General features: G+C 42.9%; 2 protein-coding genes across 3 annotated transcripts; one reads left to right on the forward strand and one right to left on the reverse strand.

Annotated features, from left to right (window-relative positions):
- Positions 1-30563: 30563 nt before the first annotated feature.
- xkr9 (XK, Kell blood group complex subunit-related family, member 9) lies at positions 30564-54358 on the reverse strand. The gene is made up of 3 exons (XM_048528641.1): positions 53812-54358; positions 37638-37822; positions 30564-33147 (listed from the first exon to the last, which is right to left on the reverse strand). Exons 1-3 carry the CDS (start codon positions 54138-54140, stop codon positions 32396-32398), a joined length of 1266 nt encoding a protein of 421 aa, XP_048384598.1. The 5' UTR covers positions 54141-54358; the 3' UTR covers positions 30564-32395.
- A 14912-nt stretch (positions 54359-69270) lies between these two features.
- On the forward strand, positions 69271-114031 carry lactb2 (lactamase, beta 2). 2 transcript variants are annotated; one of them, XM_048528477.2, is made up of 7 exons: positions 69271-69408; positions 80066-80229; positions 83556-83685; positions 93260-93438; positions 100131-100279; positions 103553-103634; positions 112688-114031. In XM_048528477.2, the coding sequence occupies exons 1-7, from the start codon at positions 69287-69289 to the stop codon at positions 112726-112728; spliced, it is 867 nt and encodes a 288-aa protein (XP_048384434.1). In that variant the 5' UTR covers positions 69271-69286; the 3' UTR covers positions 112729-114031. The 2 variants fall into 2 exon arrangements, with proteins under 2 accessions (XP_048384434.1, XP_048384435.1); XM_048528478.2 differs by having other exon boundaries at positions 83559-83685.
- Positions 114032-140192: the final 26161 nt, after the last annotated feature.

Consider the following 140192-nt stretch of genomic DNA (forward strand, 5'->3'; position numbering starts at 1 on the left):
TCCTTGTCCAAAGGTATTCACCTCCCACCAAAGTAAAGCTGCAGCCTTCAGATACATGGCAGTTTAGCGCTGGTTAATCCCTTGCAACTGAACTGTTCTTACAGAGTGCTTTTGACAATAGACACATTAGTGGCGACAGTCGATGAGCTTTCATGTATGTAGGAAAATTGAATCTGATCTGAACCAAGAAGTGATTACTGCAGCTAATGTTTATTTTCGAGCCAACTACTGTTTCAAAGAGCAGAGACAGTTTCGGTGCAATCGGCATGCTTTTCAGGTGAGCTCACTGGTGCCGCTATAGGCCAGACGAGTTACAAATAACATAACTTAAACAATTCCAAGGAATTCCATTTAGCTTACTCAGTGGTCTCAAGATAGCAAGAAAAAGATTGATCCATTTGATTATTTTAAAATGAACTCATATTTTTCATATTTATTTTAAAAATAAAGCTGTTATTACAGTTAAAATCTTCCACTTGTTCCTAATTTACAAATGCAGTTTATATCAGGATGACATATTGCTTGTGGCATTGTAAAATAGTATCTGATTCATGTCAGAAAAGTTTAGTCGCTAAATAAATTCCTTAAGGAGCATGAAGAGGATTACTTTCCCTTTGTATAATTGCATTTACTAGACTCTTGCCTATGCCATAATTATTTCACTATGTTTTTGATTTAAAAGCTTAAATAGGTTCCAGCAGTAGTTACTTCTAATGTTGCTCTTTCCATTCTGGATGAGGATTGACACGGCTGGAGGCGGTGGCAGTGGTGAGACTGGGTGGGGGTAATGGGTGTTGCTGAGGGAGATTGGAGGCAGATTTAACTGCACCATCATAATTATTACCAACCATCAGTCATCAGAGAGCTATTATTAATGTCAGCAATACGTATTAAAGAATAAAAAGTAGCATTTGGGAACCCTGTGGGAAATTAACACAATGCGTGTGTACCATATCAAGTGTATGTGTAAATCTGGTTTTGCCTTGTAAGCTCTTTTTCATTTATAAATGACACTCTTTATGTCTTTGTCTGGCAGCTCAGATATTACACTATCATGAGAGCCATTGCATCATTTTTGTAAGTAAAACCCAAAAGAACTGCAAATGCTGTAAATCAGAAACAAAAACAGAGATTGCTGAAAAAGCTCAGCAGGTCTGGCAGCATCTGTGGAGAGAAATCAGAGTTAACATTTCAGGTCGAGTGGCCCTTCCTCAGAGCTGCCTCAGAAGAAGTTTTGAGGAAGGATCACTCGACCTGAAACATTAACTCTGATTTCTCTCCACAGATGCTGCCAGACCTGCTGAGCTTTTCCAGCAATTTCTGTTTTTATATCTCATTACTCCTCTTGCTGCTGGACAATATGACCTCTGCTCTACAACATTTTACAGAATCTCTGGGAACTTGAGCTGACTTTCTCATTGTAAAACTTTTGTTTAGAGTGCAGGGAAATGAACAGCATGAGTATAGTTATCATAAAACCATCTGAGGTTGCATCAATGAAATATTTTACATTCCTGTCACTCTACATTTGGACATTATACCTTGTGTGGAACAAAAACATAGGCTTTGGGAATTTGCAAGTGATACTGGGAATGTTATTTCTGAATAAATACCAAAAGAAAGCTCCAATGATCCTGCCTGTACCATATGGAGGAAAATTCCTTTCTCAACCTGTCCATCTGTGTGATTCCTCCCAATTGGCCAAATGTAACTGTGAGCAGCATTATTGAGACTACTGCTGGAATACCGAATAAAATCTTGGTCCTCTTACCGAGGAGGAATGTCGTTGTATTGGAGGCAGTTTGGAGGAGGTTCATTAGATTGATTTCAGGGATCGAGGGCTTGTCTTGTGAAGAGAGATTAAGCAGTTTAGGTCTTTAATCTCCGAAGTTTAGAGAAATGAGAGGTGATCTAATTGAGATATATAAAATGCAAAAATGGATTGATGAAATAGATGCAGAAAGGAGATCTGGAATGTGGGGCAAACTTGAATGAGAAGTTATAGTTTTAAGATAAGTGATGGCAGATTTAAAACAGATGAAGTGGAACCACTTCTCTCAAAGGGTCATGAATCTGTGGAATTCTCTAGCCCAGAGAGCAGTGGATGCTTGGACACTGAGTAAATTGAGTAACCAGTATATTCCTGTTAGTGAGGAGGGCAAGGCTGGTAGGTGTTGAGAACATTGGATGACTGGAGCTATTGATGCTCTGATCAAGAAAAGAAAGGAGGCATATATCAGATATAGACGGTTGGGATCAAGTGAATCACTGGAGGAGTATGGTGGGAATAGGAGTACACTTAAAAAGGAAATCAGGAGGGCCAAAAGGGGACATGAGATGCCTTTGGCAAATAAGGTGAAGGAGAATCCTAAGAGATTCCACAAGCACATTAAGGGCAAAAGAGTAACTAGGGAGAGAATAAAGCCCTTTAAAGATCAACGAGGCTGTCCATGTGTAGAACCATAGGAGATGGCTGAGATATTAAATGAATATATCACCTCAGTATTTACTGTGGAGACAGACTTGGAAGCTAAGGAAATTGCAGAAATAAATCATGATGTCTTGCAAAGAGTCCACATTATTGAAGAGGAGGTGCCCGAGATCCTAAAATGCATAAAGGTAGATAAATCCCCCAGACCTGATCAGGTGAATTCCACAACATTGCGGAAAGCGAGGGAAGAATTTCCAGGGCCCTTACACAGATAGTTGCATCAGCAACAGCCATGGTTGAGGTGCTGGAAGACTGGAGGGTGCCAAATGTGCTGTCTTGTTTAAGAAAGCCTGTAAGGAAAACTCAGGTAACTATAAACCAGGGAGCGTGGCATCCCTAGTGGATAAGTTGTTAGGAAGGGATTCTGAGAGACAGGAATCACACAGATTTGGAAAGGCAAGGTCTGACTAGGGATTGTCAGCACTGCTTTGTCATGTCTCTCAGATTTGTTTGAGTGCTTTGAAGAGATTACTAAGAAGATAGATGAAGGCAAAGTGATAGACATAGTCTACATGAACTTTAGCAAGGCTTTTGACAAGATCCAGCATTGCAGACTAGTTAGTAAGGTTAGATCTCATGGGATCCAGGGAGACATAGCCAAATGGATACAAAATTGTTTTGATGGCTGAAGACAGAGGGTTGTGGTAGAGGGTTGTTATTTAGACTGCAGGCCTGTAACCAGCAGTGTGCTACAAGGATCAACTCTGGGTCCACTATGTTCATCACTTATATCAATGATTTGGATGAGAAGTGAGGACGTATGGTTAGTCAGACCATTGAGTATAGGAGTTGAGACATCATGTTGCTGCTCTACAAGATCTTGGCGAGGCCAGTTTTAGAATACTGCATGTAGTTTTGGTTGTCCTGATATAGGAAGGATACTATTAAACTAGAAAGGGTTCAGAAACGTTTATGAGGATATTACCAGAACTAGACGTTTGAGTTATATGGAGAGGCTGGAAAAGCTGGGTCTTTGCTCCTTGGAGGGTTGGAGGCTGAGAAGTGACTTTATAGAGGTTTGTTTATAAAATCATGATGGCATAGAAAAGGCGAATAGCCAATGTCTTTATCCAAGGTGGGGGGAGTCCAAAACTAGACAACATAGGTTTAAGGTGGGAAGAGAAAGATTTAAAGGACCTGAGGGGTAACGTTTTCATGCAGAGGGTGGTGCAAGTATGGAATGAGTTGCTAGGGGAAGTGGGGGAGGCAGGTACAATTATAACATTTAAAATACATTTGGACAGGCACATGGAGAGAAAACTTCAGAGAGAAATGGGCCAAACACAGGCAAGTGGGACTTGTTCAGTTTAGAAAATGTACATGGGTTGGACCGAAGGGTCTATTTCCATGCTGTATGACTTTATGACTCTAAATTTAAGAAGGAGATAGGCATATTTTTAATTAGCCATGAATGCAAGGCTTATGGAGAGTGGGCACAAAAGTGGACTTGAGAACCAGACGAGATCAGTCACGATCGCATTAATTTTTATTTTATTCATTAACGGGATGAGGTGTCACTGGCCAGGCAGCTTTTATTGCCCATCCCTAATTGCCCAGAGGACAGTTAGAGTCAACCACATTGCTGTGGGTCTGGAGTTAGATTAGAGTCCCTACAGTGTGGAAACAGGCCCTTCAGCCCAACAAGTCCACACTGCCCCTTGAAGCATCCCACTAAGACCCATCCCCCTATAACCCACACATCCCTGAACACCAGGGGCAATTTAGCATGGCTGATCCACCTAGCCTGCACATCTTTGATTGTGGGAGGAAACCCACGCAGACACAAGGAGAATGTGCAAACTCCACACAGACAGTCGCCTGAGGCTGGAATTGAACCCGGGTCCCTGGCGCTGTGAGGCTGCAGTGCTAACCACTGAGCCACCGTGCCGCCCAAATGTTGTTACATGTTGACCAGACCAAGTAAGGATGCAGTTTCCTTCCCTAAAAGATGTTAGTGAACCAAATGGCTTTTTCCAACAATTACCGATGGATTTACAGTCATCATGAGACTCTTAATTCCAGAAATTTTGTTGAATTCAAATTCTGCCATCTGACATTGCAGGATTCAAAACCAGGACCCAGAACATTATCTGGGTCTCTGGATTAACAGTGTAGGTGAATGGCCTCCTCCTGCTCCTAGTTCCAGCTTTATCTCTAAACAGAGCTACTTGTGCAATGTTGTCTGATTTTGTTTGTTACTTCACCCCCAGAAAAATGAGCTGACCTGTTGGTTTTTCCAGTACATGTTGTTTCTTTGTACAGTTTTCCAGCTTCGGCAGTCTTTTGACCTGCCTTTTCTTTAACAAACAGGATTCCCAGATTTTTAGCACCATTTGGGGATCTAATTTTGCAGCTCTTAAAAAATACATAAATCGTCAAGTTTGTTATTGGTTTGTAATTTTCTGCCACTGATTCATAACATCTTGTTTTACATTTCTTGTATGTTTAGCCCAACAGTTTTTGGTAACAAGTTTTATTTCAGAGAGGCTGTAAGAAAAAGAATTAACTCTCATAGGATTGTGTAAATCAGGTTCCACCCTATACAGTGGTTAACAATGAACACCAAGCCATAAAGAGCATTCTAATGCAGAAGGAAAGGACAGAATTGTCCCTCCCTTGCATAGTATGAGCAATGCTGGAGAGGTGGGTAAATATAGTGAAAAAATTCAGAATCTCAAATTTTAGAAAAGGTTTTGCACTTTTCCCCTTAAGCTTTAATTGGTCATTTCAGAATCTCACGAGTGAGTGGCAACTACCTTATTTCCCATGCATTTGCAGCTCTTTCGTAGGTCAACGTACTTTATCTATCAGATTCAACAAGCCTGGGCACAGGAAGCGGCTCTGCTCTCCGTGGCATCCCAGGTTAAATGGAATGTACAGCAGTGTATGTGGAAGCCCAGTGATATTCTGTGCTCTGCAAGATTAAGTGCTAACAGTCTCACATTCTGATACCTCTATCTCACAGGGCTACAATCCACCACCATACATGCTTCATACCAACTCATGAATGGCAACTCTCACTATTTCAGCGTGTCCATTCAATGGCTCTAGCGCGCCTCATCTTTCCAAGCTGCGAACCTTTCCTGAACTCTTTTTCCAACTCAAACTGCTTGTTTTTTAATTCTTTCATGGGACTTGAGCATTGCTGACTTGCCAGCACTTATTGCCAATCCCCTAGTTGCCCATGAGAAAGTGGTGGTGAGCTGCCTTCTTGAACCGCTGCAGTCCATGTGCTGTAGATAGATCCACCCGAGGGAGAGACATCCCCCCATGTATCTGACACTTGGAGGACGATTGGAGACCAGGCACCTGCTCATCAACACGTTGATACTTTGGCCATGAATGACTTTGTCAAAATACACAGACAGATACAGGAATAGCAGGTAGCTTTGTTATAGTCAGTAAATAAGCTGGATCGAAGGAGGGAGGACTCTCGCAATGTTATCACCATCGTGCTGTCTCAGCCATGTGTATATCTGACAATCTCTGTGAATTGGCTAGTGCTTTGGACACCCATGTCACAGTACACCCAGTTCTGAAGAAGGGTCATTGGACTTGAACCATTATCTCTGTTTATCTCTCCACAGATGCTGCCAGACCGTTGAGTTTCTCCAGCAATGTCTGTGCTTGCTTCAGATATCCAGCATTCACATTATCTTGTTTTTATTTTGGTTGCCATTAGGCCATGCTATATACTATTGGCTGTCACATTTCATGATATGTTGAAAAAAATCAAAGGATACTGCAGATGGCACAGTGGCTTAATCAGCACTGCTGCCTCACAGCACCAGGGACACAGGCTCGGTTCCATGCTCAGATGACTGTGTGGAGTTTGTACGTGCTCCCTGCGTCTGTGTGGGTTCCACCAGGTGCTCTGGTTTCCTCCCACGGTCCAAAGATGTGCAGGTCAGGTAGGTTGGCCGTGTAAATGTGGGATTATGGGAATGGGGACAGGATGCTCTTTGGAGAGTTGGTGCAGACACAGTGGGCTGGCTGGCCTCTTTCTGCACTGTAGGAATTTACATGAGCGGTTGGAAAAGGCTATAGGAGCCCTGATACTTTGTAGGGAGTCAGACCAGCATTGTGTGAAGACCCCTTTTCTACTCTCAGGCAGAAGCTTTCCTCATCACTTGTCCTTAACCCCTCAGGTTTCCAACTCATTTTCATAACAGAAACTGGCACCAGTTTCCTTGTCACAGGCTCAAGGGCATAAAAATAACATTTACCACTTATGCCAGTCAGTGTCTCAAGCCAGCTTGCTGTGATGTGTGCTATCTGTCGGAACTTCAGAGACATTCCAATTGGTGCAGAGTTTGAAGTGTTCACTTAAACAACCCACTCAGCTACTTTCAAATGTCCACCAAGTTGGGAGGCACAGAGATCCAATGGACCACAGAGATTTTCAAATCCAAATCTAGCACAGTTCAGTCAAAAGTAATTCAAATGCTGATGCCCTTAGTTGGAAGACTTGCAATGTATGAGAAGTTATCTCTGTCTGTCTGGAGGGGGCTGTGTTTGATGCCAATGTTCCATGCCAATGCCCTGAGTGAAGGGCAGCATTCTAACCACAGTTCCCTATGACATTCCAACTAATGTCACTGCTGCACAAATGAAGAGCCAGGTGTGGTCTCACCGTTACCATCTATCTCAGAAATCTTCAGCTGTCTGAAGCTGGAATCCAAAGGACTGCCAGATTAAAGGATGGAGCAACAGTAGTCACTCCAGCTCTGGCTGAGGGGAGAGTTCCAAACAGGCAAGAAGACTGTCAAGGTGCAAGAGGAGGATCAAAGACAGAACACAGTCCACCATCAGTTGTTTAATAGAAGCCATGAGATGAAGCAACCTACCCTCCCAATGGTGTCAAGTTTTGGTAGCAGTTCATGATCAAGCAGGATCCCAAGCAATGGAAAAGAGGACAGTCCTGACCAGAGAACAACGTGATTGACCCAGGATGATAATGACAGCAACTGATGACATTATGAGAGATATGCTCTGACCAAAGAGATTTCACCGCAGTGTGGGATCCCTGGTCACCTAGAGGTGCTGGCAATGGATTTTACAGCCCTCAACTCCGGTATTAATGGGGCTGAGCACGTTCTCATACTCACTGATGTCCTCACCAAGTTCACACAAGACATTCCCATGTGTGGCCACAAAGCCTCAACTATGACTGAGGTTTGAACGAATGAACAAGTGAAAAGGGACAGTTCAGGATCAGGCCCTTTGGCCCGTCAAGCATGTGGTGTCCTAATTAATCTAAAAACAAACCTGCCTTTTTTCCATCTGCATCCCTCTGTTCCCTCCCTATTCACACACTCATCTAGGTTCCTCTTAAATGTCCTAAATGTGCCCACTTCCACGACCTCCTCTGGCAGGGCGTTCCAGGCTCCTACCACTCTCTGCATGAAAAACTTCCCTCGCACATCTCCCTTAAACTTTCCCCCTCTGATCTTGAAGCTGTGCCCCCTTGTAATTGAAACTTCAATCCTGGGAAAGAAACCTCTGAGTATCGGCCGTATCTATGCCTCTCATAATCTTGTAGAGCTCTATCAGGTCTCCTCGCAGCCACCGTCTTTCCAGTGAGAACAATCCTAGTCTTTTTAACCTTTCCTCATAGTCAATGTCCTCAAGACCAGGCAACATCCTGGTGAACCTTCTCTGCACTCTCTGCAAAGCTTCCACATCCTTCTGGCATTGTGGTGACTGAAACTGCACACAATACTCCAAATGCGGCCTGACAAGTGTTTTATATAACTGCAATATGTTTAGTCAACTCTTGTACTCCATGTCCTGGATGATGAAGGCAAGCATGCTGTATGCCTTCTTAATCACTTTAGGTACCTGTGTTGCCACTTTCAGAGAACTGTGGACCTGCACACCCCAATCCATCTGACTGTCTTATTTGTCTGGTCCAGTGTTCAGTCTCAGATTCACAGTGATCAGAAGTTTTGCAAAGTCTGTGGCTTTGAGCTGTACCAAAACATCCTCACCTACTCCAACATCCATAGGGCCAAGGACAGTATGAATGATTTTACCATATTCTACAAAGCCTTTTGCACACTTTGCTTCCTCCCTGTAGATGAATGTGCCTTTCGGAGCTGGCTTATGTTTATGATAGCAGCCAGCAGTCAACCACTGACTGTCCCCACATTCTGTTTTTTTGGATGAGAGCCAGTCCTTCCTGTGGACCATCTCCTTGGCTCCCCCCATATTATGACAGAGATGGCCAGTTCATTGAGTGGACACCCAATCCAAGTCACCTAACAAAGACGGTGCCTGAGAGAGAAATGCTGAGAAGCAAAACATTGAATGATTGCACGGCTGAACAGGACTGACCTTCCAATAGGGAGCAAGGGCATTCTTCCAAAATCAGGAGATCATGGATAGCAATAAAATGCAGGATGTGGGACCCTGAGCCCATCACGCAAGCCAACCTCCCATGGATGCTGTCTGACCCGTTGTGATTTCCAGCATTTATTGTTTTCTCCCATCCATGGACTCCATCAACACTTCTCGCTGCCTAGAAAATTAGCCAACATAATCAAAGAACCCTCCCACTTCAGTTATAATCACTTCCAGCCTCTTCCATCAGCCAGAAAATACTAAAATGTAAACACATGTAGCAATAGATTCAAGAACAGTTTATTTCCTGCTGTTATTAAACTTCTGAATGGACCTCCCAAATTGTAAATTTAATGTTGATCTCCCTCTGTACTCCTTCTCTGCAGCCATAGCATTGTATCCCTCACTCTGTTCTAGTATCCTAACGCACTTTGTATGGTATGATCCACCTGTATTGCATGTAAAACAAACCTTTTCTCTGTACCTAGGCACATGTGACAGTAATAAATCAAATCAACTCAACAGACCCTGCAAGTGGCTGGGGAGGAAAGGGACCAGATCAGTGTTACTGAAAGAAGAGGCAGAGTGCAGCATCAGGAACAGTTCCCTGACGATGATTTGCTTGAGGCCAGCTTGATGGACAGCATGGAGCCAAGTGGCTCACTGTGCAGTTTGCAGATCAAGAAGTGTCAGTGTGTGATAGCTCAGCTGGAGGTGCGGCATCCAGTAATAACCTGCCTATTGTGGATCCAGAGAATGCATCCCGTCTGGGATCATCAGACATCCAGCGTCACTATTTATACTGTCTTCCCACAGGAAAGTGCGCACTTACAGCTCAGGCAAACCCCAGGGACTCACTCAGTACTCTGCTGATGTGTTAGCCTCCAGTCTCAATGAGGTCTAGGTGGTGCCCCCACTGTATGAGTTTCAGATGCATTTGGTCGCTGCCATTATTTTGGAGGTGCTAGGAGGGTGCATCGCAAATGCTGCTCCTCTGCCACCAATGCTGGGGCAGCCTTAGCCCCTTGATACTGCTGCCTAGATGGTTCCTTAGTCAGAGGGGCCAGAAGGGCTGATGACTTTGTTGCTCCATGATACATTATCCCCTCCTGAATCCTCCAGATGCACATTTGGGCACAAGTGGCACCCACTGCAAAATATCTTTGCGCCACCAGTGTTGCTGAACAGTATCTCACACCCCGCCCCGCCACAACCGCCCAAAGAGGATCTCCCTCGTTCTCACACACCACCTCACCAACCTCCGGATACAACGCATCATCCTCCGACACTTCCGCCATCTACAATCCGACCCCACCACCCAAGACATTTTTCCATCCCCACCCTTGTCTGCTTTCCAGACAGACCACTCTCTCCGTGACTCCCTTGTTTGCTCCACACTGCCCTCCAACCCCACCACACCCGGCACCTTCCCCTGCAACCGCAGGAAGTGCTACACCTGCCCCCACACCTCCTCCCTCACCCCCATCCCAGGCCCCAAGATGACTTTCCATATTAAGCAGAGGTTCACCTGCACATCTGCCAATGTGGTATACTGTATCCATTGTACCCGATGTGGCTTCCTCTACATTGGGGAAACCAAGCGGAGGCATGGGGACCGCTTTGCAGAACACCTCCGCTCGGTTCGCAACAAACAACTACACCTCCCAGTCGCAAACCATTTCCACTCCCCCTCCCATTCTTTAGATGACATGTCCATCATGGGTCTCCTGCAGTGCCACAATGATGCCACCCGAAGGTTGCAGGAACAGCAACTCATATTCCGCTTGGGAACCCTGCAGCCCAATGGTATCAATGTGGACTTCACCAGCTTCAAAATCTCCCCTTCCCCCACTGCATCCCAAAACCAGCCCAGTTCGTCCCCTCTCCCCACTGCACCACACAACCAGCCCAGCTCTTCCCCTCCCCCCACTGCATCCCAAAACCAGCCCAGCCTGTCTCTGCCTCCCTAACCTGTTCTTCCTCTCACCCATCCCTTCCTCCCACCCCAAGCTGCACCCCCATTTCCTACCTACTAACCTCATCCCACCTCCTTGACCTGTCCGTCTTCCCTGGACTGACCTATCCCCTCCCTACCTCCCCACCTATAGTCTCCTCTCCACCTATCTTCTTTTCTCTCTATCTTCGGTCCGCCTCCCCCTCTCTCCCTATTTATTCCAGAACCCTCACCCCATCCCCCTCTCTGAAGAAGGGTCTAGGCCCGAAACGTCAGCTTTTGTGCTGCTGAGATGCTGCTTGGCCTACTGTGTTCATCCAGCTTCACACTTTGTTATCTTAGTTTACACTAGAGTGTGGCCAGCACTCAATGCACTGCACCTACATTCATTCCACACGACACTGCATTTGAGGATACATGCATTAGTCACTCCCGCAACAGATAAACCCAATACGTTTACAAGGTCATCAGACATGAGCAGGATCAATTTGACCACTACTTCGCACTATCTCAGGGAAGTCTGACATGTGGGAGCTCACTATCAGCTGCTGCCTCTGTCGTTTGGAAACCCAGCAGAGTAATAGTGCCTCAACTCTCTCTTAACTCTAGGCAAATAGTTTTAGTCTGGAACATTATATCTGATGGTGTAATAATCTCATTATCCCGAGACTACGACCCCAGTTTATTTACTGTCTATTTCTATCAAGTACTTGTGACAGAAGTTTTCTCCTGTTGGGATCGTTTCAAGAGAGAGGATAGGGGAGAAGTAGTTACAGAGGAGAGCTGTCAATGGCGATGTAATTATGATTGTCGATGCTGAAGAAGCCAGCATTGGAGGATGCCAGAAATCCCAAATGGCTGTGGGACCAATGGAGATATAATACGTGTGGGGAGGCTGTGGAGAGCTGTAAATGGTAAAACCGAAAGAATTGTGGATGCTGTAATTCAGCAACAAAAACAGAAGTTGCTGGAAAAGCTCAGCAGGTCAGGCAGTAGCAGTGAAGGAAAAAACAGTGTTAATGTCTCATGTCCGGTGACCCTCCTTCAGTTCTTTTTCCTTCACAGATGCTGCCCGACCTACTGAGCTTTTCCAGCAACTTTGTTTTTGTTCGTGAAAGGGCAGACAATTGTTGTTTGATTGAGGGGTAGCACAGAGGTGGACTGAATGAACAAAACTACCATGGCATCAGGATTTGTGCAGCAAGAGTTTAGGTGACAACACAGTGTGGGGCTGGAGGAACACAGCAGGTCAGGCAGCATCAGAGAAGCAGGAAAGTTGATGTTTTGGGTCAGGACCCTTCTTCAGATGTTGTGTTTACAGAGGGTGGAATGTGAGAGATTAGGACGGTATTCATGGAGCCAAGTCTAGAGCTAACTTGATTTGATTTTACTTTATTGTACTTACATGTATTTAAGTACAGTGAAAAGTTTTGTTTTGCAAGTAGTACAGGCACTTCATGGTAAGCAAGGACATACAGATCATGTGGTGCTTAGACAGAGCAAGGCATTCAAGGTTACACTGCATCAGAGGTGAGCAAAGCAAGACTAACATTATTTGAAGTTAGAGAGGTCCATTCAGCAGTCTAATAACAGCAGGGAAGAAGCTGTTCCACCTGCTGTTATGTGTAACTAAGGTCACCATTCTGAAAGTATAGGGCAAGCTAAGGATGCAGACCTCCATGAGCTGCTGCAGCTTTACCCTGTACCACTCTCTAATGATCCAGGCAACTGAGCCAGCCAGTGCCCTCCCTTGACTTGAGCACTACTGTAACATGCTGTTCACACTTTTCCCACAAGATGTCACTTGACATCTGCATCATCAATTGATTTGCTTCTCCAGAACTAATTATTCTGCCTGAGCATACTGTTCTCTCTAACATACCAGTTAGTAAATGTGTGGTATGGAAATTTAACTTTCTTCCTGTTTATTCCTTATGAGAAGTTTTATACAGAACACACAGAGCAGACTTGATGGCCAATTGGCCTAATTATGCTCCTATATCTTATGATCTATCAGACTTACAGATCTTACTTATACAGTGTCATGATTAGTGATTTATTTAAAGCCTGAATTGTTATCTTCATTATAATAATTGTTTTATTCTAACTTTGAGTTATAAGGAGAGGCTGGATATGCTGGGACTTTTTTCATTGGAGCGTAGGAGACCAAGGGGAGATGTCACATAGGTTTATAAAATCCTGAGGGGTATAGCTAAGGTGAATAACAAAGGTCTTTTTCCTAAGGTAGGGGTGTTCAAAAGTAGGGGACATTTTAAATTAAGAGGAAAAGTTTTAAAAAAGACATGAGAGCAACTTCTTTACACAGAGAATGGTTCATGTGTGGAATGAACTGCAAGAGGGAGTGGTGGATGCAGGAGCAGTTGTACCATTAGAAAGACATTTGGATTAGTAGATGAATGGGAATGGTTTGGGGAGATATGGGCCAAGCAGAGGCAGATGGGACCAGTTTAATTTGGGATTACTTTCAGTGTAGACTGGTAGTACCAAAGGGTCTGTTTCCATGCTGTATGTCTCTATAACTGACCAGAGGATGGTTAGAAATTAACCACACTGCAGTGGGTCTGCAGTAACATGTCAGCCAGTGGTTTCATTACCTAAAGGACATTGGTGAACTAGACCTTTCCCCAACAATTGGCAATAGCTCCGTTAGACTCTTAATGCCAACATTTTTTTCCTTTAATCAAATTCAAACTTCACCATCTGCCATGGTGGGATTTGAACCACAAACCCCAGAACATTACCTGGGTGTCTAGATTAAACAATCTAATGATAATGCTACTAGACCATTGCCCTTCCCACAGCATTAGTTTAGGGCTTGGGAAGGAGTAGACGGTGAAGAGTAAAGAGAGGAGAGATTGCCTTTCAAATTTAAAGTGTATTAATTGTAAAGTACAAATTTTACCAGAATGCATTTATGTTACAAGAATTCAAAATTTTATGAGCGAACATTCTTTGGAACAAATCAAAGCAGCACCATTCTCTGTGTGAAAAAGTGGCCCTTAGGTCCCTTTTAAATCTTTCCACTCTCACCTTAAATCTGGTTTTGGACTCCCGTACCCTAGGGAAAAGACATTGGCCATTCCCCCTATCCATGCCCCTCATGCTTTTATAAACCTCTATAAGGTCGACCCACAGTTTCTCACAATCCAGGAAAATAACCCCAACTTATTCAGCCTCTCTCTATATCACAAACCCTCCAACCCCATAAACTTCCTTGTAAATCTTTTCTGAGCCTTATCAAGTTTCAAAACATCTTTCCTTTGGCATGGAGACCAGGACTGAATGCAGTATTTCAAAAGTAGCCTACCCAATGTCCTGTACAGCCACAGCATCACCTCCCAACTCCAATGCTCAATGCACTGACCAATTAAAACAAGCACACCAAATGCCTTCTTTACTATCCTACCTACCTGCAACTTTACTTTCAAGAAACTGTGAACCTGCATTCCAAAGATTTTGTTCAGTAACACTCTTCAGCACCTTACCATTAAATGTATAAGTACTGCCCTGATTTGCCTTTCCAAAATGTAACACCTTGCATTTATCTAAATTAAACTCCAACTGCAACTCCCCTATCAAAAGTGTGAACAAATTCCAACAAGTGTTGACCTGTCAATAAGTGTATAAAACTATGAAAGTGAGTAACAATGCTTTTCTCAATTGTGCATAGTTTGCGATAAGAAAGATAAACAATCAAACTATATCTGTCCCCTATGTACCGAGGTACATGTGGAGCTAGTGACAGTGAAGGAACGGTGATATATTTCCAAGTTGGGATGATGTGCAGCTTGAAGATGTTGTGGGTGGTGGTGTTCCCATGTACCTGCTGCCCTTGTCCTTCTAGATGGTAAAGGAGTGGTTGGATTATGTACTTTTTGCATCAAAGAGACAATTTTTCTCAGTAGTGATGCCCTCAATAATTAATGCCCATGCTCGATAATAGGTGAGTTGGCAGGAGGAAATGACAAAGGGATGTGTGTGGGTGCAATGAATTGGCATTGAGTTGGAATAGGGGATGTAAAGGACCATGGGGGATAACTGAGGGGACGTAGTGTCTGAGGAGATTGGAAGATGGGTAGATTGTCAGAGAGGACCATTGAGGTGGATATGGGGGCATGTGTTGCCATGGAATGAGCAAGGAGATTTGATTTATTATTGTCACATGGACCTTAGTAGAGTGATAAGTTTTGTTTTACATGCAGTTGAGGCAGATCATTCCATACCAAGTGCATTAAGGTAATAGAACAGAGCGAGAAAAACAATGTTACAGCTAAAGTAAAGATGCACGAAGAGCGAGGTCAACATTAAATTTACAATTTGACAGTGAGGGAGCTGCAGCTGCAGGAAATTTTTCTGTTTCAATCTTTAAGTTTAAATAGTTGGAAGTCCAAGCGGAATTTTTAGGTACTGACAACGTCTTCGGGTCTCCCTGGGTCATCTGACACAAGTCCCAGCCCAGCCCAGACACCCAGACTGAAAACTAAAGTGCAGCTTTTTAAATGTTGGGTTTGCAGTAGTTTTATTTATTCTGTCTCTGCACCTCCTGACCTGGGAACTAAATTCGAGACAATGGTCCAAAAGATTGAACACAGAAACAGCAACGCCCCAAAACTATACACACAGAGCTGCATCATACCTTCGCAAGTTTGTGCCTGTACTGATAGCCTGTCATGCTGTTTCCCTTAGAGGTTTGTGGGTCACCTCACAAAGGTATCCATGGCAAGATTCACTGGAAGAAATCCTGAGTGAAACAGGAGCAATGCAGTGGGCGGCTTGGGCCCTTTAAAACTCCATCTCAGTTATAAGATTACAGCAACAACTTGGGAGCAGCAGGTTAAGTATTTGGTACATTCAGTTCGTTGTCAATCAGGCAAATATGTCTCTTGGTAAGAATTTCTAACATTGGATACACCACTAGGCCATAGGAAAGGAGAGAAGAGCATGAAATAGAGACAGAGAAGTTAAATCTGCAAACTCTGCTGAACAAAGCAGAACATCAGGGACAACATGCTAATTGTCCATGATAAAAAGATTAAGTCTGCCATGTAGTGAGATGCAGCACAGCCTCTGGGTATCATGTCTCTCACTACCAGGACTGCAGAAGACTGCAGACAACGGAGCACACTGGCTTCTCTCTGTTTTCTACATTGTGTGCCCCCAGCATCTGTACTCCCTTGCCTCTCTAAAAGTAACAGCTACCCAAATACCCTAGATCAGGGCAAATAAGTTAAGTCAATGTATATGATGACCCCATGTCTTCAGTTTCCAAATCGCTACCACCATATCTTCACCATGGACTTTCAATCTCTCTCCACCACTTCCTTCTTGAAATGGAAGCCAGAAAACCAACCGGCCTCTCCACCTGGCTGAACCTCTTCCCTTCATGAGCTATTTGTCTTTTGACTTGCCTCACTTCCTCCAAATAAAATGTGTTCGGAAGCCACAAGGGCTCTAGCTTTGATTGCCTCTCGGGGTGGTACACACACCAGTCCTAGTCCCAATTCTAGTCTCAGTGCATTAAATCAGCCAGGCCTTTCAGGCCTTTGTTATTGACTAGATCACATCCCCAACCAGAAAATGGGAGCAGTTTAAGGGTCCCGACCCGAAACGTCAGCTTTCCTGCTCCTCTGATGCCGTGTGGCCTGCTGTGTTCATCCAGCTTCACACCGTGTTATCTCAGATTCTCCAGCATCGGCAGTTCCTACTATCTCTATGTACAGCAAACATTGTTTTAACTGGCACCTGAGGAACCAGCATTCTCGATTAATTGGCAAGTTATATACCTCAAAAATCACAAAGTTTGCTGTATTATTTCATTCAGTTATAATAGTTTTTTTTAATTCATTTAACTTAATGTCAATATACTTGTTGTTCATTCAAACAGTCACAGGTGATTCAATTTAGAGTCATACAGCACAGAAACAGTTTGGTCCAAACAGTCCATGCCAACTATAATCCCAAACTAAACTAGCCCCACTTGCCTCTCCTGGCCCATATCCACCCAAACATTTCTTATTCATGTATTTATGTAAATGTCTTTCAAATGCAGTAACTGTACCTACATCCACCATTTCCTCTGGAAATACATTCCACACACCAACCCAACTCTGTATAAAAATGTGGTCCCTTGTCTTTTTTAAATCTTTCTGCTCTCACCTTAAAAATATACCCCTTCGCCTTGAAATCCCACAGCTTAGGGCAAAGACACCTACCATTCAAGTCATTGATGCCCTAATTGATAGTTATAAACCTCCGTAAGGTCACCCCTCAACTTCCTGTGCTCCAGTGAAAAAAGTCCCAGCCTCTCCCCATAACTCATGCTCTCCATTCCTGGCAAATCTGTTCAGAACCCTCTCCAGAAGAAATCTAGAAGTAAATCAAAAAATAAGCCTGAATCTCAGGAGTAGCAGCAAGATCCTTGCTGCCCTCAGTCTGCCATTTTAGAGTCAATTTCTCCTCAAATACTGCAAACTCTGCATACCCAATAAGTTGGTTAAGGGTTTGAGTGAGAAAGCACTCTGCTGTTAAGTTTCATATTTAGTGTGTGTTTTTATACTGATTATTTGGACCTGTTGATTATCTGGAATAATTGATAAACCAGTGCACTCCTGGTCTTATAGATGCTGGTTTGCTGTATTACAATCTATCTGCTTAAGTAGCTACTAATGCCTTGAATACTACTTTAACACCTTGTATGTTGATCAGGGATCTTTACTTAGGTCACCAGCATTGACTCTGAAATTGGGTCACCCCCAATTTCGCAGGAGTCAACAACATTGCTGTGGGCCTGGAGTCATATGTAGGTCACGCCCAGACCCTGAAATTGGGTCTTTTAGCTCTCAATTTGCACCAAGCCCGCTTAGCTAGTGAAACTTGTGGGATCTTCTCATCACAATGTGTAAGTCAGTAGAAATACGTACTGTCAGCTGTGGCAACCCTACAAAGGTGGCTCTGGCTAGCTCGCGGCGAAAGGTTGTCACGTGCATGACAGCAGCAGTGACTGAAATCTGCCTGCAGCAGTTCGAGAAGGGAGCTTTCCACCAGCTTCTCACAGGCAACTAGGAACAGGCAATAAATGCTGGCCCAGCCAAAAACTGTCACATTCCATGAATTAATTTTTAAATCACCTTGCAGGCACACTGCCTGTTGATGATGGTGATACAAAATGACACAAAGGTCAACTCACCACGCAAAACATCTCACGGAAGATTAGACACAATTCAATAATGGATATGTGCTTAATTGCAATTAAGTGGAGTCATGCCTAAGTTTAGGACGACTTTTCTTTTTAATATGTTGCTGGCAAAGTTAACATTTATTGCCCATCCCTAATTGCCCAGTGGGCCATTAAGAGTCAACAACATTGCTATGGATCGGGAGTCACACGTAGGTCATGCCAAGTAAAGATAATACATTTCCTTCCTTAAAGGGACAAGCTGGATGTGCTCTTCTCTCAACAAAGATTTCATTGTCATTGTTGGACTACCTTTAATTCCAAATTTTGATTTTTATTGAATTCAGATTCCACTACCTGCCATGGAAGAATTTGAAACCAGGTCCCTGGAACATTACCTAGGTTTCTGAATTAATAGCCTAGTGATAATACCACGTCCCCAACATTCACTGGCCATATCTTAGTCTCTTGCCTGTTCAACCTTGTAAGGTTTCAGAATATTGTCCCTTTTTTTGGGATATGTTCTTCGACAGTATCCCCATTGTTTTATATTTGATGTCCACATTGTGGCTCCTCTCAAAATATTCAACTCCTCCCTGGACTGGCCAAGTCATTGAATGTATTTAAAACAGATAGGTTCACGACTGGCAACAGGATCAAGGGTTATGAGGAGAAGGCAGGGGAATGGAACTGAAAAACATATTCAGCTGTGATCAAATGGCGATGCAGACTCGATGGCCCGAATGGCCTAATTCTGCTCCTATGGTTTATGATCTTATTTCTGTACAAGTGAGCTGAATAACTGTGAAAATATGCTTACGCCACAGATCTGAGTATGATTTAGCGCTTGAATTTTCTGGTACACCTTGTACACCTTCTGAACCATTTGAAGCTGACAGATTTGAAGAGGCAAATCAATTCTATTAATTCTGGTCAATTGACATTTGCTTCTTTGGAGACCTTGCAAGGTGGATAAGACTCTAGATGGTACAGTTGTGATCCCTCCAGTGTTGGTCTGGAGTTTTGAGGAATTGAATATTAATTTTCAGGCACCGCTTTTGCAATCCTGGAGAAAAATCAAGAGGCATTAAGAGACTTTTCTCGTCACTTCCGTTAAACATTGCTTTTTACCAGTAACAAAAGTATTGAAAGTTGGGAAAGGCTTGTTTTTCCGACAGGTAAGCATCACTGAATCAGGTAACAAGTATTTTTGCTTTCCGATGACATAGCTTTTTAATATCAGAAGTAGATATCAAATATGATGAATAATTTCTTCAAGGCTGTTCTCTTGATTGCTTGTAAATGAGATATTAGCCCAGTAATTGGAGTACTAGAGTTATAGAGCTATACAGCATGGAAACAGACCCTTCAGTCCAACTTGTTCATGCTGACCTAGTACCCTACATTAATCCAGCTCCATTTGCCAGCATTTGGCACATATCCTTCTAAAGCCTTCCTAACCATATATCCATCCAGATGCCTTTTAAAAGTTGTAATTGTACCAGCGTCCAGCACTTCCTCTACCCCTTAGGTCCCTTTTAAATCTTTCTCCTCTCATCATAAAGCCACGGCTTCTAGTTTTGGACTCCCCGCACCTTGGGAAAAGACCTTGCCTATTCATCCTATCCATGCCCCTCAGGATTTTTTAAATCTTTACAGCATCCAAGGAAAATAGCCTCAGTCTATTCAGCCTCTCCCCATAACTCAAAACTCCCAAACCTGGCAACATCCTTGTATATCTTTCCTGAACCCTTTCATGTTTCACAACATCCTTCCTATAGCAGGGAGACCAGAACTGAATACAATATTCCAAAAGTGACCTCAGCAATCTCCAGCGCTACCACAATATGACCTCCTAACTCCTGTACTAAACGTACTGTCCAATAAAGGAATGTACACCGAATGCCTTTTTCACTACCCTGTCTTCCTGTGACTCCATTTATAAGGAACTTTGTTCGGCAACACTCCCCAGGACCTAGCCGTTTAAGTATGTAAGTCCTGCCCTGATTTGACTTTCCAAAATACAGCTCCTCACATTTATCTAAATTAAATTCTTTTGTCTTATAAATGTCATTCTTTTTTTTAAAAAAAACTACTCATAGTGTTTGTGACGTGTGTTTATCTTAAAATAAATTCACAATGATTCGACAATCAGCATTATATTAATCCCGGATGTCAGAGTGGACAAACAGGTTTCTTTGTACATCATGCAGTGTCAAATTCTTATGATCAAAAATGAATATTATGTAGACAAGTGTTCTATACAGGGAGATCATCTCTTGCAAATTGATTTAAAAACTCACAATTTCTGAGGTAAATTAATTGACTGAGACGCCGCATGATAAACTGACTAGTAAAGTTAGATCTGTGATAATGGGAACTGCAGATGCTGGAGAATCCAAAATAATAAAATGTGAGGCTGGATGAACACAGTAGGCCAAGCAGCATCTCAGGAGCACAAAAGCTGACGTTTCGGGCCTAGACCCTTCATCAGAGAGGGGGATGGGGTGAGGGTTCTGGAATAAATAGGGAGAGAGGGGGAGGCAGACCGAAGATGGAGAGAAAAGAAGATAGGTGAAGTGGAGAGCATAGGTGGGGAGGTAAGGAGGGGATAGGTCAGTCCAGGGAAGACGGACCGTCTTCCAGGTCCGTCTTCCCTGGACTGACCTATCCCCTCCCTACCTCCCCACCTATACTCTCCTCTTCACCTATCTTCTTTTCTCTCCATCTTCGGTCCGCCTCCCCCTCTCTCCCTATTTATTCCAGAACCCTCACCCCATCCCCCTCTCTGATGAAGGGTCTAGGCCCGAAACATCAGCTTTTGTGCTCCTGAGATGCTGCTGGGCCTGCTGTGTTCATCCAGCCTCACATTTTATTAGTAAAGTTAGATCTCATGGGATTCAGGCTGAGGTTGCCAATTGAATACAAACTTGGCCTGATAGTAGGAGACAGAGGATGGTAGTAGAGGAAGTTTTTCAAATTGGAGGCCTGTGACCAGTGGTGTTCCGCAGGGATCGGTACTCGGTCCACTTGTGTCTGTCATTTACAGAAACGAATTGGATGCGAACATAGGAGACATGGTTAGTAAGTTTGTGGATGACGTCAAAATTGGTGGTATAGTGGACAGTGAAGAAGGTTATCTAAGATTACAATGAGATATTGATCAATTGGGTCAATGGGCTGAGGAGTGACAGATGGAGTTTAATTTGGATAAATGTAAGGTATTGAATTTTGGTAAAACAAACAAGGGTAGGTCTTTTAGAATTAATAGTAGTGCCCTGGGTAATGTTATAGAATAGAGAAACCTAAGAATTCAGGTACATAATCCTTTGAAATTTGTATCACAGGCAGACAGGCTGGATAAGAAGTCATTTAGCATGCTTGCCTTAATTGCTCAGATATTGTGAGTATAGGAATTGGAACATCGTGTCGAGGTTATATGTGCCGCCCGGTTTCCCCGTTATAGGAAGGATATTATTAAACCGGAGAGGGTGCAGAAAAAAAAAATTACCAGGATGTTACTGGGAATGGAGGGTTTGACATATATATATAGACTGGAAAGGCCGGGACTTGTTTCATTGGAGCCGAGGAGGTTGAAGGGTGGCCTTGTCGAGGTTTATAAAACCATGTGGGGCATAGATAAGGTGAATAGCTAGGGTGGGGGAGTTCAAAACCAGGGGGCATTTTTTTTTGAAGTAAGAGGAGAAAGATTTGAAAAGGACAGGAGGGGAAACCTTTTTACACAGAGAGTGGTTTGTGTGTGGAATGAACTGCCAGAGGACGTGGTGGATGCAGGTATGACCACAATGTTTAAAAGACATTTGGATAAGGACATGAATAGGAAAGGTTTGGAGGGATATAGGCCAAGGGCAGCCAGGTGGGACTAGTTTAGATTGGGAACATGGTTGGAGAGGACTGGTTGGACCGAAGGGTCTGTTTCCATGCTGTATGCCTCTATGACTCTGTAGTACATGTTATGCTTTTTGTCCCAAACATGGACAAAAGAGCTGAATTCCAGGGACAAGGTGAGAGTGAGCACCTCTGACATCAAGACCACATTAGAGCAAGAGTGGTCCTGGCGAAGCCAAAGTAAACATAATCGGTGGCAGGGCAGGGGGAATCTCTTTACTGGTTGGAGTCGTACCTGGCACAAAAGAAGATGGTTGTGTTTGTTGGAAGTTAATCACGACAACACCAGGACATCTCTGCAGGAGTTCCTCAGAATTGTATCTTACACCCAGACATCTTCAGCACTTCATTAATGACATCCATTTCATCACAAGGTGAGAAGTAGAGACACATCCTGATGACTTCATGTGCCATCTTACACTATTGATTTGAAAGCTCTCCTTAACTTTTAAAATCTCCTTTCTCATGGATGCTGGCCCACTCTCAACTTTAAAGCCCTTTCTGTAATACTCGTTATGATTCACTGGTCTTAGTGTGGGTGGATGTAGGCTGCCCCAACAATATGGCTCCCTCATCTGGCACTGGCACCAGTACCCTGTGAATAAACAACCTATTTCTCCCACACCAACCTTTGCAATATGCATTTCCTGTAACAGAGAACAAGGAAAGCGGTCACAACAAAACAATTTCGGTCTCCAGGCTCAGCAAAGCAACATGCCTCAGCAGGCTGACAACTGATTTCCTCTTCATTCAGATCTCTGGAATGGTATGTGATGGCATGACAGATTGAGTGTGTATGGACAGTTCTGAAACAGGAATGACATGCCTTCACATAAACACTGTGTCCCATGTTGGATGGGAAATACTCACCATTGGTCACTTTGAGGTAAAACACAATTGTTTATCATTGTGTAGTTTTACCACCACAATCTCGGGATCAAACTAGCAGAGGGTCCTATCTTAAACAAGATGTGGTTTATTTTATGTTAGCAACAATGTACACATTACTCTGATATGATGAACTTAATACCATAAGACATAGGAGCAGAAATTAGGCTATTCGGCCCATTGAATCTGCTCTACCATTCAATCATGGCTGATAAGTTCCTCAACCCCATTCTCTTGCTTGCTCCCTGTAACCCTTAATCCCCTTGATAATCAAGAACCTATCTCTTGTTACAGAAACTGTGGCAACTGATGGTGAGGCAAATGCTTGATTCAACGCCACATTCACAATATGAAGTGCCAGCAGCACATTTATCTACTTTCTACTTCCAGTAAAACTGAAAGCTAAGATGATCCAATTTTCAGAGATAACAGGAACTGCAGATGCTGGACAATCCAGTTTTCAGCTTGGCTTTTGGTTAATGAGACAGTGGGGTTGGAAGGTTTACAATTATATGTTTTTTTTATATAATCAATGAACCAGCTGAAATTATACCAACAGTGGAAATTTATTGCTCTAACACATTCAAATGTCATTTAAAGCTAATATTATCATCCCAAAGGTAGATTTTTGCAATGCAAGCTCAGTTTGGTGGTATTCAGGCTCAGGCAGCTGCCGTCTTGGATGTAGATACTAAGAATAGAATCCCTACAGTGCAGATAGAGGCCATTTGTCCCATCAAGTCAGCGCTAACCTGCCAAAGAGCATCCCATCCTATCCCTGTAACCCAACATTATTCCTATGCTTAACCCACCTAGCCTGCACATCTCTGGACACCATGGGGTAGTTTAGCACAGCCAATCACCTAATCTGCATATCCTTGGACTGTGTGAGGAAACCAGAGCACCCGGCGGAAATAGGAATTGGAACATCGTGTCGAGGTTATATGTGCCGCCCGGTTTCCCCGTTATAGGAAGGATATTATTAAACCGGAGAGGGTGCAGAAAAAAAAAATTACCAGGATGTTACTGGGAATGGAGGGTTTGACATATATATATAGACTGGAAAGGCCGGGACTTGTTTCATTGGAGCCGAGGAGGTTGAAGGGTGGCCTTGTCGAGGTTTATAAAACCATGTGGGGCATAGATAAGGTGAATAGCTAGGGTGGGGGAGTTCAAAACCAGGGGGCATTTTTTTTTGAAGTAAGTCACAGGGAGAGTGAGCAAACTCCACACGGACACTCACCTGAGGGTGGAATCAAACCCAGGTTTCTGGCGCTGTGAGGTAGCAGCGCTAACCACTGAGCTACCATGCTGCCTACTCAATAGACAAAGAGGCTTACAGGCTCTCGCTGCAGCCTTGATCAAATTAGCATTGAGAGGGAGAAACATTAATGGTTTTAGCAGGATTAAAATTGGATAAATCTGCAGGCCCAGATAAGATGTATCCTAGGCTGCCATGGGAGGCAATTGAGGAGATAACACGGCCCTTTTCATTAATTTTCAAATCCTTTCTGGACACTGAAGAAGTGCCAGAGGGTTGGAAAACAGTTAATGTGGTACTGGGGAGGTGATGGCCTAGTGGTTTTGTCATTGGACTGTTAACCAGAGACCCAAATAATGTTCTGGGGACCTGGGCTCGAATCCTACCATGGCAGATGTTGGAATATGAATTCAATAAATATCTGGAATTAGGAGTATAATGATGACCATGAATCCATTGCCAATTGTCAAGGGAAAAACCCATCTGGTTCACTAAGATCCATTAGGGAAAGAAACTGCCATCTTTACCTGGTCTGGCCTACGTGTATCTCCAAACACATAGCAATGCGGTTGACTCTGAACTGCCCTCTGGGCAATAAATGCTGCCTGGCCAGCAGCACCATCATCCTGTGAATGAATGAAGAAAGGAAAAAAGGAAGGTCTCAGGGATTCTAACATTAATATTTGAAAATGCTTAGGAAAATAATTCTGCAGAGACAAGGTTTCACTGAGGACAGACAACACACTGTTGTCATGGGCAGATGATGTCTGACAAATCTTTTGGGCTTGTTGAGGAAATGATGGTGCCATGGTAATGTTGCTTGATTTATACTCCGCAGGATCTGAGGCATGGTCTTAGTTCCCACCGTGGCAGACGGTAAGATTTGAGTTCATTTTTTTTTAAGTGACTGGTTGATGTGATCCATACAGATCCTAGAAAGGCTTCGACAATGTGTTGCATGGGACACTGGTCAAGAAGTTAAGATCTCTTGGGGTCTATGGCAAATTCAAACAGGCCTCTCAAATGTTAACGTTGATCTCTTTCTCTGCATCTTCTCTGCGGCTATAATGCTGTATTATGCACTCTGTTCTGCTACCCATGTACTTTGCATGGTACCCTCTACCTCTAGAGCATGCACAACAACACTTTTCACTGTATCCCGGTACATATGACAACAATAATTCAAATTAAACCAAATCAACATTGGTGAATTGGATCCAAATTAGCTTAACAGTAGGTCACTGGTTGAAGGTTATTTTTGTGACTAGAAGCCTACATTGATGATTTGGACATGAATATAGGAGGTTTTATCAGTAAATTAACAGATAGAACTAGAATTTATAGTTTGTAAACTCTTTTTCTTGTGGTATATAGATTGTAATGGCTGTATTGTGTTTTAATGAGGTCAGGGGAAGAAGAACTTGAAGTATTTTTTGATTTGAGAGTTTAACCCAAAGGAGTAAGTCATGGTGGAAGAGCTCAGAGTTAAGGTTTGCTGCACCTGCTCTACGTGAGAAGCGGAGCACAGTTCCAGTGCACTGGGCCAGCACGTGTACAGGAACCATCTCCAACTGGAATCCCGAGTTTCGAATCTGGAGCGGGGACTGGAGAGAATTTGGAGCAGCCGTGAAGCTGAGAGAATTGTGACTAGTGTACTGACAGGTGGTCACTCTGCAGGTTCAGACTGTGCAGACAGAAAGGGAATGGGTGCCCACCAGGGAGAGTAATGGGACTCGGCAGGCAGGGCAGGAACACTCCTGTGCCTCTTCCCCCACAAAATATATACACCATTTTGGATACTGTTTGGGTAAAGGACTCTTGGGGAAACGAGTAACAGTCAAATTCACTGCAGCACTGTTGGCTCTGCTGCCCGGAAGAGGAGGAGAAAGTGTGGGAATGCAATAGTCACGCAATAGCCATTTAATTATAGGAGGAATAGATAGGTGTTTTTGTAGCTGCAAATTAGACTGCAGGATGGTATGTTACCCGCCTGGCGCTAGAGTCTCAGAGCAGCTTTATGGCACTTTGCAGGGGAATTGGGGAACAGCCAGTGGTCATGGTACAGAGTGGTACTGATGACACAGTTAAAAAAAACAGGAATGAGGTCCTAAAAGTCAAATGTAGGGAGTTAGGAAGTAAGTTGAAAAGTAATGCCTCAAAGATAGTGATCTCAGGATTACTGCCTGTGCCACGTAGTAGTGTAGAAATTATCAGTAGATTACATGGCTGAAAAGATGTTTCAAGGGGGGCGCGGTTTCAGATTCCTGGCACATTGAGACAAATTCTCAGGGAAGTTGGATCAGTATTGGGCTGGTTACACCTGAGCAGAGCTAGGACTGATGTCCTAGGGTAAGTATTTGCTCTGGGGCAGATTGAAACTAGAATGGGAAGAGGGTGGGAGCCTAAACAGGGTGACAAGAGAAAGAGAAACAAGCATGTTAATAAAAGAAAGAACAATAAAATGCAGAAGCAATAAAGAGGGTAATCAAGGGCAAGAGGCAAAGAGGGTCACAGTACAAAGTTAGGAGATTAAAAAGACTTTTACCTTAATGAATGAAGCTTTCAGAATAGAGTAGATGAACTGATTGTGCAAATCCAGGTAAATGGATATGTTTTGTAGCCATTACAGAGTTAGAATTAAAGACGATGTTTGACCTTTTGGAGAAACAGAAGATGGAGAAGGTAGAGGTATAGCACTATTAGTCAGAGATGAAACGAGGACAGTTGTGAGAGGTGACCTAGGCTCGGACCATATAGAGACCTTTTGGATGGAGGTAAATGAGAGCAAGGGAAAGAAGTCATTGGTAGCAGTAGTTTGTTGACGCACCCCTCTGCCCCCAACAGCAGTAGTTTATTGACATTCCCTACCAAACAGTAGTCTCGCTGCAACTTACTCATTAACTTTTAGTATCACTGGGTCAAACTCCTGGAGTATTCTCCAAAACAGCATTATGGGTGTACTTACAGTAAATCGACTGCAGCAGCTCAAGAAGGTAGCTCACCACTACCTTCTAATTAAGGATGGTCAATAAATATTGGCCCAGCTGGCATTAGCTACGATCCATGAATGAATGACAAAAACAGCCCAAGGTGTTTTTTTCAAAAGTAGTTTAGTGGCGCAACAAAGGTCTTACAGTCTGCTGCACACTTCCCCGTGCCACCAGCACCCTTCCAAAGAAACCTCTCACCTTTCAGTCCCTGTTTGCAGCTCAGTTCTGTTTTGGAACTGTTGGATGTCCTGCCATCCACCAACTTCCTCTCCAAATAGTGAGCTACAAATGAGCGCTTACTCTGTACTTTCATCTCGACATTGTGATAATAGTATTAATGTGCCATCCTGCCCTCAAAATAGATTGGTCATCTCATCAGTCCCCTATCCTACCGTGGTAAATCTTATCCCAAATTCATAGAGCCATAGAGTAATCCAACATGGAAACAGGCCTTTTGGCCCAAACTGTTCCTGCTGACCAGGGTGCCCACTTAGGTAGTTCCAATTGTCTGCATTTCGTCCACATCCCTCTAAACCCTTCCCATCCCTGTACCTATCCAAATGTTTTCTTAAATGTTTCCTTTGTACATGCTTCAACCATTTCCTCTGGCAGCCCATTCCATATACACACCACTCTCTGTGTGAAGAAGTTTCCCCTCAGATCCTTCTTAAATCTATGTCCTCTCACTTTAAACCTATGCCCTCTAGTTTTCAATTCTCCATCCCTGGGAGAAAGATTAGCTTAAATCCAATGTATGCCTTCTTTTTCCTGAACAGCACCTCACTATCACTCATCAGCCAGGGATCCCTAAACCTGCCAGCTTTTCCCATCTCCCTAACAGGGACATCCCATTTGCCGGTCATTCCTTTTCCTTCAGACTCACCCAAATGACCTCTGCTAGATCCTGCCTAATGTCCCCAAAACTGACCCTCCTCCAGCACCTTAACCTGTGAATCTGTTCTATCTTTTTCCATAACTATGTTAAAACTAGGAGAGTTACTGTCACTGAACCCAAAATGCTCTCTGCCTGAGACTTCAGTCACTTACCTGACCTCATTTTCTAAGAGGAGATCTAGCGTTGCACCTTCCCGAGTAGGGACCTCTACATATTGATGTAGGAAACTTTCTTGGACACATTTGACAAATTCCACCCCATCTGGGCCTTTTACACTCTGGATGGCCCAGTCAATACAGGGGAAATTGAAATCTCCAAACAATACCACTGCTATTCCTCCAGGTATCTGCAATTTCTACACGTCTGTTCCTCTAATACCCTCTGGCTATTTGGGGTTCTATAATACAGTCCCCACAAAGTGGCTATCCCCTTCTTGTTTCTTCTTGTAACCATATGGCCTCACTTAATGACCCCTTAAGAAAATCCTCTCTAAGCACTGTTGTTATGTCCTCCCTTATGAAAAGGGCAACTCCCCCCCACCCCCCTTTACTCACTTGTACTTCTGTCATGGCTGTAGCTTCTGTATCCTGGAATATTGAGCTGCCAGACCTGCCCTTCTCTCAGCCACGTTTCTGTTATGGCTATAATATCCCAGTCCCCAGAGCCAAGCCATGCTCTGAGCTCACCTACCTTACCAGTCGGGCTTGATGCTTTGAAATAACAAAGTGTGAAGCTGGATGAACACAGCAGGCCAAGCAGCATCTCAGGAGCACAAAAGCTGACGTTTCGGGTCGAGACCCTTCATCAGAAAAGGGGGATGTGGAGAGGGTTCTGAAATAAATAGGGAGAGGGGGGAGGCAGATCGAAGATGGATAGGGGAGGAGATAGGTGGAGAGGAGACAGACCAGGGGCGGGGATGGAGCCTGTAGAGGTGAGTGTAGGTGGGGAGGTAGGGAGGGGATAGATCAGTCCAAGGAGGATGGACAGGTCAAGGGGGCGGGATGAGGTTAGAAGGTAGGAAATTGAGGTGCAGCTTCTGCCAATGTGGTATACTGCATCTGCTGTACACGTTGTGGCATCCCCTACATCGGGAAAACCAAGCGGAGGCTTGGGGACTGCTTTGCAGAACACCTCCACTCGGTTCACAATAAACAACTGGACCTCCCAGTCGTGAACCATTTCAACTCCCCCTCCCGTTCTCTAGATGACATGTCCATCCTGGGCCTCCTGCAGTGCCACAACGATGCCATCCGAAGGTTGCAGAAGCAGCAACTCATATTCCGCTTGGGAACCCTGCAGCCCAATGCTATCAATGTGGACTTCACAAGCTTCAAAATCTCCCCTTCTCCCCACTGCATCCCAAAACTAGCCCAGCTCGTCCCCACCTCCCTAAACTGTTCTTCCTCTCACCTATCCCTTCCTCCCACCTCAAGCTGCACCTCCATTTCCTACCTACTAACCTCATCCTGCCTCCTTGACCTGTCCATCCTCCCTGGACTGAGCTAACCCCTCCCTACCTCCTCACCTACACTCACCTCTACAGGCTCCATCCATGCCCCTTTAACTTATCTGTCTCCTTTCCACCTACCTTCTCCTCTATCCATCTTCAATCCGCCTCTCCCTCTCTCCCTATTTATTTCAGAACCCTCTCCCCATCCCCCTTTTCTGATGAAGGGTCTAGGCCCAAAACGTCAGCTTTTGTGCTGCTAAGATAACGCTTGGCCTGCTGTGTTCATCCAGCTCCACACTTTGTTATCTTGGATTCTCCAGCATCTGCAGTTCCCATTATCTCTGATGTTTTGAAATAAATGCACTTTTCCCTCCTTTACTCTGCTCATTGCTATCCTGAATAGTAAACTTGCTCTCGATGGCTAACATATTTTCCCCTGTCTTCTCCATGGTCCATCTCCTACTCAGACTCCCACCCCCTGCCAAACTAGTTCAAACCCTCCTGGGTAACACTAGCAAATCTCCTCACAAGGATATTGGACCGTCTGGTTCAACCTCAACTCTTGTACAGGTCATTTCTACCCCAGAAGAGATCCCAATGATCCAAGAACTGCAACCCCTGCCCCCTACACCAGCTCGTCAGCCTTTCTGGCCTATCTTTCTATTTCTATCCTCACAGGCACACGGCACTGGAAGTAATCCGGAGATTACTACCCTTAAGGTCTTGCTTTTTAGCTTCTTAACTAACTCCCTGGACTCATTTCACAGGACCCCATGCCTTTGTCTCCCCAAATAAAAACTGAAAGAACTGCAGACGCTGTAAATCAGGAACAAAAACAAGAACTGGGTTCTGAAGAAGGGTCAATGGACCCGAAACGTTAACTCTGTTTTTACCTTCAGAGGTGCTGCCAGACCTGCTGAGCGTTTCCAGCAACTTTGTTTTTGGTCCTTTGTTCCCTATGTCATTTGCACCGATGTGCACAATGCTCTCTGGCTGTTCACCCTGCCCCTTCAGAATGTTCTGTAACCATCTGCAAAATTCATTTCTTAAGATCATTTCCAAGCCATTCCTAACCACACCCTGAGACTTTCTGTGTGAAGCTCTAAACAATAATTTCACCAACCCAAAAGGAATTGTTTGGCACAATGTTTCAATAAAAAAACATGTTTTATTCAAAATGACAGAAGATGGCAAGAATAAATACTGAAAATATAGCAATCAGGAGATGTCAGGAACTCCTGTTTGAAAACCCATAGTACAAGTGAAACAGTGTCACGGGCTTCAGGATGCGAATGTTTCATTGTGGGAGAAGAAGGATTTAATATAAATCGGCATTACCTTGCCTGGGTTTGATTTGACTGGTCACTAGTTGCTTAGATATCAGTTGCAGCTCACTGGAAACAAACTTGCCTTTGATCCCAGATTATGTTTGCGGTTTTACTCCAGAGCGCATCAATTTGGTTGTCATCCCAGGTTAGCACAGGGTGGGGCCAATCCTTGGATGTGATGTTAAACCAGTTTCTGGTGGATGTCAATGACTTCATGACAATGTTTAGATGTCCTGTACATATTTTCCAGACAAACTGTTCAGTGACATTGTTACAGGGCACTGGAGTACATGGGATTTGAAATGGGAATCCTGGCCCCATAGGCAGGGATAAGGACACCACTACAAGATCCCTTGGGAGATATCCTGGGTGTTTTCGACCAATCAACATTTATCTCATTGCTGTTTGCAGCATGTTAAGTAATTATCATTTATAATGATAGTTAAATATGTCTATGAAGCACATTAGGACATCCTAAGGACAGCAAAGGTATTATATATGTGCAACTTCTCTCCTCCATTGTGTTTGTCATATCAATTATCATATTATCACAGTTCTGCAGAAGGGTCACTGGACCTGAAACGTTAACTCTGATTTCTCTCCACAGATGCTGCCAAACCTGCAGACCATATCCAGCAATTTCTGTTTCTGTCTTGGAACATGTTTCATTACAAAGTGAACAAAGCAATAAAAAGTGACTTGTGACCTAGCTTCAAAATCGCTCCTGTTAATATTTAATTGCATGGTTGATGGGAAATTGATAGATTGTTTGGATTTGCTTAACCCAGATATTGCTTTCTGCTGAGCAGATATTATGAATTTTGGTGATCTCTTTCCTTGAATAATATAGCTAAATGTCTCAACTCCTTGCTTGTCATGAGACTTCTTGAAATTTTTTTTGTATACCTGGTATACCTTTTTTAGCATTGGATAAATTATTACTTGCTTAAGGTTTGATTGTAAACTGAAAGCTGCACATGAATATGAAATCATCGAATTCATTTTGTCAGGGTGTTTGTTTTCTGAAGCGACTAATGGGCAATTGACCCAATACCAATATTGCTCAAACATTTGTATATTGCATCATTAGCATTTACTGAACATATGGACCTCGTCTTTCTAGTTAGCTGCAACCTATCTGTTTTAGCTCATAAATACATACCTATATTTTAGATATGACTGTTAGGTATTATTGATTGAGACACCCAAGGACATGCATAAACAATTACATAAATTACGGCAAATAGTATTGTATTCACTTGTGAGAAATGTGAGCTTAGATCCTTGTCACGTCTCCAAGCACTTTGCACTCAAGCACTTAACTTTCTCAAATGTGCTGCTGGTTACTCAGGCTAATGCTCCTATTTTACTTAACAAAAGATCCAGTGAGATTAGATGAGTGGTTATTTTAAGTTGTTGTTGTATTGCTTGAGAGGGGAGGATCATCAGTCAGCGCTACCGAGTAAATTTACTTCTGAGTTTTGGCACAAACCATCTTAATATATTACTTAAATCACAAGCAAAGCTTCATTTTAACAATTCATTGATTAGCTGTAAAAACATAGCTTCCCAACTGTGAACAATAACCACTTTTGGAATCTGCATTTAAAAAAGGATCCTTTCAAGTCCCACATTATAATACGCCCCACCCATGGAAAGTGTTAATTCAGACTATGACCAATCCTCATTTAATTATTCTCTTAAACAATTTGTGATTCTTCTGTTTACTTTTGAGGATTGAGGGACTGATGAGTGAATTACATCCCTATTTTCGCTCACATTGTTAAGTGTAGCTGTTGAATTTTCAGGCTGGAATCCATCAACTTCATCTGGAGTTGCAGGTAATTGTAAAGTGGTGTGAGAATTATTAGATTCTTCATCAGTTGCAGCCGTTGAATAAACTTGAGGGTGAAAACATCTATAGTATATCACAGCACAAACAATCCCAATAGTTAATGATAGCATTATACTCATGCTAATTGATAAATCGTAGCCTTTGTCAACTGAAGAACCCTTCAGTATCCAACATAAACTTATTATGAAAGTAGTTGCAAAGACTTTAAATATATAATACAGAGTCAAAGTCAGTCTTATTTCCTGACCTTTTACATTGAAAAAGGTGAAAATTAGGATGATACCAACGACTATTCTATAAATAATTTCTTGACATTTGGAATTACAAAATGTAGTCTCCTGCCTCACGACATGGACCATCATGATTGACCACAGAATTAGTAGGTAAGCAACAACAGCTAAGATGTGTAGACTAACCAGTAGAGTTATGCTCAAAATTGTGGCACTAATTGTCAACAGCTTATAAAGAAAGTAAAACACAACGGGGAATCCGCAAGTTAAATTTGGATTGGGCAAAGATCTTTTCAGTGCCGCGTAGTAATCCACAGTCGCCCATGAAATGCTCGTAAACGATGCAATCACAGATCCATCTGCAGAAGAAAAAGGAACAAAGCCCTTAAGAGCTGAAATACTTTATTACATAAACTGAAATAACTGCACAGAGATTGGTATCCCGTCACCATGTCAGCACTTATTTATACGTGCATAGTACACTGGCTGTGGCTGGCTAGGTTGGAGACAGTCCCCTGAACTAAGAAGATTCTAAATCCCCTGTTTATATTTATTTTTGCAAAACCATAATTATTTTCACAAAATACAAGGAATTACTGTGCTATTGACAATTGCATCACTAGTTAAATGGATAACACTGTGTGGAGCTAGAGGAACACAGCATTGCCAGGCAGTATGAGAGGAACAGGAAAGCTGATGTTTCAGATCGAGACCCTTCTTTAAAATCTGATGCTGCCTGGCCTGCTGTGTTCCTCCAGCTCCACACTGTGTCATCTCTGACTCCAGCACTGACACTTCTTACTATCTCTGACTAGTTAAATGGAGTTTACTTTTATTTCCTAAATAAGAACTTTAGCCCAGGGCCTACACACAAAGGCCCAATGCAAAAAAAAAAGGCCTGGTTCTACACACAAAGGCTCAGCCTGGGGCCTACACACAAAGGATCAGCCTGGGGCCCACAAACTAAAATAACAGCACAAAAACCAGATCCCATCTACCAGGTTAATAAAGTGTGAAGCTGGATGAACACAGCAGGCCAAGCAGCATCTCAGGAGCACAAAAGCTGACGTTTCGGAAGGGTCTAGGCCCGAAACGTCAGCTTTTGTGCTCCTGAGATGCTGCTTGGCCTGCTGTGTTCATCCAGCTTCACACTTTATTATCTTGGATTCTCCAGCATCTGCAGTTCCCATGATCACCCATCTACCAGGTCACCCTTTATTTTACTTCTGCAGGAGTACACTGGCTGCATCCAGCCAGCTCAGAGTCAGACCCCTAAACTCAGGAGATTCTAAATCCCCAGGTTATATTGGCCAGCCAGGGATTCCTGAATGGCTCAGGTTACTAACCCCAATCAAGGATCTCGTAGTCAATGAGGTCAACCTGATTCCAATCACTACAATTAACAAACAGCAATTCTAAGCACGCCAACATTTCTAAGTCATTGCACATCAGGATCAATATCAGAAAATACAATATACTTCACATTATTTTTATTCACACTACTTCAATTCCAAGCCACTAAAGTAAGATGTTCAATGCTCTTGCTTCAACTGCATGTGGTTCAGTAATATCTTCTTACCTGGAAGATGTACCTTTTCAGTAATTTAAGTTATAGAGTCATACCAAATGGAAACAACTTGTCCGTGCCGGCCAGGTTTCCTCAGCTGAATGCGTCCCATTTGCCTACATTTGACCCTTATCCCTCTAAACTCTTCCTATCCACGTACTTGTCCAAATGCCTTTTAAACACTGTAATTGTACCCACCTGGCAGCTCGTCTATATCTGCACCACCCTCCGTGTGAAAAAACTGTCCCCCAGGTCCCTTTTAAATCATTCCCCAAATATCAGCCAAACAAGCTTAAATAACAAGTACCTACCAACATTGTCATCAATACCAATAGAATGAAAAAAGTAATATTTTAATTTTTACTTTACAATGATGACTGTAGTTCAAGAGTACATCATTGACTGTAAAGCATTTTAAGATTTTAAGTGTTATAAAATGCAAGCCTCTCTTTTTTTAGCACAGCAACCATGGATTGGATCAACAGATCGGGTGGCACAGTGGCTCAGTCATGAGCAGTGCCAGGGACCCGGGTTCAGTTCCACCCTTGGGCGACTGTCTGTGAGGAGTTTGCACATTCTCCCCGTGTCTGCATGAGTTTCCACTGAGTGCTCTGGTTTCCTCCCACAGTCTAAAGATGTGCAGATTAGGTGGATTGGCCATGCCAAAGTGTCCAGGGATCATGTATTATGTAAGTAAGTTCTTCTAGGCATCATGTGTAGAAATTTCACAGTGAGTATAGTAGAGATTTTATCACCAGATCCAATAACTTGCACTCTGGGCTACTGAACAAGCTCAAGGAAGAAACAGCAGAAATTCTGGTCATTTCTTTCCAAATTTCCTTCTCTATGTAAATAAATTGCAGAATGACTAGGATAGGTTTATTCAAATGTCCTCCAGGGAAGGAAACTGCTATCCTTACCTGGTCTGGCCTCCACGTGACTCCAGGCCCACAGCAATGTGGCTGACTTCCAATTTCCCCCTGGACAATTAGGGATGGGCAACAAATGCTGCCTGACCAGCGACACCCTCATCCCAGTAATGAATAAAGGAAGAAGGGGGACAGCAATAAATCAGTCTCGATGGAAGAGTTAAGCCAGACGCTTCACAGTCTACAGACAGCAAGAAGCTAAGTCACGCCATGTATACGCCACGCAAGGCCACAGAAGAAAAAAATACATCATCAGACTCAAACAAACCAGCTCTGGCCTTATGTTAAAGAGAGCTCGGTGTACCAAGGTTCGACCAGTTCCTTGATCGCATAGTAGGAATGAGACCATGATCAGGGAATGGCACAGGTATTTCATGGTCACCCACATTCTCACTCCTATAAAATCCTCTTCCGCAGAGTTCAAACTGTTTCCCCACTGTGCCAACAAAGAGGAGACGCAACTAAAGTCTGAAATTCCAGGCACATACAGATTGAGAAGCATCTCAAACTCAACAGCCAGCTACAAAGAATCAGTTGCCAGGCCTCAGCCACTTCCATCTTACAGACTGTTCCTGAATAGAAGCACATGGATTGGACGAAAGCAAAAATATACCTAGTTATAGAGGAAACATGAGTGGTGGGAAAATAATATTGAGATGAATAAATAGATATGTAAACTGAGAGTGAATAGTGTTTGCTTCTTTCTGAATGTCTTTTTATTTTAGATAATAAATAACAGGTGTTTGAGTACAATGGCGTATAAAATTTGTTTGGGAAGAAAGAAAATTTGTTTAGGACGGGAGGCATGGCGGCTAGCAAGGTTATCTAACAACGCCTGTGATCCAGGTTTGATTCCAGCCTCAGATGACTGTCTGTGTGGAGTTTGCATATTCTCCCTATATTTCAGTAGATTTTCTTTGGGTACTCTAGTTTCATCTCACAGTCCAACAAAATGCCGGTCAGGTGGAATGTCCAGGCTAAATTGTCTGCAGTAGAGAGGGGTGTACAGGTTAGGTGTGCTAGCCATGGGAAATGTAGGATTACTGGAAGAGGGTAGGGTTGTGGAATGCTCTTCAGAGAGTTGGTACAGACTCAGTGAGCTGAATGTCCTCTTTCTACACTACATGATTCCATGATTCTCTTAAATTGAAGTTAATGTAATGTCCTTATTCATCACTTGGAGCAGTAGTGCATGACTGGCTTAACAGTGATGCTCTATTGACTGGCTGTTGTTAAGTGTCCAGATCCTTGAAACCATTCTTGTGGCATCAATTGTGGTTAACCTATCCCTCAACCAGGAAGCCATGGTTTCATGTTCCACCTGATCCACAAGTGTGTAATAGCACCTTTGAACGGGTTGGCTTGGAAATAGGCCCTGAAAAAGTTGTTCATGCATGGGAATTTTGGAACAACCAAAGCTGCCCTAAAGTGTGAAATCAAACCTTCTCTCGAGCGGTTACAAACTTCTGTGACCACCTTCTCAGAAAGTCTCATAGCCCTCAACTTATATGGAGTGGACTAGCATCTGAACAGAGCCTGGAGTAAATGCAGAATGGAAAGGTCAGAGCTACTGTAACAATTACTGGAGCTCATCATCAAGTGAGCAAAGACCTCCAACTCTATCTCCCTGAATCACAGGCTCAAGGTTACAAGTGCAGAAGAAAAATGTTCATTCTGTCTGCACTGTCTCTCCAAAAGGAGATCTCACTTCATGCCATTTTTCTGCCTTCACCCTGTAACTTTGTGCATTGTTCTTTTTCAATAAGTCTATTCCTCCTTAAGAATGCCTCCAATGAGCTTGCCTCTGCTGTGGTCTCAGGTAGTGCATTTCAAACCCTAGCCACTCACTGCATGAAAACTTCCCTCATATCATTTTTGTTACTCACATTAATTCCTCTAAAGTGCAAAACCAGACGTGCCTGACAGTGGGTAATCTATAGTGTCTGTGAGGATTCCCAAGCCCCAACGGAAGACAAGCAAGAAACCACCAAGAATTTTTTTCTTTAAATTAATTCATGGGTTGTGAATGCTGGAGAATCAAAACCTAATTACCATTTAGAAGGTGGTGGTGAATGCCCTCTTGAGCTGTTGTAGTCTGATTGCCCTTGTAGGGAATAGAGCAATGGTAATCCCCAGCACCACCCAATTCCTGTGTTAGAGTGCTCTATCTTAGCAACTGTCCATGACTGGCTTCTTGCCAACCAAAGGCTCAGCTGATAAAATGCTGGGCCTCCGGAATCAAGCCTGAACATCAGACAGTGGAATTAAAACCCCCTGTAGGCCAGGTAAATTAAAAAAAAATCTGTTGCTGGAGTCAGTAATGCCGAAAATAAACACCACATTGAGAACTTACACTGAATAAAATTACTGTCTTTGGACTGCAGAAGAATGAAGGTCTGAAGAACAAGTTGAGGTGCACCTTCCAAAAATGCCTCAAATAATCGTAACATGCTCAAGTCGGCTAGTGCATAGATGGCAGAATCAGTGTCTCCTTGTTTAAATGCTGCTTTGTATCCAAGCCGAAGTGCTTTGCAGAACCTTTAAAATGGAAAGAGAAAAGCATTTTCAGAATTATAAGACAACATAAGTCTGAATTTTTGTTGCCAAGTCATAGACAATGATTCGGGGCATTCCACAAAACCAAATTGTTCAGTAACTGTCAGATTTTCATTCTATTTTCAGGAAGGAGAGGGATCAGAGTTTTGAGGATTCGTGGCAGCCCCCTGTCCCCCAGAACCAGTGGGTGCCAAGTACAGAGGTGGAAAGTCTACTTTGGTGTTTGAGCACGTTGTCTGAGATTTCACAAGAATAAAACGTAAATCAGTCCTCTAGCTCTCACTTCTAGTGACAGATCTTTTTGAGAGATCTGAAGTGTCTATGTACCTTTGTTGCACATTGATGCCTGCATTAGCCATTAACCTTCCCAAAGATGATGTCTTGGAACTATTTCTAATGGGTACACTACCCCTCCAAAATGGTACTGCCTCCATGGGGCACTCTATAAAGTTAAGAGATACTCCTAAAAAGATATTCAGTACATATTGTATTTCCAATATCTAGCTAATGAAAATCAGATATAACTAAAGGAATGCTATCTTATATGGGAGTTGAGACATACATTTTAATATGCATCATTCCCAGAGCAATGTTCCACTGGCCAGAGATCCCGGAATTGACAGAAGAATCACAGAATCCCTATAGTGTGCATGCAGGCCATTCAGCCCGTCAAGTCCACACCGACCTTCCAAAGAACATCTCATCTAGACGTACCCACTTACCCAATCCCTGTAACTTGGCATTTCCCCCACAGCCAATCCACCTAACCTGTACATCTTTGGACTATGTGAGGAAACAGGAACACCCAGAGGAAATTCACAGATCACACATGGAAGGGACACTGGACTCAAGACATTAACTCTGTTTTCTCTCTTTACAAATGTTGCCAGACCTGCTCAGATTCTCTGTTTTTGTTTCAAAATTCTAGTATCTGCTGTGCTTTATTTTATTTTGGGTCATATACAGACACAAACTGTTGATCAGTGAGGGATTAGGTTCTATATTCCCCTGCCATGGAAGCAAACATCATTATTAATGAGAACCATGCAGCCGCCAGGGAAATCTTGGGGCCAACCCACAGCTTCCTGAGGCCCCTAGTTCTGCTGCCTAGACCAGGAAGAGTTTTGGGTTAGTTCTGTGGGTTACTTCAGGCCTGAGGTCCTATAGGGTGTTTCAGGTTAACAATCTCTCAGGTCTGAAACAATGTTCTGTTTACATGAATATGATCTTCGACACTCAAGTCTGTTATGAGCAGAAAGAGGCCATTCTGCCTATCAAGTCTGTACTCAACTTCTGAACATGTAACACTGCACTTTCCATGACTATTCCACCTAGCCTGCACACCCCTGGACGTAAAAGAGCAACTTAACATGGCCAATCCAACTTGCCTGAGATGAGGAGAAATTTCTTCACCCAGAGAGTGGTGAGCCTGTGGAATTCTTGACTACAGAAAGTGGTTGAATCTAATAATTGAATGCTTTCATGAAGGATTTGAATATACTTCTCAATTCCTGGACTCACCAGGAACTAGGTATTGAGTTGCATGATAATCCATGATCATACTGACTGCTCACCAATCTTGAAGGACTGAATGCATTACTGCTCCTATTTTCGATATTTGATCTTGGCTACACTCAGACTGATTCCACTTCGAGATTTCCTGCACCAATATTCCCTCCTGCTATTGCACTGATTTCATCCTTCACTAATATCCCCACCCCATCTTCTTTTCTGTTTTGCCTGTCCTTCCGAAAAGTTGAATTCCTTCAATTCCCAGCCTTGGTCACCTCATAGACAAATCTCGAGAATCATAGCCAACTCATAACTCTGAATAACTATTTCTGCCAATAGTTCATACTTCCTTCTTGCTCCACATACTAAGACACAGTACCTTCATACTTTGGACATTTTCAACTTCTTTGCAGTCTAGCCCTATTTGTGGCTAGCGCTTGTTTCCTTTACCTTCCACTTTTGTTTCCTTCATTCCTGTCTTTCATTTCCATCCTTGTTTCCCTCGACTCTTGTCCGCATGCTGAGCTCGCTGTCCCTTTAGCTTAACCCCTGAGCCATTGTACTGGCGAGTGACCCTGAAAGAATTCATTGCTAGTTCTGCCTGGATGCAACCTTATACAGGCCCCACCTTCCCACGTAATGTTATACTCATCTTAGAAAAGTGCTGTGTGTAGACTGTTTGCATAATGTTTTAAGATAACGGGTATTTAATTGAAGATACAGTGAAATGGATGTTCTGTTGTGGCTGTGTAGCAGCATTAAAGGTCACACATCAGGAAGATAAATGAAGAAGACATTGTCTGCTTTTCACTGCACCTGACCCTCCTACAGGAGACAGCCATCCCATTCTTCACTCGCACATGTGGCAGTCCCACACTGCTCCTTCCTAATGGCTCACATTTCAATTATACCTGTGCTGTTTCTACAGATGAGCATGTGACCTTGGACCCCAGTTGAGAATATCCACTTTAAAGGGCAATGGAGAAAAGAATGAGCATCAAAACAGCAAAAGAATGTGAAATGTGAAAGGGTTCAGAAAAGATTTAAAAGGATGTTGCCGAGGGTCGAAGGTTTGAGCTATAGCAAAAGGCTGACTAGGCTGCGGCTATTTTCCTGGAGGATCGGAGGCTGAGGGATGTCCTTATAGAGGTTTATAAAATCATGAGGGATATGGATAGGGTGATTAGTGAAGGTCTTTTCCCCAGGGTGGGGAGTCCAAAACTAGAGGCCCTAAGGTTTAAGATGAGCATGGAAAGATTTAAAAGGGACCTAAGGGGCAACTTTTTCACACAGAGGATAGTGCATGTATGGAATGAGCTGCCAGATGAAGTGGTGGAGGCTGGTACAATTACAACATTTAAAAGGCATCTGGATGGATGTATGAATAGAAAGGGCTTAAAGGAATATGGTCTAAATACTGGGAAATGGGAGCAGATTAATTTAGGATATCTGGTCGGAATGGACAAGTTGGACCGAAAAGACTGTTTCCATGCTGTACGTCTCAATGACTCTAAGAAAGAAGTGGGCATAGAAATTAAACAATAAGATCTTAAGAAGAGTTTTGAAGGCAAGAAGAAGCAACTGGGTGGAAGTGCTGAGAGAGAACGCTCCAATATGCAAAAGCCTAGGGGAAGCAGGAATAGAAAGAATGGTGAATAAGGAGCCACAAGAACATAAGAAACAGAAGCAAGGATAGGTCACCTAGCCTATTGAGCCTGCTCTGCCATTCAATAAGACGATGGATGATCTGTTTGTGGACTGAGCTCCATTTACCTGCCCACTCGGAGGAATGGTGAATGTGTTACAAAGTGGTGGCTTAATGGAATGTGTTGCATGTGATGAAGCTGGGAGGCACAAGATAAGGATTTAACCAATCACATGGCTGGAGTTCAGTGAGGTTTGATGGTAATGACAGTAAAGTACGTATGAACATCAATGCAGGCAAGTGTGTAGGCTTAAATGTTTTGGATGAATCACTGAAGTGTTACGGTGCAGGCAAAAAGCCATTCAGCCCATTGTTAATGAGCATCATTACCTAGTGCCAATCTCCTACTTTTTCCCCATATTCCTGCACAGTATTTTTATCCAAATAGTTAAGAACGCCCCAGTTGAACCTGCCTTCAACATACCTCAAGGCAGTACAAACTATACCCTAACTACTCTCTGTTATTCAGAATACGTATTTCTTCATTTTTGTAAATTATTACTATGATTTTGTACTTTTGAAGGTCAGTAGTGCTGGACTTTTTATTTCATTACTTTTCTACTTTTTTCCTCAGAATTTACACTTAAGATTCTGTAACTAGGTACCTTTGTACCTAAGATATCACCGTAAGTGACCACTTGTAAACTTTTCCATGTGCACACGAGTATGTGTGACATTAAGGCTAATTCTAATTCAAAGCCGAGTGAAAAATATTTTCCTCACTTCTCACTTGCTTCTTTTGCAGATCACTTCAAATCTCTCATTCTTTTTCCTTTTTCAACTGCAAACAGCTTCTTCCTACCTACTCCATCTAGCTACTCACGATTTTGAAAACTTCTAACAAATCTTCTTAACCCTTTTTCTCCAAAGAGGGCAGTCCCAATTTCTTCAATCTATCCCCAGAACTGAAATTCCTTGTCCCTGAAACCATTCGTGTAAACTGCTTCTCCACTGTCTCCAATGAGTTTACATCCTCCTCATAATGCAGCAACCAGAACTGAACATAATACTCCATTTGAGGTCTAACAAGTAGCTTGTATAATAATGATCAGCTGTAGTTTGTGGTAAAACTATAAGCAGATTGATATTAGGTACAAACAAATGTATATGAGATTGTTATTTACATAGCCTATAATTTATTCCTTCTGGAATCAATAGAGATCTGTTTATATTCCAAAATGCCTACTTTGAAATTTGATCCTTTCAGCAAATTTATTATCAGCATGTTGGAACAAAAGTCAGCGTGTTACTCACTGGTTTAAAATTAGTTTTCACGTTGTGATGAATATTTTCTTAATGTAGATGGGCACACTCATTTGTACTGCGCCCAAGTAGTCATTTCACACTGCAATAAAGCAACATTGGCATTGGGTGAGAGGTGACCGGGACATGATCGTGAGATCTGGAAGTCCTTAACTTCAGACCAGTATGGCATTGAAGAAGGCAGCTGGCAGGGGGAGGGGGCGCGGGGAGAGGCGGGGGGGCTGCAGAATGAGGTTAGTAGGTAGGAAGTGGGGGTGCGGCTTGAGGTGGGAGGAGGGGATAGGTGAGAGAAAGAACAGGTTAGGGAGGCGGGGACGAGCTGGGCTGGTTCTGGGATGCGGGTGGGGGAGAGGGGTGATTTTGGATTTCACAAGCTTCAAAATCTCCCCTCCCCGCAACTGCATCCCACAACCAGCTCTCGGAGCTCCCTGTTAGCTCTACCTTATGACTCTCGATTTGCAACCTGCCAACAACCAGCAGGAAATGGTCATGGGTGGCAATGCTCCAACCTTGATGCCTTAAGTGAAGCCAAAGAAGGCTTCCACTTTTTGTCCAGCTTAGGGAAGGCACTCAAACGAGAGGAAGGCACAGAAAGCATTTCAAAGACTCCCTGATGTCTTCCTTTAAGAAAATCAATATAGATGCCAACGCACAGGAGACCCTCATGCAAAAGAAACCAGAAACCAACTTGGAGGAAACCCATGTACGAAGCGGCACAATTCATTAAGAACCCCTGTCAGCAAGGGGAAGTACAGAAAAGGAAACGGAGAAAGGATTGCCAACAATCTCAAGCCAAGGTCCAATTCCACCTTCTGATGTGTGGTTAGAGATAAGGCTCTGTGATTGTACTCAGTCACACAAGGACCCACAGAACCCATGACAAGTGATACGGAATTTCCGAGGTGGACAAACATACTCCTTAGCGAATGATAGCCAATGACAACTGGAGTGTGTTAGAAATTATTGATGATGGGAGAAGTTGGTGCTGTAGGAATGATTTTACTGAAAAATTAGCTAAGTTTCCCGGAGAACAAAGTTAGTGGAATGATTATTCATTAATAGTTAGACCAAAAAGGGAAAGATGAGGCATGGTTGAACAGCAACTGTCAGACATCTAAAATCAGTTACTATTGTACAAAACTACACTGGGCTTTTCATTTAGCCTTGTTTAGTTAAGACACTTCTGAAGATTGTGCATTTACTGAGGAGTGGAAGTATGATAGAAGCCAGCTGAAGGTCAGGAGTAAATGAATGAATGACTTTATTGTCACATGAATTTTACAGTAAGAATACAAATAAAATACAATTTAAAGCTTAGATAACAAGGTGTCGTGGTGGATGAACACAGCAGGTCAAGCAGCATCAGAGGAGCAGGAAAGCTGACATTTCGGGCCTACAGCTCTACACCTTCTTATCTCAGATTCTCCAGCACCTGCAGTTCCTACTACCTCTGAAACAATGAAAAGCTTACATTTGTTCCCACAATTGAGTAATTTAAAAGTAAGGGGGGGGAAAAGAAAGAGAAAAAATATGGACTGTCTTTAAGCTGTATCTTTCATCAGTCCCGAGCCAGCTTGTCACCATCAGCTATACCTGTGCAACCATCCCTCCTACATTGCTTCATTTCTATCTACACTGGACCCAAAAACATCAGAGTTGCCGATCCTCAGGTGTCATCTTTCATCGCTGGGCTGATACTCCTCTGCCACCATCTTGCGGCTGCCTGCACCGGACAAATCAGCATCCGAGATGCATCTCTCATTGCTGGGTCCAGCTTCTGCTGCCACTTCAATGCAACCAGTGCCGGGCCCAACCTACACAGTTGCCGATCCTCAGGCACCATCTTTTTGTCGCTGGGCCTACACTTGCAGACGATAGCTTTGCCAACATAGCAGCCAACGATTCCAATGACAGGTCCAGTGTTCACTCCATGGAAGTAAATAAAGACTCCCCCGAGGTCCATATAGGGCTCACCCTCTCCTCTGGGCCCGCTCGACGTTTGTGCTGGGTTCTCACCAATGCCAATGCCATCGGAGCTCAGGACAATAGGTGAGTAAAGGTATAGAAAGAAATAAAACAGGAAAAGAGAGAGAAAAAATGAACTGCCGTTGGAGAGGATGAGGTCCAGCTCAGGAACCCGACTCTGATGCCATCTTGTTCTTGAGGTCTGGATCCAAGCGCCATCTGTTCCAGAAGTATGTAATAACATCTCCGAAGAGGTTGAATAGAAAAATATCTAGAATTTAGTTTAGTGAACAGTACTAAGGTTCAACAACCTGATAAGGAATAATAAAAACTGAACTGAATGACCATTCTGATAATTTGTTAGCTGGATTTAGAAACAGCCTGAGATATAAATAAAACGTGTAATGGATACAAATAATGAAACTTTTTGGCAGTTAGTTTAACACAGGAGCCAGCACATTACTAGGAGGATGAAATTCATCAGGGAGAACTGCTTGTGACGTAATTAGCAAACAATGAGGTAAGTGTGATTCAGGTAAACCAGAAGAAGGTATTTACTAAGTGTTTAGGAGATAAGGGGAGGTAGATGAAGTTAATGGCAGGATTTTTAACCTTTGCTCAGACAAAGTGCTAAGTATTTTATAAGCTAATTTGAAACCATGAATGGATAGAAAGGTCCTCCAATAATCCCTGCTGATCCACCTATAATAAAAGGAGATAACAGAAGAAACTTGAAGAGATATCATGTAGCAGGTGCTAAAAATGCATTCTCAGGAATAACTCCAGTCCAATATTCCTGAGGGGTTGAGGATAACCTGGAGCAAAGTGGAAGAAAAACGAAGAAAGAAAGAGCTGTTTGTGCACACTAGCCTTCCAGCTAATTTAGACTGATACTGTGGTTAGCACTGCTGCCTCACAGCACCAGGGACCTGGGTTCAATTCCACCTTTGGGTGACTGTCTGTGTTTGGGGTGCACATTCTCCCCATGTCTGCACAGGTTTCCTCTCACTGTCCAAAGATGTGCGGGTTGGGTGGGTTAGCCATGGGAAATGTGGGGTAGTATGCTCTTTGGATTGTTAGTAGAGACCAAAAGGCCTGCTTCTATAGTGTAGGGATTCTATGAACTCATTAATTTTCATGGTCAAATGCTTTTTGCAACGATTGGAAATATTTAATTCATAGTTCATGTATTCCAGTGTATAATTTTCAGCTTTCAAATTAAAGTTTAACAGTAGGAAGATTAACTAAATTCAACTGAAGCACCTTGATGTTTTTTGTACATAGAAGATTGCAGTCATGTTCCTTTAAGAGGTTAACAGGTAAGAAGGCAAGGAACTTAGTCGGCTGGGCACCTGGAAGAAACAGTATTTCAGAAAGCTACTCATGTTTGTTCAATAAGACTCCACTTCCCTTTCTGTGCTAAATATTTCACTCCTCCACTTCTGTTTAAATGTATTAGCAGTGTTGGGTGTCACACTTCATTTTTGGGGGATTTGTAGGTAATGGAAGTCTCTTTTTTAAACTCAAGAAAACCTTGTGATTTGACAGGTTCATTTTTTTCTTATTAATTATATTTTAACTGAAGTTTGCTGCGTGCTAAAAAGAAGAAAATGTAAAATATTGTTGTGACCAACTCGGAGGAGAGCAATTTCTCCCTCCGACTGATCGTAGCAACAGCCGATACCATTCCCAAATTAGCCATCTAGATTAATTCCTAAAATAATGTAACTTGATTAGTCAAACATAATTTGCCCTTTACAAATCCGCGCCAAGCCCTTTTCTTAGTTTGTCTATGAACGTTACTCATCAAAGAAGGAGAACAACAGAAGGAATACCAGGAACTACACTGCAATTCAAGGAGGACTATTATTACAAACATACAGGTCAAGTTGATCACTCATTTTGGATGCAGTGTCTTGCTGAGATGCTCTGATAGTTTACCAAATCTAATTGCAATTAATTTTTTTTGTATTATTACCTTGGAATCAATTGTCTTGAATAATTTACTATCAGCAGTAGTCTGCTCTGAGTGTTGTTTGTGCTACTATATTCAATCATAATCGCCAAACTAATTCATTCGATGGGAGCACTGTTGCATAAAATAATGAGTTGGTTGGTGATTGTAATATATTTTACACCCCTACAATGATGAAATCCCATAAAGTTTGTGCAGTGGTTGGAACGAGGTCAGCCTGGTGGCCCTCATAAGATTTTGCAGTCTGCATTCAGCAGTGGAATCAGTCACTACTTTCTAATTTCATCTTTGTAGCCCTTCAGATTGTAGATGAGGGTGATGATACCTTTCCTCATGGATTCATGTGTGATATCTGCCAGAAGCATACTGTCATCCATCTCCAGCAGGTCCTACCCTATCAAATCCCACAGAGCTGAATACAACTCGGCCGGTAAGCTGTCGTTCCTGGGAGTTTGATTCTTTTCTAATGAGCCAGCCAGCTCATCCAGAGATAAGGACTAGTCCACTCTCTCCCACATGCTGTTGTCTAAGAGCTCTAAGGTAAAGGACAGGAATAGCTGGGAGGCATGCTGTCAGTGGGCGTTGTGTCATACAGTCTGGCACAAAAGGTTTTCCTGATCCTCGGGATGTCAGCTTGAGATGACATTGTTGAGCCATTTCTCCCTTCAGGCTGCTGAGCACAGAGCTCTCCTCATGCATCTTCTGGAAGAAGAAATGCGAGCACATCTCTTCCTGCTCCACAGTGCAGATCCTGGACCAGAAGCTTATGTTGGAGGCTTCTGAGGCAAATAACAATGTTTAATTGCTCTTCACCTCCTGGAAACCCTCCATGACACTGATCCCTGTTGTCTGCAGCTGAAGTAGTTTCTGCATGATTTTCTGGAGTTTGGACAGATTTCCATCTCTCCCATCTTCTGAACGCCTTTGAAGATAAAAAATAAACTTCTTGATGTTCCCTTTGACTGTTTCCTCACCAGTCTGATGCAGGCTCAAAGCAGGCCTTCACAGTCCGCCAACCTATGTATCCCAGAGATCCCTGATTGAGACTTTTAACCTGGTCCAAATCAGGGAGCCCTGGCGACAGATATAAACAAAAGTATCAGGGAATATCTGTGAGCTAGCTGGGTCAATGTCACATACTACGCAGTGTAAATAAAGGGTGACTTAGTGATGAGATACCAGACTTTGGGAAGTTATTTCAGTGGCGATGAGAGTCACATACAATTACGAGTTGAAACACAATCCAAGAGGCCAAGTGGCTAATGTGGATGCCTTGAGCTGCCTCCCACTGTCAGGTACACCACCGTGGTGCCAACACTGCAACAGTCCGTTCTGGTTTGAAATTTTCTGGACACCCTTCCGGTCACAGCTGACAATAACAGACTGTACACACAGAAAGGTCCCATCCTAGCAGGACAACAATATCTGGTGATGATGGGAACAATAAAAGGGCCGTCACGACCAGAACTGACACCTTTTTGAACCCGGAGAGATCAAATCACAGTAGAAGCCAACATATTATTACGTGGGGCAACAGTGATCGTCCCAAGCAAAGGTCGCTGCCAGATATGGCCAAACTTCACCAGGGTTATCCAGGGGTTTCCAAAATGAAGATGCTGATGAGAAGTTATGTCTGGTGGATGCAGACATAGTTGCATTGGTGGGGCAGTGCCCAGAGTGTTAACAAGGGCAAAAATTACCACCAACAGATACCCCACATTTGTGGGAATGGCTGTGTAAACCCTGGACTTGGTTAGACATTGACTATGTCAGTCCTTTCATGTCTCAATGTTCTTGATCATTGTGGATGGCCACTCAAAGTGGCTGGACGTGCAGAGTTCATTCGTCCAATAAGGGGACAATAATAGAAAAACTACACGCTTCTTTTACAATACACAGAGTCCCAGAAATGTAGGTCACAGATAATAGGCCGTCATTTACCAGCAGGGAATTCAAGTATTTCCTGAAGTCTAATGGCATTCAGCATGCAAGGACAGCTCCATACCATCCATTATCCAATGGTTTGGTAGAAAGAGCAGTCCAAACTTTGAAGGCAATCTTAAAGAAACAGCCAACAGCTTCACTTGATATCAAACTGTCCCAGTTCCAGTTTGATTAGTGGACCATCCCTCCTGCAACTACACAGATAGCTTGAGCAGAGTTGCTAATGGAAAGAAGACACTGTACCAGGTGATCTTCCTGAACCTGTGGGTGAGGATGACACAGCATCAGAAACGCTAATGTCAGACAGAAGACTCCTCTAGGCGAGAGAGACAGTTTACTTTGGGGAACGAAGCTTGGTGTAGGAGCCACAGGAATGGGCCTGCATAGGAAAGAAGCATGGTCAATGCAAGATCAGGCCCAGTGACGTATGAAGTTCAGGTCCTGAACAGCATATGGACAATATGAAAGCTGCAGACTGGCAAATAGTTGGGGAGCAAAATGTGCTCAACTCCTTGACAGCCCTTCTGACTGTTCCAGAACTCACAGGATCTCCCGCTACGTCAAGCTTTGAAAATACCTCAGAATTTGAGATGGACATGGCAGACCCAACCAGTTCCCAAAAAAAATGCTGCTTGATGTTCCCTCTGACTGTCTCCTCAGCTGTCTGATGGAGACTCAAAGCAGGCCTTCACAGTTCTCCAACTGTGGAAAAGATGTGCAGGCTAGGTGGATTGACCGTGTTAAATTTCCCATAGTGGTCAGGGGTGTGTACATTAGGTGAGTTATAGGGGGATGTGTCTGGGTGGGATGCTCTGAGGGTTGGAGTGGACTTGTCAGGCCGAAGGGCATGTTTCCATACTGTAGGGATTCTATGAAAAATTGCCACTGCCTCGACACCTTTGCCACCTGCAGAAGAGGATGAATTTCTTCCGAAATACTCCAGGTGCAAGAGGCGAGCTACTGTGTGTTACATGCTACCCGTATGAGAGTCAGAGTTGTAGGAACATGACCTGGTGCTAAAAGGTCCAAGGATGAGCTACAAAAAATCTCAGCCTGTGTCCTAGGAAACACAGGGATGGGGATATAGTGATTGCATCAAGGTCAGCCAGGTGGACCTCATAGATTATGAGTTCCCTGACTGGCACTGTTAATCTAGCCCAATCAGGGAGCCCTGGCTGACATATATAAACAGGAGTGTCAGATATTCTCTTCACCCCGAGACCTGGCTCTGAGGAAGCGTGAACAGTGTCATGGACTCTCCACATGTAAACAAAGGGTGACTTGGTAACATGATACTGACTTCTGAGGAATTATTTCCTTAAGGAGAATCCCAAAGCATTTTATACATATATTAGGAGCAAGAGGTTAGCTAGGCAAAGAGTAGGCCCACGAAAGAATAAAGAAGGGTGACTATGTGTGGAGCGAGAGGAAATGGGTCAGATCCTTAATAAGTACTTTACATCAGCATTCAACAAAGAGACAGAAATGAGGGATGTTGAGTTAGGGAAAGGTGTATGAATATTGTCGGGTAGGTCAACAAAATGAAGGAGGAAGTGTTGGATATCTTCAAAGGTATAAAGGTAGACAAGTCCCCATGACCAAACAGGATCTATTGCAGGATAATGTTGTAGCCAAGTGAGGAAATACCTGTAGCCTTAGGCCTCATGTCAGATTCTAGTGGACTGGTGAATGGCCAATGTTGTTCCTTTGTTTAAGAAGGGAAACATAGGTAGTCCAGGTACTTTCAGGCTGGTAAACCTGACAGCAGTGGTGGGAAGCTGCTGGAAATGATGATGAGACACAGGGTTTACTCACATTTGGAAACAAATGAACTTAGTGATAAGGCCATATGGGTTTGTGTGGGGAAGGTCATGTCTCACCAGCTTGAGTTTTTTGAGGAGGTGACAAGACAGCTTGATGAGGAAAGGCCAGTAGATGTTGTCTATAGGGACTTTAGTTAGACACTTGATAAGGTATCCCATGTCAGGCTGGTACAGAAGTCAAGAGTCTCTTCGAATGTGGGGTGAGCTGACTAGATAGATATAAATCTGGTTTGGTCATAGTAGTAGCAGAAGAGTGCTTTTTGGAATGGAGTTGAGTAACTGTTAGTGGTGCGCAGGGACTAGTACTGGACCTTTGTTGTTTGCAATATATGTAAATGATCTGGAGGAATATGTAGGTGGTCTGATTAGTAAGTTGGCAGATGACGCCAAAATTAGCAGAGTTGCAGATAGTGAGGAGGATTTTCAAAGGATACAGTGGGATATAGATAGATTTGGGCAGAGAAATGGTAGATGGAGTTTAATCCGGACAAATGCGAGGTGATGCACTTTGAAGGTCAAATCCAGACGCAAATTTTGCAATAAATGACAGAGCTCTTTTGAGCATTGACATACAGAGGGATCTGGGTGTACAGGTTCACAGATCCTTAAAAGTGCCAATACAGGTAGATAAGATGGTCAAGAAGGCATACAGCACACTTGGCTTCATCGGCCGGAGCATCAAATATAAAAGTTGGCAAGTTGTTACAGCTGTACAAAACTTTAGTTAGAACACATTTGGAATATTGCACACAACTCTGTTTTATATTCATTGACTCCTTTCTATTAATTTTATTGCAAAAACTTCCATTATCTCCAACATGATTTGCCAGGCACAGATCCGTGCTGACTTCTCATATTTTGATCATCATTATTGAAGAGCCCCTACTACTGATGTATAGCTGATGGGTCTATAGCTCCTTAAATATACTGGAATGACACTTCCTAGCTTCCAAACTGCAGCTTCCATTTCAGAATACATAGAATTTTGGAAGATGACCACCAATGCATTGACTATCTCAAAAGCCATCTTCTTCTGCACTCTGGGATGTAGAATATCGAATCCTTAGACTCATCAACTTTCAACCCCACTGATTTCTTCAGTATGACCTTACTAACACTAATTTCTCTCAAATCCTCATTCTCCCTAGTCACTTGGATTTAATTCTGGGAGGTCTCTTGCATCTTCCTCGGTGAAACAGACACAAAGTAATCATTTCGCTTCTTTGCCATTTCTCTATTCCCAGTTACAAGTTCTTACGACTCTGCTTTTAATGGACACCCATTTGTCAGTCAAACATTTCTTTTCTACAATATATGTAGAAGCTTTTACATTCTGTTTTTATGTTTTTGCTAGATTGCATTCATACTTTAATTGCCCTTTCCTTATCAGTTTCTTGGTCCTCCTTTGCAGATTTCTGTAAATTGCTTTTCTTAGACCAAAGGAAATAAGATACAGAGCAGAATTAGTCCATTCAGGCCATCAGGACTGCTCTACCAGTTGATCATGGCTGATGCTTTTCTCAACACCATTCTCTTGCCCTCTCCTTGTAACCCTTGATCCCCTTACTAATAATGAACTTATCTATCTCTGTCTTAAGCACACTCAATGACTTGGCCTCCACAGCCCCTCTGTGGCAATGAGTTCCACAGACTTACCATCCTCTAGCTGAGGAAATTGCTCCTTATCTCTGCTCTACAGGGGCAATTCTTCATTCTGATGCTATGCCCTGGGATCCTAGTCTGTCCTACTCATGGAAACTTCTCCACATACACTCCATTCAAGCCTCCTCAGCATTCAATGAGTTCAATCAGATTCCTTCTCATCCCTCTAATCTCCATCAAGTACAGACCCAGAGTTCTCAACTGCTCCTGATGTGGCAAGCCCTCCATCCCGAGGATCATTCAAGTAAACCTCCTCCAATGCCAGCGCATCCTTCCTTAGTCACAGAGCCCAAAACTGCTCACAATATTCTAAGTGAGGCCTGACCAGAGCCTTACACAGACCCAGCAGTACATCTCTGCTCTTGCATTCTAGCCCTCTTGAAACGAAGGCTAACACTGCATTTGCCTTCCTAACTGCAGCTAAGCCTGTATGTTAACAGAATCCTGAACTAGGACTCCCAAGTCCCTTTGTGCTTCTGACTTACAAAGTCTTTCCCAGTTTAGAGAATAGTCTATGCCCCAATTCTTCCTAAACTCACACTTTCCAAAACAGTATACCATCTGCTAATCTTTGACCACTCTCCTGGCCTGTCCAAGTCCTTCAGTAGTCTCCCTGCCCTGCCACCTATCTTTATGCCATCTGTAAACTTTACATCAATGCCCTTAGTTCCTTCGCCCAGATCATTAATGTATAACATTAACAGGTGTCGTCCAAAAAGTGACCGCAGTAGAACTCCATGAGTCCCAAAAAGGACCACATTATCCCTACCTTCTGCCAGTTTATCAATGCCAGTACCTTGCCCCTAACACCTTGGGCTCTTATCATATTTAGTAACCCGCTGCATGGCACCTTGTCAAAGGACTTCTGGAAATCTAAACAGATCATGTCCACTGGCTCTCCTTTGTCTAACTTGATCATTACCTCCAACCTCCTCAAAAAGATTCTAACAGATTTGTCAGGCATGACCTTCTTCAATGAAGTTGTGCTGACTCAGCCATAATTTGCCACGCACCTCCAAGTATCATGCAATCTCATCCTTGATAACAGACTCTAAAATCTTACCAATGACCAAGGTCAGGTTATCGGGCCGTTATCGGGTCTATCATTCTCTGTCTTCCGTCTCCCTCCCTCCTGAAACAGGCGTATTACATTAGCCATTTTACAGTCCTCTGGGACGCTCCTGACTCCACTGAAACCTGAAAGATCACCACCAAAGCCTCTACAATCTCCTCAGCTATCTCCTTCAGAGCTCTGGGATTAGTTCAATTGCTCAGGGCGATTGATCCACCTTCAGATATCCACCTTTTCAGTTTCCCCAGCATCTTTTCCTTCATAATGGCCACTAGACTCACTTCTGTCCCAATTCTCTTGAAGTTCTCGAGTGCTGCTGGTATTTCCCAATGTGAAAACTGATGAAAAGTACCCATTCAGTTCCTCTGCCATTTCTTTGGTCTCCATTACTACTTCTCCAATCTAACTTACCTCTTGCCTCTCTCTTATCCTTCAGATATCTGAAAAAAATCTTGCAATCGTTGCTTACAAAACTAGTTAGCTTCCCCTCATATTTCATCCTGCAGCCACTTATTGCTTTTTTAGTTATCCTCTGCTGATTTTTAAAGGCTTCCCTAATCTCTGGCTTCCTGCTGATCTTCACCACATTATATGCTTTTTCTTTTGCTTTTATGCTGTTCCTGACTTCCCTTGTCAGCCAGGGTTGCTTCATCCTCCCCTTACTGTGTTTCTTCTTCCTTGGGATGAATTTCTGCCCTGCCTCCCGAATTATCCCCAGGAATGCCTGCCGTTGATGTTCCACTCTCTTCCCATCTTGGCTCACCTTCCAATCAGGGAAGCCCACTCTTCCCACATGCCTTTGTAGTTACCTTTACTCAATTGTAACACCGTTACATCTGATTCCAGCTTCTCCCTCTCAAATATAGTCTGCAGCGTCCAGGGATGTGTTGGCTAATTGGATTAGCCATGGTACAAGCAGGGTTACGGAGATAGGACAGAAGGGGTGGGTCTGGACGGAATGCTGTTTGCTCGAGGGGGATAGGCGTGGACTAGAAGGGTCATATGACGTACTTCTGAACTGTAGGGATTCTGTGAGTCAAAAGTACCTACCTTACTGGCAACCCCAGCTGAAAGATATGGAGTACACACAGCCAGGGACAGGTGCTGCTCCGGCTTTGATAGTGGGAGTGTTGTGTTTCGGAACTGTTCTGTTGCTGCTGAATTTTCCTGTCATCTTGATACCAACTCCAGCTGAAGCTCTGAAGCACCAGCGCGGAAAGCGATATCGCCGCCAGAACCAGAGCGAACCAGGTAAATTCATTGTCGTTAAAATACACCGCAGCAACCCAAAGGTCGGTCCCAATGTCTGCAAAGTACAGCAAGAAACCAGCCAGGGTCAATGCAAAGTCGAACTTGGTAAAGGTTATCTTTACCGCCATGTATAACTTCCTCACTGAAAATCCATCCAGTCTTCACCGAATCAGCATATGACTGTCAACTGAGTGGAAATGACCTTCTCTTTCACTTTTACACAGAACAGGGAAACGCCGCTCCAATTAATGCAACATTAAACACCATTTGTGTTGTGCTACAGTCAATCATGTGATTTTTAAGAAATAGTTATGAATGACTGATCGTACGGTGGAGGTTTCTTACGGCGCTGGGGCAAAGTCGCTTCGGGCACAGCCCCGGGGTGGGGCAGATATTCAGGAACTGAAAATGACTTAGTGACCAACTTGCTGTGTCGTCCACTCTGAGCCGGAGTAAAACCACATTCCGCTCAATCCCAAACTTCTTCTTTGCATGTTTGATCGTGTCCTGACTTTCTGAAGGAGGTTCGCGATCCGAAACGTCAAACTTTCCTGCTCCCCTGATGCTGCTTGGCCTGTTTACACTGTGTTATCTCGGATTTAACAAAGTCGCCCTTGGGTTAAAAATGCAACGTTACGGCGCTGGCAATTCGAAAAAGCTAGCCAAGTGCCCCAAAGACTGAAATGTCACATTGCCACCTCCGTGAGCCCAGAACTAAGAAAGAAGTCTATTTGCGTGTCAGTCTCTCGGCGGTAATCCGACAGAAACACGCAATTTACATGGTATCAAATTAGACGGCTGGTGTTATAGGCGGGAGATACATTGTTCCAGGCAAACACCCAAGAGACTGTATCACTGAACACAACTATATATTGCTGCAATCGTGTAGCGGGAAAGCATACAAAAGTATGAAAAAAAACTGGGTCCCGACCCGAAACTTAAGCTCCCCTGCTGCTCCCTGGCCTGCTTTACTCCTCCAGTTCCACTCTGTTATCTCAGACTCCAGCATCGACAGTTCCTACTACTCTGTCTTTGATTTTAAAAAAAGTGTTTTTGGCAGAAAATTAGGATAGGCTTCAAAGAGATCCAAAGGCGGGATGGTCCCGCAACAAAGAATGTAAATATTCCAATGAATTAATCATTATTATTAATATTACAAAGAATGCATTCTGATATAAAGAAATTTATTGCTTCACAGTTAAGTATTTTCTTTCCATGAAGTCCAGTTTTCTAAAGCCACCTCAATAATCAGACTTTACCCCACCTCAAAGTCCATTTAAGAGAGTTACTTTGCTCTCTTGTAGAATCCTTACAGTGTGGCAACAGGCCCTTCAGCCCAACATGTCCACATCAGCTCTCAGAGCATCCCACCCAGACCCATCCCCCTATAATCCACGTAATCTACACCTCCCTGACCTCTACAGGCAATCTAGCATGGTCAATCTGGCTAGCCTGCACATCTTTGGACTGTGGGAGGAAACGGGAGCACTCGGAGGAAACCCACACAGACATGGGGAGGGTGTGCAAACTCCACCCTCCACAGTGAGGGTGGAATCCTGGCGGGTTCCTGGTGCTGTGAGGTAGCAGTACTAACCACTGAGCCACCGTACCACCTTCTAGACACATATTTAAAAGGATCATGTGCACCATATTTTATGGAATTTTTTGTTACCATTCGGTGGAATCCATCACCCTTCAGTTGCCCTCCATGACTTGGCCCCAGCTTTCACACTTTGTTCCCTCAGTGCATCATACATTGGACATTGGACTGATATTTCCCGAATGTGGCGGAGTGACAGTTTTGGGGAGCACCACAGACGATTCCCCTCCATGAGCCTTAGTGAGTTTTCTCACTCGATTTTACACTGCTTGCCTGATTTAGTAGGTACCATGAGACAACAAGGTGTAGAGCTGGATGAAGACAGCAGGCCAAGCAACATCAGAGGAGCAGGAAAGCTGATGTTTCAGGCCTAGACCCTTCTTCAGAAATGGTACGGTGCTGCTTGGCCTGCTGTGTTCATCCAGCTCTACACCTTGTTATCTCAGGTTCTCCAGCATCTGCAGTTTCTACGATCTCTTCCTGTGGCACTGCTGCCATGCCATCTTGCACTCAGCAGTAGTGGAAGTGCCTATTTAAACTCCAACAGATCCCCATTTCAAATGCTACAAGCCAAGAATTGCCCTTCACAGTTTGAGAGTCTCAGGAGTTGCAGGGAAGAGCCAATTTGGCATCGCAGTTTATGGGCAGGAACATAAGGTATATGGGGTGTTGGAGAGGAGAACCATCTTCTTTTTCCTGGACTGAAAGAGGAGACCATACCATCTTGCTCAAATGCCATTCCCACAGGCCAGGAAATGTACAATAGTGCAGCAAGAAGTTCAATGATCTTCAGCAGCCCACAAGAATGAATGCCACCATCTTCTCTTTGCTACCTCACACCCACTGTAACTCCACCATTGAACACATCTCACACCAAGGCTCACAGGAAGCTAGGTAAAGGTGGAAGGATAAATCTGTTAATGGCATTTGTGCAATAGTTAGAGATTATCTTGGTTTAGGAGATAGAGATGCAGAATGGATTTGATGGAGATGAAGAATAGCACGGGGAAAAAAGTCATGAGTGGAGGTCATCCACAAAGGCCACAATATGGGACAAAAGAATACAAGAAGGAGTATTTGGTACAAAGCGATAAAGGGATGTCAATTATTATGGGTGACTTAAACTGGAAAAATCAGTCTTCCTGGGTGACAAAATCATAGAATCCTTTCGCAATAGTTTCTTAGAGCAGCGCATTTTGAAAGTGGCCAGAGAAGACGTTACGTGAAAGTTCATATTATGCAATGTGACAAGAATAATTAATAACCTCAATGGTATGATCTGTGTAGGTAGTAGCAACTATTTGTTGCGTATGGGAGCATCACATGTTGTAAAGTCTTAAAACAGTTGTTAACATTTAACTTTAATGCACAACATGAAAAGCAAAAAGCAAAGAAGTTCGGTAGAGATAATGGGAACTGCAGATGCTGGAGAATCCAAGATAACAAAGTGTGGTGCTGGATGAACACAGCAGGCCAAGCAGGATTGGGCAGCACGGTGGCTCAGTGGTTAGCACTGCAGCCTCACAGTACCAGGGACCCAGGTTCGATTCCTGCCTCGAGCGACTGTCTGTGCGGAGATTGCACATTCTCCCCGTGTCTGCGTGGGTTTCCTCCAGGTGCTCCCGTTTCCTCCCACAGTCCAAAGATGTGCAGAGTAGGTGGATCTGCCATGCTAAATTGCCCGTAGTGTTCAGGGGTATGTGGGTTATAGGGGGATGGGTCTGGGTGGGATGCTTCAAGGGGTGGTGTGGACTTGTTGGGCCAAAGGGCCTGTTTCCACACTGTAGGGAATCTAATCTAATCTAATCTGATATAATCTAATCTAATCTAATCTAATCTTAGGAGCACAAAAGCTGGCGTTTCGGGCCTAGATCCTTCATCAGAAAAGGGGGATGGGGAGAGGATTCTGAAATAAATAGGGAGAGAGGGGGAGGCGGACTGAAGATGGATCGAGGTGAAGATAGGTGGAGAGGAGAGTATAGGTGGGGAGGTAGGGAGGAGATAGGTCAGTCTGGGGAGAACGGACAGGTCAAGGGGGCGGGATGACGTTAGTAGGTAAGAAATGGAGGTGCGGCTTGAGGTGGGAGGAGGGGATAGGTGAGAGGAAGAACAGGTTAGGCAGGCTGGGACGAGCTGGGCTAGTTTTGGGATGCAGTGGGGGGTGGGGAGAATTTGAAGCTTGTGAAATCCATAAAGCTGGTGAAATCCACATTGATGCCATTGGGCTGCAGGGTTCCCAAGCGGAATATGAGTTGCTGTTCCTGCAACCTACAGGTGGCATCGTTATGGCACTGCAGGAGACCCAGGATGGACATGTCGTCTGAGGAATGGGAGGGGGAGTTGAAATGGTTCACGACTTGGAGGTGCAGTTGTTTATTGTGAACTGAGCGTAGGTGTTCTGCAAAGTGGTCCCCAAGACTCTGCTTGGTTTCCCCAATGTAGAGGAAGCCACACCAGGTACAGCAGATGCAGTATACCACATTGGCGGATGTGCAGGTGAACCTGTGTTTGATGTGGAAAGTCATCTTGGGGCCTGGGATGGGGGTGAGGGAGGAGGTGTGGGGGCAGGCGTAGCATTTCCTGCGGTTGCAGGGGAAGGTGCCGGGTGTGGTGGGGTTGGAGGGGAGTGTGGAGCAGACAAGGGAGTCATGGAGAGAGTGGTCTCTCTGGAAGGCAGACAAGGGTGGGGTTGGAAAAATGTCTTTGGTGGTGGGATCAGATTGTAGATGGTGGAAGTGTCGGATGATAATGCGTTGTACACGTTTGCCTTTAAATTTGCAGTCAATTCACCCAACTCATATTTATTGGAAGTGTGTATCAATTAAATCCTTCCTCAATTGTTGCACTTAACACTGCTGCACTTATCATGCTGAAGACAATGTTCTTCCTGCTCAAACACCTCATGTTCCTCCTCAGAAAATGGCTGTCACCCTCCCAGCTCTTCAGCATCCATTATGTTCCCTCTTTGCCTGCTCCAGTTGTGCAGAGAACAGCATGTCAGGATTATGCAACACACTCTTGTCTATGTGAACACAGCAGGCCAAGCAGCATCAAAGGAGCAAGAGAGCTGACGTTTTGGGCCTAGACCCTTCTTCAGAAATGGGGGAAGGGAAGGGAGTTCTGAAATAAATAGGGAGAGAAGGGGGGGCAGATAGAGAATGAATAGAGGAGAAGATAGGTGGAGAGGAGACAGACAGGTCAAAGAGGTGGGGATGGAACCAGTAAAGGAGAGTGTAGCTGAGGAGTTAGGGAGGAGATAGATCAGTCCAGGGAGGAGAGACAGGTCAAGGGGGTGGGATGAGACATGGGGAGAATGTGCAAACTCTACCCTTCACACTGAGAGTGGAATCTTGGCGTGCTCCTGCTGCTGTGAGGTAGCTAACCACTGAGACACAGTGCTACCTTCTTGACACATTTTTAAAAAGATCATGCGAACCATATTTTACAGAATATTTTTGTTACCATTTGGTGGAATCCATCACCCTTTAGTTATCCTCATGACTTGGCCCCAACTTCCACACTTTGTTCCCTCAGTGCATCATACATTGGACATTAGACTGAAATTTCCCAAATGTGGCTGAGTGACAGCTTACCACCCTTATCTGCTTTCCAGAGGGACCACTCTCTCTGTGACTCCCTTGTCCGCTCCACATTCCCCTCCAACCCCACCACCCCCAACACTTTCCCCTGCAACTGCAGGATGTGCGACACCTGCCCCCACACCTCCCCTTCGCCCCCATCCCAGGCCCCAAGAAGACCTTCCTATTCAAGCAGATGTTCCCCTGCACATCTGCCAATGTAGTATTCTGTATCCGCTGTTCCCATTGTGGCTTCCTCTACATCGGGGAAACCAAGATGAGGCTTGGGGACCGCTTTGCAGAACACCTCCGCTTGGTTCACAATAAACAACTGCACCTCCCAGTCGCAAACCATTTCCACTCCCCCTCCCATTCTCTAGATGACATGTCCATCATGGGCCTCCTGCAGTGCCACAATGATGCCACCCAAAGGTTGCAGGAACAGCAACTCCTATTCTGCTTGGGAACCCTGCAGCCCAATGGTATCAATGTGGACTTCACAAGCTTCAAAATCTCCCGTCCCCCCACTGCATCCCAAAACCAGCCCGGCTCATTCCTACCTCCTTACCCTGTCTGTTCTCCCACCTATCCCCTCCTCCCACCTCAAGCCTCACCCCCATCTCTGAGCTACTATCTCTGAAACACTTTTGTCTATAATTTATTGCAAGTGCCCCCACCCCAAACTATCCAAGCATCGATTCTCATCATGAAAAGGCCTGCCATCAGCCCACACTTACCTCAGTGGAAGAATGGGATGGCAATGTATCTGCGCTGAGCATCACAAGGGTTGTGCTACAGAATCATTCAGCATGGTTGGGGTAGGGGAGGCCTTATCACCCAGCAGCCATTCTCATAAGGCACTCAGCCTTTGGAATGAAGCCAGAACCTGAGAGTTATTAAAATACAGGCTTCTAAGATGTAGCAGCGATGATTACAGACTAGACTATTGACAGGATGGAAATCTTTCCAGTTAAAGATGTCTGCTGCTTTATGACACCATGCTCTCAACCCCATTGTACATACATTCCTGCAACAGAAGTGCTCCAGCAGATGACACATTTCTTTAACAGTGTCCTGGGACATCCTCATTTAGTGGCGCCACTGTGCTTCGCTCATCTGGAGGAAATGGCATTGAGGACATTCAACTCCGGGCCTCCTGCACCTCCTCTGCACCCTGACAGGATCTTCTGCTGCAACTGTTTATTCGGAGGTTGTTTAGCAGACACTGGGGGTTCCTGTTAATCTGGGCTTTGCAGAAGTATGTGTTCCTCTATAATTTCTCTGTGGCCTCCTAATGCATCAGCCGCAATGACAATAACATCTGCTGTGACTCAATCTATTGTGATGGTTCCAATGACCCAAGTTGGGAATTTCAGAAACCAACTATCTCCTGAGCAGCCAGTAGTTCCTACATACTACAGCAAACTTTGTATTAACCAGCACCTGAAGTTTTGGAGATGGGTACAATTAAAACATTTAAAAGGCATCTGGATAGGTATATTTATAGGAAAGGTTTAGATGGATATGGGCCAAATGTTGGCAAATGGGACTAGGTCAGATTGAGATGTCTAGTCGTTGTGGATGAGTTGGACCAAAGGGTCTGTTTCTGTGCTGCATTACTCAATGAGACTAGGAGCGTGCTTATCGATCAAATATTGCCATTGATCAAGAGGTCCACATAATCAATGTAAAAACACACACTAAGTAATAGAAATGTAATACAGGGAGTATACAGCATAAATCTCTTAAATAATAATGCAACTTTGCCTTAAATAAAACTTACTGGCTGATAGCCTTCTCACCCGCACTTTCAACTGACTACTTGGACTTCATAGTATTTGTGGAGAAATTGAATCGAAATTGAATCAACTGTTGATATTTTTGTTGATATTAACAGTTGGTATATTTACATTGAGGTAAATACATTTAAAAACTATAACAAAGGACAGAAAAATATAGTAAATGTCGTAGTATTTGAGGCAGATAGTTTTTGCCAGTTTATCAAGAATGCAGGTTCGTGAAGTGTCAATGAAACAAAATTTGCTGTATTTACCACTGTACAGTGGCACATGGAGACTCCAACGAGGGAGACTGGGGAGGCCCCTACATATAACTATTACACAGTAGATCTTTTACAGGTGTATGTTGCACAAGCAGAATATTGTAATTCTGGAAGGATCACTGAGACCTTGTCCTCACCAACACAAGCCAAAAAAGGCAGCAATGCATGTAACAGCATACTTAATGTGAGGAAAGGAACTTCATCCCTTTGCGCAGTCTACAGGACCTTAGAACATGTTTGAGTATCATGGGCCGCTGTTTACAGGTCACCCGTGATTGCTCCTGCTTCACCAAGGATACTGGGATTAATAGGTATCGGTCAACGTCATAGCTAGGATTGCTTGTGCCCAGGATTTGTAATACATGTTAAACAAAACAAAACGGTAGATGTTGGAAATCAGAAATGAAAATAAATTGTCAGGAAAACTCAGCAGGTCTGGCAGCATCTGTGGAGAGAAAGCAGGGTTAATGTCTCAAATCCAGTGCATCTTCTTCAGGACTCATTGTAGCCAGGAAAAGATGTTAGTATTTATGGTGACGATGGGGTGAGTGGATAGGGCACGAGTAAATGATGGGTGGCGTTAGAGGCAGAGGGGGGAGAATAACAGTTGGACGGACAAAGGAATGGGCATAGGTCAGCCTTGGGGTATCAGTTGCTACAAATGGAGATAGTCATGGCTGACAGTGGGTTAGTTGTGGGAACAGTCCATATATAATCACAAGGCCTGGTGTGTGGAGCTTGGGTAAGGGCATGGCAGAAGATGCCTGGGCCTCTGACTCACCGTGAGAAATGACCCAAAGTCTAGACACATACACAAAAATAGCGAGGAATGTAAAAAAATAGGAGGAACCCATTTAAAATGCCAAGCCAGTTTGTTCATCAGAGAAATCCAAATTATTTTAATGTCACTTCCCTTTGTTTCTTTTTATCCATTCCTAAACACTTAAGTTAACATTGCATTGGCCTCCCACTGCAGTTGTGGTGTAACTTTCTGGAAATGTGGAAGTGTTGGAAAATAAACAACCATCGTGTTACAAGTCCAATATCAGAATTTTCATGTTTCATATGGCAAGAATGACCCGTCTAACCCTTACAAAGGCAATGCAATACGTAGCGACTGCACTCTGGATAGGAGGAATGCCATGGCAGGGTGTTCCAAAGGGGACACAGGAGGAACACACAAGATCTTTCTGAGATGGAGGCTTATCAACATGTAACTGGTTTGCTACCAGTCCATTGAAAATGCCTCAGCAGCTGGATGTCCAAGGTACATCCCTAGTGGTAGAATGGTTGGCATTAACCATCAAAATTAAAAACCTCCTGACCTTACAAACTCTGGCAGAACTGGGGCAGAGGTCTGAAATTCATACACTTCAGCACGTGTGCTGGGATATTTCCCCATTTCTTATTGGTATTTGCTCCATGTATTGTATGAAGTTTATATAAATATACAAATTAAAAACTCATTTAGTCAATTGAAAATAATCATAGAATTTTACAGAACAGAAGAAGGCCATTCAGCCCATTGTGTCAATACCAGCTCCTCAAAGCTAGTCCCACTCTCCAGTCCAATCTCCACAGCCCTTCAAATTCATCATTTTCAAATCTATACCCAGTTCTCTTTGGAAACCACCGATGGAATCCACCAGTACCACTCTCCCAGGCAGTATATTCCCAATCCTAATACCTCTCTGAGTAAAGAAGTTTCTCCTTATCTCACTCCTAGCTCTTTTGCTGACAATCTTAAAATTATGACCCCTAGTAACTGACATACCAACAAGTGGAAACAGAATATCCTTCTTTATCCTGTCAAAATTATTCATAATTTTGAACACCTCAACAAGGTCACCTCTTACTCTTCTCTGTTCCAAGGAAAATTAGCCCAATTTCTGTAATCCTTCCCTGTATTTGAAATCCTTCATTCATGGTATCATTCAAGTAAAACTCCTTTGAACACTCTCCAGGGATTTGACATCCTTCCTTAAATAAGGTGCCCAGAGCGGAACACAATACGCCTAATGCCATCTGACCAATAATCCCAGGCCCCAAGATGACATTCCACATCAAGCAGAGGTTCACCTGCACATCTGCCAATGTGGTATACTGCATCCACTGTACCCGGTGCGGCTTCCTCTACATTGGGGAAACCAAGCGGAGGCTTGGGGACCGCTTTGCAGAACACCTCCGCTCAGTTCGCAACAAACAACTGCACCTCCCAGTCGCAAACCATTTCCACTCCCCCTCCCATTCTCTTGATGACATGTCCATCATGGGCCTCCTGCACTGCCACAATGATGCCACCCGAAGGTTGCAGGAACAGCAACTCATATTCCGCCTGGGAACCCTGCAGCCATATGGCATCAATGTGGACTTCACCAGTTTCAAAATCTCCCCTTCCCCTACTGCATCCCTAAACCAGCCCAGTTCATCCCCTCCCCCCACTGCACCACACAACCAGCCCAGCTCTTCCCCCCCACCCACTGCATCCCAAAACCAGTCCAACCTGTCTCTGCCTCCCTAACCGGTTCTTCCTCTCACCCATCCCTTCCTCCCACCCCAAGCCGCACCCCCAGCTACCTACTAACCTCATCCCACCTCCTTGACCTGTCCGTCTTCCCTGGACTGACCTATCCCCTCCCTACCTCCCCACCTACACTCTCTCCACCTATCTTCTTTACTCTCCATCTTCGGTCCGCCTCCCCCTCTCTCCCTATTTATTCCAGTTCCCTCCCCCCATCCCCCTCTCTGATGAAGGGTCTAGGCCCGAAACGTCAGCTTTTGTGCTCCTGAGATGCTGCTTGGCCTGCTGTGTTCATCCAGCCTCACATTTTATTATCCTGACCAATAATTAATACAGGTGTCACATCAGTTTCTTGCTTTTGTGCTTTATGCCTCTGTTTATAAACCCAAGGATCCTATAAGCCTTCTAAGAACTGTTTCAACTTGTCTGGCCACCTTCGGAGAATTATGAACCCTGAGGCCCCGTTCCTCCTCTATGTCCCTCAAAGTTGTAATACTGATACTGTATCATCTATGTTTCTTCTATCAACATGCATTACCTCAGAGATAGTAGGAACTGCAGATGTTGGAGAATCTGAGGTAACAAGGTGCAGAGCTGGATGAACACAGCAAACCAAGCAGCATCAGTGGAGCAGGAAGGTTGATGTTTCGGGCCTAGACCCTTCTTCAGAAATTACCTCACATTTCTTTGCATTGAAATTCATTTGGCACATGTCTGCCCATTTGGCCAACTTTTCAATGTCCCTATAAAGTCATTTAGCATCATCCTCATAGTTCACTATTCTCCCAAGCTTACTGTCACCTGCAAATTTACAGATTTTGTCCTCAACACCCATCTCCAAGTTATTATATAAATCAGAAAAAGCGAAGGTTCCAATACCAATCCCTGGGCAACACCACTTACAACTCACTTCCAGTCTGAAAATGCCTACCTATAGGGTGGCATGATGTTTGTGTGGTTAACACTGCTGCCTCACAGCACCAGGGACCCAGGTTTGATTCCAGCTTTGAATGATTGTGTGGAATTTGCATGTTCTCCCCATTCCTATGTGGGTTTCCACCAGGTGCTTCAGTTTCTTCCCACTGTCCGAAAATGATTAGATTAGGTGGATTGGCCATGCTGAATGTGGGATTACAGGGATAGGGTGAGGTCTGGAATTGTGTGGAATGCTCTTCAGAGGATCAGTGCAGACCCTTGGCCACTTTCCACACCCATTGGGATACTATACTTACTCTCTTTTTGCCAATTTGTAATCCATGCTGCCATGGATCCATCAATCAACTAAAATAGAACTTTTTTTATATAGATGTAGAATTTATGAAAAGGAGAATATGAAGTAAAATGAATTAATATGAACCATTAAAATAATTACATGGAACAAAAGGATAATTTTGATTTCAGAACATTAGAGGGCCCACTGTTCTATAAGGAAGTAGAAATAATGTGGTGTTTCCATAAGTAAATCAGAATATATTTATTGTGAAACAGGGTGAGAATAGTTCAGAGATTGGAGAAGTAAGATATATTTTCACATAGTGAGCAGTTTCAGAGAATTGAGAGCAGTGATGGACAAAAAGGAGATTTCTCAAAGAATTTTTGAAGTGGAGAATTTTGTAACAAAGAAATAGAGAGGTGTCGTGAAGTGTGGGTGAATTGTTAGTAGAAGCATAGGAACCGGAGGAGGCAGATTAAATAACTCAAGCCTCTTCCGCTGTTCCAATACATTGTATCTTAGTTATACTTTAAGTCCATTTGGCACTCATGTTTTATATCCATTGATATTCTCAATTAACAAAGATTTATCAATCTTTGTCTTGAAAATTTCACATGAACCAACATCCACAGGAGTGGTCATTTCAAGGGAAGAGGAGTAAAGGAGTGATTACTGAGAAGATATACTTTGTCCACATGCCCTGATGCCATGCTGTCTCTTGACACCTTCCCTCACCACTTGTAAAGCAACAGTGTAAACATGACTTCCAATAAGTTCTAGTACCTTGCTTACAGCAATGCCTTCTACAGGTCTTTGTTGTAAAACAGTCCTTTTTCACAGATAATGGGAACTGCAGATGCTGGAGATTCCAAGATAATAAAATGTGAGGCTGGATGAACAGCTTGGCCTGCTGTGTTCATCCAGCCTCACATTTTATTATATTGGTCCTTTTTCACAATTAAGTTTGCAATCAGAAATAAGGTAACATATGATCATTCCATGACTACTAGTAACAGCATCACCACCAATGATTTAACAAAGTGCAGAGATGCACCCTAGAATGTAACTTTTTCTATTTTTTCAGATGTTTTTATGCCCTTTCTCCTTCAAAATTCCTTACTCTTGCCTTTCTTGGTTAATGCCCATAATATGGTCACACTCTCACATCTAACATTCTTACTCCTAGATTTAGATCCCTTCACAGCCTCCACAATGTTTTCCAGATCTACAATCTTCTGTGAAATTAGTGTTCCTTTAACTTTAGTCTTTGAGCACCCCCACTTTGTGAGGCACACATTGGTAGATGTACCTTCAGTCAGCTAGTTCCATATTTTGGAATTCACTGCATTATCCTCCATGCTTCTTTACTTCCCTCTTCTTTAAAGGCTTCCAATAAAATTTCCACTTTTAAAATTTTGGTGATTTTTCAAATATTTCTTTTATGGACTTGGGCAATTTTGGTTTTGTTATATCACTTTGAGTTTCTCTGAAAACATTTTTCTATGTTAAAGGTGATTTGAAAATGCACATTATTGTTATTGCATGATACAATTACTGAGATTGTGCGTATTAGTATCTTGAAAGAGATCCTATTTTTATATTAAAGGTTCAGATTCCTGACCCCGGTGATACTGCTGAATCCAAAGAACATTTTGATCAGTCATTGAATGTTGATCTTGGACTGAAAATAGCCTGCAACATTGGGAGGAACTTCCCTTACTGCATTTCAATTTTTGTGAATTTAAGTCTATTATGGTTACCTGCTTAACCTTTGTTTATTTGACCACATTAATGCAGGTTTTACACTGAAAGAATTTAGTCTCGGCGGTATATGATTTTGGTTGTTGACTTGCTTGCCGAGCTGGGAAGTTTGTTTACAGATGTTTCACATGATACTAGGCAACATCATCAGGGCACCTCTTGTGAAGCATTGATGTTCTGTTCTGCTTGCTATTTAAATTTCTCATGTGTATGATTTCCTCATTTTGTTTATTGTGAAGATATGCCCGATGAGATCTGAAGTCTGCCTGTGTTGTGAAATATGTTGGTATTGATTCATGATCAATGGTCTGAAAGAATATAAATCTGAGTGCAATGAGGGAAAAAGATTGTTCTTTTTTAAAAAACCTATATTTGTAATTTAATTATTGTAATAAATTTAATCGGTTGTAGTCATACACTATGTAATAAACAATAATTAGTAGTGTACCAAAGCAGAAATTGATGGAGAAACTCAGCAGGTCTGGCAGCATCTGCAGGGAGAGAGATAACAGAGTTAATCTTTCACGTCCAGTTCTGAAGAAGGGTCACAGATGCTGTCAGACCTGTTTCAGATTTCCAGCATTGGCGATTCTTTGTTTTTTGATTAGTAGTGTACCTTCCTGCAACAATGTGACATTAAATAAAGCAATCCAAAAATCACTGGAATTCTTGAAATAGCAATTCATTTTTATTCCAAGCAAAGACTCAATTTATTGTATTTAAACTCAGCAAAATTGTTTTCATAAAAATATATTTTTGCAGGCATGTTAGGGACATTGATTTGGGGTAATCTTGACCCTTGTGCGAGCGTAAACCAAATCATATTCACTATATTGCATTTTATATTGTCAAATAGACACCTGTTCCTTCACCTTCCCAAGACTGTGTGCAAAGAATGTGGAAATTAGAATAAAGAGTGGTAACACAGCAGAAGGCGGTGATTCAGCCTATAGTTTCCATGCTGGCTGCAAGACTATCCCACTCCCTTGCTCTCAACCCACAGGCCTGCAATTTTCCTGTCTTCAGATTGAATTCCCGTTTGAAATCCACGATTGTATCTGCCTTCACCACACTGTCAGACTGTGCATTCCCAAACTTAACTAAAAAGTGTTTCCCTCATGTTACCTTTGTTTCTTTTGCTGTTCATCTTAAATTGGTATCCTCTGGTTCCTGATCTTCTACCAATGGGAACAGTTACCCACAATTTATTCTGTCCTTTTGAACATCTATATCAAGTCTTTTCTAAAGCTTCTCTAAGGAGAACAGCTCCAGCTTTATAAGTCTATCCAGGCAAGTGAAGTTCCTCATCAGTGGAACAAGTCCTTCTAAACCTTTTCTCCATCCACCATTAATCCTTCACATGAAACTTTAATTATGGACACTATTCCTCACGTAGATTAGATTAGATTCGATAACCTACAGTGTGGAAACAAGTCCTTTGGCCCAACAAGTCCACACCGCCCCTTGTAGCATCCCACCCAGACCCATCCCCCTATAACCCACACACCCCTGAACACTACAGGCAATTTAGCATGGCTGATCCACCTAGACTGCACATCTTTTGGACTATGGGAGGAAACCGGAGCACCCAGAGGAAACCAACGCAGACACGGGGAGAATGTGCAAACTCCACACAGACAGTCGCCCGAGGTTGGAATCGAACCTGGGTCCCTGGTGCTGTGAGGCTGCAGTGCTAACCACTGAGACACTGTGCCACCCCAAAGGTCAAAACTATTTTCTGTTTACAAGATACCCCCTTTCTTTGTTGCATTGTATCAAACTAAAGGTCTTCTATTTAAAAATCATCCACTCTGTCACTTCAAACCTTTTACGCAGGTACCCTGATCTTCTACCGTGGTTCTTGCTTCTGGACCTTGCCCCATTTAGTGTTAGACCCAGTTCATCCGGTCAGTTCCAAACCCACCACCGTCACAACTGTCAGACTGAGAGTACTCCCTCTCAACCACCTAAACCCAAAGCCCTCAACCACTTTTAACTTTTCATACCCACCCCAACCACTATGAGCACACAGCACTCGCCTCCAAGAGCACTGTCATTCCCACAGAGCCCTCTGAACGCTGTCAGTACCAGAAACCACTTTTTGCTGACTGTCCCAGAGTCCCAACGCCCATGCCACCAAACCCACTACCTCCCCTCGAGACTGCTTAGTCCCAGAGAATTCCCGACTGCTGTCAGCTCCCCTTGGCCGCTGTCAAACCCACACGACCCCAACCACTGTTGTCAGACCCAGAGAAATCCCCTGACCATTCTTAAGATACAGAAACACCATTGCCCTCCAACACCGACTGCTGTCAGACCCAGGGATACGCCTATGCTCAGGGTCTCTGCTCGAGCCCAGTTGTTGTAGTCACCTGGTGACATCGCCTGCTCCGTGACGTCACATTCGCCTCCCTGTTGTCATACTGCGGAGCGGAGCCCTGCGCCGGCGCGTGCGCACTGTGACCTGCGGGAATGGGAGGGTGAGGCGAGCCGGGGGCGCGCGTGCGCACTGCGGTTGGCGTGGAGGTTAGGCGGCTGGATGGCGGCGGCGTTGTCGAAAGTGCAGCACCTGTCGACCCGGGTGGTGCGGGTGTTGGGCTGTAACCCGGGCCCGATGACTCTTCAGGGAACCAATACCTACTTGGTGGGCACAGGGTCCCGGTGAGTGAGGAGGAGGAGAAGAATGTGGGGGTGGGAATCAGAGCTGAGAACCGGGGCCTCTCCCTCCCTGACCCTTTGCCCCTGGCATTGTCACCGAGGAGGGAGGATTGATCCAAAACAGCCCCTTGGTTGAAACCCACCGTCACTCAACAGTTAGAGGAGATCATTCGGCCCATCCAGACGTGATCACCACAGTCCGATCATATGTGTTCAGGTGGGTCACACTTCAGCTCCACAGCCAAGGGGCAGTTTCTGTCCCTATCACCCCTTTAGGCGGTGGGCTTTAGACTCCTCACCACTCTTTCGAGATGAACAAACATGCTCCTCAACTCAAAACATAACGAGGAACTGAGATAACAAAGTGTGAAGCTGGATGAACACAGCAGGCCAAGCAGCATTTTAGGAGCACAAAAGCTGACGTTTCGGGCCTAGACCCTTCAGATAGGGGGATGGGGAGAGGGAACTGGAATAAATGGGGAGAGAGAGGGAGGCGGACCGAAGATGGATAGAGGAGAAGATAGGTGGGGAGGTAGGGAGGGAATAGGTCAGTCCAGGGAGGACGGACAGGTCAAGGGGGTGGGATGAAGTTAGTAGGTAGGAAATGGAGGTGCGGTTTGAGGTGAGAGGAGGGGATAAGTGAGAGGAAGAACAGGTTAGGCAGGCTGGGACGAGCTGGGCTGGTTCTAGGATGCAGTGGGGGGAGGGGAGATTTTGAAGCTGGTGAAATCAATGAAATCCACCCCCCTCCCCAGGTGCATTCACATTTTTTTTAAAAGAGTGATTCCATTGTTATTTAGTCTGTTTCAACCCCCCCCCAATATTTTTTGAACTTCAGTTAGATTTCCTGTCAACCATCTCTGCTGAATCTTACTGAATGTCACTTGTCACTATCTGCTTACCTGTCCTACACCTCTGAAAGCTGATCTCTTATTTGCATTCCAGCATCACATGCTGTACATTGCATATCTAGTGCTTGCTGAATCCTTTGGAGGGAGTTGGATACAGTGCTTTATTTCCCTGCCAACTCCATTTTAATTTAGCCCCCATCTGCGCTCTCTCTACCCCCCCCCTTCACTTTTGATGGATTGTGTTGCCCATAATGGGGTTTGCTGTGAATATTTAAGTGGCCACACAGGTAATTACAGTTGGTGGCTAGTAGTTTATACAGTACAGTTGTGTGTGATACATATATTAAAAAATGTTGCAGTATCATAGAACTGAATTCTGTTCATTTGATCTTAATCTTGTTCTCCTAACTGGTTTGACACCCTCCTCAGGGAATGGCTAACTCTGATCACCTTGGCTGTGAGTCAACCCCCAGCCTCTCTTGACCATGCGCATGTCCCCCACCAGCCAAACCATCTTGTTTGTACTTTCCTTTACCGAACCACTGGAAGGCATTTTTGGACTCCTGGCATTTTTTGGATTGCTTATCAGATGAGAATGTCGTGGAATGAAGTTTGCAATTGTGTTAGATGTCACTGGGCAATACCTTGTCTGCACGTTAATGCATTAATTGCCGACTAAGTAATGTCTTGTTGACCAAAAACAAAGTTGCTGGAAAAGTTCAGCTGGTCTTGTAGCATCTGTGAAGGAACAAACAGAGTTAATGTTTGGGATCCAGTGACCCTTCGTAGAACAAGTGTCTTGTTGATGTAGATTTTCATTTGACACAATAAAACTTTGTGTGTTTTTTTGTATAGGGGCACTGGAACATGCATTTGCATTTACATAGTGCTTTTTATTCTCACAGTTCATGCCATAGCATTCCACAGTCAACAAATTACTATTTATGTACTCACTACTGTTACATAGGTAGCACAGTATCCCAATATCCACGTATCTTGGAATTGAATTCCAGAAAAAAAAACTCCTCTTTGAAAGTCTCCGTAGGATCTTTTATATCCACCAACACAGTGCAATGGGACCTTGGTTCAATATCTCAGCTGAAAGACAACACATGACAGCGAACATACTCAAGTACTGCACTATAGTATCAGGATTATATGCTCAAATCCCAGAGGAGTTGGAGTGAAGATGATTACTGAAGTCAGTTTAGGAAATTAGTTAAAAATTGATCAAGTTTTCAAAAATCTGACTCCTCCCTGGCTTACAAAATCAAGTCATAAATGTTTTGTAATTTGTTTTTTGATATTGTTTCGATCCTTGTCGGGTCTGATCACTCCTAAAATGAAATGAATTTCCCAGAGACCTATGCAAAAAATCATACAAGATTTTACTTTAACAAATAAAATTTCCCATCAACAAAACACTACTTGTATTGCCCTGTAATACTTTAACACAGTTGAAAACTCTATTCCACCTGTACACAGCATATCCCTGGAACCATTCTTATAAACTACTTTCACATTCTCCCCAGTGTGTTCAACATCCTTTCTATCATGTGGTGCTCAGAACACTACACAGTCTTCCAGCTGTGATCTAACAAACTTCTTAAATAGGATCAACATCACCTCCTTGCACTTGTATTTTATATCCTAGTTAATAAAGTCATGGATGCTGTGTGCTTTACTTACTGCTCCGTTTACTTGTCCTGGTGTGTAGGACTGAAATCAGAATCGTGGTTAACTTATAAGTCATTCATTTAAAACAGGGTTGAGGAAATACAAGAGTTGAGAGTCTCTGGAATCCCCTTCTTCAAGAGCCAGTGGATGCAGAATCTTTAAATAGTTTGAAGGCAGAAGTAGATCGATTCTTGATTACTAAGGGAATGAAAGATGATCTAGGAATGCACCAATGAGATTAAAATCAGATCAGCCATGCCCTTATTGAGTGGCAGAGCAAGCTTGAAAAGCCAAGTAGCCTCCTGTTGTTCGAACATTCGTATGCTGTTTTTAATTATCTGTGCACAGTATGTACCAGGTCCCTTTGCTGCTGCACCTGCCATAGAATTGCGAGCCCTATTTTACACCATCTTTCAGTGTTTGGGCTTCAGTTTGGTTTCACAGGTCGGCGCAACATCGAGGGCCAAAGGGCCTGTACTGCGCTGTAGTGTTCTGTGTTCTAAAGTGCTTCACCTCACACTTATCTGCATTGTAAATCTTCTGCCACCAACCTGCCAACTCCAACTTGTTGATTCTCTGCTGGAGTTCTACACTAACCTCCTCACAGTTTACAGTTCTTTCAAGTTTTGTCGCATCAACAAACTTTTACAATGTCCCCTGCACACCAAGATTTAGATCGTTAATGTATTATGAGGAAAAGCAAGAGTCCCTCACCATCCCCACCCTGAAAAATATCCATTGACCATTACTCTGTGTTTTCTATCAATCAGTCAATTGTGTATCATGTTGGCACTAACCCTTTTATTCCATCACCCATAACTTTGCTCACACCTTTGTATGACATTGTATCAAAAGCTAATGTCCGACACATCCACAGAGTTACCCACATTGCACAGTATTCACTTAACACCTGTACTCATGAAATGTGGCTGCCAGTGGCAGGGGCAGCATTTATTCTCCAATTGCCTGTGAGAAGGTGGTGGTTACCTTCTGGAACCACTGTGGTCTTTGATGTTAAGTTGACCCACAACATACTTTCACGATTTTGACCCAATGAAACCGATGGAGCAGTGATATATTTCAAGTAAATCTAGTGAGTGGCTCAGAGGGAAATTTGCAGGTCGCGGTGGCCCAATGTGTTTGTGGCTTTTGTCCTTCCAGATAGTATTGTCTTGCGTTTTGGAATGTGCTGTTTGAGGAGCCTTGGTGAATTTCTGTAGTGCATCTTGTAGATGGTACACATTGCTACTACTGAGCAGCAGTGGTAGAGTTAGTGAATGTTTATGGATATGGTGCAGATTAAGTGGACTGCCCTGTCCTGGATGCTGTCAAACTTCTTGAATGTTATTGGAAGTTGCACTCACCCAGGCAAGCGATCATTCTATCACGTCCCTAATTTGTGTGTTTTAGATGCTGGACAGACTCTGGGAAGTCAAGACTTACCCAGCCTCCGAACTGTCCTTGCAGCCACAGTATTTACAGCAAACTTTCTATTAATCTGCACCTATGGAACCAGGAGTGAATTGGTTGATCAAATATACCAGTTGATCAATTGGTCCACATAATTAATTTTAAAAACACACATGTAGTGATAGAAATGTAATGCAGGGATATACACATTACTGTTATATTTATTTACAGCATAAATCACCGTAAAAAGATAGAAAATTTGAATACATATATGTATAGAGCCAAGAGCAACACCTTCCCTGCTATCAGACTTTCAAATGGACCTCTGAAATGTCAATTCTGATTCCTCTCTCTCTCTCTCTCTCTCTCTCTCTCTTTTCTCTCTCTCTCTGCATCTTCGCTGCAATGTATTCTGCACTCTGTTCTGCTATACTTTGTATGGGACAATCTGGCTGTATAGCATGCAAAACAACACTTTTCACTATCACAGTACATGGGACAACAGTGAATCAATCAAATCAATAAATAATAATGAAACTTTGCCTTAAATTTATTGAGTATGATTTTTTTGCTGGCTTACTGGCCAGTTCATAAGGTGCTGGTTAAAACTTAAAAAGTTTGCTGTATGTGGCTAATTTAGTTCGTGTTTAATAGCAGGCACCCAGAATGTTGATCATGGATCATTCAGCAATGGTAATGCCATTAAATATCAAGGGCGATGGTTGGATTCTTTCTTATTAGAGATGATGGTTGCCTGACATTTGTTTGGTACAAATGTTACTTGCCATTTACCAGTCCAAACTTGGGTATTGTGCAGACTTTGTTGCATTTGACATGGATTGCTTCAGGATCGGAGGAGTCACAAATTATGCTGAATGATCATAAGTGACACTCCCACTTCAGACCTTGGGAAGGTCATTGGCGAAGCAGCTGAAGATGATTGGGCTTGTGACACTATCTTGAGGAACTCCTGCAAAAATGTTCTGGAGCTAAGATGATTGGTTTCTAACAACCAAAACCAGCTTCCTTGTGCCAACCAGGCCAAGCAGCATCTCGGGAGCACAAAAGCTGACGTTTCGGGCCTAGACCCTTCATCAGAGAGGGGGATGGGGTGAGGGTTCTGGAATAAATAGGGGGAGGCGGACTGAAGATGGAGAGAAAAGAAGATAGGTGGAGAGAGTGTAGGTGGGGAGGTAGGGAGGGGATAGGTCAGTCCAGGGAAGATGGACAGTTCAAGGAGGTGGGATGAGGTTAGTAGGTAGATGGGGGTGCGGCTTGGGGTGGGAGGAAGGGATGGGTGAGAGGAAGAACAGGTTAGGGAGGTAGAGACAGGTTGGACTGGTTTTGGGATGCAGTGGGTGGAGGGGAAGAGCTGGGCAAGTTGTGTGGTGCAGTAGGGGCAGGGGACGAACTGGGCTGGTTTAGGGATGCGGTGGGGGAAGGGGAGATTTTGAAACTGGTGAAGTTCACATTGATACCATTAGGCTGCAGGGTTCCCAAGCGGAATATGAGTTGCTGTTCCTGCAAGTTGCCTTCCCCCACCGCATCCCTAAACCAGCCCAGTTCGTCCCCTCCCCCCACTGCACCACACAACCAGCCCAGCTCTTCCCCTCCACCCACTGCATCCCAAAACCAGTCCAATCTGTCTTTGCCTCCCTAACCTGTTCTTCCGCTCACCCATCCCTTCCTCCCACCCCAAGCCGCACCCCCATCTACCTACTAACCTCATCCCACCTCCTTGGACTCCCTGGACTGACCTATCCCCTCCCTACCTCCCCACCTATACTCTCCTCTCCACGTATCTTCTTTTCTCTCCATCTTCGGTCCGCCTCCCCCTCTCTCCCTATTTATTCCAGAACCCTCACCCCATCCTCCTCTCTGATGAAGGGTCTAGGCCCGAAACGTCAGCTTTTGTGCTCCTGAGATGCTGCTTGGCCTGCTGTGTTCATCCAGCCTCACATTTTATTATCTTGGATTCTCCAGCATCTGCAGTTCCCATTATCTCTGACCTTATCCTTGTGCCAACCATGAGCCCAATCAGTGGAGAGATTTACTCTGACCCCATCAACTTCAGTTTTGTTGAAGCTCCTTGATGCTGCACCTGGTCTTGTTGCCGAGGGCAGTCACTCTGTCCTCACCTTTGCACTTCAGTGCTTTTTTTCAGTCCTTGAACCAAGACTATAACAAGGTCAGGAACTGAGTGATCCTGGCAGAACTCAACCTGAGTGTCAGTGGACAAGTTAGTGTTGAACAAATGCTGCTGCAAAGCACGGTTGATGACCCCTTCCATCACTTGATTGATCATCAAGAATAGACAGATAGGTTTGAATTTGTCTTGCCTTTCATGTACAGGACAAACCTTGGCAATTTACTACACTGTCAGGTAGATGACAGTATTGTAGCTGTTACAGAAACTGCTCGGCTTAGAGCACCTGCCTTCAGTACTATTGCCGGAATGTTGTCAAAGTTAACATTCTCTCCAATTTCTGCAGCCACTGTGTGAAACTTTGAGATTTGTGTGAGGTGGCATCCGTAGAAGCCTGAAACAAATGCTTCAGCACCAGAACACAACTTAGAGGGAACATTAGTCAGAGGTTGTGACCTTTTCTGTGCCCTGTGCCTTCAACAATTCCTTGCTATTACATGCAGTGAATCAGCTTGGGAGGAGACTGGCATCTGTGATGTTGGGGATCTCTAGAGGTATGGTGTGGTATGTAATGATCAGTTCAGAAGTCACATGACACCAGTTTATAGTCCAACAGGTTCACTTGAAATCAGAAGCATTCAAAGTGCTGCTCCTTTGTCAGGTGGAGTGAATAGAAACACGCAGGCACATAATTTATAGACAGAGAAATCAAAAGCTTGTACAAATGTCATGAGTGGAGTGTTGACAGGCTAAGTAATAAGTCTGCAGGTGATCAAAAGTGTGATTAAGGTGTCAACAGCTGAATAACAAGTGAAGGGATGACTTGTAATCTGATTAATTGAGGCAGAGAGATAACTACAAAAAATTAAAAATAAGGTGGTGCTGGAAACAAACCAAATGACTGAAATAACATGATTGGTATGGGAGCAGCATACCAAGGGTCTAACCAAAGTACCAAGTAATGCAGAACTGTACAAACTAATTAATGTAGCAAGATCGAAAATAGTTATCAAGGTGATGGTGTCAAAACAGGGCAATAAGTAAGATTTTACAGATGAAGAGCAGTATGGTGGGATTACATGCAACGCAACATGAACTCAAGATCATGATTGAGGCTGTCTTCATAGGCACGGAACTTGGCGATCAGTTTCTGCTTGGCAATTCTGTGTTGTTGTGTACCTCCAAGGCTGCCTTGGAGGACCCTTACCCAAAGATCAGAAGCTGAATGTTCTTGACCACTGAAGCTTTCCCCAACTGGGAGGGAACGTTCCTGTCTGGCAATTGTTGCATGGTGTCTGTTCATCCATTACCATAGCATCTGCATGGTCTCACCAATGTACCATGCCTCGGGGCACCCTTGCCTGCAGCATCGCTACAACAGCCTCAGTACTCAACACCAACAGCTGTGAATTTTCAGACACCATCCGCTTCATCCACGACCACAACAACCTCACCTTCCACAAACAGTTCTTCATCCAGATACATGGAACAGCCATGGGGACCAAATGTGCAGACCAATATGCCAACATTTTCATGCACAAGTTTGAGCAAGACGTTGAACCATTTCTATATATCAGATATTATCAATGACACTTTCTTTTTTCGGACATATGGCGAGGAATCACTGAAATGACTGCACAGTGATATCAACAAGTTGTATCCCGCCATCAGACTTACCATGGACTACCCTTCAGAATCAGTCTCATTCTTGGACACACATCTCCATCAAGGACAGACACCTCAGTACCTCACTGTACCCCAAGCCCACGGATAGCCTCACAATGCTGCACTCTCCTAGGTTCCACCCTAAACATATTAAAGAAACCATCCTCAATGGACAAGCTCTGCATTTACACAGGATCTGTTTAGACAAAGGCACATGACAGATGCCTACAGATGCTGAAAGACACCCTCTTAAGAACAGGGATGCAATGCTCAACTCATTGATCGCCAGTTCTGAAGTGCCGCAGTGAAAAACTGTAACGTCCACCTCAGAAGTCAGACACAGGACATGACCAATAGAGTACCCTTCGTCATCCTCCACTACTTCCCTGCAGCAGTGAAACTACGCCATGTTCTTTGCAACCTTCAATATGTCAGCATCTCTATGCCTCCACTTCTCGCCTTCAAACAACCGCCAAACCTTAAACAGACATACCACTTGTGACAAACTACCCAGCCTTCAGGGCCACATCAACCACAACACCACATAACCCTGCCGTGGCAACCTCTGCAAGACATGCCAGATCATTGACATGGATACTACCATCACGCATGGGAGCACCACTTGCCATGTACTCATGTGAGTTGGCCAATGTTGCCTACCTCATACACTACAGGCAAAGATGCCCCCGAGGCACGGTATATTGGCAAGACCATGCAGACGCCATGGTAATGGATAAATGGACACTGCAACAATCACCAAACAGGAATGTACCCTCCCAGTCGGGAGAATCACCGAGCAGAAACTGATAGCCAAGTTCCGTACCTGTGAAGACTGCTTTAACTGTAATCTTGGGTTCATGTTGCACTACATGTAGCCCCACCATACTGTTCTGTATCTGTAAAATCTTCTTACTGTCCTGTTTTGACACCATCACCATGATGACCATTTATGATCTCTCTAATTAGTTTGTACAGTTTTGCATTACTTGTAACTTTGGTTAGACTCTTGGCATGCAACTCTTATACTGATTTTTTTTTTCTTTACTCATTCACAGGATGAGGGCATCACTGACCAGGCAGCATTTACGGCCCATCCCTAATTGCCCAGAGGGCAGTTAAGAGACAACCACATTGCTGTGGGTCTGGAGTCATATGTAGGCCAGACCAGGTAAAGATGGTAATTTCCTTCCCTAAAGGACATCAGTGAACCAGATTCGTTTTTCCAACAATCGACAATGGCTTCATGGTCATCATTAGATTCTTAATTCCAGCTATTTATTGAATTCAAATTCCACCACCTGCCGTGGTGGCGAGAATCAAACCCAGGGGTCCCCAGAACGTGATCTGGGTTGCTGAATTAGCAGCCCAGCGATAATGCCACGCGGTCTTCCCTTTATCACTGATGTTATTCTAGTCATTTGGTTTGTTTCCAGCACCACCTTATTCTCTCTGCCTCAATTAATTGGATTATAGGCCATCCCTTCACTCAATGTTCAGCTGTTGACACTTCATTCACATTGTCTGACACTTTTGATCACCTGCAGAGACTTATTATTCAGCCTGTCGACACTCCAGTCCTGCCATTTGTCTGATCTTTTGATCTCTCTGTCTATAAATTATGTGCTTATGAGTTCCTCTTCACTCCGCCAACAAAGGAGCAATGCACTGAAAGTTTATGATTTCAAATAAACCTGTTGGATTATAACTTGGTGTCATGTGACTTCTGACCATGTCCACCCCAGTCCAACACATTGCACCTCCACATTGTGCAATGATCAGTAGGAGATTTCCTGCCTGTGGTTGACCTGATACCATGATACTTCATGGGATGCAGAGTAAAAGTTGAAGATTTCCAAGGCAACTTCTTTCCAACTGCATATCACTTTGCCACCAGCTTTACTGACAGTGATGGTGTCGTCTGTTGCCTATAACGTATGATTCCAGGAGTATGACTAAATTAGCCTGTGCTTGAGTAATCTCTGGGACAGCTGTCCTCATTTTAGCATTAGCCTCCAGCTAGTAAGAATTACTTTATGGGGTCAATGGGGCTGAATTTACCCTCACCATTTCCAGTGCCTAGGTTGGTGCCAGATTGTCAGTCCAATTTTATTTTTGTTTGAGACTTTTTAGCAGTGTGATACAACAAGGTCGCTTACCAACGATATTACTGTGGGCCTGGGGTCACATGTAGGCCAGATTAGGTAAGGATGGCAGGTTTCCTTCCCTCAAAGACATGATTAAATCAGGTGGAATTTTATGACTTTTGGTGATGGTTACACGGTTCTCATTAGACTAGCTTTTAATTACAGATTTTAATGAATTCAGAAATCACTATCTAACATGGTGGAATTTGAACTCATGGCCCCAGAACATTAGCTGAGTCTCTGAATTACCACTCCTGTGACCATACTCGTATAGCAATGTCTCCCACTACTAGGACAGTTTTCTATGATTTATGAGGAAACTGAGAAGGGCCTTTTTTCACAAGTGCATTGCTCAGATAATGCATTTATACCCAGCTGACTCCTTGAAGTTTATGGGGACTACATGTGGTAGTTGTATCGAAGTTGATGTTGATCAAAACCATTGCAGTTCCATTTCATGCAGAAACCCTCAAACACTGCAGATGGAAAGGCATCCTCAGCACGTAATTCGGTGCCCATGTAGTTTCTTACAATGTGAATCAGAGGTGGTTCATGCTGAATGTAAGATGTATTTTCAAGGAGTAAAAATGTGGCATTATGAAATTAATCTTAACTCTCAAATTTTTTTTAAACTATAGTAGTATGTTTATTTGCATCGTTGTTTTAGGAAGTAGCCCTGCAGTTAGTTTGAGGTGAAAAATTTGAATAAGTAATGCAGTTCTAAAAGAGATTAAATTGATACTGAACATCATAACATTTTTCTCCAGACGATTCCTGATTGACACAGGTGAGCCAGGCGTGCCTGAATACATCAACTGTTTAAAAGAAACTTTGACCCGACTGAATGCCAGTATTCAAGAAATTCTGGTGACACACTGGCATATAGATCACGTTGGAGGCATTCCAGATATACTGAAGAATGTTGTTGACGGTGAGTGTGCTGAGCCAAGTGGTCTTCCAGTCACTAGTACTTGATCATTAAAAATGGTCGTATGCATTTCCAGTACTTTTTTTAATAGTGAACTTTCATGCTGAAATTATTGCCACCTTGTGAATATCAAGAGTATTTCTCTATAGTTTGAATGGGGAAATGAAAGCAATATTATTAAATATTTGCCTCGAGGAATAGAACATAGAACATAGAACATAGAACAGTACAGCACAGAACAGGCCCTTCAGCCCACAATGTTGTGCCGACCATTGATCCTCATGTATGCACCCTCAAATTTCTGTGACCATATGCATGTCCAGCAGTCTCTTAAATGACCCCAATGACCTTGCTTCCACAACTGCTGCTGGCAGAATAGATGTTGATTAATGTCTTCCTGTGGAATTGCTAAAGCAGAGCTCTGGTAAATTAGATAGCAATGCTATCCCTTGTTAACGTCATCCAAGAATGTATGCTGGGATTTTATACCTCCAAAGTGGATGGTAGTAAAGCTGGAAGTTCTGTTAAATTGCTTGCAATGGCACTAGGCTAGCCTCCTGCTGCATCACGGTAGGCCCAGGTGTACCTACACAATATGAACTGCAGAGGGGGCTCCTCAAAACCACCTTAAGGTCAGTTAGGCAAGGGGAAGTAATGCTATCTTTAGCTGTGATGCTCACATGGCCAAATGATGCAAAATTCTGCCCTTTTTTAAAACTAGGATCAGTGTCAGATTTGTTTGATAACATTTGTTGTAAAATTTTGCTCTGTTAATGCAGTTTTATAAATGCAAAGTGGTTTAATATTGTCCAGGAATAGGAGTAACTCAGCAAGTAATTTGTAGGTGGTTTTCCAAAACTCTAAAATAAAATGATTTAAAACAAGTTACTGTAAATCTCCAATTCAGTACAATATATAACCAATATGATTATAATACCTGGAATTTGTCTAACTTGCTTGTTTTCTGTCAATCTAAATCTAGTAGCATTTTAATACATTGGATCTCAACGATATAAACTGCATATTAACAGACCTAAAATTAAACCAAGAACTGCAGATGCTGGAAATCTGAAACAAAAACAGAAATTCGGTAGAACTGATGGAGAAAACGGACTTAATGTTTCAAGTCCAGAGACCCTTCTTCAGAACTGAAGAATCACTGAACTCACAACATTAACTCTGCTTTCCCTCCACAGAGATATGCAGACCTAATACATCAGGAAAAACAATGCTCTATGATTTTAATTGTTAACCACTTACTGAACTTTTTTTAATTTATCATAAAGAAAGCCATGAAGCAAACTTGCAATTAGAACTTTTCTCTATTTTTTCCCCCATCAGCCCTAATTCTGAAATTCATTTGTAACTTTTAATTATGAAGCTTGCAGGTATTCCCAACTCCATAGGAGGCAGTACCCCGTTACAGCAATCTCTGCAGGTATACTGGATCACCCATGAGGTCTTGGACCCAGCCACCCATGAGGTCCAGAGCTGTGCCTGACTGCCCCAAGGCCTGGAGCTGATGTGACAGCAGTTGCAGTGATTCGCTCCCGGCAGTCATTTGCCTTGCAAGCTACAGTCTGTTCCGCATTTAATGCTGATAGTTTCACTCATGAATTGATCAGGAGTAAACTGAGGAGACGTGTTTTGTGATTGGAGCAGCAACTTTTCCTAGAATCTGTCCCTCTCACACATGGGACCCACCTTTCTCTGCTTACCACTCGATGGGGAAATGCTCTTGGAGCCCTTGCCCCTTTATAGTAATGAACCCATGTCATTAGCACCAAATATACTCTTGTTCTGTTGGTCCATGGTTCTAGAGCACAGGTCTTCATTACTCCAACTTGGATGTTGTGGGGACCCATAGAATAAGCTGTATCCAGTATAGTAATTTCTTGATATCATGTGGAATGAATTGAATTGGCTGAAGTCTATTTTCTGTGATGAAGAGCTGAGAAAGATAAGTTACAGTACTTTTCTGATCATAGAAGGTTGCAAACACTTCAACTTTGTGTCTTGCATATTCATATTCGGCTGTGTTATCATTGAGAATGGGAATGTTCGTGGAGCTTTCTCATCTCATTCGTAATTTAATTGTTTGCCACTAGTAGTAGGATATGGAATGATTGCACAGCTTTAATATGATCCATTTGTTATGGTATCACTTAGCTCCCTCTACAGCATTAATGGCTGTATGTCACCTCATTTTTTAGGTACACTTGTTGCTGCTAACAGCATTCTTTTCCATAGTAATCATTGAACCAGTTTTGAACCCCAGGCTTGACGTTTTTAGTTGAGTAAGTGATTGCAGTTTGACAAGAGGTTGCAATTTGTGATCAAAGTCTGCTATTATTGATGGCCCAGAGCCTTAAGATTAGTTTGAAGTTTGATCTGCTAGTCCCATTCTGAATCCACCCCTTTTTGCATAATAGTAGTACAAAACACGACAGTGTAGAGTATCCTCGTCGTAAAGATGGTAGTTCATCTCCATAAGAAATGAGCATTAGACATATAGATCTCTGTCAGGACAAGTTACTGATGAAACCAAATTAATTATGATATTCCGGCACCACAGACTGTTTGGTGAAACCCAATGTGCCTGGCCCTTTCTGCCTTTGGCCCAAAAACTAGTTTGAGGCTCTGTTGGACTACATTTTTATGAAGATTGAGATTTTGTTTTGCAATGCCGATTGCTGCTTTCTCTATGACCACCAAGCCTAATCTCGCCATATCCAACCCTCTTTTAACGGGGAGTATCTTGGGGCAGTCTTTCAGTTAAAGGCACTATCTAAGTACAATAATTTAAAAGCAAAATACTGCAGATAATGGAGATTTGAAATAGAATCCAAAAGTGCTGGAGAAATTCAGCAGGACTGGTACTATTTGTGGAGAGAAAAGCGCAGAGTTAACATTTTGAGTCCACAACTCATCTCAATACAAAATGTGTCAATAGGTCCAAAATAGACGTGAATGACGGGGTATTTTCTATTTCAGTTCTGTAATAAGATCAAGACACAAAGGACAAAAAAAAATGCACAGTAATGGTAATTGAAACTCAAGCAAACTGCAAATCACCAATATCAAATTTGTTTTCTGTTTGAGTTTTCAATACTTAGATGTGTAAGCACAAGGTCTATTTGTTAGGTTTAATCAATGAATCTTAGTGTAGAAATTATTTCATTTGTGCATACTGTGCATCTATTTTCTTTCATTTTATTTTCAGATTTATGAACAGTCTACATTATCTTAATTTAGGTCTACGAGAGTCCCTTAAGATTTGTAAATAGATTAGACTATTTCTGTTTCTTAATCTATCTTTTTGATTTTAGAAGGCAGTCATCTTCAAATTAGAAAACTTTCACACTGTCCGCCTCAAAAAGAGACAATCAAAACCTGTGACGAACAATACACATATCTAAAAGATGGGGATGTATTGGAAACAGAGGGAGCTACACTGAGGTACTTTCTTTTGACAAAATTGTGCTTTCTAATAAGCAAGTTTCTAATCCTTTTTATATGCGTAGAAGCCTGCATATTACATCTGAAAGAAATAAAAGAATCAGAATTAACAGTGTAATAGGTAAAATGCAGTACTTAAAAGATGAAGTTGAAAGATCCTGAGGAATCTTAATAGACTACATACTATACAGTGCCTGGGGAAAATAAGTGTCAATGAGCAGTAACAGTCTTGAAAAGATCTTGGTATTTTTATTGCCTCATTTAACTTGCGCAGTTGACATGCTGTAACTTATACAGTGGCCTACTTGTACTCATATTCCGATCAAAGAAATTTTTAAAATTGAATACTTTATGAAACCAAAAGGTACAGGACTATTCCTCCTAATTGTACACGAATGTGATGTAGAAATAATTACTCCTTGTATCAAAATAGCATTTGACCCAGTGTGGCTTTGAGAATCCCATGTAGAATCATTCTGTATCAGGTGTAAAGATCTTAGTTGACTGGAGTAGTACTAAGGACAAAGGAAGGTGGCTGCTGTGCAATCTCAGCTTGATGACACCTCTGCAGAAGTTTCTCAACATTATGATCTGCACGCAGCCATCTTCACTTGCTTCATCAATGGCCTTTCCTTCATCACAAGGTCAGAAGTGGGGATGTACATAGTGTTCAGTTCCATTTGCACTTCCTTGGGTACTGAAGTAATCCTTGCCTAAATGCAGGAAATCCTGGACAATGTCAAGGTTTGGACTGAAAAGTAGGGAGTAATATTGATGCCACCTAAGGACTGGACAATGACATATTCAACGAAGAATGTCTAACCATCCCCACTTGACATTCTAAAGAATGAGCATCATTGGGTCACACAGGCAGACAACTAGCAACCCGCATCCACGAACACCAGCACGCAACTAAACAATTTGACTAGATGTCCTTGGTTTCATTACACACAGACAAGAAAAACCACACTTTCAGCTGGGACAGCACTACCGTCATTGGACAGGCCAGACAGAGGACAGCCAGGGAATTCTTGGAGGCTTGGCATTCATTTGCAGACTTCATCAACAAACACATTGAGTTAAACCTGATGTACCGACCGTTACAATGCTCAGCCAGAACCAGCACCTTTTGGAAGCAGCAGAAACCAGACAATATAAATTTGAAACGGCACAAGACAAAGAGCTCCTCACAGGAGGCTCCACAGCACTGATGTCACCTAGTAAGGGGACAAAACATCTGCTATCAAACCTCCCAGCTTGGCGAACACACTGACATCTACAACCAGCACCTGAGCTACAAATCTTCACTCAGCCCTGAGAAGGCATTTGATAAAGTGCTACATCAAAGGGTATTGCAGGAAATAAAAGCTCACGTTGTAGGGAGTGGCATACCGGCAAGAGTAGATGATTGGCTGGCTAACAGAAAACCGAGAGTAGATATAAATGGGTCTTTTTCAGGTTGGCAAGTTATGATGAGTCTACAAGATCAGTGCTGAGACCATAATATTTTGCAATTGGTATAAATGCCTTGCATAACGAGATGGAAAATTTGGTTGAAATATTTGCTGATGACACAAAAATAGGAAACTTATTGTGAAAAGGACTGAAGGAGCATACAAAAGAATACAGATAAGTTTGTTGATTGAGCAAAGATATGGCAAATGGAGTATAATGTAGGAAAATATAAGTTGTCTATTTTGGCAGCATCAGGATATGTACAACTCTTACATTCATGTTCTTGATGTCTACTTACTTTATCCTATAAGTGTAATGAGCAATGTTACTTGTTAAGCTTAGAAGGCAGTGAGTATGAATAAAAGTAAAGTACGATTAAGGTACTGCAGCTAATTGCAATATTCACATCTTTTCACAATAGAGGGTGAAAATTTATTGCCGCAGAAGTTATGATAACTATCTGACAGCATTTTAATTGCTGTGAGTAGTGCTACATAATGCAGTTTTCATTTGTAAATCAAATAAGGAAAGGTAGATAAATATTCTGTCTAAATATTATGTCACAAAACTATAATTTTATAAACTATATCGGATGGATGTTATCTCATGATATGAAGTATTTAATGAAGAGTATACATTTACAATCACTGTAGCCTAAGAAAGAAAGAATAAACTTGTGTTGATATAGAACCTTTCATAAGTGCAATTCGTCCCAAGTTGCACAGCCAATGGAGTATTTTTGACATGCAGATGCAACTATACAGGGAAAGATAGTAGTCAGTTTGAAAACAGCAAGCTCCTACGAAGTGTCCCCTTAAGTTCTGTGCCCACATCTCTGGAGAAGGGTTTGAACCATATGACTTGGAGCTTATTTCCATCAAGGTGATTTTCAGACTTTGAATGTAATGTTTATTTTTTCCAGCAAATATAAATGTCTTGTTTACAAATGTTATCACTCTACATGTCTATAACAGTTGACGTGGGTGCTGGTAAAGGCAAAAACTTGTTTCATAATAGATCATTACTGTTAATTCAAGGTGAGCGAATAGCTAATAAACTAGTCAAATAAGAAAGTCACAATGATAATGGTCCTGGAGAAATGTGCCTTAGTTGGAAGAATAAAGATGATGTGGATATTTATTTGATCCATTCTGAGTTGAAAGATGATGCTCAAAGGCCCACTCTAGGTTGGCAACAAATAACACAGCAAGTAATGTGGACACATTCTAAATTAGAAGGAGCTACCTTTTCAGAAGAAGTATTAAAGCAAGCCCGCACCTGCAAAAGATCCCAAGACACTGATATTAGGAATTACAGATGCTGGAGGATCTGAGATAACAAGGTGTAGAGCTGGATGAACACTGCAGACCAAGCAGCATCAGAGGAGTAGGCAGGCTGACGTTTCAGGCCGAGACCCTTCAGAAAATGGGTCTAGGCCTGAAACGTCAGCCTTCCTGCTCCTCTGATGCTGCTTGGCCAGCTATGTTCATCCAGTTCTACACCTTGTTATCCCATGACATTATTCAGGACTGAAAAATGAAGCATCAAAAATCATTTTAAGACCTGGTTCCAGGAATGAGAAATTTCAGTTATGAGAATAGATTGGAGAAGTAGGGACTGTTCTCCTTGGATAAAGGAAAATTGAAAGACGATTTAATGGAGGTTTTCAAAATCATGAGTGGGCTGGATTGAGTCAATAGGGAGAACCTGTTCCTGCTTGAAAAAGGAACAAGAACTAGAAGGCATAGACTTAAAATGTTCTGTAAATGAAGCAAGGGTGATTTAAGAGAAATTGTTTACACTCAGCAAGTAGTTCAAGAATGGAAATATGGTGGAGGCAGGTTGAATTGAGACATTCAAGAGGCTAATTATTTGGATAGAACTAGTGCACAAAATTTTGGGGAAAAAGCAAGAGATTGACACTGGGTGATGATGCTCGTTTGAAGAGTCTATGCAGGCATGATGGACTGAATGGCCTCCTGTGCCACAACAGTTTGGTGTTTCTGTGATTATAAGATCTGAGAAGAAGGATATCCAACCCAGAAATGGGAAACACTTGCAATGTCATATTTGAAGGCATTGAAAGCCAAGTCAGGTCTGAAGCTCGGACCAAAAATACAAAGAAAAGGCAGACTGCTAGAAAAAGGGAAGGAGGCAGACTGCATCCCATCAAAGTAATGTCTAACACAATCTCTAACCTACCTTCTTCCAGAAATCACTTGATCTTACCTTACCAATTCCTGACTGTAGGTGAAGTTGAAGATACTGTTCAAGTCTTAGTAGAAATATGAAATGCAGTTCGAGTAATTGTGGTGTTACACATTGGCCAGTCTATCAGCGGAAGAGATAACATTTGAGTGTGTCAGTTGTCACTGTCCAAATTTATCCAAAATGTTGTTATCATAATGTGCTAACATCATTGTAGATGGAGTAATGTACATTACCAGTGTCCTGAAAACTCTTAATCTAATATAGTTTACTGGATTTTCAGTAGGCATTTGGTGAAAGTCAGCAGTCAGACCTTTGGAGAAAATCAAAGCTTACTGAATGAATAACATTTTTCTGCTTGGATTGCAAATAGCCTTGTCTATGAAAAGCAGATGTGGAAATAAAGGGATTGTTGTCAGGAACAACTGGATCTAGTGAAGTTGCCTGGGTATTTAATAGTGATAATGGGAACTGCAGATGCTGGAGAGTCCAAGATAACACAGTGTGAAGCTGGATGAACACAGCAGGCCAAGCAACATCTCAGGAGCACAAAAGCTGACATTTCAGGCCTCGACCTCTCTGATCTCTCTGATGAAGGGTCTAGGCCCGAAATGTCAGCTATTTTGTGTTCCTGAGATGCTGCTTGCCCTGCTGTGTTCTTCCAGCTTCACACTTTGTTATCTAGGTATTTAATAGTGTTCTTTTTCTACTCAATAAGCAGCGCTAGTTATGTTTCAGTAATATAAAATTAGCTAATGCCACAAACAAGTCAACTAGAAGAATGTAATAAAATGTGAGGCTGGATGAACACAGCAGGCCAAGCAGCATCTCAGGAGCACAAAAGCTGACGTTTCGGGCCTGGACCCTTCATCAGAGAGGGGGATGGGGGGAGGGAACTGGAATAAATAGGGAGAGAGGGGGAGGCGGACCGAAGATGGAGAGTAAAGAAGATAGGTGGAGAGGGTGTAGGTGGGGAGGTAGGGAGGGGATAGGTCAGTCCAGGGAAGACGGACAGGTCAAGGAGGTGGGATGAGGTTAGTAGGTAGCTGGGGGTGCGGCTTGGGGTGGGAGGAAGGGATGGGTGAGAGGAAGAACCGGTTAGGGAGGCAGAGACAGGTTGGACTGGTTTTGGGATGCAGTGGGTGGGGGGGAAGAGCTGGGCTGGTTGTGTGGTGCAGTGGGGGGAGGGGATGAACTGGGCTGGTTTAGGGATGCAGTGGGGGAAGGGGAGATTTTGAAACTGGTGAAGTCCACATTGATACCATATGGCTGCAGGGTTCCCAGGCGGAATATGAGTTGCTGTTCCTGCAACCTTCGGGTGGCATCATTGTGGCAGTGCAGGAGGCCCATGATGGACATGTCATCAAGAGAATGGGAGGGGGAGTGGAAATGGTTTGCCACTGGGAGGTGCAGTTGTTTGTTGCGAACTGAGCGGAGGTGTTCTGCAAAGCGGTCCCCAAGCCTCCGCTTGGTTTCCCCAATGTAGAGGAAGCCGCACCGGGTACAGTGGATGCAGTATACCACATTGGCAGATGTGCAGGTGAACCTCTGCTTAATGTGGAATGTCATCTTGGGGCCTAGGATGGGGGTGAGGGAGGAGGTGTGGGGGCAAGTGTAGCATTTCCTGCGGTTGCAGGGGAAGGTGCCGGGTGTGGTGGGGTTGGAGGGCAGTGTGGAGCGAACAAGGGAGTCACGGAGAGAGTGGTCTCTCCGGAAAGCAGACAGGGGAGGGGATGGAAAAATGTCTTGGGTGGTGGGGTTGGATTGTAAATGGCGGAAGTGTCGGAGGATAATGCGTTGTATCCGGAGGTTGGTAGGGTGGTGTGTGAGAACGAGGGGGATCCTCTTGGGGCGGTTGTGGCGGGGGCGGGGTGTGAGGGATGTGTCGCGGGAGATGCGGGAGACGCGGTCAAGGGCGTTCTCAATCACCGTGGGGGGAAAGTTGCGGTCCTTAAAGAACTTGGACATCTGGGATGTGCGGGAGTGGAATGTATTATCGTGGGAGCAGATGCAGCGGAGGCGGAGGAATTGGGAATAGGGGATGGAATTTTTGCAGGAGGGTGGGTGGGAGGAGGTGTATTCTAGGTAGCTGTGGGAGTCGGTGGGCTTGAAATGGACATCAGTTACAAGCTGGTTGCCTGAGATGGAGACTGAGAGGTCCAGGAAGGTGAGGGATGTGCTGGAGATGGCCCAGGTGAACTGAAGGTTGGTCCTCTTGCTCCCCAGAGGAGCTCGAACAGTTCATCCACTTCACCAACACCTTCCACCCCAACCTTCAGTTCACCTGGGCCATCTCCAGCACATCCCTCACCTTCCTGGACCTCTCAGTCTCCATCTCAGGCAACCAGCTTGTAACTGATGTCCATTTCAAGCCCACCGACTCCCACAGCTACCTAGAATACACCTCCTCCCACCCACCCTCCTGCAAAAATTCCATCCCCTATTCCCAATTCCTCCGCCTCCGCTGCATCTGCTCCCACGATAATACATTCCACTCCCGCACATCCCAGATGTCCAAGTTCTTTAAGGACCGCAACTTTCCCCCCACGGTGATTGAGAACACCCTTGACCGCGTCTCCCGCATCTCCCGCGACACATCCCTCACACCCCGCCCCCGCCACAACCGCCCCAAGAGGATCCCCCTCGTTCTCACACACCACCCTACCAACCTCCGGATACAACGCATTATCCTCCGACACTTCCGCCATTTACAATCCGACCCCACCACCCAAGACATTTTTCCATCCCCTCCCCTGTCTGCTTTCCGGAGAGACCACTCTCTCCGTGACTCCCTTGTTCGCTCCACACTGCCCTCCAACCCCACCACACCCGGCACCTTCCCCTGCAACCGCAGGAAATGCTACACTTGCCCCCACACCTCCTCCCTCACCCCCATCCTAGGCCCCAAGATGACATTCCACATTAAGCAGAGGTTCACCTGCACATCTGCCAATGTGGTATACTGCATCCACTGTACCCGGTGCGGCTTCCTCTACATTGGGGAAACCAAGCGGAGGCTTGTGGACCGCTTTGCAGAACACCTCCGCTCAGTTCGCAACAAACAACTGCACCTCCCAGTGTCAAACCATTTCCACTCCCCCTCCCATTCTCTTGATGACATGTCCATCATGGGCCTCCTGCACTGCCACAATGATGCCACCCGAAGGTTGCAGGAACAGCAACTCATATTCCGCCTGGGAACCCTGCAGCCATATGGTATCAATGTGGACTTCACCAGTTTCAAAATCTCCCCTTCCCCCACTGCATCCCTAAACCAGCCCAGTTCATCCCCTCCCCCCACTGCACCACACAACCAGCCCAGCTCTTCCCCCCCACCCACTGCATCCCAAAACCAGTCCAACCTGTCTCTGCCTCCCTAACCGGTTCTTCCTCTCACCCATCCCTTCCTCCCACCCCAAGCCGCACCCCCAGCTACCTACTAACCTCATCCCACCTCCTTGACCTGTCCGTCTTCCCTGGACTGACCTATCCCCTCCCTACCTCCCCACCTACACCCTCTCCACCTATCTTCTTTACTCTCCATCTTCGGTCCGCCTCCCCCTCTCTCCCTATTTATTCCAGTTCCCTCCCCCCATCCCCCTCTCTGATGAAGGGTCCAGGCCCGAAACGTCAGCTTTTGTGCTCCTGAGATGCTGCTTGGCCTGCTGTGTTCATCCAGCCTCACATTTTATTATCTTGGAATCTCCAGCATCTGCAGTCCCCATTATCTCTAGAAGAATGTAATACTGTGTTTAAACAGATCAGATGAATCTCGATTGGATTTTAATGTGTGTAAATGGCAGAGAGTACAGATTGGCACAGAAATTATTTAGTGTAATAGAATATAATGTGCGCATTGAATGATTTTCAATGAAGATAGAAAAAGCAAAAGCTTTGGGTTGGATTGTTGAATACATATATTTTGTGAAACTTTTTGTGCTATGCTAATCAAGATAATCTTGAGTTTGGAAGGCATTTTGTTATAATTTACAGCATTTTTTCAAACTTGTGGATTTTACTTGTACACCTCCATCTTGAATAGATTGGCCAATTTTGAATTTCTGTTCTCTGATAGAGAACTGTGCGTGGCAGAGCATTCAAAGGGACAGGAACCTGCAGTTTACTGAATTCTGATACGGACCCAGGGAGAGCAAATCTGGAAATCACTGATCTAATGGGGAAGAAAAATCTGATCTGAAACTCATCCCACTAATTCTGCCCATGCAGTCATGTTTTCACTTGAGTATTGACGCACAGTTAGTATTCGATCTCTTCGGAATGTAACATGTAGGATTAGGATTAGTAAAGCTTGACACAAAAGAAAGGTAAGAGACAGAGGGCAGAAATTTACTGTTTCCAGTTCAAATGTTTTGTCATGTAAGATGTGTGACATCCAGTCAATTGTGGCTTGGACTGGTTGTTTGCGGAGATGGTGGTGGGATTGCTTAGCTCTGTCTATCACTTGTTGTTAAGCTGTTTGGCAGCTTTAATGGGTTGACAACTCATTTTTAGGTATCCTTGGTGCCGCTCCTGGCATGCTGTCCTCCTGCACTGAACCAGGGTTGATACCCAAGCTTGATGATAATTGTTGTGTGGCGGATATGCAAGGCCATGAGGTTGCAGATTGCGCTGGAGTACAATTCTGCTGTTGATGGCCATTGGTGCCTCATGGATGCCCAGTCTTGAGTTGCTAGATCTGTTTGAAATCTTTCAATTTAGTACAGCGACAGTGCCACACAACATGATGGAGGTTATTCTCAACATGAAGTTGGGACTTTGTCTCCACAAAGACTGTGGTGGCCACCCTTACCATTACTGCCATGGACAGATGCATCTGTGGCAGGCAAATTGATGAGGATGGGGTCAAGAATGTTTTTTCTTCATATTGGTTCTTTCACCATCTGCTGCAGACCCAGTCTAGCAGGTGTGTCCTTTAGGACTCGACTAGCTCGATCAGTATTGCTGCTGCTGAGTCACCGTTATTGCTGGACATTGAAACCCCTCACCCAGAATACATTTTGCAACCTTGCCACATCAGTGCTTCCTTCAAGTGTTGTTGAACATGGAGGAGTACTGATTCATCAACTGATGGAAGGCAATGAGCAGGAGATTTCCTTGCCCGTGTTTAACCTGAAGCCATGAGACTTCATGAGGTCCAGAGTTAATGCTGAGGACTCCCAGGCAAACTCCCTCTGAATTATAAACCACGGTGCCACCACCTCTGCTGGGTCTGTCCCATGAAAGGACAGACCCAGCAGAGGTGGTAGTACAGTGCTGTACGATGTTCTATCCTGTCATGGGACAGGACACATCCAGGGATGGTGATGGTGATGTCTGGGACATTACATGTGATTTTGTGACTATGACTGTGTAAGCCTGTTGCTTGATTAGTCTGTGAGACAGCTGTCCCAATTTAGGCACTAACCCCCAGACATTTGTAAGGAGGATTTTGTAGGGCTGTTTTTGCCATTGTCTTTTCCAGTGCCTTAGCAAATGCCAGGTATTCTGATCAGTTTCATACGACTGATTGATACAACAGCGTCTCTGACTAGTCTTTCGGTCATCTGAACTAATATCTCCATTTTGTCATGTTTTGTTATGTTCCAGCACATTGCTTTGAGATTTCTAATTATGTTGAAAGGTACAGAATAAGTACACATCATTGTGGTTGGTGTTTCTTCAAATCTGTTGCTGTCTTATAGCTATTCATCTGTGAATTATCAGATAGGAGCCAGTGTCCACTTCTGAGGAAGGGTTACTGGACCCAAAATGTTAACTCTGATTTTTTCTTCGCAGATACTGCCAGACCTGCTGAGCTTTTTCAGCAACTTTGTTTTTGTTCTGTACAGTAGTGTGTATTAAATTCTCTTTAGTGTCAAAGACTAAGTTGTGTTCTTACTTTTACTGCCAGGGTTATTTACACACCAGGACATACCACTGACCACATGGCATTATTACTGCAAGAGGAAAATGCCATATTTTCTGGAGACTGTATTCTGGGAGAGGGTACAGCAGTGTTTGAAGACTTGTACACCTATATGTTGTCTTTAGAAAAGCTCTTGAATATAAATGCTGACATAATATATCCAGGTATGTAGATGATTCTTAAGTTCTTTCTTTTATTGTTAATTGTTTTACTTCCACAGTGATACACTACTAAGTAAATATTTGTTTATAATTCCTCTAAAATATATTAAGAGTAAAAGTTTCCCTCAATGAACCTAGCTGCACTAGTGAAAAGTTCATAAATGCATTACCAGTGTTTGCAGTGCTCTGTCATGCAGAGGGACCTAGGTATCCTAACGCATGAATCTCACAAAGTTAGCATGCAGGTACAGCAAGGATTAGGAAAGCTAATGGAGTGTTATTGTTTATTGGAAGGGGAGTTAAATACAAAACTAGGGAGACCATGTTTTAGTTATGCTCAGCATGGATGAAATGACTTTTGGTGGACTGTCTATACTATTGGTCTCCTTATTTAAGGAAGGATGTAAATGTACTTGAAGCAGTTCAGAGAAGGTTTATCAGGTTGATACCTAGAATGGGTGGGTTTGCTGATGAGGAATGATTGGACAGACTAGGCTCATACTTGCTGAAGTTTAGAAGAGTAAGAAGCGATTTGATTGAAACATATAAAATCCTGAGCGCTTTTGACCATGGTATATGTTTTTCCTCTTGCCAGAGAATCTAAAACTGTGGATCACTATTTAAAAATGATCTCATTTAAGATAGGGATGAGCAGAATTCTTTTATCACAGAGAATAATGAATCTTTGGAATTTTTCTTCAAAAGGCAGTGGGAGCAGAGACTTGAATATTTTTAAGACAGAGATAAATGAAATATTGCTATGTAAGGGGTCTAAGATTATTGGAATATGGAGTAATACCTTGCAAGAACTGTGACAAACACTACATTGGACAAACTGGCAGAAAGCTAGCCACCAGGATACATGAACATCAACTAGCCACAAAAAGGCATGACCCACTATCACTCGTATCCTTACATACGGATAAGGAAGGACACCACTTTGATTGGGACAACACATCCATCCTAGGACAAGCCAAGCAGAGACACGCACGAGAATTCCTAGAAGCATGGCATTCCAACCGGAACTCCATCAACAAACACATTGATTTGGAGCCAATCTACCATCCCCTGAGAAAAAGAACAGGAAATGACATCACCAACCCAAGGAAACCTAAACAGATAAATAGAAAGCGGGACATAACACCAGCGCTTCGTCGGAGCCTCACTGATGATGTTACCTAGAATGGTGACGAAACTTCTGAAAACTAACCTTCCAGCTCAGTGAGCAAACTCACATCCAGAACCTCAACCTGAGCTACAAATCTTCTCAAAACTCGCTAGCATGGAGTAATCAGATTAGCCAAGATATCATTGAATGGCAGAGTATGCTGGAGTGTCCTTCTAGCCATTTTCTACTCCTGATTTTTATATTTTTATGGTTTGCATCACCTAGTGTGAAACTGACAGTACATGGCCCTATCCTTTCTGATTGAATGGATCGGATCGAATCCAAAGTATTTCTAATGCTGTAACTGGCTTCGGAGCTCCTCGATTAGTAAGATAGGAAGGATTCCTACTCCCACCCTGCATTTGGTTCCACCTACTTGGGACATTTTCTATATGTCAGGCAAGATAAGGCATGGGCTTAGCTGTTGTTTTCATTACACAATAGAATGTGTATGCATATATTCCCAAATCATAGGGAACAGGCCAAATGGGCGAAGTACCAGGGGCCTGCTGGAATTAAATGCTAGGAAAAGCTGAGACCACAAGGAGAAAGTCGAAAACAAAATGGAAATGAATAAATGAAGTAATTATTAGCATGAAGCTTTCACTAATCTATTACATACGTTAATGTTTTAATTCAGATAAATACAGTAGAGTCAGTATCCTTTCAAGTGTGATATCTCATTAGGGGTTACGGGATCATTTTAACCAACAGATAACAGTTTTCAATTCGGTATATTGAACGGTGTACTGATAAATTGTAACCACAATGCTGATCAGTTACCTAAGCAGTTTATTTCCTATTTTGTAAAACTTTATGGGTTTTGTCTTCATGTTTCCGATTTTCTTATTGCCCAGGAATAGGAAAGTGGACACTCAGGATCATTAAAGAAACACTTACGTAAAATACTACAATTATATCCAGATTCTGATTATTGCTTCATAATTGTCTAATAACTTTTGAACCTTGTGCTTTATTTAACTCACAAAATATCTCCTTAGATATTAATAACTGGTACTGTCACCTTGTTGATCCCACATTTCTCCTCAGTAATATATTTGACACTCGGTGCTCAAGCTGGGAGAGCTCACACAAAGCTAAAGAAATCTTCTGCCGATCAACATGCCTCCCACCACCACATAAGTGGCAAGTCCAGCCTGTTCTATGTTGAACACTATTCAAAGAAAATAATAAAGGATACAGGATGTACTCTGAGGGTGGGAAAACGAAGTAAGCATGGAGATAGGAGGAAGAAATTGGAGAAGGACAGGAAAGAGAGCAGGTCAGAAAGGAGGAAAAGGGAGGAAACATTGAAAATAAGAGCAGGCATCAACTATTTGACATTTTGAGCCTGCTCCACCATTCAGTATGATCATGGCTGATCATTCAACATGCCCTTTGAACCCTCTAGCCTTAAGAACTATATCTGTCTTCTTCTCAAAATCATTCAATGTTTTAGCTTCAACCACTTTCAGTAGCAGAGAATTCCTCAGGCTCATAACTCACTGGATGAAGAAATTCTTTCTCATCTCAGTCTTTAATTGTTTACCCCATATCCTTACGCTGTGACTCCTGTTTCTGGACTGCCTGATCATTGGGAACATCCTTCCATCATTTATGCTGTGTAGTCCTGTTATAATTTTATAAGATTTCCGTGAGATTCTACCTCATCCTCCTAAACTCCAGTCAATATAGTCCAAATCGATCCAGTCTGTCTTCATACATCAATCCTGCCATCCCAGGAATCAGACTGAAGAACCTTTGTTGTATTCTTTCAACAACCAGAACATTCTTCCTCGGTTAAGGAGGCCATACGTCAACATAATACTTCATGTGTGTTCTTAACCAGTTCCTGTATTCGAATCCTCTTGCTGTGAAGACCAACATACTATTTGCCTTCTTCACTGCCTGCTGCACCTGCATGGTTACTTTCATTGACCTACGTCTTGCTTTTCCAATTTTTTCCCCCTAATCTATTACCATTCAAATAATAATCTGCCTTCCTGTTTTTGTTACTGAAGTGGATAACCTCATTTATCCATGTTATACTTCAACTGCCAGGTAGTTCCCCACTGACTCAACTTGCTGAAATCGCATTGAAGCATTTCTGCATCCTCCTCACGTTTCAATCTCCCACATCACTTTGTGTCATCTGAAAAGTTGAAGCTATTGCATTTAGTTCCCTCATCGAAATCATCAACATATCATGATTAGCTGAGGTCCAAGCACTGATCCCCCGCTGTACCCCACTAGTCACTGTCTGCCACTCCAAAAGAGACCCATTTATTCCTACTGTTTGTTTCCTGTCTGCCAACCGGTTCTCTAACCATGTCAGTACACTACCCCTAATCCCATGCACTTTAATTTTAACTACTAATCTCTTATGTGGAACATCATCGAAGCCTATAGAATGTCCAAGCAAACCACATCCTCTGGTTCTTCCTTATCAGTTCTACTAGTTACATTCTCAAAAAATTCCAGTAGATTTATCAAGCATGATTTCCCTTTCATAAATCCATGTGGACTCTACTCAATCTTGTCCTCATATTCTGAATGTTCTGCCATTAAATCTTTTTATAATGGACTCTAGCATTTTCCCCATTACCGTTGTCAGGATAACCAGTCTATAATTCGCTGTTTTGTCTATACCGGCTTTTTTAAATAGTGGGATCATGGTAGCTACCCTCTAATTCATAGGAACTGTTCCAGACTCTATAGAAACTTGAAGACGATGACCAATGCACGCCTGCTTTTTCTGGGGCCACTTCCTTAACTGTTCTTGGATGTATATAATCAGGACCTGGGTATTTATTGGCCTTTAATTCCATCAATTTCTATAGTTTGTTTCTGGACTAATACTGATTTCCTTCAGTTTCTCCATCTTATTAGTCCCTGTGCTCTGCAACATTTTTGGGACTTTATTTGTGGGACTTTAGCCCTCCTTTGAGAACAAGTATGTATTTAATAATTAGCCTGTTATTTCTCTGTACCCCTCAATAACTTACTCTGTTTCTGTGCTTGTTGATGGAGTTCTGTCTGGTTTTGTTTTTCAGTGGTTTGATATCAGTTCGAGTTCAATGTGTTTGTTGATGGAATTCAAACAAACATATTGACCTGGACTCGATGTACAAGCCACTGAAAAAACAGGACCAGAAGTGATGCTAACCACCCCAGCAAACCCAGGCATAAATAACAAGCGGGACAGAACACCAGCACTTCACCGGAAGCGCACTGTTACCTAGCAGGGTGACAAAACACCTGCAATCAAACCCACTGGCTTGACTAGCATGTCGACAACCTCATCCACAAACCGAGCTACAAATCTTCTCAAAAACTTTAAAGATCTAATACTATCCCTAATTTCCCTTGTTAGCCATGGCCAGGCCACCCCTCTAGTTTTATTTTTGATCCAGATGAAAATGAATAATTGTTGCAGTCCCTCCAAGCACTCTTATTTACCATTGCCTATCCACCATCATTCCTTTAATTAATGTTCTCCAATTTGCCATAGTCAACTCACACCTCATTCTAATGCAGTTTCCATCATTTAGATTCAGGACCCTAATTTCACAATCAAGTGTGTCACACTCCATCTTAAAGAAGAATCCATTCATAATCTGGCCACTGTTCTCCCCAGGGCCTTGTACAGCTAGATTGCCAATTATTCCTTTCTCACTACACAATACTCAGTCTGGGATGGCCTGTTCTCTAGTTGGTTCCTCAATGTATTGATAGAGAAGACTATCCCTTACACACTCCAGGAATCCCTCCATTATGGTGTTGTTACTGATTTGCTTTGCCTAATGTATACGCACATTGAAGTTACTCACCCTTACAGCTATATCTTTATTGGTTGCACTACTGATATCCTGTCTAATACCTTCCTCAACATAACTGGTTCAGTTTGAGGATCTGTTTACGGCCCCCATTAGCATTTTCTGCCCCTTGTTATTCCTGAGTTTCACCCTTACAGATTCCACTTCACCAGAGCCAATATGTTTTCTCACTGTTATGAAATTACTCTTTAACTAGCAATGCTACCCCACCTCCTTTGCCATTTTGGCTGTCTGTCCTAAAAACGGACTAGCCCTGGATATTCAGTTCCTGTCCCTTGTCACCCAATAGCCACCTCTCCATTATCCCATTTAGAATTATTTGTGCAACTAACTTATCTACTGTTTGCTAATGTTCCATGCATTAAGACACAGGGCCTTAAGGCTTGCCTTTTTAACATTCTTAGTCCCATTCACATTATTTTACAATGTGGTCCTGTTTGATTCCTGCCTTGTATATCTTAACACCATTTTTCTTATTTTCTAATCTGTCTTTTGTTTTTGCCCTTATTTCCCTTTGTCCTGTATCCCTGCATACATTCACATCCTCCTGCAATTTTAATTTAAACCCTGCCCAACTGCAGCACAAGTATGGAGATGAATAAAAATGGGAGCTGGCGGAAGTTAGGGCCTCTTGCAGTTCTTGTAAACAGTGCTTAGTAGTGTTATATGCATGTATAGTTTTGTGGGGAGATGGGAACTTCTTGAGTAGATGTTCAGTTCATTGGAGAAGGAACAGCATTCTGTGAAGTGTTCATTCATTGGTGTTGTGTACCCAGCTGGCCGTTAGGTTGTTCATTGGTGGTCTTGGACAGGTTCGGTCAGTATACGGCTAAGTATTGAAGTTGCAGGCAAGATTGATTTTTTTTTCCCCTCCTTAATTACCGGCTTGAAATCCACTCCCTCCGCAACCAATGCTCAATAGTAGCAGTGTATACTATCTACAAGATGCACTGTAGAAATTTACCAAACAGGCTTAAACTTCGAAATCCATGACAAATTCCATCTGGAAAGACAAGAGCAACAAATACACGGGAACACCACCCGCACATTCCCCTCCAAGCTGCTTACCATCTGACTTAGAAATGTTTTGGCATTCCTTCAGTGACATAGGGTCAACTCCCTCCCTCTCATTCCTGCATAGCTAGTGATAGATTAAAATTATGCAGAATCAGCTGAGAAAAATAAAAATAATGCAAGTACATAAATTTCTAGGAGAAGCCTTTCATTCATACAAACAAAACGTGTATGTAGTTAGCAGTCATGGATCCGAGTAATCATTCTGTGCTTCTTTATGTACAGTTGCTGAATATTTCTTTAAAACATAAACTTGGAGTCTTGAACAAAAAGCTACTACTAAGAAATGAGAGCAAATTAGAAACCAAAAAAAATGCAAATTTCACTGGTATGTCTTCCACAATACCATACATATATTTGAACACTTGCAATCAAACTGTTAGTTCTGTTTTGCATCTCAGTTTTTGTATGTTTTTCAGATCTGTATAAAACAAAAACAACCATAAGATATCTAACCAGATGTAGCAATAAACTGAATAATTGAATACAGAGTTATTTATCCAAGCCACCGGTATTCTTGCTTTTATAAATGTGTTCCTGTTTTCTGGATGCCCGATCAGAATGCTGCCATGCAAAACCCCTTTTCATTTGCTCTGTATATTCCTTTTGAATTTCAGGACATGGCCCAGTTGTGCAAGGTGCATCTGAGAAAATTAAAGAGTACATAGCTCATAGAAACTTGAGGGAACAGCAGATTTTAAACGTTTTTCTGGAGCATTCAGAACAGTATTTCAGCCCATCGGAACTTGTTAAAAGTGTTTATAAGGTAAACCTTATTTTGATTTATTTATTACCAAAATGCAAGATGATGTTCTTAATTCATGTGCATTATTGGCTTTCAAAGGGGAATTGGTTAAGCACCTAAAGAGAGAAAATTGTGCAGTTATAGTGAGAAAGCAGGAAGTTCTACTGTCTGATTGATAAAGTCACAATAGACTAAATGGCCTCCTGTACTGCAACCATTCTATGACAAAATGGATCAAATTGTTAACTTATATCATGTGAAACTTATCAGTATCTTGAGAAGTTAGGGTTCCACAGGTTTTCTCATTTATAGACTTTATTACAACCTTAGTCCAAACAGGGTCAGGAGCTGAATACCACAAGTTGAGGTGAGATAAAAATAGTTACCCATGATATCAAAGTTAACATTCAACTGATTGTAACGCTGAAGAGTCTACATTAGTAAAAGTTAAATAAATGGGAATTAGAGAAAAAGCTGTCCAGCGGCTGGTGTCATGCCCAGCACACAAAATAGATTGTTGTTGGAGGACACTCAGCTCAATCAGAGGACATTAATGTGTCCAACCACATTTAACTGCTTTATCAATGACCTTACCTGCAGCATAAGGTCAGAAAAGGTGCTGTTTGCTGATGACTTTTTTCAGACTCATTTAGAAGTTTCTCAGATTGTTCTCGGTTTGTTACGATCGGCAGAGGAGGATACACCCCATTTCTTCTCTTAAACCCTTGTTTGGCTGCATCAAGAATTTTATTTCTTCGCAACAGCAGCAATGTTACACCTCACTTAAAATGTAGTTTGCTTGTGAAAGTTAAAGAGCCAATTACAAGAAATTTTTTGCATGACACAAAATTAATTTTCCTACCATTAACCTAAAGAAAAATAATAAAATACAAGTGCACACTTAAAGACAGGTATACACTTGCCCTTATTGCTTAGACTTGAGTATAGGAGTTGGGACATTGTGTTGAGGTTGTTCAGGGTGGTGGTGAGGCAATCTTTGGAGTACTGTGTACAGTTCTGGCTATCCTGCTACAGGAAGGATATTGTTAAATTGGAAAGGGTTCAGAATACCAGAACATTGCAGGAGAGGAGGGCTTGAGTTATAAGGAGTGACTGGAAAAGGCTGGGACTTCTTTCACTGGAGTGTAGGAGGTTGCGGGGTGACCTTATAGAGGTTTATAAAATCATGAAGGGCATAGATAAGGTGAATAGCAAAAGTCTTATGCTTGGGTGAGGGAGTTCAAAACTAGAGAGCAGATTTTAATGATGAGAGGAGAAAGATTTAAAAGGGGTCTGAGAGACAACTTTTTCGTAAAGGGTGGTTTGTGCCTGCAGTGAAACTGCCAGAAGAAGTGGTAGGTATGGATGCAGCATTTAAAAGATGTTTGGGCAGGTACATGAATAGCAGAAGTTTAGAAGCATATGCGCAAAACACAGGCAAGTGGGATTAGGTTAGTTTGCAAAACTTGGTCAGCATGGACAAGTTGGACTGAAAGGTCTGTTTCCATGCTGTTTAACTCCATGATTCAATTACTCTAGGTATAAAGTCTAAAAAAGAAGTGAGTACCCAGTACAATGAGAGGTTAGGTTTTAACCTGAGACTGCAGTTGCTTAATCAGCGACTTGTATTCTCAGCAAACAAAATTTGTAGATATTTTGGTGAGTGGAAGTTTCTGTGATTTGCTATTCAACAAGCATCAACTTCCAAGAAGTTAAGAGAAAATTAGAGAGAAATATTCCAGTTCAGCTGTTAGAAATCAATTTTACTCCTCTATGGTTCGCCCAAAAGCAGTTGCCTGAAATCCAGCTCATTTGTAAATTCCCATATCTGGCTTTGTTTTCTTTTCTCCAGCTGGATGTTCTGCAGGCGGGTTTCACCTGCAAAATGTGAAACTTAACTAGAAAGGTGCAGTTCAAACAGAGGATATCAATCTGACTTTCAATTACATTTGATAATGATGTCAGTTTCAGTTCAGACAGATTTTTGCTTATTATTGGCTTCAAAAGCTGGTTCAGCCTGTGGTCAGGTGATCACTGTGACTATTTAATTCAGTGCTTTACTTTAAAAAAAACATTTTAGTCAACAAAGGTCCCAGGTTTTAAAGTCAGATGATGGATGTCAAATTTGATAGTCCATTTTTACCACATTGAAATACAGTATAGTTACTGAGAACCCCACTGTCATCCTCCTGGAGGTTACCATTAAGCAGAGCTTGAACTGGACAAGCTGGATAAATGCCCCCTGATTATGGAACAAGTAAGGGACACTGTAATCTGTGATGAGTGACTCACTTACTCAATCACTGAATTTTAACCTGACTCCCTAAAGTGTACGTGACACCTGCAGATCATAACTTACCAGTATTTTGGAATACTTGACACTTGCTTAGATACATGCAACTGCAATAATGCTGAAAAGACTCAACACCATTCACACAAAGCAGTGCATTTCATTGTCACCTGACTCACTACCTTAAGCATCCATTCCCTCTACTTGCAGCCTTGCATCACTACAGTATGTATTGACCATGGGATATTCTGAAACAACGCATGAAGGCATCTTTGGCCCCATTTCCCAAACATGCTTAGAAAGGTATGGAAGACAACATGTGCAAACCCCACCACCTCCAAGATAATTAACTTCCTGTCTTGGACTTGTATTGCCTGTCCTTCATTGTTGTTGAATCTGGATCCTGGAGCTGCCTACTTAATTTTTGACACACTTTCACCAGACAGACTACAGCAGTTCAAGAAAAGGATATGCCAGGAGTACCTTTTCAAAGACAATTAAGAATGGGCAATAAGTGTTGGCCTTGCCAATGATACCTTCATCTCAAGATTGAATCTTATCAAACTGACACAGGCAATTCACACTCATCCTTTTTAGATAAAGCAGATTTAGTTGCAACCTATAGCCCTTAAACACAGTAAGTTCTCTCCAATGACCTGGTCAATATTTATTCCTTAACCAATGTAGTAAAATGTATAATCTGGTTACTACATTGCTATTTGTCAGACATTGCTGTGCCCAATTTGCCTAGTATTGCTGCTACGTTATAGCAATTGCCAAATGCTGAACTTATTGAATGCAAAGAACGTTAGGGCATCCTGAGGTTGTGAAAGTTGCTGTATCAATGCAACTTCTTAAAATTCTTCCTTTATTAAAATGGAATTGGATTTAGATTGCTCAGACTAAACATATCAAATTAGCCTAATTTTCGTACCCTTTTTATTAAAAAAATTGTGTTTTCTTCGTAGAATGAAATACTTAATGTACGACTTCTTCTCCAATAGGATACTCCAGCACACTTACATCAAGCAGCTGAAGTTAATCTTAGCCACCACCTGAAAAAGTTGGGAAAAGAAGGAAAATTAAGTAGGTATCCTCAACCTTGATTAAGATACTGGAAATTTGTTATAGTTACACCCATGTTCCCAAGATGGAGTAGATGTGAAAGTCACTTTACATTTTAGATAATAAAATGTGAGGCTGGATGAACACAGCAGGCCCAGCAGCATCTCGGGAGCATAAAAGCTGATGTTTCGGAACTGAAGAGTGACTGCCAAACCAAACGATTATTGGTCTAAAGCACCGATCCACTAGAAGGATATTGGTGACTATTAATCCTGGAACCCAGCCTGTGTGACTGCCGATAGATTGGCCTAAATAGAAGATTGTGATCATTTCCTCGATATGCAAAGTCAGAAGGAAACTGGTGCTGCAGCACACTTGAATCCTTTTAAAGTAGACAAAAAGCCATACCAAGCTATTGGATGAAAGCAAGATTTGAGCAATATTACAGATCCTGTTAGGAATAAAATGGTTGGATAATGACATAGCAAATCTGGGATCAAGAGTTCTTTCAGTAAGATGTTAAATGCATTATTCTTTGTCAGTTTCCTCTCCTAACAGAGATAGTTTTCATTGGTACACTTAAATACTGTAAAATAGCACAAACAAGAGTAAACAGTTCACTGCATGGCTACAGGCAGTAGCCTAATAGTTGCTGGGCTCAGTGGTCAGCACTGCTGCCTCACAGTGCTAGGGACCCAGGTTCAGTTCCAGCCTTGGGTCAACTGTCTGTGTGGAGTTTGCACATTCTCCCTGTGTCTGCGTCGGTTTTCCCTGGGTTCTCCGGTTCCTCCCACAGCCCAAATAAGTGCAAGTGAGATGGATTGGCTATGCTACATTACCCATAGTATCCAAGGATGTGTAGGTTATGTGGATTAGTCGTGGGAAATGCAGGGTTACTGGTATTGGGTAAAGGGTGAGTCTGGGTGGGATGCTCTGCACCGAGTCAACGTGGACTTGTTGGGCCAAATGGCATGTTTGCGTGCTGTAGGGATTCTAAGGTAATTCTAGATTGTATTTTTGTATGTTCAGTGGAGGAAAAGGCAATTTGTTCCTGGCAAATCTAATAGTTATTTAACAGAATAACAATGAAAACAGGAACCTCTTTATCAAGATAATAAAATGTGAGGCTGGATGAACACAGCAGGCCAAGCAGCATCTCAGGAGCACAAAAGCTGACGTTTCGGGCCTAGACCCCTCATCAGAGAGCTCTTTATCAATGTAACTGCTCATCATATCACTTGTTATAAGTCCGTCAAATAACAAATGAAGAATTAACTTGAATTTTTGTAGCACTTCACTAGGGCATGTAATTAATACAAACTGTTGTTTGACATCCTTTACAAAGCAATGTATTCAAATAATTGTCAACGTACCTAACCTCCCTATAAGCTGCCCATAATATTATTAAAGGACACTACATAGTGCATTTTGGTAGTTTTCCTCAAGGTCCAAGGATGCCACCTACCTAACCATAAGTACTTTCTATAAGACCATAGGAAATAGGAGCAGGAGTAGGCTATCCGGCCCCTCAAGCCTGCTCCATAACTCAGTTGATTCATGGCTGAGCCGATAACCCTAATGTCCACTTTCCTGCATTTTCTCCATCCTCTTTGATTGCCCTGCTGATCGTGAATCTATCCAACTCAGTCTATCTGTAGCAAGGAGTTCCAAAGACTCTGAATCCTCTGAGAGAAGAAATTCCTCTTCATCTCAGTCTTAAATTGACAGGAAGTGACAGTAGTCCATTGAAGTGGCTCAATGAGTCTCCTAAAGGATGATGATTATGCCAGCTTTCCTACTGCATGACTGCAGGAAAAAAATCAACTATTTACCTCTTTCCCCAGCAACCTAAACCTCGTCCCAAATCCTAGGTCAGTTTTGAGCCTTCCTGTCTCCCAACCTATCACTGAAAGGTGCAGAAAATTCTGCTTTTCTTTCCCATCTGACACAATAGGCCATTCCTTTGATCACTACATCTCCTCAACGCAATAGTCCTGTCTTCATCCTCCCCTTTCTGCATGCAGCAGTCCAAGTTGCTGTCATTCATCACCATCTTAGCAAAACCAAGATCTGCAGACTAGACTGTAATATTATTTCCGATCTAGACTGCGTGCATAATTACTACTTTCCCTTCATATCAGTATGTGATTTTATTTTTAAAACCTTAAATGTGATCTGATACTTCTCCAGCAGAAGCATGAGTGAGAGAGGGTGCTGTGCCTTTATGACTCTTGGAGTTGGGATCATCTTCATGTAGGAAATCAGCCTTCTGAGAACACCACTACTTAATTTGTTACATGGACAGACCAGCCAGCTTTCTTTCTGACATTATGTATGCTTGTGCTAGTGTCAGGCATTTATGTCTTGAACTCTGAGATAGTGACATTATGAGAATGTTTCTGCCATGCCACCAGTACTGGACAAAGCATTTGCTCAGCTGTGATCGTTAGGAAAGCAAACCTAATGGAATTAAAACACCAGAAACATTCTGTGAGAAACTTTGTTCTTACTGACTCATACTGTTTGAGAGCTAGAAAAGAAAGCTGATTCCACATACCTCCGTTTGCATCTGTGGTGGAGAGTTCCCGTCCAAGTTGGCCTAGAGGTGCGAATGCTCCAGCCATACTGTGCTGTAATGCGGAGAATACACAGTATCATTAATTTGAATGATCTACTTTCCCACTTTATTGTCATGTTTCCAGAGACTATTCCATAGTGGTTGCACATCCATTTGATTTGGTTTATTATTGTCATGTGTCTCAAGGTACAGTATAAAGTGTTGCTTTACATGCTTTACAGGCAGATCGTACTAGAGAGTGAAATCAGAATTAACATTTAAGAGGTCCATTCAAAAGTCTGATAACAGCGGGGATGAAGCTGTTCTTGACTCTGTTTATACACGTGTTCAAACTTTTATATCTTCTGCCCAACAGAAGACTGCATAACCGGGATGGAAAGGCTCTTTGATTATATTGGTTGCTTTTCCAATTCAGTGGAAAGTATACATTAGTTAATGGATGGAAGGCTGGTTTGTGTGATCAACTGGGCTATGTTTACAACCCTCTGTAGTTTCTTGCAGTTTTGGGAAGAGCAGTTGCTATACCATGCTGTGATGCATCCAGATAGAATGCTTTCTATGGTATACATACAAAAATTTGTAAGTGCCTTTGCAGACTTGGCAAATTTCCTTAGCCTGAAGTAGGGACATTGTTGTGCTTTCTTGACCGTAGTGTCAATGTGGGTGGACCAGGACAGATTGGTAATCGTCACTTCCAGGAACTTGATGGTCTTGACCGTCTCCACCTCAGCACAATTGATGCAGATGGTGTTGTGCCCTTCACTCCCCTTCCTGAAGTCATCGACCAGCTCCTGCATTTTAATGATGTTGAAGGAGAGATTATTGTCTTTACACCATAGTGCTTAGCACTGTATCTCCCTCGTGTACCTCGTCTCATTGTTCTTTGAGAGCTGATGTACAAACAGTGATGTTGTCAGCAAACTTGTTAATGGAGTTGGTGCATAATTTGGCGATACAGTTGTGTGTGCGTAAATATAGTAGGGAGCTGAGTACATGGCCTTGCAGGGCACCAGTGTTGAGGATTATCATAGAACATAGAAAAGTACAGCACAGTACACGCCCTTCGGCCCACGATGTTGTGCCCTGGAATAATCCTAATCCAAAAATAAAATAACCTAACCTACATTCCCCTCAATTCACTTCTGTCCATGTGCATCACTGCTATCCATGTGCAAATGGAGGAGGCATTGTCACGTGTCCTAACTAACTTTGGTCTGTTGGTCAGAAAGTTGAGAATCCAATTACAAAGAGGGGAGCAGAGACCTAGGTCCCGGAGTTTGAAATTATGGTGTTGAAGGTGGAACTGTAGTCAAAATGTAGGAGCCTGATGTGAGTATCATTGTTTTCCAGGGATGAGTGTAGTGCCAGGGAGATGGCATTTGCCGTGGACCTGTTATGTTGGTAGACAAATTCCTTTATTACTTCACAGTATGAGGGCATACACTGGCCAGGCAGCATTTATTGCCCATCAATAATTGCTCAGAGGGCAATTGAGAGGCAGCCACGTTGCTGTGGCCTGGAGTCACGTGTAGGCCAGACCGGATGACAATGGCAGATTTCCTTCCCTAAAGGACGTCAGTGAACCAGATGGGTTTTTCCAACAATTGACAATGGATTTGTGGTCATCATTAGACTCTTAGTTCTTGATATTCAAGTTCCAGCATCTGCCGTGGCTGGATTCAAACCTGGGTCCCCAGAACATTACCTAGGTCTCTGGGTTAACAGTCAAGCGATAACACTACGAGGCCATTGCCTCCCCTTATTACAAGAGATCAAGGCAGCTTGGGAGGCTGGAGTTGATGTGAACTATGACCAACCTCTCGAAGTACTTTGAGGCACACGGCGTGATTTTATTTTGGCACTGGGATGATAGTGGTCTCCTTGAAGCAGATGGGGACTTCAGATTGTAGTCAGGAGAGGTTGAAGATGTCTGCAAAGTCTCCCACCAGCTGGTCCACACAGGATCTATGTCTGTTCCGGGCCAGTTGCTTTCCATGGGTTCACCCTTAAGAAGGCCGATCTGACATCAGAGTTGGTGACTCACAAGTGCATCTGAGGCTGATGGGTCAGGAGATATCATTTCACTGACCTTATGTTCAAGGTCAGCTTATCGGTTAGGCAGGTACTGTTGGCCATGATTCTGTTCGACTTTGCTTTGTGGCCCATTATGTCATGTAAGCCTTGCCACAAGCAACCCCTGTCCATGTGGTTAGGGTGGGTCTCTGGCTTAGTTTGGTTTTGCCTCTTGACGCTCTGATGGGGAGAGTGCAGGGAAGTGGAGTTGAAATCCCCATCAACCATGATTAAATGGTGGAGTGGACTCTGGCCCGAATGGCCTTACTTCCACTCCTATGTCTTATGGCCTTATGGCCCTGTGAAGGTCATGCCTGGATTTCCTCTAAAGATCAGAGCCGCCTGACTCAAATGCCACAGACTTGGTCTTCAGTAGGGGATGGATCTCTGTGGTTTCTGGTTGGGAAAGTTCACATCCTTTTTTTTAATAATAACGTCTATGAGATGTGAGACCTCAGAGTCTTCTGCAGCTGGTGCAGCATATATTTACTTTCTAGTCAATTAGTTGCTCCTCATATTTCAGCCCCAGTTCCATCTGATCTCTTGTAGCTCACTTTTGAACATGTGTTTCATGGTTTGGGTAGCAAGCAGCTAAAGTGGTGTAACATCTTGAAAGATGAAGCAGAATGCTTTGACAGCCATCTCCAACACATCCCTTTACTTCCTGGACCATCTCCACAACACATCCCTTACCTTCCTGGACCATCTCCAGCACATCCCTTACCTTCCTGGACCATCTCCAACACATCCCTTACCTTCCTGGACCATCTCCAACACATCCCTTACCTTCCTGGACCATCTCCAACACATCCCTTACCTTCCTGGACCATCTCCAACACATCCCTTACCTTCCTGGACCATCTCCAACACATCCCTTACCTTCCTGGACCATCTCCAACACATCCCTTACCTTCCTGGACCATCTCCAACACAGCCCTTACCTTCCTGGACCATCTCCAACACATCCCTTACCTTCCCGGACCTTTCTGTCTCCATCTCAGGCAATCACCTACAAGCCGATGTCCATTTCAAGCCCACCAACTCCCACAGCTACCTGGAATACACCACCTCCCACCCACCGTCCTGCAAAAATTCCATCCCCTATTCCCAATTCCTTCACCTCCACTGCATCTGCTCCCAGGATGAGGCATTCTGCTCCCACACATCCCAAATGTCCTTGTTCTTCAAGGGCCACAACTTCCCCCCTACAGTGGTCAAGAATGCCCTCGACCGTGTCTCCTGCATTTCCCGCACCTCATCCCTCACACCCCGCCCTCGCGATAACTGCCAAAAGAGAATCCCCCTCGTTCTCACATACCACCCCACCAACCTCCGGATACAACGCATCATCCTCTGACACTTCCGCCATCTACAATCCGACCCCACCACTAAAGACATTTTTCCAACCCCACCCTTGTCTGCCTTCCGGAGAGACCACTCTCTCCACGACTCCCTTGTCCGCTCTGCACTCCCCCCCCCCCCCAACCCCCAACCACACCAGACACCTTCTCCTGCAACCGCAGGAAGTGCTACACTTGCCCCCACACCTCCTCCCTCACCCCCATCCCAGGCCCCAAGATGACTTTCCACATCAAGCAGATGTTCACCTGCACATCCGCCAATGTGGTATACTGCATCCGCTGTACCCGGTGTGGCCTCCTCTACTTTGGGGAAACCAAGCGGAGGCTTGGGGACCACTTTGCAGATCACCTATGCTCAGTTAGCAGTAAACAACTGCACCTCCCAGTCGCGAACCATTTCAACTCCCCCTCCCATTCCTGCCATGCCATAATGATGCCACCTGTAGGTTGCAGGAACAGCAACTCATATTCCACTTGGGAACTCTGCAGCCCAATGTTATCAATGTGGATTTCACCAGCTTCAAAATCTCCCCTCCATCCCCCCACTGCATCACAAAACCAGCCCAGCTCGTCCCCACCTGCCCACCCTGTTCTTCCTCTCACCTATCCCCTCCTCCCACCTCAAGTCACACCTCCATTTCCTACCGACTAACCTCATCCCACCCCCTTGACCTGTCCGTCCTCCCCGGACTGACCTATCCCCTCCCTACCTCCCCACCCATACTCTCTTCTCCACCTATCTTCTCCTCTATCCATCTTCAGTCCGCCTCCCCCTCTGTCCCTATTTATTTCAGAATCCTCTCCCCAGCCCCCTTTTCTGATGAAGTGTCTAGGCCCATAACGTCAACTTTTGTGCTCCTAAGATGCTGCTTGGCCTGCTGCGTTCATCCAGCTACACAATTTGTTACCTTATGCTTTTACAGCCTGTAGGTGATATATGTCCTCATAGTCCACTATAAGCTTACATACATTGTTACCTCATTCTGACAAATCCAAAGACTTCCACCTTATAGAAAATACCCAGCACCAGTGACTGTTCTTGTTAGTACAGATCATCTTGTCCATGAAAAAGAAAGTTTAAATTACAAATTGGGCACTGTGAAAGTATGCAAAATAAATAGAGCTAAGATGTTCTAAAGAGGAGCTATGCCCTGATATTTAGACTATATGCAGATCCTAAGAATTTATAACTAAGCAGCGGGACTGCGGTGACATTTTTCTCCGATACATCCTCTGAACAGGTGGCTTGCTCTGGTCTCTGCTGCTCAATCTGAGTGCCAGGATGGTAGATCTGCAGCCTCAGGTAGCTACTTCTGAGGCTGCAGGCAGGAAAAGGTAATTTATACAGCATTTTTTTCACAGCTGCCAGATATTTCCAAGTGCTTTACAGACACTAATGTTCTTTTTGAAGTACGGTCAGTTTTGTAATGTAGGAAAAGTGGCATCTAATTTTCATTCAGTCTGTTTTTTGTGATGTTGCTTGAGAGATAAATATTGGCCAGGATACCAGAAATAACTCAAATAGAACAAAGAACTGCATATGCTGGAAATGCAAAACAAAACCAAAAATAAAAATTGCTGGAGCAATGCAGCAGGCCTGGCAGCATCTGTGACTGAAAGCAGAGTTAGTGTTTCAAAAAGAAACCAAAGAACTGCAGATCACGGAAATCCAAAACAGAAACTCTGGACAGTACGGTGGCTCAATGGTTGGCACTACTGCGTCACAGCGCCAGGGACCCAAGTTTGATTCCACTGTTGGGCGACTGTCTCTGTGAAGTTTGCACATTCTGTGGTTTTCCAGGTGTTCCACACTCCAAAGATGCGCAGGGTTAGGTGGATTGGCCGTGCTAAATTTTCCATAGTGTCCAGAGATGTGCACGCTAGGTGGATTAGCCATGGGAAATGCAGGGTTATAGGGATAGAGTAGGGGCTTAGGTCTGGTTGGGTTGCCCGTCGAAGGGTCAGTGCGGCCTCGATGGATGAAATTGCCTGTTCCACACTTAAGGGATTTTATGAATTGCTGCAGAAACATAACAGGTCAGGCAGCATCTATGAAGAGAGTCAGAGTTAATGCTTTGGGTCTGTTCTGTAGAAGGGTCACTAGATCTGAAATGTTAAGTCTGCTTTCTCTCCTCAGATGTTGACAGGCCTACTGAATGTTGCCAGCAATGTCTAGACCAGAAATAACTCCCCTGCTTTTGTTTGAAAGCCAGAGGGTATTGCTTTCCCTTTCGGAGCAGTGCAGGCAGGTCCCAGCAATCAGAATCTTCATTGACATTCAGCTGAATATCCTTTATTGTAAGGCCACAAGGAATTCTGGTATGTTTGTCTGTATTGTCTCTATAATCTTCACTGGTAGAGAGCATCCTGCTCCCCAAAGAGACACCTAAGTTTCATTTTAGTAGTCTAGGATGTTCACTTCTGAATATTGCTAAACAAAACAGTTATTATCCGAAATCCAATATTCACAGATCCCAAACAGTTCAATAACTTTGATTATTGGGATTATGATTTGTTTATTGTGATGGAGAAAATAACTGTACTCAATAGTATAGAGTAAGATGGTGCCATATTCAACCTTTGATCAGCGCTAAATTGACTGATCTAACATTCAGGTAACAATGATAGCACTATATTGCCTTTTTGCCATTTTAGGGAGAAGGAATTTGCTGAGTGTTCCCAGTTCTGATTTAGTAACAGGGTGTGCAAAGCTAGATTAGCCTGTGTCAGCTAATAAACCTCTTTTATGGGAGCATTCATAAAATTAATTACTTGGGCAAAGTTATAGAAAATTAGCGCCCTCACGGAAGTCTTCATCGCAAGGCACCAATGATTTGGTGAGTGGTACTGGAACAAACCCTGGCATGGAAGGTTTTCAGTAAATAGTTTAGAAATGGTACATTGTTTGCTTTGTTGTTGTGATAATTTTACTGTCTTCAGGAAATGATTTAGGAAAACAATATTTTGCTGTTACTGAATTAAATCTGTACATTTCACTGCAGTATCAGTGAAGTGAATTTCAGTGTTGTAAACAAAATTAATGAAATCATTTTGCCTTACAGCCCAAGATTATGCAACTCAGAAATGGAAAAGCAATTTGTAATGCTTCTACACTCACTTAACTGGATAAAATGGATTTGTGTATCTTTTTGAAATAAGGTTACATGGATTTTTAAAGATTTAATTTTGCATTACATATAATATTTGGGTCTTAAATCAAATGCTAGAAATGCTTCCTGTGGAGGGAAAACAGAATTACCATTTCAGGTCAGTGACCTTTTGTTAAAACTGTATTCTAGTTTGTTGGGTTTAATATCAGACAATCAAAAATAAGTATGTCGTATAACATATTGGGGAACAATTTCCAAAGGATACAGCTAATCATCTATTGCAACGTCAACAGTTAACCTCAAGAAATTGAACAAATGACAGAGTTATTTTATCAGAATCTCTACTATTGTGGTGGGGATCAGGAGAATCCCATTGAAAGTTCTACCCGATTGTGGTTTTGTAAAGATTATTCTGAGTAGTGTTGTAATTCTATAGTTTATTGTATGACGGATTGCAAGTTATTAGATTCATTGAACATAATTCTTATAAGCCTTCAAACTAAGAACTATGTAATTAAGTCTTTTGAACAATGCATTGCACATTAAATCTGTAAGTGCCGCATTAAACCCTCAAGTAACTGGTAAAATGAGCTGTCTTTTTTTTCCATAATGGCTGATTTAAGCCATTTATAGTATTGATTTACTGAAATATTAAACTCTCCAGCAAAAACAATTTGTTTTTAAAAGGTTGAAATTCAACTAGTCATAGCACCAAGTAACACTAATATCATTTTTATTTCTGACCTTGTTGAATGTACACATGCATAAATTGCAGTCAGTTTGTATTTACTCAACGCCATTAAAATGTCTCAGTATTTTGCAAAGAAAATTCTCTTTGCTGAGATGCTGCATTTTAAAGTGCTGGCAATTAAAACAAGATTAAATACCTTTATCACAGTGGTGAGAGAGGATTCGGATTGTTAGATGGGTGAATAAAAAAAAACTCAGCTCAACAAAACATGGAGACAAGACAAAGACAAATTATAAAATGGAGAAGACCAGGTAGAAGAAAGTCAGGGAAATAGAGGAAAGAAAACAATGAGAACTTCCCTGGAAGCATCAAGGAGAAAATGTAAGGAAAACATTCTTTGAAACATTTGAAGAAATTGAAGTCTGGTCTCCATCGCCAACTATACAGTTATTGCCTGTACTGAGACTGCGCTACCGTTTTGTTATAAACAGAATAACCTTTAGCCTGTTATGTGTATCATCACACTTGACATATTACTTTTGTCTACAGCTGTCATATTTTTCATAGCAGCTATCTGATCTGGTTAACAGAATTAAACCTTTATATTTACGCAATTTTTTTTCGATTGTATGGCCGTGTTTGCAAAGATTTCTTCACTACGTTTACTTTATTGAGATATCATTCATATATAATAACCTATTTTATGAAATACTGTATGATTGGAGGTACACTAACATATTTTATGAACCATTTGGAACTGACACTGTACACTCCCATCTATAGTTAATGAAATAACTTCAAATCGTAATTCTATGGTGCTTATGCCATAACTTAATTTTCTGGGGTGAAGGATTAATATTTAAATATACATAGCCAGCTTATGTCAGTAGTAACATAAGAGATCACAGAACATTAGACTCTAGACACAGATAATCTTATGACCTATGCTAGATTTAATAAGTAGTTAGAAGTATATTAAATAAAAAGATAATATTCCCCTAGCTCTTGCTGACAACTTAGTTTCTTCCAACCTCCACTCACATAAGAACAGAACACTAAGCTGTTTACACCATAGCAGAGAAGGTTGGGTCATTGGGACATTGGTTTACTGCCATGATGAAGGGTTGGTTAGGGACAGTTGTACAGATTCCTGTGTTCTGATGATCACATTGCTGGAAAACAAGTAGATTTAATGTCAAGGAATAGGTTTGCAAGAATAGACCCAAATGACCTGGTGTTTAGAAATAATGCGAACTGCAAATGCTGGAGAATCCAAGATAACAAAGTGTGGTGCTGGATGAACACAGCAGGCTAAGCAGCATCTTAGGACCAGCTCTGATGAAGGGTCTAGGCCCGAAACGCCAGCTTTTGTGCTCCTAAGATGCTGCTTGGCCTGCTGTGTTCATCCAGCTTCACATTTTGTTGGCCTGGTGGTTCCCCAGTTTCAGGCACTAACCAATCATCATTCATATGTTTGTTGGCAGGCTTCACTTCCAGAAGAGAGAAATGCATCTGGTAAGAGTTGTTAGATTTGTTGTTTGATGGGAAGGCCCAGCAAACACTGAGCTGAATCCTCTTGGATCATAATAGTAGTCATGCTGTTCATGATCTCTCAGACTGATCTCTGATACAGTGAGATGTGAGCCATGACTGTGTAGGCGATGGCCCAGTGTTATTATCTATAAACTGTTAACCCAGAGACTCAGGCTCAAATCCCACCAGGGTAGTTGGTAGGATTTGAATTCAATAATAATCTGGAAGTAAAAGACTAATGATGACCATGAAACTCTTGTTGATTGTCAGGGAAAAAAACTCTAGTATCCTTTTTGGGAAGGAAACTGCCATCTTTACCTGGTCTGGCCTGCATGTGACTCCTGACCCACAACAATGCAGTTAATTCTTAACTGCTCTCTGAGCGCTTCGGGATGGACAGAAGATGCTGGCGCCCTCATCCTGTGGATGAATAATAAAAATATAGGGAAGGATGGATTTCTGGTTGCAGTGCCTCCAGAAATTGTTTGGTACGAGGGATAGAATTTGTGGATCATACATGCTGAGTGATATCATAATTTTGAATTGATCTTGTTCATTCTGCTTCGGGTTTTTAGTGCAGTTATCACACCATATTCTTCATCATTCTTACGTTACAACACTAACTTCAAACATCCTCATGGAAGAAACACACGGATTGGCATGCTGATACAGCAAGTAGTTAGGAAAGCTAATAGAATGTTATCAGTTAATGTGAGAGGAGTTGAACTAAAAAACTAGGGAATTTACATTTCAGGCATATAAGGCGCTGCTGAGATGACTTGAAGTACAGTGTACAATATTGTTCACCTTATTTGAGGAAGGATGTAAATGCATTAGAAGCATTTCAGTGAAGGTTTATAAGACAAATACCAGGTGGGTTGTTTTATGTGGAAAGGTTATGGAGTCATAGAGCTGCACAGTACAGAAGCAAACCCTTCAGACTATCTTATCCATGTCAACCAGATATCCTGAATAAATCTAGTCCCATTTGCCAGCATTTGATCCAAAACCCTTGCCATTCATTTACCCATCCAGATGTCTTTTAAAAGTTGCAATTATACCAGCCTCCATCACTTTCTGTGACAGCTCATTCCATACACACACTGCCCTCAGCATGAAAAAAACCCCACATATCTTTTACCCTCTTACCTGAAACCTATACCCTCTAGTTTTGAACTCCCCAACCCTGGGATAAAGACCTTGGCTAATCATCCTATCCATGCCCCACATGATTTTATAAACCCTATATAAGGTTACCCCTCAGCCTCCGACACCCCAGGGAAAATTGCCCCAGTCTATTCAGTGTCTCCTTATAGCTCAAACCCTGTAATCGTGACAACATCCTTGGAAATCTTTTCTGCACCCTTTCAAGTTTTGCAACATATTTCCTATTGTACGGAGGCCATAATTGCATACACTATTTTAAGAATGGCCTAACCAATGTCCTGTACAGCCATAACATGACATCCCAACTCCTGTACTCAATGCATTAGCCAATAAAAGCAAGTGTACCAAATGCTTTCTTTATTATCCTGTCAACCTATGACTCCACCTTCAAGGAACTATGAACCTGCACCCCAAGGTCTCTTTTTGACCACACTCCCCAGGACCCTGCCATTAAGTGTGTTAAGTCCTGTCCTAATCTGCTCAACCAAAATGCAGCACTTCACATTTATCTAAAATAAATACCATCTACCACTCTTCAGCCCATCTGATCAAGGTCCCAAGGTATTCTGAGATAACCTTCATCGTCGTCCACTACACCACCAATTTTGGTGTCATCTGCAAATTTACTAACAACTCCTCCTATATTCACGTTGAAATCATTTATATTTGTATCTGCTAAAGTTTAGAAGAGAAGGAAGTGACCTGATTGAAACATATAAAATCCTGAGGGATCGTGTCAAGGTAGGTATCGAGATGAGGTTTCCCCTTGAGGATGATCTAGAATTATGGGTCACTCTTAAAACTAAGACGTCACATTTTTAAAACAGAGATGAGGATATTTCTTTTTCTCTTAGCAGGCTTAGAGTCTTTGAACTCTCTTCCTGAAAAGGTGGCTGAAGCAGCCTTTGCATATGTTTAGGATTAGAATTAAAATTGAAATTAGATTTTACTGTCATGTGTGCTCAAGTACAGGAATACAGTTACAGGTGTACAAAGTCACCATTCTCCGGCCCCATCTTAAAGTACAAAATACAGAACCAGCATTTGAAAACAAGAGAGAAAAAAAGTCTCGATCTTAGAGTCTTTAACCAAAAGAAAAGGAAAAAGTTAAAGTTAAAATCTTATCTCCTTGGTCTTAGCCCTGGTCTGGAGCTGGAGTGTGGCTCAGCCTCAGCCTGGGGTATGCTCCATTGATAGCCTTTGCTGCCAACAATTGTTGGGACAAGCTGCTGCTGCCAAGACGGAGATAGATAGGTTCTTGGAAATAATTGTGTGGGGGTGAACAGGGATGGGAGGATAAGAGGTTATCAGGAGTAGATGGGAATGTGGATTTGTAATTACTATCAGATTAGCTATGATCACATTAAACAGCAGAATAGTCGCAAAAAGCTGCTCATCTTATACCATCTCATCGGTTCAAAGGTTACATCATCAAAACAGCTGTGATGGCAGTGGAGACACAGAGAAGATGGAATGGAATCCATACAGGAAGCAGGAGTAGGGACAAATGTCAAGATCCCTAGGAGGAGGCAATGGCCCAGTGGTGTTATCACTACAGTATTAAGACAGAAACTTGGCTAATGTTCTAGGGAGAACAAGGTGTAGCGCTGGATGAACACAGCAGGCCAAGCAGCATCAGAGGAGCAGGAAGGCTGACGTTTCGAGCCTAGACTCTTCTTCAGAAAATGTTCTGGAGATGTGGGTTCAAATCATACCATGGTAGATGGTGGAATTTGAATTCAACAAAAACCTGGAATGAAGAGACTAATGAATACTTTAAATACGTTGTCAATTGTCAGGAAGAATCTATCTGGCTCACTGAAGTCTTTTAGGGAAGGAAATCTGCCATCTTTAGCGGGTCTGGCCTACATGTGACTCTAGACTCATAGCCATGTGGTTGACTCTTAATTGCCCTCTGGGCTGGGCAATAAATGCTGATCCATCTAGAGATGCCCACTTTCCATGAATAATTTTTAAACAATTCCCTATGTGAGTCTATGGGTTTTTACTAAATACCAATAGACAACCTATCCTCACAAATGGAGGCAAGGAAGTTGAGGGAGGGAATGGAAGAGTTGGAGGTGGACCACGTGAAAGTGAGAAAAAGATGGAAATTGGGCACAAACAATGGAATTTTCCAAATCTGGGTAAGAGCAAGTAGTGGCACTAATACAGCTGTCGATGTATCATATATCTCTCAGAGTGTGGAACTGGCTATTCATTACACACAATGTCTGCTGGTACTTTGGGCATCATTTGCAGCTGTAATTCTAAGAACATTCAGCATCTCTTTTTGCTCAACTGTAAGCCTATACAAAGCAACAGATGATTTAAATATGCCAACATTACAGCCAAATATGATTCCAAACTAATATTTCCCTATCAGCAGAAAGTCTAAGACCAACTACAGCATTCAACTAAGATCAACTAACTACTTACAGATAGGAAACTGAACACAACCTAATTATAGGTGACTTTTTTAACCACACCAGATGTTACATTTCACAACTGAATTTTGAGGGGACAATAATTGTCGTGTTCTAAAACAGGTCACTGTTGATACTCAACATCACCTTCTCACAGACAATGAGGGAAGGGAAATAAATGTTGGTCTAATGCCACTAATGAATAAAAGAAAACTTTTAGATTGGCTTACTTCCGGGATCTTCACTGTCCATTTTCCTTTACCATTGCCAGTGATTAGCAAAGACTCAAAGTATTTGCCACCTTCTACAAAAATAGTTCCATTCTAAAACGTGTAGACTTAACTGTGAATTTATCCCCTTTCCTCTCTGTGCAATGCAACATTACCTTCCATGGTATAAAGAATGGTGTTAATTTGAAACCAAACAAACACCAGGTAGGAAGTACAGTCCCCATCTGATATCTTTGACATGAAGTCCAATGCATTTTAAAGGCAAGTCCACCTTTATACCTTGTCAGTGTCGTAAGTGTGCTGATCAAGTGCTCACCAGTAGCTTGTTGGTTCAACAAGGTGAGGAAACCACCAGTTCCCCCATTACACCAATCCAGAAAATTATCTGCAGTTGGGATGGGATGACAAATGGACTGTCACTTTTGGAATGGGGTATCATGCATTTTTGCAGAGGGAGATTCATGGTTTTTCTAACCCATGAGGAATCTTGTTTGAACAAACATGACTTGTTTGACAGCAGCTTGCAATGGTCCCTTTAAGGGTCACTGATGAGGATGCTCAATGCCTACTGCCAGTGGAATTGAGCATGCAAGTCTGTGGTTAGTAGCTCGTTCCTGCTGAGTAATAGTCATCAAATTCTAGCCCACGTGTGTCATGGCTTCAAGTAAAATCTGATAAGTGCGTTGATAACTGACGTAAAGGAAACCACTTTGAGATTGTAACTAATGTCATGTTGTGGGGGCGAGGGAGTATATCTTCTTGCTTATTTCCGGTAGAATTTTTGCACACATTCAGAACTTTTCCTATGTTTTTCCTGTGTATGCTAAAGTTTAAGTAACACAATATTATGTGGACATTTCTGCTGTGGAAAGTAAAGTGTTGTAGTTCTGAATAAGGACTTTTTAAATTCTGATCCCACAGTGAGTCCACTGTGGAAATAAATTCATGCAAATACTGCACCCCGCCATCTCCCCGCCGCCCCCCCCCCCCCCCCCCCGTATCTTACTTCTCTTCTAAAGTCAGGAAATCATTCTGGGAAGATGCTCTCTACAAGCTTGTCAATGATGAGCACCAACAATCTACTTTTAGTTAGATTTATACAGCAATAGACGATTTGGTCCAACCTACCTATGTCGTTGGTAGCAATCATGACTGTTCAGTTCTTATATCCCTTCTTATTTCCTTAACTGTCTGTCTCACTATCAATGTGGACATAGTACCTGTCCCAAGCACTATGTTGTCCAACTTCATAATCCTGTGTAAAAATGTTTCTGCTTCTCTCAGCACTAAACCTCTTACGGTTAACCTTGTACATGACATTATCACTGGAAATAAGTTATTTCTATTTATTTTGCCTAATTCGTTTGTAACTTTAAATACATCAACTAAATCATCTAGTATTCAATGCAAAATCAGACCAAATATTTTAAGCAGTCTTTTTTATTTGTATTTCCCCATATGTAGCATCATCCTAATGAATCTGCGCACTCCCCTTTTATTGCCTTACTATCCTTTCAAAATTGGACACTGCACTCTCGCTCCGAAAGCTTTTACATGGATACTTTATTTGTTTCTTTCTTCTGTACTTCCTGCCTATAAAGCCCAGAATTATTTAGCTTTCTTTAAGGCCTTATGATTTAAGCTGTTGTTTTTCATGCCTTGTGAACCTAAACTTTCCAACCTATCATTTAATTCACAGTATTCTCTAAGTGCAATTATTACTGATTTCTATCCAAATTGCGACACCTCATAATTAGTGAAATTGAATTTCATCTGCCAATACTTTGTGCTCAGGCCACCATCATATGAGTGTGCACTTGAAGTTTCCTTCATTTCTGAGCAATATTCATTCAGGTTTTGTCTCACATTTCATGATTGTGTGAACAGAAGTACCTCAAAACTGAACTTCTATTGTCGGCTATGGAAGCCATGGCCAATTCAATTCTTATTCAATTCCAGAAATGAATGCTGAAGAACTCTGGCAAGTTTTCTCCCCCTTACACAGGAACTAAAATCTGGATAATACCCCTGCTGCTTATATGAACGCAGATTGAGGAATGAATAAGCAGATTTCATATAATTCATGCCATACAGTTATTTATTCACTGGGCCATCAAGTGAACTTCACTAAGAGTGAATGAAAACAAAGATCTGAGGATATTGGAAATCTGAAACATAAACAGAAACATTGTTCTGAGAAGGGATCACTGGACTCAGAATGTTAACTCCCCTTTCTCTCCACAGATGTTGCCAGACCTGCTGGGTTTCTCCAGCAGAGAAAGAATTGGAGATTTTCTGGCTCCAATCAGATAGATAAGAATGAAACTAGAAAAATGCAATCCCATCCAGCTGGGAGATGGTAACGAGTAGCTGGAGGAGGATACTGTGTTAAACCATTTCAATAACTGAAGATGGGTTGAGAAGACTGAGAAGTTTTATCTTTGTTTAAGGATATGCCATATGTGACTTGAATAAGATCAATTTTGGGACTATAATGGGGCAGCAATCTAATTAGAAAAATTCAAGCTTAGAATTCAAGGAAAGCTGGCCATGGATTTTGGAGGTAACATCATGTGCAAAAACTCTGAAGAGAAATGGTTTATAGGGCAGTTGTTTGCGAAGATGGAGGATTTAAGGGTTGTTTATTCTTGAGTATAAGACTATTAACAGTAAGTTTAAAGGAACAAAGGAATGAGGAGCAGGTGTAGACCAGTTGATCCTTTGTGCCAGCTCCATCACTCAATAAGGAAGTTCAATAAAGAGAGAGACAGATGTGAGCTGAAGACCAAAAACGATGTAAGCTAATATAGGAGCCAGGGAAAGGAGCTGGATAGTAAGTAAGAATAGTGTGAAAGAACCAGACATGAGTCTCACAAACGGAATTAGAGAAGATATGGGGAGAAACCAGTGAAAGAATCATGTTTAAGGCTAGGGCAGGAAGGATCCTTAGAGGAAGCTATGGAGGGCTATTGGAAGAGTGAGGAGGTGCATATTGGAGGTAAAGACATGGATGAACTGTTCGGAACAAAAAGAAAGTTGCTGGCAAAGCTCAGCAGGTCTGGCAGCATCTGTGGAGGAGAAAACAGAGTTAACGTTTTGGGCCCAGTGACACTTCCTCAGAACTTTTTTGATGAACTCCTCGGGTTTGTAGGTGGAGGGGACAGTGGCAAGAGGTTTAAGAAGTCAGCTTTCATCAGAGAGAAATATGGCTATAGTTATTGCCTTCCAATATGATATGGGATACATAAGCACGTAAGCAGTAGGGTCAGGAGTAGGCCATCTGCACATCGAGCCTGCTCTGCCATGCAGTAAGATCATGGCTGATATTTCTGTAGACTCAGGTCCACTGACCCATCTGCTCACTGTAACACTTAAGTCCTTTACGCTTCAAAAATCTATCTATCTTTACCTTAAAAACATTCAACAAGGTCATCTCAACTGCTTCTCTGGGCAGGGAATTTCCACAGATTCATGACCCTTCTCCTCAACTCAGTCCTAAATCCCTGTCCTCTTATTTTGAGGCTATGCCCTCTCATTCTAGTTTCACCCCCACGAATAGGACAAGAGAGCAATAACCAACAGTGTTTGTGCACCACCAGCTTTGATGGTGAAGGGCTGAACCAATTGTCTCCGATATCTGTTAGAGTCTGCATCCCTTGGATTTGTGAAGGTGAGGACTACACTAAAGGAAATGGCAAGGGCGTAAGACAGTATTTGTTTCGATTTTAAAACAAAGTGTCTCCCATTTGATGAGGATGTGAGGAGGAATTTCTTCCCTTGGGATGATTTCTCATCACTTCCTCAGAAATCATCATTGGCTGGTTCATTGAACATACTCCACACTGAGTTAGACATTTTTTAAAGTACAAGGGAATTGAGAAGTATGGGGACCGGCAGGAAAGTTCATTTGTGGACTCGATCAGATCAGTCCTGATCTTATTGTATGGTAGAGTAGGCTCAAGTGTCCAAATAGACTATGTGTTCCTATTTCTCTTGGTCTTATCAATGGGGACTAAGCCCTAAGAGGTTGATATAAGGGTATGGGATGTGGTTGAATAGATTGGGAGCTGCAGAAATGTTGCTGTGAATGGAATTCCAAAGCTAGACATTTAGGAATTTGGGAATGATGTAGATAGATTTTAGGGAAGCATGTTCTAAGGCAGGTATAGAATTAGGTTGGGCTTGGAGCGGGAGTACAATGTGGTAGGAGAATAATGCGATGAAGTGATCAAAAATGGTGTTTCTGTGATGGACTAGCAATGGCATGTGAGTTAGTAAAGTCAGAGTGCTCATGAATAAGGCTTGAGGATTTACATGGAGAGAGATTTAGGGGCATAAGACGACAGTGAACTCCGGAGAGATAATACAATGAAGCATGATGATGGAAACATACAACATTGGGAAAATTAGCCTGATCCTAGGGTGGACAGTGCAGGAGCCATGATTGTGAGTCTCAATTTTTGCTGGATCTCACTGGATAGCTAACAGGGATCAATAGCCTCAGCTTTTTGTTCTTCCTTTCTGTTTCTGAATGTGAGTATTCACTTGTGGACGTCAGCGGCTGAACCATATTTATTTCCTGTCCCTAGTCACTCTGGAGAAGGTGGTAGTGAGCTGCCTTCTTGAATCACTGCAGTTCTTGTGCCATAAGTAGACCCACAATGCTGTTACAGAGGGAATTCCAGGATTTTGACCCAGTGACACAAGGAACGGTGATACATTTCCAATTCAGGATGATGAGTGGCTTGGAAGGGAACTTGCAGATGGTAGTGTTCCCATGTATCTGCTGCCCTTATCCTCCTAGGTGCTAATAGGTTTGGAAAGTGCTAAGAAGCCTTGGTGAACTTCTGCAATGTAGCTTGTAGATGATATATATTGTTGCTGCTGAGCATGAATGTTGGAGGTATTAAATACTTGTGGATAGATTCTTGTCACTCACTGACTTATTCCAGAGAACCATCTTCTTCCTTGTGTTGGCTGTGTGGTGGAATAGCCAAACCAGCAAAAATTTGAACACCCAACCAACATTCAAAGATGCCAAGCCTTCACTAAGTTAAAGGTATTCCAGCTCTGATTGAAGCTATAGCTTGGACATTGCCCAGCTCCAAAGCAGCAGGACACAATGAAGCAAACCTCCCAATATTAGCTGGTATTGGACCAAGAACAGCCATTGGACCATGTGAGCCTCAAACTTTTGCCCTCAACTCTGACAATAGTGAAGACCTCAGCGATCAGAAATTTAACTTGAGATATTTCAGAAATTTCACAATATGATTTTATGTTTGTCATTTAATTGCATTTTATTACAATGAAATTGAAAGCCTTTTAACATATGGTAGTGTAATGCTATAAATCAAATATTTTCTATTTAGGGCATTCATCTTCAGTCCAACTTGCTCAAACTGAGCAGATAACCTAAATAAATCTAATCCTGTTTGCCAGCATTTGGCTTATATCCCTCTAAACTCTTTCTATTCATGTATCCATTCAGTCACCTTTTAAATGCTATAATTGTACCAGCCTCCCCCATTTCCTCCAGCAGCTCATTCCATACACACACTACTCTCTGTGTGAAAAAGTTGCTCCTTAAGTCCCTTTTAAAACTTTCCTCTCTTAACTTAAAGCCCACTAGTTTTGGACTCCCCTGCCCCAGGGAAAATACCTTGGCTATTCACCCTATCCGTGCCTCTCATGATTTTATAAACCTCTGCAAAGTCAACCCTCAGCCTCTGAAGCTCCAACAAAAAATTAGCCTCAATCTATTTAGCCTCTCCCAAAAACTCAAACCCTCCAACCATTGTAAATTTTTTCTGAAGCCTTTCAAGTTTAACAACATCTTTCCCATATCAGGGAGCTCAGAATTGCACACAGTATTTCAAACATGGTCTAACCAATGTTGTGTACAGCCACAGCACGACGTCCCAACTGCTATACTGAATGGGCTGACCAGTAAAGGCATACATACCAAATGCCTTCTTCACTATCCTATCTACCTGCAACTCTATTTTAAAGGAACAATGAACCTGCGCTCTAAGATTTCTTTGTTTGGCAACAGTCTCCAGGTTCTTACCATAAGTGCCCTGATGCCTTACCAAAATGCAATACCTCACATTTATCTTGATTGAATTCCATCTGCCACTCCTCAGCCCATTGGCCAATCTGATCAAGGTTCTGTCCTACTCTGGAGTAAAATTCTTCACTGTCCACTACTATTTTGGTGTCATCTGCAAACTTACTAACCATTCCTCTGCTATTCACATGCAAATCATTTATATAAGTGACAAAGGCAGTGGACCCAGCACCAATCCTTGTGGCATACCACTGGTCTGAAAAGCAACCCTCCATCACTACCCTCTGTCTCCTACCATTGAACCAATTTTGTACCCAAGTGGCTAGTTCTCCCTGTATTCCATGTGATCTAACCTGGTAATCAGTCTACCATGTGGAACTTTGTTGAATCCTCTTTGTCACTTCAAAAAAACTCAATCGAGTTAGTGAGACATGAGTTCCCATGCACAAAGCCATGTTTACTATCCCTAACCTGTCCTTGCCCTTCCAAATATATTTAAATCCTCAGAATCCCATCCAAGAATTTGCCCACCATTGATGTCTGGCTCACCAGTCGATAGTTCCCTGACTTTTCCCTACCACCTTTCTTAAATAATAGCACCATGTTAGCCATTCCCATTAAGAGGCTCCCAATCTGTTTTTGTGTCATCGCAACTTTGGCTATAGTATATTCACTTTTCTCATTGAAGTTGTTAACAAATATTGTAAATAATTGTCGCCCCAGCATAGGTCAGTATACAAGGAGGAACACAAGCAGCAGATGGGTGTGTAGAAGGTAATGGCCTTCATAGCACTCAGGCTGTAGGAGTGCAGCTACACTTTGGGGACTCAGCTGTCTCAAGTGTGTGATTAACTGGCTGTCTCCATGGTGGATGACTTGGAGATCCAGAATCTGCTGGAGAGGCACACAAACATACCAGCACCCCATTCCTGCAGCCACTAGCTTTCAGGGATGATAAAAGATGGGAGGGCAAACCTGGCACAGACATTCCAGGTGCCCTTTCTCACAAATGCCAGGAAGCACCCGGCTGGAAGAGGAATGACACACAGGCCCCTCAGAAGTCTCCTCTCAGAGTTCCCAGCCTCCAGCTCCAGCCAACCTGCAACCACTCCCACCCTCCACACCTCAATCCTTAGAAATTGAAGCCAAGGAGAGTCCACTTACCACTGGAAAGAAGACCCTCAGCATATGAGGACCTTTCAGAGCGAAACACCTTGAGAGACACCCAAACAAACCTCCGGGACCAAGGGGCTCCTCTACCCATGCAGGCTCCCTCCACCCTAGCTGCAAAATCTGGGACAGCACCAAGACATAATGGAAGGAAAAGAAAGTTTAAACATACCTTTTGAGGCACTTTGATATGCAAAATATCATGTTTGAGAAAAGTGGACTGATTTTGCACTGTTTGTTTGTTTGTAATGTAGTTGTATGGCATGATGCCTGACCTCACATCCACACAGCCTGCACCATGGATCACTAGGGTGGAGAGCCTGCTGCAGCCTGTCAAAGCAAGGGGAGCGAGGTGGGTTTTGGTCAAACAGCCCTGTTCTTTTGTTGGTCTATGTACCCAGTGAAAGTGATGGCGTGAGTGAAGCGGTGACAAGTGTGTGAAGAGGTATTCAGTACTGAGGGACCCAATGTCTTCAGACCCCAGCAATTAGGAAGCTCACAGGTCTCTGTCAGACATTTATATGGGTCCATGTATGTAATCTTATTGTACTCTAAATGGCTTCACATCAGTTGGTCTTGCAACTCTTTGTCTTCTTTCTTAGAGCCCTTCCTGTAAACTCCCAAGGCCTTGCACCTCCCCAGGTCCCCAGCCAATCCATCTACATGATTTTGCCAACCTTCATCCCCCCACCTCTGGCTCTGGCAATGAGGTGACCATGCCAAGTATGGGTATCCACTGGCCACCCTTGAAGCCAGGGTGCTCGTGATCATCAATGACTTGCCATCCCCCCTTCCCCAACTCCTACATTACCCCATTCCAAACCATGCCCTCTCCTTACAAACACAGTTGCCCCCCCCCGCCCTATTTTTGCAGTTGTCATCTACCCTTTCTGAAGAACCCAGTCCCCTCAGGTATGTTCCCAGGTCTTTTCAATGTCAGCAGCAGCATGCCCCCCATACCAAACCCCCGCCTCCCACCTCCACCCCTTCATTCCCATTCTCCCAACACCCCTTTCCCATTATTTTCTCTGGTTATAACGGAGGGGTTTCCCCCTTGACAGTTCCAGACAAGAAGCATCAAACCCCTGACTGATTTCTGTACATAGCCCTGGTCACAATGGCACCACCCTCCAGGCTGGCCACCATGGAGCCACCATACTGACTGTGACCCACTACACAGACTGCAAAGGCACAGAAACCCTGCCTAAGAACAACCCAACCCAATGCCTGACCATGACCAATCCCTGTGCTGCAGTGGGAGGATGCCCTTTACTAACTGCACCCATATCCCTGATAATTGGACGTCTTTCTTGACATCAGTGAGGACTGCTCTCCTAACACTTTGAGACATGCTTGTCTTCTTGCTGTCTATCCAATGTGTTTGCTGTGTAAGCTGCTGGCACATTGTGAAGGTGAACGATTGACATGGCACACTGCTGTCCAGCAATACGTTCACTCCGTTGATTAAGGACTGCTGAGCAGCAATGTGAGATACTTGATTGTGCGACTGGGCAAATTGGCCTTGCAAAGCAAAGGACGCTGTGTGCGTCCAGGTAGGTGTTAACTGAGTGAATTCTAATTGTGCAAACGTGGAGCCCTGATATACAGGCTGGTCCAGTCAGTGAACTGGGGATCCCTTGTCCCTGTACAAAAAGTGTCCTTGCAGCAACATTTCAATGCTAGCTGCTAGTGCACCTTGCAGTGCGGGTCTGTGCTTCCTAAGTGTCTTGCAGTTGGATCGGAGAGATGCAGTGAAGATCCTAAGGGGTTGACACTTATTAGGTATCCATGTCCACGGGCAAGGGCTGTGTGCATCTGCTGCCCATGGATTGTGACCAGAGATAGCGCTGCATAGTGGGGAACATCGAGGCTCTTCATGGCAAAATCGCTGAGCTGAAATCACCAAGCACCATGCTGACTTGCATAATGAGAATTCTAGGTGAATAGTGATGGGAAGCTGAATATTAATGAGGCTAGGTGTGTAGTTATTGTGGGTGTTAACAAATAATAATCCCCCTTTATGGGCAACTTCCTGCTCCTTTGTGAGAAACTCACCTCAGCACCTAGAACTTGCCCAAAAGATGCCGTCCCATTGCTCCCAACATTAAAATGTGCCATGCCGGCCTTTGCGAGATTCTGCCATATCTCTCACGTTAGCCCATGTTGTTCAGGCCCTAGTAGGATTCCACCCAAAGTGTCTCTATAAGTCTTCATCATCACAAATAATAGAAAGTGGTTCAATCTGATATGAGCAAATGCCATTCATTGCTTTGCAAGACACCAATGGGCTATATTTAGCCATTCAAATAGAGGAGGCTTTAACCGTTTTACTCCTCTCTTGCATCTTTTATTCATGTGTTCATTATCACCTTGATGCCAGGACCTGTTCACTATCCTCAGATTTTTCTATCGCCGGCTCTTCATCTGACTGTGGCTTGATGGGTTTTTGCATCATGTCCAAGCCAGATGACAGACCATACTTGTATTAAAAATGAAAGCTTTCTAAGAAAGAGATAGTGAAAGGTTGATACTCAGGAATACACCTTGAAATCAGGTTACCCTTGCCAACATAAAATTGAAAAGAATTAATGTTAAATCAATTTTTTAAATAATAGATAACTTAAAGAATACCCCAATCATAATTCTGGTGCACTGTTCACTGTGGGTGTACCTCCTTAACACACCTGTCCTGCCCACTCCTTATTACAGTGGCTTCTGATAATCTTCTCCCAGTCAGGTGGTCTGCTGTTCAATTCCATTCCCTCTTCTATCCAGGCCTTTTGTTCTTGTTTTAGGTCTGATTTTGCCTTACGGTACCAGCTCATGCCATGCTGCCACCAGAATCTCACTCTTTGGGTGGCATGGTGGCTCAGTGGTTAGCACTACAGCCTCACAGCGCCAGGGACCTGGGTTCGATTCCAGCCTCGGGCGACTGTCTCTGTGGAGTTTGCACATTCTCCACGTGTCTGTGTGGGTTTGCTCCGGTTTCCTCCCACAGTCCAAAGATGTGCAGGTTAGGTAGATTTGCCATGCTAAATTGCTCGTAGTGTTCAGGGGTGTGTGGGTTATAGGGGGATGGGTCTGGGTGGGATGCTTCAAGGGGCGGTATGGACTTGTTGGGCTGAAGGGCCTGTTTCCACACTGTAGGGAATCTAATCTAATCTAATCCAATCTTTCCTCTCAAACCTGGCCAAGCCTACAGTGACTCAACTCATGCCCCAGGTGCTTATGGGAACATAGGGACAGGAGTAGGCTAATCGGCCCCTTGAGCCTGTTCCACCATTCAATGAGATCATGGCTGATCTGTGGTCTAACTCCAAATACCTATCTGTGGCCCACATCTCTTAATACCTTTCCTAATTAACAACTGATCCTGCATCCACTTCTGATTGCAGAAGAGAGTTCCAAACATCTCCCACCCTTCGTGCATCGAAGTACTTCCTAACATCTCTCCTGAAGGATCTGGCCCTAATTCTCAGACTGGCCCTAGTTCTAGAATCTCCAACTAGTAGAAACAGTTTATCTACCCCGTCTTTTCCTGTTAATATCATTAAGATATCATTCAGAATGGCCCTTAACCTTCTAAATTCTAGAAAAAATAGATTCAATTTGTGTAATCAATCTTCATTACTTGATCCCTGAAGTTCAGGTATAAGTACCAGCCTACATTCTCCAGCACCCACAGAAACCAACCACTTTTGCTCTCCTCCAAATGTGCTATTATTTCAAATACATTTCTCAATATGCTCTTCTAAGTTTCTAACTCCTAATTCTCCCAAAGTCTATCAAGCTATGTGCTCCCATGCCTTAACACTCCTTCATCAAGCATCAAGTAGTCTAGAGAAAAGCCCCATTGATTTCTCAGCTCCATTTCCTCTCTTCCAAACATCAAAGCAAGGTCTTCCAATCTCCCTCACCATAAACCCCTAACTCCCCAGATTTTCTTTCAGAAATGTTACATTAACGCTCAAGTAGTCTGCCTGCAATCAATTCTGAGACCTAACCTGCAAATTGCTGCTATTTAAGTGCTATCTTTCCCCACACCCTGGATTTGGACCATTTTAAGTCTTGTATTCGTGTGAGAGATACAGGATAAAAAGCAGAGGAGAGACTTACAACATGTGGAAAAAGAACAGTGCCAGATAACTAGTCAGGTAGAAGTTGATGAGAAAGTGTGTAACAAATGTATGAGGACAAAGAATGAAAAGGGACACAAGAAATTGAAGTCGAACAGAAATATACATGTATTTTTTCTCTGGTTGGTTCGCTCGCTGAGCTGGTTCATTCATTTGCAGACGTTTCATTACCCTGCTGCACAACATCATCAGTACAGCCTCCAATGAGGCGCCAATATGTTTTCCCGCCTGGTATTTAAACTCTGGGGTCCGTTGGAGTATGTACTAGGTGGGAAAACACAACAGCGCTTCATCAGAGGCTGCACTGGGGATGTTACCCAGCACGGTAATGAAACGTCTGCAACCTAACGAACCAGCTCAGCGAGCAAACCAACCACAGCATCGACAACCCGAGCTACAAATCTACTCAAGAACCTTAATTTTTTTCTACTTGAGCAGTACGACGGAATGGCTGTCAGTTCACTGGTAGATTATAAACAGGAAAGTTAAATTATTTTATTTGTAATTCATTAATTGACATTTTAGTAATGTAACCTTTTAACTGTTGGTTCAATAAGGCGTTTTTAGATTAAGTGACTGGTCATCTCTTTCGTTCAACCCATAGGGTATCCATTGGGATTGTACTCGGTTCCATGTCTAGGGCCATAAAATTACATTCCATCATTCACAGACAATACTAAAGCATCAAGGTATTTAGGTGACAGAAATATATATGGTCAGCTGCTAAGTAAAAACAGCAGCAATAGAAATTAATACAAGAGATAACATAGTGTGAAGCTGGATGAACACAGCAGGCCAAGCAGCATCAGAGGAGTAGGAAAGTTTCCTCGTCCAGACCTTTCTTCAGAAAAAACGTCTCGACCAGGAAACTTTCCTGCTCCTTTCATGCTGCTCGGCCTGCTGTGTTCATCCAGCTTCACACCATGTTATCTCAGATTCTCCAGCATTGGCTGTTCCTACTACCGCTGTGGAAATTACTACAAGCTCTATTTGACCAAAATTCTGTTCAATATGCTTTTCTCATTCAATTTTCTGCTTACTGTTAATTTTTTTAATAGTTAATTCACTGAATATTTTGAACTTTCACTTATTTCTACTCAAATTCATGTTTCTGATATATCTTTTATGTAAACAACCTGCAATTTGTTGTAGCTTTCTGAATTGCAAATTTGCAAATATTCCATTTATCAAGATGACTCAATATCTTGGCAATATTTTCAATATCTGAGAAATGCTCTGGTTGATGTTCTGCTCTTGTTACTCTTAGGTTGCAAATATTGAGTCTGTTAATAATTAATGTCTTCCAAATGTTTTCCCCCTCATGCCATGCCAGAGTGATTATCAAAAAGTATTGCAGGGAGGAATGTATTTTAACATATGGGCAGCTATTACTAAAATCTAAATGAAAATAACAGTTATGGTGAGAATTTCATCCTGTTACAAAAGAGGGAAGGGTGCAAACACCTGATGTGTCTGTTGCTGAACATTTGTTTATATTTATTTAGTTTTAAAAAGGTGAAAAATTCAAAACTATTTTGCATAAGATTATACTTTCAGCCATCACGCAGCCTGGTCAAAATTTTATATATTTCAAAAATGGGTCCTAACCATGAACTATATTTTCACTGTGAGAAGCTTACAGAAATATGCTCGGTTTGTGTTTGATGTAAAAACAATTCAGTAATAAATTTAGCCCTAACAAACTGTTTACTTATCTCTGCATTAAATTTAAAACAAAAGTTGAATAGGTAAAAAGAAATCAGAATTTAGGAAGGGTTTTTTCTTTATGTGCAAAACAAAATTTTAAAATAACTCCATAAAACATTGAACTGAAGATGGTGGAAGTCTGAAACAAAAACAGAAATTTTTGGAGAAATTCGACTGGCCTGAAGTATCTTTGGACAGAAATCAAAGTTAACATTTTGAGTCCAGTGACCCTTCTTCAGGACTGAAAGCCTCTAGAAAAAAGTGTAAAGCTGTTGATGACTAAGGTTGGGGGTGCTGGTGGGGAAGGAGTCAGTAGCTAGGTAGAGACAGAGCTCACAGAAAGAGAGAGACAGAAAGGTTGCAGACAAAGGGGTGTTTAATTGTAAACTAAGGAAAGAGGAAGGCCAGACAGGTATTAATTGCTGACTATGAGTGGGTGAAATTGGGTCGGCTGTGCTGAAAACAATCCATGTCATGCTCGGGCTCGAGGCATAGAAATGAGCAAAAGATTTAGAAGGATGTTTTTGGACTCTACAATTACTGAACTCAATATCAAGTCCCGAAGTTTGCGAAGTCCCCAAGTGGAAATTAAAATAATTTTAAAATAATTCAGTGTGCCAATGTGATTAATTATGGAGGAAAGTATCATAGAATTCATGGCACTCTGAGGTAAATGTAGTACACTAGCTGTATCCCATTCAGTTTGTAATTTGAGCAAAGCATGATGTACATTGAGTATTTTCAAAGCAAATTAGAAGGAATGGAAGTAGTTTTCAACCGTACCAACTGGGTAATAACCTGCAAGAATGGATAACCTGTCTTCTGCAACCCATCATCTTTTTCTTTATTTGCAAAAGTTTTAGCTCTGTTTCTTGCATTCATGTATCTAACTGCATATATAGATACTTGCCCCATTTCTTTTTTATTTATTCATTTGTGGGATGTAGGCATTGCCATTGGCTGGGCCAACAATTATTGCCATCCCTAGTTGCTCTTGAGAAGGTGGAGATGAGCTGCCTTCTTAAAGCGCTGCAGCCCACCTGCTGTTAGTTGACATACAATGCCATTAGGGAGGGAATTCCAGGATCTTGACCCAGCGACAGTGAAGGAACGGCAATATATTTGAAAGTCACGATGGTGAGTAGCTTAGAGAGGAACTTGCAGCTGGTGGTGTTCCCATGTATCTGCTGTCCTTGTCCTTCTAGATGGAAGTGGTTGTGGGTTTGGAAGCTGCTGTCTGAGTGTCTTTCATGAATTTCTGCAGTGCATCTTGTAGACAATACACATTGCTGCTACTGAGCATCCATGGTGAAAAGAGTGGATGCTTGTGGATGTTGTGCCAATCAAGCAGGCTGCTTTATCGTGGACGGTGTCAAGCTTCTTGAGTGTTGTTGGGGCTGCACTCATCCAGCCAAGTGGGGAGCATTCTATCACACTCCTGACTTGTGCCTTGTAAATGGTGGACAGGCTTTGTGGAGTCAGGAGGTGAGTTACTCGCTGCAGTATTCCTAGGCTCTGACCTGCTGTTGTAGCCACTGTGTTTATGTGGCGAGTTCAGTTGAGTTCCTTGTCAAGGCTAACCCCCAGGATGCTGATAGTGGGGCATTTCAGTGATGGTAACCCCATTGAATGTCAAGGGCCGGTGGTTAGATTGTCTCTATTGGTCATAGCCTGGTATATGTGTTTCCTTCTCTTGTTACTTAAATGTTCAATGCCATTCTTGATTAAATTTATTTGCTGTACTATGCTCTGCATATGGCTTCTGTTCTGAGCATAAAGTAAGTTTACTATATTTTAACCAATATCTGAGGAGCTTCTGGTGACCCTCAGCAGCCTGCATTGAACCAGATTGGTCTCCTGCCTTTGTGATAACTGGAAGTGAAGCATACACTATATCTAGATGTCACAGATTTTACTTCTGCTAACGAGGGCTCTAGCATTCTGAGGTCCCACCTTGGATCTCATTCTTGGAAATGAGAGTGTCACTAGCAGGGAAACAATTGGGGTGGGGGGTCGTTACCCTGGGAGACGTTATTGTTGCTCGCCCTTGACAACAGTTATTGGCATGGCACAAAGAGGATAAGAGTAAAATTTGATCAACTAACCACTAATTTTATGACTTCAGTTGAAACAGACATGTAATTCACACCATTTGGTACTTTAACAGTGATTCATGCAAGGCTAAAATCCAAGCGCACACCCATTAGTTTTCTCATGACATTCCCTGAACAGTCAATAAAAATAGAGGTTAGTGCTCAAGAATAGAAGCTCTCGCTGGCCAGGCGATTTCTCCCAGGTCTTGGGGTCCTGACCACTTTTGCAAGTGTGGAGTCGACAGCTTTGTGAAGGTTGATCTACAGAGTTTTCATTTTTATCCTTTCGCCCATTCTTCCCAATCTGTGGTGTCTTGTCCTTGTTGGTTCTTCTCTCATCCGATGAGCCAGTGTCTTTTCATTATAAGCTCACCCAAAGACACCTTTAGCATTACCTTATTACTCTTCCACCTTGGAGCTGAACCAGCTCAAAGCTGCTGGAGGCAGCAGCTATGACCCAGGTAACTCCAGTTCATGGCAACTGTCTTTACGAGGCCAATACCATGACATCTCAGGCTTCAGGTTAAACATCATTCTGCTGATGACCATGTACAATGCTCCCTCAGCTGATAAATCAGTACTCTTCCACGTTGAACAACACTTGGAAGAAGCACTGAGGATGGCAAGGGCGCAAATGGTTTCTGAGTGGAACTGCCAAGGGAGGCTTGTAAGCAACACTACTGATCAATCTGGTCAGATCCTAAAGAACATAGTTGCCAGACTGTGTCTGCAGTAGGTTGTGAGGGAACCAGTAAGAGGAAAAACACACTTGACTTCATCCTTAACAGTCCGCCTACTGCAGATGCATAACAGGGTTGGTAAGAGTGACTACCTCATAGTCCTTGTGGAGACGAAGTCCTGCCTTCACACTGAGAGTAGCTTTCATTGTGTTGTGTGGCACTATCTCCATGCAATATGGGACAGACTTCAAAAAGATCTTGCAAAACAAGACTGGGCAGCCATGAGGCAATGTGGGCCATCAACAGCAGAATTGTACTCCACCACAATCTGTAACCTCATGGTCCGGCATACCCCCACTCAACCAATACCATCATTGTGAAATTGGGTAGACTTATGGATTGGGAGGCAGGAAGTTAGAATTTTTGGTGTTTGTAAATTGCTAGTAGGAAAGCATTGTGTGGTTCCTTTAAAAGATAATGTGTTTTTTCTGCGCTCGGAGATTTAAAATGGACGTCTGTGAACAGCAACTTGAAAGTCTGCAAGTACGCAGATAGCATCCGAATTGAAACATTTGTATTGAAAGGCCATTCAGTTAGCAGGCCAAGAAGCAGTTTTTACCAAGACAAAAGACTTTTGATTTTAGCCAATCAATTTGAACCAGGTACTGAGAAACCAAAAACCCATTAAATTTAAGTCTGATGTTTTTGACAACATAGGACCGATCCTATTGTAAGAAATGTTGATTTGTTATCAAGGGTATAAAAAGAAGGGGGCAGTTAGACAAAGACCCTAGAGCTAACTGCCATCTGCCAGAGCTAACGGCCCTCAGCTCTCAAGACAGAATTGCTGGCCCTCACAGCCTCCTTTCTATCTTAGAGATAGCACAGTCTAAATAACAATGGTACCAATGGCACAACCAGTTAACACTCCTGACAGAAGAATTGACAGAGAAGGTATTCCTGACAGAGGAATCAATAGAGAAGGCACAGAACATTCTGGAAGACATATAACCAGACTGTAATTTCGAGAGACTACTTTTTATACACAACTGGGACTTTTATTTATTGAAACAGCGTATCATTAGAATCTTACTTTATTCAGGAATAGTTAGTAGTTAGAAGGGATTTATTCAGTTGGTTAATAGTTTAGTTAATTTGTTCACTGTTAAAGTTAGGTAAGTAAAGTGGTACTTGTTGATTTTAAAGTGAGTGCCAGTGGTTTATTTTATCTAATCACTAGAAGTTGCTAAAAAGCAGGTTACACTCCTTTTTCATACTCGTACTACAGATTATCAGGCAAGGTGTTCCTCTTTGAGTGTTTCACTTTTATTTCTCAGAGGCGGGGAACCTCCACTTTATAGTAGATTGGGGGCTCGTCTGGGATTTGGACAGATTTGAAAAGGTTCAGGGTAAAAACGATCCCAGTACATTTAAACCAATTTGGGAACTAGATCTTTAAATAAAACTCAAGTGAGAAACGGAAAATCTGTTAATTTCGGTTGCTTGCTGTTGGTTAAATCAAAAGTATGGAAATTGCTCTTAACATTGCCGAAGAAGGTCTGGGGGTCAAAGACACTTGCCAAATTTGCCAAGAAAATTTAGAAAGACAGAAAAAGGCAACACTTTTAGAATTAGCAAACAGGCTAAAATTCTGTTTAACTAGGGTTAATAAGAAAGCCAACCATTTAGGTATATCAGAGAAACAGCCGAGTGCGGTGGAGTTAGAAAGAAAATTGCAAATGAGGCAAATGGAGTTAGAGAGCGAACTTAAAAGCTGGCATCAGAAGTACAGTTTGAATTGGAAAAGATGAAGTTGGAACCTGAAGCAAAAAGACTTCAAATGACAGAAGTGAAAGCACAAGATAGAGATGATGATTAGCAAACACATCGTAGCCAGCAGCCTGGTAAGGATAAATACTAACGTGAAAACATTACCAAAATTAAATGGAAAAGATGTAGAAGCCTTTTTCATTTCCTTTGAGAAATTGGCTAAACAGATGAAGTGGCCAGAGACAGTGTGGGTAATGTTAATTCAGACCAAGTTAGTAGGCAGGGCTAGTGAGGTGTTTGCAGTGCTGAAGGAGGTGGGAGGTGGAGGTGTCAGGAGAATATGAAGGAGTAAAACAGGTTACTTTGAGTGCCGATGAATTGATACCAGAAGCATATTGACAATAGCTCAGAAATGTTAAGAAAGGAACCAGGTCAGACTTTATGTCAAGTTTGGAAGAATTAAACAGAATAACTTTGATAGATGGATGAGGGCATTAAAGATAGAAAAGACCTATGAGACTATTAGAGATATTCTGCTGGAGGAGTTTAAAAACTCACTTTCCGAAATGATAAGAACTCATGCTGAGGAACAGAAAGTTAAAACAGCGAGAACAGCTGTACAGATGGCAGATGAATATGCATTAGTGCATAAGGCGAAATCTAGTTTGCAACAGCAATTTCATTCCGTGAGGGATAGAAATTGGGAAAAAGGGCAATCTTTCAATGCAAAACAAAAAGTAGATCACACTGGGAACAGTTTACCACATGTGACAAAAGAAGCCCAAGAGATTGGAAAAGAGATGAAAAACCTCAAGTGTTTTCACAGCAATAAGGTGGGATACACAAAGTCACAGTGCTGGTGGTTTAATAAAGAACAAAGAAAATTACAGCACAGGAACAGGACCTTTGGCCCCCAAAGCCTGCAGCGATCAAGATCCTCTGTCTAAACCTGTCACCTATTGTCTAAGGATTTGTATCCCTTTGCTCCCTGCACATCCATGTACCCGTCCAGATACATCTTAAAAGACACTATCATGTCTGCATCTACCACCTCCACTGGCAACGCGTTCCACGCACCCACAACCCTCTGCATAAAGAACTTTCCCATAAACTTGCCTCCTCTCACTTTGAACTCATGACCCCTAGTAATTGAGTCCCCCACTCTTGGAAAAAGCTTCTTGCTATCCACCTTGTCTATACCCCTCATGATTTTGTAGACCTCAATCAAGTCCCCCCTCAATATCCGTCTTTCTAATGAAAATAATCCTAATCTACTCAACCTTTCTTCATAGCTAGCACCCTCCATACCAGGCAACATCCTGGTGAACCTCCTCTGCACCCTCTCCAAAGCATCCACATCCTTTTGGTAATGTGGCGACCAGAACTGCACGCAGTACTCCAAATGTGGCCGAACCAAAGTCTTATACAAGTGTGACATGACCTGCCAACTCTTGTACTCAATAGCCCGTCCGATGAAGGAAAGCATGCCACATGACTTCTTGACCACTCTATTGACCTGCGTTGCCACCTTCAGGGAACAATGGACCTGAACACCCAGATCTCTCTGAACACCACTTTTCCCCAGGACTTTTCCCTTTACTGTGTAATTTGCTTATGAATTAGATCTTCCAAAATGCATCACCTCGTATTTGCCCGGATTGAACTCCATCTGCCATTTATCTGCCTAATTCTCCAATCTATCTATATTCTGCTGTAATCTTTGACAGTCCCCTTCACTATCTGCTACTCCACCAATCTTCGTATCATCTGCAAACTTGCTAATCAGACCACCTATACCTTCCTCCAAATCATTTACATATATCACAAACAACAGTGGTCCCAGCACAAATCCCTATGGATCACCACTGGTCACAGGTCTCCAATTTAAGAAACCCACTTCCACTACTACCCTCTGTCTCCTGTTGCCTGGACAGTTTTTTTTTTATCTATCTAGCTAGCACACCCTGGACCCCATGCGACTTCACTTTCTCCATCAGCCTGCCATGGGGAATCTTATCAAACACCTTACTGAAGTCCATGTAAATGACATCTACAGCCTTTCTCTCATTAATCAACTTTGTCACGTCCTCAAAGAATTCTATTAAGTTGGTAAGACATGACCTTCCTTGCACAAAACCATGTTGTCTATCACTGAACATTTCTTCCAAATGGGAATAGATCCTTTCCCTCAGTATCTTCTCCAGCAGCTTCCCTACCACTGACATCAGGCTCACTGCTCGATAATTACCTGGATTATCTCTGCTACCTTTCTTAAACAAGGGGACAACATTAGCAATTCTCTAGTCCTCCGGGACCCTACCCGTGTTTAACGGTCGAGGATATAAAGGCACAAGTAAAATGTTGTGTCACAAGAGGCTAAACCAGTGGTACTATTTAAGAAGTGGTGGTGCCGGTGTGGACTGGGGTGGACAAGGTCAGAAATCACACAACACCAGGTTATAGTCCAACAGGTTTATTTGAAAACACAAACTTTCGAAGTCTCACTCCTTCTTCAGGTGTTAGTGAGAGAGGTAGTATCAGACACAAAATTGATGAGTAAAATGTCAAAGGATCACACCACTTATGAGAATGTACTAAACAAACCTAAGATGCTGTTTAATCTTTAAAAAGTTAGAAGGTTTGAATTGATTAATATGTATTTGTAAATAAATTCCCAAATTGCTTTGGTGTCACTGTCCTGAGAGAACTCAAGGTTTTATTAGTGTAAACAAGAGGTGACATTTTAGGTCAGACAATGTATGTTAGGTTTGAGGCCTTGTTTAGAATATGCTTGCGTTCTGGTTTGGAGTCAGACTGGTTTTATTTCTAAAGTAGGAATTTATAAAACATTACATTGACTGACTATTTACAAACTGTGTTATTTTTGAACAAAATAGAATGTATTTGCAAATACAAATTCACCCATACATTCAATTGTGTGTGTGTGCACGCGAGAGAGAGAGGGGGTCTGTGTGTTCAGGCCAGGGGAGATACAGAGAGAGAAAGTGGCTGTGTGTGAGACAGAGTGCATGTCTGTGTGGGAGAGAGTGTGTGTGTGTGTTTGTGTGTGTGTGTGTATGAGAGAGAGAGTGCACAGTGTGGTGGGGTTACCTGAAATGCAACATTAACCCAAGATCACAGTTGAGGCCATCCTCATGGGTACTGAACTTGGCTACCACCCTCTGCTCGGTGACTCTGCATTGTTGTGTATCCCAAAGTCCATCTTGGAGGACACTTACGTGAAGATCCAAGGCCAAATGTCCTTGACTGCTGAAGTGTTTCTTCACTGGGAGAGAACATCCATTCATCCATTGTCGTAACGTCTGCATGGTTTCGCCAATATACCATGCCTAAAGCATCCTTGCAGTGTATGACATAGACGATGTTGGCCCAGTCACATGATTATCTGCTGTGCATGTGTTGGGTGGGGTTTCCACCTGTACTGATACTATCCATGTTGAAAACGTGACATGTCTCGTAGATTAGTTGAGGTAGTGAGGGAAATCTCAAGAGAAGTCAAGGAGCTGCAGGAAAGTGCACAGCCTAGCCACGGGAAGGCTAGTCAGACTGTGCTCGATCGTTTCAAAGACTTTGCCTGTGTGGATAAGATTTACCCAGGTAGAACAGGGGGAGCAGGTAAATAAGTTAAAATATTGAGAGATATGGGAGCTAATCTGTCTCTAATAGTAAAAGATGAAAATATTTGCACTCCTTCTGAAATATTGTCCAAGAGAGTTGTAATCTGTGGAATAAATAGAGGAGTAGTGTTCCCCTGTCTAAGGTA

Source organism: Stegostoma tigrinum, chromosome 5 (assembly GCF_030684315.1).
Source record: "Stegostoma tigrinum isolate sSteTig4 chromosome 5, sSteTig4.hap1, whole genome shotgun sequence".
Taxonomy (NCBI): Eukaryota; Metazoa; Chordata; class Chondrichthyes; order Orectolobiformes; family Stegostomatidae; genus Stegostoma; species Stegostoma tigrinum.

Coding starts and splice junctions, on each gene's coding strand:
- lactb2 (XM_048528477.2), top strand. CDS start 69,287: ATGGCGGCGGCGTTGTCGAAAGTGCAGCACCTGTCGACCCGGGTGGTG. Junction 83,686..93,259: donor ACAGAGGGAGCTACACTGAG/GTACTTTCTTTT, acceptor TTTTACTGCCAG/GGTTATTTACACACCAGGAC. Junction 100,280..103,552: donor TTGTTAAAAGTGTTTATAAG/GTAAACCTTATT, acceptor CTTCTCCAATAG/GATACTCCAGCACACTTACA.
- xkr9 (XM_048528641.1), bottom strand. CDS start 54,140: ATGGCGGTAAAGATAACCTTTACCAAGTTCGACTTTGCATTGACCCTG. Junction 37,823..53,811: donor CAGCTGGGGTTGCCAGTAAG/GTAGGTACTTTT, acceptor TCCATTTTAAAG/GTTCTGCAAAGCACTTCGGC. Junction 33,148..37,637: donor AGACAGTAATTTTATTCAGT/GTAAGTTCTCAA, acceptor TTTCTTCTGCAG/ATGGATCTGTGATTGCATCG.